The sequence below is a fragment of the Heterodontus francisci genome, chromosome 8 (assembly GCF_036365525.1).
Source record: "Heterodontus francisci isolate sHetFra1 chromosome 8, sHetFra1.hap1, whole genome shotgun sequence".
Lineage (NCBI taxonomy): Eukaryota > Metazoa > Chordata > Chondrichthyes > Heterodontiformes > Heterodontidae > Heterodontus > Heterodontus francisci.
Window position 1 is genome coordinate 356,679 of NC_090378.1, and position 144,179 is coordinate 500,857.

At 46.0% G+C, this 144,179-nt stretch overlaps 1 pseudogene; it reads right to left on the reverse strand.

Moving 5' to 3' along the window:
* Window positions 1-11,191: 11,191 nt before the first annotated feature.
* Window positions 11,192-79,436, reverse strand: LOC137372611 (noelin-3-like; annotated as a pseudogene).
* Window positions 79,437-144,179: the final 64,743 nt, after the last annotated feature.

Consider the following 144,179-nt stretch of genomic DNA (forward strand, 5'->3'; position numbering starts at 1 on the left):
TCTGGCAAATTAGTCAAACACGATTTACTCTTCATGAAACCATGCTGACTCTGATGGATTGCGTTTTGACTTTCTAAATGTCCTGTTATTACTTCCTTGATAATGGATTCTAACAATTTCCCAACGACATATGTTAAACTAACTGGCCTATAGTTTCCTACTTTTTGCCTCCCTCCCTTTTTGAATAAGGGTGTTCTGTTAGCATTTTTCCAATCCACTGGAACCTTTTCCGCATCCAGGGAATTTTAGAATATTATGATCCACTATCTCCGCGGCCACTTCCTTTAAGACCCTAGGATGTAGGCTATCAGGCCCCGGGGACTTGGTTGCCTTCAATCCCAATAGTTTGCTCAGTCCTTTTTCCCTAGTGATGATGATTTTTCTAAGTTCCTCCCTTTCTATAACCTCTGCATTACCTGTTACTATTGGGATGGTACTAGTGTCCTCCACCGTGAAAACTGAGGCAAAATACTGATTTAGTGTCTCCGCCATTTCTGTGTTCCCTACTATTAACTCCCCAGTCACATCCTCCAAGGGGCCAACATTCATTTTAGTTCTCTGTTCCCTTTTATTTACTTCTAGAAGCTTTTGCTATTCGTTTTATATTTTGCGCTAATTTACTTTCATAATTTACCTTTGCTCTTTATATTACTTTTTTTAAACAACCCTTTGTTGATCTTTAAAAGTTTCCCAGTCTTCCAGCCTGCTACTGGCCTTTGCAATATGGTATGCCTTAGTTTTTGTCTTTGTGTTATTTATTTATAGATACAGCACTGAAACAGGCCCTTCGGCCCACCAAGTTTGTGCTGACCATCAACCACCCATTTATACTAATCCTACATTAATCCCACATTCCTACCACATCCCTACCACCTACCTATACTAGGGGCAATTTATAATAGCCAGTTTACCTATCAGCCTGCAAGACTTTGGCTGTGGGAGGAAACCGGAGCACCCAGCAAAAACCCACACGGTCACAGGGAGAACTTGCAAACTCCGCACAGGAGTCAAACCCGGGTCGCTGGAGCTGTGAGGCTAGCCACTGTGCCGCCCGAAAGTCATCCTTAACTTCCTTGCTTAGCCATGGTTGTTTTTCCCCCCCTTACAATCTTTCTTCCTCTCTGGAATATATTTTAGTTGGGAAGAATTGAATATCTCCTTAAACATCTCCCTCTGCTCATCAACTGCCCTACCTTTCATTCTTCCTGCCCAGTCCACTGAGGCCAAATCTGTCCTCATGTCTATGTAATTACCTTTGTTTAACTCCAGAACGCTTGTGTGGGGCTACAATTTCTCACCCTCAAACTGAATTTGAAATTCTAGCATGCTATGATCACTCTTCCCTAGAGGATCCTTTACTATGAGATCATTAAGTAATCCCACCTCATTACATAATACCAAATCTAGAATAGCCTACTCCCTGGTTGGTTCCACAACATATTGCTCCAAAAAACAATCTCTAATGCATTCAATGAACTCTCCCTTGAGGTTACCCTTGCTAATTTGATTAATCCAGTCTATATGCATATTAAAATCACCCATGATTATTGCTGTACCTTTCTTACAAGCCCCCAGTATTTCCTGATTTGTACTGTGCCCCACTGTGGAACTACTGTTTGGGGACCTATAGATTACTCCCACCAGGGACTTCTTTCCCTTGTTATTTCTTATTTCTACCCAGACTGATTCTACGATGTTCCAAGGAGAACAACCTCAGTGTATCCAGTCTTTCCTCATAGCTGCATTTTTCCAGTCCGGGCAACATCCTTGTTAATCTCCTCTGTACCCTCTCTGGTGCAATTGCATCCTTTCTGTAATGAGTTGACCAGAACCCCACACAGTATTCAAGTTGTGGCCTAACCAACGAGTTATACAGTTCCAACATAACCTCCCTGCTCTGGCATTCTATACCTCGGCTAATAAAAGAAAGGATTCCATATGCCTTCTTGACCACCTTATCGACCTGTCCTGCTTCAGGGATCTGTGGACACTCACTTCAAGGTCCCTCGTGTCCTCTACACTTCTCAGTATTTTCCCATTAATCGTGTATTCCTTTGCCTTGTTTGACCTCCCCAAATGTATTTCTCACACTTCTCCAGGTTGAATTCCATGAGGCACTTTTCTGCCCATCTGACCAGACCATCAATATTTTCCTGAAGCCTACAGCTATCCACCTCGCTATCTACCACATGGCCAATCTTTGTGTTGTCTGCAAACTTCTTGATCATGCCCCCTACATTTAAGTCCAAATTGTTAATATATACCACAAAAAGCAGGGGGCCCAGTACTGAACCCTGCGGAATGCCACTGGAAACAGCCTTCCAGTCACTAAAACAGCAGTCAACAATTACCCTTTGTTTCCTGCTACTGAGCCAATTTTATATCCACGTTGCTGCATTTCTCTGGATCCCATGGGATTTTTTTTTCACCAGTCTGCCATGTGGGACCAGGACAAAAGCGTTGCAAAAATCCATGTAGACCACATCAACTGTACTACCCTCATCTATCTTCCTTGTTACTTCCTCAAACAATTCGATCAAGTTGGTCAAACAAGATCTTCCCTTCACAATTCTATGCTGACTATCCTTGATTAACCTGTGCCCTTTCTAAGTGACAGTTGATCCTGTCTCTCAGAATAGATTCCAATAATTTGCCCACTACTGAGGTTAGACTGGCTGGCCTGTAATTATTCAGTCTATCCTTCGATCCCTTTTTAAACAGAGGTACAATGTTAGCAATTCTCCAATCTTCCGGCACCACAGCTGTATCCAGTGAGGTCTGGAAAATGATAGAAAGAACAAAGAAAATTACAGCACAGGAACAGGCCCTTCGGCCCTCCAAGCCTACGCCGATCCAAATCCTCTATCTAAACCTGTCGCCTATTTTCTAAGGGTCTGTATCTCTTTACTTCCTGCCCATTCATGTATCTGTCTAGATACATCTTAAAAGACGCTATCATGCCCACGTCTACCACCTCCGCTGGCAATGCGTTCCAGGCACCCACCACCCTCTGCGTAAAGAACTTTCCACGCATATCCCCCCTAAACTTTTCCCCTTTCACTTTGAACTCGTGTCCCCTTGTAATTGAATCCCCCACTCTGGGGAAAAAGCTTCTTGCTATCCACCCTGTCTATACCTCTCATGATTTTGTACACCTCAATCAGGTCCCCCCTCAACCTCCGTCTTTCTAATGAAAATAATCCTAATCTACTCAACCTCTCTTCATAGCTAGCGCCCTCCATACCAGGCAACATCCTGGTGAACCTCCTCTGCACCCTCTCCAAAGCATCCACATCCTTTTGGGAATGTGACGACCAGAACTGCATGCAGTATTCCAAATGTGGCCGAACCAAAGTCCAATACAACTGTAACATGATCTGCCAACTCTTGTACTCAATACCCCGTCCGATGAAGGAAAGCATGCCGTATGCCTTCTTGACCACTCTATTGACCTGCGTTGCCACCTTCAGGGCTGGTCAGACTTTCTGCTATTTCCTCCCTTGCTTCAGTTGCTCAAGTTGCTTTCTTCTCTGCATCGCCTTGTTGTGCAACACGCAGCATACGACAATGCACAAGACCTTTGGAGGGCTGGCCCAGATCGATCAAGGCACCAGAACTGCATCTTCAGAAGACCAATGACTGGCTCGATGGTTTCCCTGGTGGAGATAGTGCTGCGGTTGTTGCCTCTGTCATGGGGTTCCACATTGGAGGCACGATCCATGCCTTTAGTGGATAGCCCTTGGTAGCCAGCAGCCATCCACAGAGGCTCTGCGGTGCAAAGAGTTGAAGCACCTGAGACTGCCTCGCCATGTAGTGCAAATAGTTTGGATGGAGCAGTTTTTGTCAGGTGTGTCCAGGAGGGGAGGCTATGTTGGACTTGGTGCTTGACAACGAACCAGGCCAGGTGGCAGATCTCTTGGTGGGAGAGCATTTCGGTGATAGTAATCACAACTCCCTGACATTTACTATAGTCATGAAGAGGAACAGGAGCAGACGGGAAGGAAAAATATTTAATTGTGGGAGGGGGAATTACAATGCTATTAGGCAGGAACTGGGAGCATTAATTGTGAACAGATGTTCTCAGGGAAATGCACGACAGAAATGTGGAGGTTGTTTAGGGAGCATTTGCTGCGACCTCTGGATAGGTTTGTCCCGATGAGGCAAGGAAGGGATGGTAGGGTGAAGGAACCTTGGATGACAAGAGATGTGGAACAGCTAGTCAAGAGGAAGAAGGAAGCTTACTTAAGGTTGAGGAAGCAAGGATCAGACAGGGCTCTAGAGGGTTACAAGGTAGCCAGGAAGGAACTGAAGAATAGACTTAGGGGAGCGAGAAGGGGACATGAAAAAGTCTTGGCGGGTAGGATTAAGGAAAATCCCAAGGCGTTCTCCACTTATGTGAGGAACAAGGGGATGGCCAGAGTGAGGGTAGGGCCGATCAGGGATAGTGGAGGGAACTTGTGCCTGGAGTCGGCGGAGGTAGGGGAGGTCCTAAATGTATACTTTGCTTCAGTTTTCACGAGTGAGAGGGACCTGGTCGTTTGTGAGGACAGCGTGGAACAGACTGAAACAAAAACAAGAAATGCTGGAATCACTCAGCAGGTCTGGCAGCATCTGTGGAAAGAGAAGCAGAGTTAACGTTTCGGGTCAGTGACCCTTCGGAACTGACAAATATTAGAAAAGTCACAGATTATAAGCAAGTGAGGTGGGGGTGGGGCAAGAGATAACAAAGGAGAAGGTGCAGATTGGACCAGGCCACATAGCTGACCAAAAGGTCACGGAGCAAAGGCAAACAATATGTTAATGGTGTGTTGAAAGACAAAGCATTAGTACAAATTAGGTGTGAATACACTGGAACAGGCTGATATGCTCGAACAGGTTGAGGTTAAGAGGGAGGATGTGCTGGAAATTTTGAATGATATGAGGACAGATAAGTCCCCGGGGCCAGACGAGATATACCCAAGGATATTACGGGAAGCGAGGGAAGAGATTGCTGCGCCTTTGGCGATGATCTTTGCGTCCTCACTGTCCACTGGAGTAGTACCGGATGATTGGAGGGTGGCAAATGTTATTCCCTTGTTCAAGAAAGGGAATAGGGATAACCCTGGGAATTCTAAACCAGTCAGTCTTAGGTCGGAAGTGGGCAAATTATTGGAGAGGATTCTGAGAGACAGGATTTATGATTATTTGGAAAAGCATGGTTTGATTAGAGACAGTCAGCATGGCTTTGTGAGGGGCAGGTCATGCCTCACAAGCCTTATTGAATTCTTTGAAGATGTGACAAAACACATTGATGAAGGAAGAGCAGTGGATGTGGTGTATATGGATTTTAGCAAGGCGTTTGATAAGATTCCCCATGGTAGGCTCATTCAGAAAGTAAGGAGGCATGGGATACAGGGAAAGTTGGCTGTCTGGATACAAAATTGGCTGGCCCATAGAAGACAGAGGGTGGTAGTAGATGGAAAGTATTCAGCATGGAGCTCGGTGACCAGTGGTGTTCCGCAGGATCTATTCTGGGACCTCTGCTCTTTGTGATTTTTATAAATGACTTGGATGAGGAAGTGGAAGACTGGGTTAGCAAGTTTGCCGATGACACAAAGGTTTCTGGAGTTGTGGATAGTGTGGAAGGCTGTTGTAGGTTGCAACGGGACATTGACAGGATGCAGAGCTGGGCTGAGAAGTGGCAGAGGGAGTTCAACCTGGAAAAGTGTGAAGTGATTCATTTTGGAAGGTCAAATTTGAATGCAGAATACAGGCTTAAAGACAGGATTCTTGGTAGTGTGGAGGAACAGAGGGATCTTGGGGTCCATGTCTATAGATCGCTCAAAGTTGCCACCCAAGTTGATAGGGTTGTTAAGAAGGCGTATGGTGTGTTGGCTTTCATTAACAGGGGAATTGAGTTTAAGAGCCGCGAGGTTATGCTGCAGTTCTATAAGGCCCTGGTTCGACCACACTTGGAATATTGTGTTCAGTTCTGGTCGCCTCATTATAGGAAGGATGTGGAAGCTTTAGAGAGGGTGCAGAGGAGATTTACCAGGATGCTGCCTGGACTGGAGGGCATGTCTTCCGAAGAAAGATTGAGGGAGCTAGGGCTTTTCTCATTGGAGCGAAGAAGGATGAGAGGTGACTTGATAGAGGGGTACAAGATGATGAGAGGCATAGATAGAGTGGTTAGCCAGAGACTTTTTCCCAGGGCGGAAAGGGCTATCACCAGGGGGCATAATTTTAAGGTGCTTGGAGGAAGGTTTCGGGGAGATGTCAGAGGTAGGTTCTTTACACAGAGAGTGGTGGGTACGTGGAATGCGTTGCCAGTGGTGGTAGTAGAAGCAGATACATTAGGGACATTTAAGCGACTCTTGGATAGGTACATGGATGATAGTAGAATGAAGGGTAGATAGGTAGTTTGATCTTAGAGTATGTTAAAGGTTCGGCACAACATCGTGGCCGAAGGGCCTGTACTGTGCTGTACTGTTCTATGTTCTATGTATGCATTGTGACAACTTACACGGAACCTTGCGCTCAAGGGTATCTATTTCAATGCAAGGACTATAGCAAATAAAGCAGACGAGCTATGTTAGAAGGGTCATCAAATGAGTCCAAATGAGCTAAAGAACAAAAAAGGGGCAGTCACATTTTTTTTTAATTCATTCACGGGATGTCGACGTTGCTGGCTATGCCAGCATTTATTGCCCATCCCTAATTGCCCTTGAGAAGGTGGTGGTGAGCTGCCTTCTTGAACCGCTGCAGTCCATGTGGGGTTGGTACACCCACAGTGCTGTTAGGAAGGGATTTCCAGGATTTTGACCCAGCGACAGTGAAGGATCGGCGATATAGGGTGGCACAGTGGCGCAGTGGTTAGCACCGCAGCCTCACAGCTCCAGGGACCCGGGTTCGATTCCGGGTACTGCCTGTGTGGAGTTTGCAAGTTCTCCCTGTGTCTGCGTGGGTTTTCTCCGGGTGCTCCGGTTTCCTCCCACAAGCCAAAAGACTTGCAGGTTGATAGGTAAATTGGCCATTATAAATTGTCATTAGTATAGGTAGGTGGTAGGGAAATATAGGGACAGGTGGGGATGTTTGGTAGGAATATGGGATTAGTGTAGGATTAGTATAAATGGGTGGTTGATGTTCGGCACAGACTCGGTGGGCCGAAGGGCCTGTTTCAGTGCTGTATCTCTAATCTAAAATATAGTCCCAAGTCAGGATGGTGTGTGACTTGGAGGGGAACTTGCAGATGGTGGTGTTCCCATGTATTTGCTGCCCTTGTCCTTCTAGTTGGTAGAGGTCGCAGTTTTGGAAGGTGCTGTCTCAGGAGCCTTGGTGCATTGCTGCAGTGCATCTTGTAGATGGTACACACTGTTGCCACTGTGCATCGGTGGTGGAGGGAGTGAATGTTTGTAGATGGGGTGCCAATCAAGAGGGCTGCTTTGTCCTGGATGGTGTCAACCTTCTTCAGTGTTGTTGGAGCTGCACCCATCCAGGCAAGTGCAGAGTATTCCATCACACTCCTGACTTGTGCCTTGTAGATTGTGGACAGGCTTTGGGGAGTCAGGAGGTGAGTTACTCGCCTCAGGATTCCGAGCCTCTGACCTGCTCTTGTAACCACACTATTTATATGGCTACTCCAGTTCAGTTTTCGGTCAATGGTAGCCCCTAGGATGTTGATAGTGGGGGATTCAGCGATGGTAATGCCGTTGAATGTCAAGGGGAGATGGTTAGATTCTCTCTTGTTGGAGATGGTCATTGCCTGGCACTTGTGTGAAGCGAATGTTACTTGCCACTTATCAGCCCAAGCCTGTATATTGTCCAAGTCTTGCTGCATTTCTACATGGACTGCTTCAGTATCTGAGGAGTCGTGAATGGTGCTGAACATTGCTGGGAGTGTACTATAGACCCCAAACAGAGGGAGATAGAAGAGTAAATATGTAGGCAAATATCTGAGAAGTGCACAAACAATAGGGCAGTACTAGTAGCGGATTTTAACTACCCCCAATATTAGCTGGGATAATTTTAGTGTGAAAGGAAGTGCGGGAGCAGAATTCTTGAGGTGCATTCAGGAGAACTTTTTTGGCCAGTATGTGGGAAATCCAACAAGAGAGGGCGCAGTTTTGGACTTAGTTTTAGGAAATGAAGCTGGGCAGGGGAAGGAGTGGCAGTGGGAGAGCATTTTGGTGGTAGTGATCATAATTCAGTCAGTTTTAACATAATTATGGAAAAGGGCAAGGATAGAAGTGTAGGTCAGATGGTTTCACAGGTCGGCGCAACATCGAGGGCCGAAGGGCCTGTACTGCGCTGTAATGTTCTAATGTTCTAAAAGAACTGGAGTTAAGAGTTTTCAATTGGGGCAAAGCCAATTTTACTAGGCTGAGGAGTGATTTAGCAAAAGTGGACTGATAACAGCTACGTGAAAGTAAATCAGTGTCAGAGCAGTGGGAGGCATTCAAGGTGGAGATTCAAGGGATTCAGAGTAAAAGTTCCCACAAAATGAAAGGGTGAGACAGCCAAATCTAGAGTCCCAATCTAAAGACCAAATAGGTAACGTGTCGGGGCGTAAGATGTTGGTATGGTTCTTGATGAAAACTTTGCGTCTGACCTCACAAAAGAGGGAGATAATGCAGATATTGTAGTTGAGGAGGAGTGTGAAGTATTGGATGTGATAAACATCCAATTGGATGGATAGGGAGAGAGGAAGTATTAGTGGGATTAGCATCCTTGAAAGTGTAGAAGTGACCAAGGCAGGATGAAATGAACCCCAGGCTGTTAAAAGAAGCCAGGAGGAAGTAGCGGGTGCTCTGCCCATCTTTTTCCAGTCCTCACTGGATACAGGTGTGGTGCCAGAGGAATGGAGAACAGCTAATGTTGCACCTTTGTTTAAATAGGGAGCAAGGGATTGACCGAATAATTACAGGCCAGTCAGTCTAACCTCAGTAGTGGGCAAATTATTGGAATCAATTCTGAGAGATAGGATAAACTGTCACTTAGAAAGGCACAGATTAATCAAGGATAGTAAGCATGGATTTTTAAGGGAAGATCATGTCTGACTAAAATAAAAACAAGAAATGCTGGAACCACTCAGCAGGTCTGGCAGCATCTGTGGAAAGAGAAGCAGAGTTAACGTTTCAGGTCAGTGAAGCTACCTGAGCACTCTGTTCCAGAAGGCACACCCCTTACGATAGGGTCGTCTGATTTGGTCAGTGGTCAGGAACATATTAGCATGGATAGAAGATTGGTTAGATAACAAGAAGCAGAGAGTAGTGATAAATGGATCATTTTCAGGTTGGCAAGCTGTAACTAGTGGTGTGCCACAGGGATCATTGCTAGCACCTTAACTGTTTACAATATATATCAGTGACTTGGATGAAGGGACCAAATGTATGGTAGCTAAATTTGTCGATGAGGAGGTAAAGAATCTACAAAGGGATTTAGATAGGTTAAGTGAGTGGACAAAAATTAGGCAAATGGAGTATAATGTGGGAAAATGTGAACTTGTCCACTTTGGCAGGAAGAATAGAAAAGGTATATAATATTTAAATGGAGAGAGTTTGCAGAACTCAGTGGTATAGAGGGATCTGGGTGTCCTGGTACATGAATCACAAAAAGTTAGTATACAGGTAAAGCAAGTGATTACGAAGGCAAATGGAATGTTGGCACTTATTGCAAGGGGAATAGAATATAGGAACATAAGAAATAGGAGTAGGAGTAGGCCATTCGGCCCCTCGAGCCTGCTCTACCATTCAACTAGATCATGGCTGATCATCTACCTCAATGCCATTTTCCTGCACTATCCCCGTATCCCTTGATATATAGAAATCTATTGATCTCTGTCTTGAATATGTTCAATGACTGAGCCTCTACAACCCTCTGGGGTAAAGAATTCCACAGATTCACCACCCTCGAAGTGAAAAAATTTCTCCTCATCTCAGTCCTAAATGGCATACCTCTTATTCTGAGACTGTGTCCCCTGGTTCTGGAACCCCCAGCCAGGGGAAATATCCTGCCTGCATCAACCTTGTTGAGCCCTGTAAGAAATTGTATGCTTCAATGAGATCACCTGTCATTCTTCTCAACTCTAGAGAATATGGGCCCAGTCTCCTCAATCTCTCCTCACAGGATAATCCCGCCATTCCAGGAATCAGCCTGGTGAACTTCGTTGCACTCCCTCTTTGTTAGTATAAAAGTAGGGAAGTTTTACTGCAGCTGCACAGGACCTTGGTGAGACCACATCTGGAGTGCTATGTACATTTTTGGTCTCCTTATTTGAAAAAGGATATAATTGGGTTAGAAGCAGTTCAGGGAAGGGTCACTTAACTCATTCTGGGGATGAAGGGGTTATCTTATGAAGAAAGGTTGAACAGATTGGGCCCATACCCATTGGAGTTTAGAAGAATAAGAGGTGATTTTTTTTTTAAACATAGTCATTTATTAGTACAGAACTTGAGTATTACTGAAAGTAGAGACATTTTGTCGAAGCTTTTTGTCTTGCACTTATCAGGACAATTTACACGAATACCAATGTAAGGGAAGCAACAAATTTATACTGAGGGAAGAGAGTGCTGATTAGATCCGTTCATAAGTTTGCGCGGAATACAGTGAGAAATGATCTGATCAGGGGAGCCATTGTCTCTCTCTCACATGCACACACACACTCTCGCTCTCTCTCACACAAACACATTCTCTCACACACTTGCTCTCTCACACACACACTTGCTCTCTCACACACATGCACACTCATGCTCTCTCTCACACACACACTCGTGCTCTCTCTCACTGTCAGGCACGTGCTCACATTCTCACGCAACTGCTGTGAAACACATATTCGCGCACACAACCGCCATGATATCGACAAACGTCCATTTTAAGGAGGTTTTAAAAAGATTCCTCTCTCTGTCTCTTGCTGAACTCAGTCACACCACTCTCTACTCCATTCACTGCACTTGGTCACACCTCTCTCTATCTCCCTCTGTAGGTGTGCTGTATCCAGAGTCTATTATTCCGTCATTCTGATCCTTTAAAGTAGTCAGGCAACAGGCAAGATCTTGCACTCAAAATTCCAACACAGTAACTGAATATTTTATAACTTTTCTTTTTAATCTGGCCACTTAAGAAAGATTTTTGTTGCTGACACAATTAATAAAAAAAAAAGCGAATTAGCTCTGAGAGAACAATGCAATTAAATGATGATTACTGCAGTGGCTGGAATTACATTCATTAAATACTGTGCAAAGATTAAAACCTATTGTACCTTACTTGTGAAAACATTGATAGAATTAGACCAAAAATTTACAGGTTGCATTGAGTCCAGTCCTAATCCACTGTACGAGCAAAGGACAAGAAGAAAAAAGCAATTTAAGTCAAATGTCCAGTCCCCACTTTTCAGTTAATTGTGGTTATAAAGTTATACAAAAGTTAATTTATATAAAGAAAACACTTTTTTTTAAGACTACAGAGTCATGCAGCTCCGCTTCTTGAAGCCTCTGGTTTTGATGAATAAGGCAAATGGACAGACTTCATCTCTAGCAGTTTGGCCATGTTGAGACAGGAATTGGTCACGCTGTGTTTACATACAAATTTAGTCCAGAGCCTGGAGCCGTGGACCCGCATTACTTTAACTAGATACTCACACATCGGGAAAAAGAAGGTTAGAAAACTTTGACAACTTCACGGGGAGGTTTGTAACTGAATAGATGGGTTGAAAGCTTGTCCAAAACTACTGCCCCCCTGGAGATCCTGGGTCCTCCGAGGTCTGTATGACATGGAACAAGGTGACATTGAATAGGACTTGATGGCCATTGTTCCAGGCGAACAGCATCCGGTCTCTGGCATTGTAATCCAGCATGGAGATGTGAAAGTACTGGTTGTGGAATGGGATGTCTGTGTACTCATAACTCGAGGTCTTGGTGGAGTAGGCAAAGTAGACCTTGGCTCCGGTCAGATGGGAGTTGGTGACATACAGAGTGCCACAGATCATGAAGGCCTCACCAGCGCTCCTTTTGGGATAATCTGTGTTCCAGCTCCTGTGGACCTCCAGCGTCTGCTCATCCAGCTGGCTGATGACAATATTTCCTGCATTCTGATTGGTGGCATAAACAGCCCAGATCCCGCCCTCATCAGCCATGAGGTCAATGTCTGAGAAACCACCCCAGGTGTAGGGGTAGATGTTATTGAAGCCAGCGTACTCCAGGCTGCGTTGGGCCAACACAGAGCCTGTCTCAAAGTTGTACTTAACCAGTGTGTTGCTCTGGTATTTGTTAAAGTAGAGGGAGCCATTGTAGACCAGGTGATTGGTCCCTGCCCAGGGGTAGGGCAGGCGGTACAGCCTGTAGTCCTCTCCACTCACAAAGGCTGCCACAGACTTGTATTCGCGAACCACTTTACTGCTTGTGTAACCATCCATGTACCACACCTGTTGGAGAAAAACACAGGTTAAGTCAGGCTTTAGATTCTGACAGTAAATGTACAGCCTACCCAGTGAAAAAGAAAGATCGATTTGCAATTGCTATGCATCTTTTACAAACTCAGGACATTTGAAAGCACTTTACAGCCAATTAGGATACTTTTGAAGTGTAGTAAGATAGGAAACACAGTCAATTTGCATGCTGAACGATCCCACAAACTGCAATACGATGACGACTAGATCATCTGTTTATAGTGATGCTGGTTGAGAGATAAATATTGGCCTGGACACACAGAAGAACTGCACTGCTCTTTTTCGAATAGCAGCCATGGGATTTTTTACATTCACCTGAGAGGACAGATGGGGCCTCGGTTTAATGTCTCATCCAAAATATGGCACCTCTGACTGTGCAGTGCTTTCAGTACTGCCCTTGTGACAGTGCAGCTCTCCCTCAGTAATGTCCCTACAATAGTGCAGCTCTCCCTCAGTACTGTCCCTCTGTCAGTGCAGGGAGCAGACAGTGGGAAGAGAGATTCTGCACTGTGTCCAGTTTCACTGGCAGGGAGCAGCTCCATCGCAGACTCTGGACAGACTCTGGCCGGACTGGCAGAGCGATCCCAGGGAACTGCACCCTAGGCTGGGGCCTCTCCAGCCCAACTTCAACCTTGGACGTTCAATCAAACCCTCATTTATTTCTAACTCATTCTGGGATATTGCGTTTCAGGATAATACAAAGTATTATAACACATACAACACACATCAGCCATTCGGCCTAGCTGCTCCATACTGGTGTTTATGCTCCATACAAGCCTCCTCCCACCCCTCTTCATCTCACCCTATAAACATATCCTTCTATACCTTTCTCCCTCGTGTTTATCCAGCTTCCTCTTAAGTGTATCTATACATTCACTTCCTGTGGTAGCGAGTTCCACCTTAAGTTTCTCCTGAATTCCTTATTGGATTTATTAGTGACTTTTTTACATTTATGGCCTCTACTTCTGGTCTTGTCCACAAGTGGAAATATTTTCTCTACGTCTATCCGTTCAAAGCTTTTCATAATTTTAAAGAGCTCTATCAGACCACCCCTCAGCCTTCCCTTTTCTAGAGAAAAGTGCCTCAGCTTCAGCTTTTTCTGATAGGTATAACCTCTCAGTTTTGGTATTATTCTAGTAAATCTTTTGCACCTTCTCCAGTGCCTCTACATCCTTTTTATAATGTAAAGACCAGAACTGTTCACAGTGCTCCAAGTGAGGCCTAACCAAGGTTCGATACAAGTTTAACATAACTTCTCTGCTTTTCAATTCAATCCCACTAGAAATGAACCCCAGTGCTTGGTTCACTTTTTTATGGCCTTATTAACCTGTGTTGCTACTTGTAGTGATCTTGTACTGTATCCCCAAATCTCTGTTCCTTTACCCTATTTAGGCACTTAATTCCCTACCAAATTGCACCACCTCACATTTATTACACCATGTTTCCAATTACACTCATATTCTGCAAGTTTATTAAGTCTTCCTGTATTTTCTCAGTCTTCCTCCATATTAACAACACCCCCAATTTGTTTGTCATTTGCTAATTGTGAAATTGTCCTTCTGATTTGGAGCCCAAATCATTTATGTAAATGGTGAACAACAGTGGTCCCAGCACCGATCTCTATGGAACACCATTTCTTCTATTTGCCAATCTGTGTAACTACCTTTAACCCCTACTTTCTGTTTCCTGATTTGTAGGCGGTTTGTGCTTCCAGGTCCACAAACCTTGTTGTCTTTCTCTGTTGCAAGGGGATCCATCATCCATGCTCCGAACCTGGTTCCTGAGGTTTTCACTGTGATGGGGAGACTGATTTTCATCAACTTTCCACATGCTGGAATAACAATTGACAAACATTTCACTGGGGCTTCAATAATCATCAAGCCAAATAAAATGTTTTCCTAGTCTCCCGAGGAGGCCCATCCTGCAAGAAATTCAACAGTCACTCTGCCGCTCACTCAAGATGCTGCATTTTGAATGGTGGGTAAATTCAAAACTAAAAATTCAGCAACCAAGTGGTTAATCTGTATTGAATCATTCAGTGTAAATTCTAGAGATTTCCCCCAGAAAATAACATTTTTCTCCAGTATTTGAGTAATTGGAGGCATGATGTGTGGTGGGTGGAGCGAGCTCGGGAGGAACAGGTGCCCTTGGACCTATTCCCAAAGTTTTCGACCACTGGGGGTTTACCTCACCTCATGTCTGGGTCAGTTGTAGACGCAGAGAGAGATTGATCCCTGTTATTGGTCAATAACTCCATTATCGTTGAATGATGTGACTACCAGGATGGTAGAAGGTGAGCTAGATATACCCTGACCTGTTATAATCTAGTAATTCCTCTGTGGGAATAATGAGGCAAATCAGATTGCCATTCTGTCACTTCCACTCATTTATGTAACATCAGTGTGGGGGAGAATGATATGAAACCTCATTTATCATTGTTTAAACAGAAAGGATTTGAGAAGGATGGGTATAAAAAGATAAGGGGAATGGCAAGCCAGTGAGATTAGAGTATACTGGCTCGAGTTCAAAAGCTGGCTCGATGGGCTGAGTGGCCACCTGTTCTGTGATTCCCATGATTATGACATGCCACATTTAGCATGTGAGATATGGCCAGTTGCACTTACTAAGCAACACAAGTTTCAGCAGACAAATGTCATTGTTCCAAATAGTGTAAACTTACAGAGTTTCTTCATGCAGTCATGCAGCCTGCTCTCTAGGTTTAGGACTCTTTGCTGAAGCTCCTCATAGTCATAAGCTCCGATTTCCTCCTGGATCCCAGTGAGCACTGCAGACAGATTTCTCACCTCGTCTTTGAACTGAATGATTAGCTTGCTGTCAGTTTTGTATTGCTCCAGGACAGGGATCAGTGGCAGCAACTCCTCCATTTTCTCTTTCAGCTCCTGAAAAATGTTACATGTTAGAATCTCAGATTCAGCTTTCATTTTCACTCACCTGCAGTGAAAGATTCAGTCCTACCTGGAAATGTTTTGTTAGAAGAGTCTTCCGGTCATCTTCAATTTGTCGAAATTTTCCCTTCAGTCCTTTCATTTGTGTTTCCATTTTTAACACGTACTGAAAGTCCCTCTGCGTCCTCAGATTTAGAACCTCAATACATTGAGACATGTTCTGCACCTTTAGTCAAACAATGAACAAGAAGAAACTCACTATGACACAAACTAAAAAAGATGTAGGATTTTCTACGGTTGGATGTCAAAAATCCCACAGCACTATTGTAGGTCGGCAGAGAAACTCTCCCTAGTTTCCTGGCCAATATTTAACATAAGTGTTAGGGTCTGTTAATGCATGTTAGTTCAAGATAATAGGGTGAACAGGTGTTGGGCTTTAATTAGTTAATTATATTCAGGTGTGTATATCTAAACAAGAGCCAGCCAGCACTGGCTGGTGGTGTTATTTGGAGAATAGAAGTAAGCTCTGTGGCAAGCAATAAACACTCTCTGCCAAAGCATCCGAGTCTGTGTCTTCTTCACAAGCAAGCTTGGAAGTTTCTCTAACATTGTTAGCAGAGAATGGTTGCCTGAAAGTGAAGATTGGAGAATAAGCTTTGTTTGCAGACAAGAGATTAGGATTGGAGTTTTTTTTGAAGACAGATGACTGAAACCAAATGTAAGGTGTTGGGATATGATTTTCCACTGCTGTTTTGTGAAGCCAAGCCATACGATCAATGGAGGAATGAGGTTGCTATATGGTCACAGGTTACATCTTTACCAAAAGGAAGCAAACAATGGCCCTTGCACTTCCACTTCCCCCCAGAAGCAAGATCAGGGGCAAAGTGTTCTCTGAGCTCAAGGTTCATCATTTGGAGAATGAGGAAGGTTTGGACAATCTCTTACTATTAATGGATAAAATATATATGAAAGATGACTTATTGAGTGCCTATGAGGCATGGTCAGACTTTCATAAATTTAGAAAAATGAATGGTTTTTCCATAGAAGAATATATGATGAAGTTTAATTGATTATGTGCAAGGTTGCAACGATTCTGCTTGGAAATTCCTAGATCCGTACTTGCCTTCAAATTGTTGGATTGTGCTAGGATATCGAACATGGATAGGCTCTTGGTATTAAGCGGAGTTAGATTCAACGAAAAAGATACGCTGTTTGATCAGATGTCTGACGCCCTAAAAGATATTTGGGGAAAACATTCTTTTCTGGCCGCTTTCATGGCACATATGGGCTCTTTAGCAGTGACATCAAAGGTGGAGGATACAACGCTAGCAGCATTTTGAGGCCGTTCAACTATGGGGCCCAAGTGTCAGTACGAAAGGAGAAACCCACACAAAACGAATAAGGATAGAGACCCTTTTGGCAGCTATAACAGACAGCAGGAATTGGGCAATCATGGCAGAATGATGAACCCCAGGAATAACCAAGGGGTGGTCAACAGGTGTTTCCGATGTGATTCAAAGTATCACAATGCATTGCATTGTCCAAAAAGGAATAACAGGGTTTTTGAGATGACACATGATGTGGAAGGTGAGGATGATGCTACTGATCAATTGGAAGGAATTGTACTGGCCATGAGAAGCTTCAGTCCGGCAATGAGTGTCCTAGTCGCAGATTCGTTCAATTGCGCAATACTAGATAGCGGGTGTACGTCCACAGTATGTCGAGTGGACTGGTTAAGGTGTCATTTGGATTTTTCAAGTAAGGAAGACCAAAATAAGGTCAAAGAATACGACAGTTCTACCTGTTTCAGGTTCGGGGATGACAACACGTTGAAATCACTAAAAAGAGTGGTAATTAGGTGCAAAATAGCAGAGGTAAACCATTTTATTAGAATGGATGTAGTATCCAGTGATATACCTTTGCAGTTAAGTAAACCATCTATGAAAAGCTCGAATGAAATTGGATATGGAACATGATCAGGCGATTGTCTTTGGGAAATCTGTAGCTTTGCGGTTTACACAGTCAGGACATTATTGTATTCCTTTAGTGAGACCTAACATCTCTAAGCAGGATGTTAAAGAAGTATTAATGGCATCTGGGGGTAGGGATTTAAAGGAGAAAAGGCAAATTATTTCAAAGCTACATCGAAAGTTTGCACATCCGTCTTGTCATAGGTTGAAGATTCTGTTAAAAGATGCATGAGTAATAGATGATGACTACACTAAACTTATTGAGGATATCAGTAAAACATATATCTATAAGAAATACAGGAGGAAGCCATCGCGACCCATAGTGAGTCTCCCATTAGCAAGGGACTTTAATGAAACCGTAGCGATGGACTTGAAAGTATGGGATAAAGAAAAAAACATTTTTCTTCTACGTTTTATAGACGTAGCAACTAGATTCAGTAATTTATAGTAAAGACAAAAGAGTAATAGTGGACAAGATAATGGAAAGATGGATAGGAACAGGACTGGGAGCACCGGCTAGGTTTCGAACTGACAATGGAGGAGAATTTGCCAATGATGAGTTCAGAAGTATGTGTGAAAATATGAATATTGTAGCAATGCACATGGCAGCAGAAAGTCAAAAGAACAAAGAACAGTACAGCACAGGAACAGAGCATTCGGCCCTCCATGCCTGCGCTGATCTTGATGCCTGTCTAAACTAAAACCATCTGCACTTCCGGGGACCATATCCTTCTATTCCCATCTGATTCATGTATTTGTCAAGATGCCTCTTAAACGTCGCTATCGTATCTGCTTCCACCACCTCCCCCGGCAGCAAGTTCCAGGCAATCACCACCCTCTGTGTAAAGAACTTGCCTCGCACATCCCCTCTAAACTTTGCCCCTCGCACCTTAAACCTATGTCCCCTGGTAACTGACTCTTACACCCTGGGAAATAGCTTCTGACTATCCACTCTGTCCAGACCACTCATAACTTTGTAAACCTCTATCATGTCGCCCCTCCACCTCTGTCGTTCCAGTCAAAACAATCCGAGTTTATCTAACCTCTCCTCATAGCTAATACCCTTCAGACCAGGCAACATCCTGGTAAACCTCTTCTGTACCCTTGCCAAAGCCTCCACGTCCTTCTGGTAGTGTGGCGACCAGAATTGCACGCAATATTCTAAGTGTGGCCTAACTAAGGTTCTGTACAGCTGCAGCATGACTGCCAATTTTTATACTCTATGCCCCGACCGATGAAGGCAAGCATGCCGTATGCCTTCTTGAGTATCTTATCCACCTGCGTTGCCACTTTCAGTGACCTGTGGACCTGTACGCCCAGATCTCTCTGCCTGTCAATACACCTAAGGGTTCTGCCATTTACTGTATACTTCCCACCTGTATTAGATCTTCCAAAATGCATTACCTCACATTTGTCCGGATTAAACTCCATCTGTCATTTCTCCGCCCAAGTCTCCAATCGATCTATATCCTGTTGTATCCTCTGACAATCTTCATCACTATCCGCAACTCCACCAACCTTTGTGTCGTCTGCAAACTTACTAATCAGACCAGCTACATTTTCCTCCAAATCATTTATATATAATACAAAGAGCAAAGGTCCCAGAACTGATCCCTGCGGAACACCACTAGTCACAGCCCTCCATTCAGAAAAGCACCCTTCCCCTGCTACCCTCTGTCTTCTATGACCGAGCCAGTTCTGTATCCATCTTGCCAGCTCACGTCTGATCCTGTGTGACTTCACCTTTTGTACCAGTCTGCCATGAGGGACCTTGTCAAAGGCTTTACTGAAGTCCATATAGACAACAACCACTGCCCTTCCTTCATCAATCATCTTCGTCACTTCCTCAAAAAACTCAAACAAGTTAGTGAGACAGGACCGCCCCTTCACAAAACCATGCTGCCTCTCGCTAATAAGTTCATTTGTTTCCAAATGGGAGTAAATCCTGTCCCGAAGAATCCTCTCTAATAATTTCCCTACCACTGATGTAAGGTTCACCGGACTATAATTTCCTGGATTATCCTTGCTACCCTTCTTAAACAAAGGAACAACATTGGCTATTCTCCAGTCCTCTGGAAAGGAGCAGTCACTTTGTTGGGAGTTTTCTATAGACCCCCCAATAGCAACAGAGACACGGAGGAACAGATTGGGAGGCAGATTTTGGAAAGTTGCAGAAGTAACAGGGTTGTTGTCATGGGTGACTTCAACTTCCCTAATATTGATTGGAACCTCCTTCGTGCAAATAGTTTGGATGGAGCAGTTTTTGTCAGTTGTGTCCAGGAAGGTTTCCTGACTCAGTATGTAGATAGGCCGACTAGAGGGGAAGCTATGTTGGATTTGGTGCTTGGCAACGAACCAGGCCAGGTGGCAGATCTCTCGGCGGAAGAGCATTTCGGTGATAGTGATCACAACTCCCTGACCTTTACTGTAGTCATGGAGAGGGACAGGAGCAGACGGGATGGGAAAATATTTATTTGGGGGAGGGGGAATTACAGTGCTATTAGGCAGGAGCTGAGGAGCATAAACTGGGAACAGATGTTCTCAGGGAAATCCACGACAGAAATGTGGAGGTTGTTTAGGGAGCACTTGCTGCGACTGCTGGATAGGCTTGTCCCGGTGAGGCAAGTAAGGGATGGTAGGGTGAAGGAACCTTGGATAACAAGAGATGTGGAACAGCTAGTCAAGAGGAAGAAGGAAGCTTACTTAAGGTTGAGGAAGCAAGGATCAGACAGGGCTCGAGGGGATTACAAGGTAGCCAGGAAGGAACTGAAGAATGGACTTAGGAGAGCTAGAAGGGGACATGAAAAAGTCTTGGTGGGTAGGATTAAGGAAAATCCCAAGGCGTTCTACACTTATGTGAGGAACAAGAGGATGGCCAGAGTGAGGGTAGGGCCGATCAGGGATAGTGGAGGGAATTTGTGCCTGGAGTCGGAGGAGGTAGGGGAGGTCCTAAATGAATACTTTGCTTCAGTATTCACTAGAGGGACCTGGTAGTTTGTGAGGACAGCGTGGAACAGGCTGATATGCTCGAACAGGTTGAGGTTAAGAGGGAGGATGTGCTGGAAATTTTGAATGATATGAGGACAGATAAGTCCCCGGGGCCAGACGGGATATACCCAAGGATATTACGGGAAGTGAGGGAAGAGATTGCTGCGCCTTTGGCGATGATCTTTGCGTCCTCACTGTCCACTGGAGTAGTACCGGATGATTGGAGGGTGGCAAATGTTGTTCCCTTGTTCAAGAAAGGGAACAGGGATAACCCTGGGAATTATAGACCAGTGAGTCTTACGTCGGTAGTGGGCAAATTATTGGAGAGGATTCTAAGAGACAGGATTTATGATTATTTGGAAATGCTTGGTTTGATTAGAGACAGTCAGCATGCTTTGTGAGGGGCAGGTCATGCCTCACAAGCCTTATTGAATTCTTTGAAGATGTGACAAAACACATTGATGAAGGAAGAGCAGTGGATGTGGTGTATATGGATTTTAGCAAGGCGTTTGATAAGTTTCCCCATGGTAGGCTCATTCAGAAAGTGAGGAGGCATGGGATACAGGGGAAGTTAGCTGTCTGGACACAAAATTGGCTGGCCCATAGAAGACAGAGGGTGGTAGTAGATGGAAAGTATTCAGCAAGGAGCTCGGTGACCAGTGGTGTTTCACAAGGATCTGTTCTGGGACCTCTGCTCTTTGTGATTTTTATAAATGACTTGGATGAGGAAGTGGAAGGCTGGGTTAGCAAGTTTGCCGATGACACAAAGGTTGCTGGAGTTGTGGATAGTGTGGAAGGCTGTTGTAGGTTGCAACGGGACATTGACAGGATGCAGAGCTGGGCTGAGAAGTGGCAGATGGAGTTCAACCTGGAAAAGTGTGAAGTGATTCATTTTGGAAGGTTGAACTTGAATGCAGAATACAGGCTTAAAGACAGGATTCTTGGTAGTGTTGAGGAACAGAGGGATCTTGGAGTCCATGTCCATAGATCGCTCAAAGTTGCCACCCAAGTTGATAGGGTTGTTAAGAAGGCGTATGGTGTGTTGGCTTTCATTAACAGGGGGATTGAGTTTAAGAGCCGCGAGGTTATGCTGCAGCTCTATAAGGCCCTGGTTCGACCATACTTGGAATGTTGTGTTCAGTTCTGGTCGCCTCATTATAGGAAGGATGTGGAAGCTTTAGAGAGGGTGCAGAGGAGATTTACCAGGATGCTGCCTGGACTGGAGGGCATGTCTTACGAAGAAAGATTGAGGGAGCTAGGGCTTTTCTCATTGGAGCGAAGAAGGATGAGAGGTGACTTGATAGAGGGGTACAAGATGAGGAGAGGCATTGATAGAGTGGATAGCCAGAGACTTTTTCCCAGGGTGGAAAGGGCTATCACCAGGGGGCATAATTTTAAGGTGCTTGGAGGAAGGTTTCGGGGAGATGTCAGAGGTAGGTTCTTTACACAGAGAGTGGTGGGTGCGTGGAATGCGCTGCCAGTGGTGGTAGTAGAAGCAGATACATTAGGGACAGTAAAGTGACTCTTGGATAGATACATGGATGATAGTAGAATGAAGGGTAGGTGGTTAGTTTGATCTTAGAGTAGGTTAAAGGTTCGGCACAACATTGTGGGCCGAAGGGCCTGTACTGTGCTGTACTGTTCTATGTTCTTACCCTGTCGCCAATGAGAATAGAAAGATTTCTGTCAATGCCCCAGCAATTTCTTCCTTTGCCTCCCTCAGTATTCTGGGGTAGATCCCATCAGGCCCTGGGGACTTATCTACCTTAATACTTTGCAAGACACCCAACACCTCCTCCTTTTTGAGAATGAGATGACTGAGACTATCTACACTCCCTTCCCTAGGCTCATCATCCACCAAGTCCTTCTCTTTGGTGAATACTGATGCAAAGTACTCATTTAGTACCTTGCCCATTTCCTCTGGCTCCACAGATAGATTCCCTTCTTTGTCCTTGAATGGGCCAACCCTTTCCCTGGTTACCCTCTTGCTCTTTATATCCGTAAAAAAGCCTTGGGATTTTCCTTAATCCTGTTTGCCAATGACTTTTCATGACCCCTTTTAGCCTTCCTGACTCCTTGCTTAAGTTCCTTCCGACTGTTATTATGTTCCTCAAGGGCTTCGTCCGTTCCCAGCCTTCTGGCCCTTACGAATGCTTCCTTTTTCTTTTTGACTTGGCTCACAATATCCCTCGTTATCCAAGGTTCCCGAAATTTGCCAAACGTATCCTTCTTCCTCACAGGAATATGCTGGTCCTGGATTTTAATCAACTGACGTTTGAAAGACTCCCACATGTCAGATGTTGATTTGCCCTCAAACAGCCGTCCCCAATCTAAATTCTTCAGTTCCTGCCTAATATTGTTATAATTAGCCTTCCCCCAATTTAGCACCTTCACCTGAGGACTACTCTTATCCTTATCCACAAGTACCTTAAAACTTATGGAATTATGGTCACTGTTCCCGAAATGCTCCCCTACTGAAACTTCAACCACCTGGCCGGACTCATTCCCCAATACCAGGTCCAGTATGGCCCCATCCCTAGTTGGACTATCTACATATTGTTTCAAGAAGCCCTCCTGGATGCTCCTCACAAATTCTGCCCCATCCAAGCCCCTTGCACGAAGTGAGTCCCAGTCAATATTGGGGAAGTTAAAATCACCCACCACTACAACCCTGTTATCCGAACATCTTTCCAAAATCTGTCTACATATCTGCTCCTCTACCTCCCGCTGGCTGTTGGGAGGCCTGTAGAAAACCCCCAACATCGTGATTGCACCCTTCCAATTCCTGAACTCCACCCATATTGCCTCGCTGCACAACCCCTCCGAGGTGTCCTCCCGCAGTACAGCTGTGATATTCTCCTTAACAAGTAATGCAATTCCCCCACCCCTTTTACATCCCCCTCTATCCCGCCTGAAGCTTCTAAATCCTGGAACATTTAGCTGCCAATCCTGTCTTTCCCTCAACCAAGTCTCTGTAATAGCAACAACACTGGACTAGTAACCCAAAGACCATGGGTATTGCTCTGGGGACATGGGTTCAAATCCCATCACAGCAGAAGGTGGAATTTGAATTCAATTAATAAATCTGGAATAAAAAAACTGGTCTAATGATGGCCATGAAACCATTGTCGATTGTTGTAAAAACCTATCTGATTCACTAATGTCCTTTAGGGAAGGAAATCTGCTGTCCTTACCTGGTCTGGCCTACATGTGACTCCAGACTCACAACAATGTGTTTCACTCTTAAAAGCCCTCTGAAATGGCCTAGCAAGCCACTCATTTGTATCTAACCGCTCCAAAGTCAATAAAAAGGAATGAAACCGGACGGACCACCCGGCATCGACCTCGGCACCCCGGTAACGACAATGGCAAACGCAGCCCTGTCGACCCTGCAAAGTCCTCCTTACTAACATTAGGGGGCTTGTGCCAAAGTTGGGAGAACTGTCCCACAGAGTGGTCAAGCAACAGCCTGACATAGTCATACTCACGGAATCATACCTGACAGGCAATGTCCCAGACACTGCTATCACCATCCCTGAGTATGGCCGAAAGATTGGCCGAGCAGTTAACAGTGAGGTTGAGTTTCTTGGGTTACAGGAAGTGTGGGAACAGAATTTTCGAGAACAGAATAATATGGGAATATTTAAGGTGAAATAATTAATCAATCATGTACTACTAATAAACTAACTTCAGAGCTGCAGGGAGGGACAGCTTCTTCAGGGCTGCACAGACGGCTTATCGGTAGGAGTAGACTAACAAGAGAAAACTAACAGGACAGTTGTGAGCCGCTTCATAATAGCCTATTGTATAGTAATCAGCCTAACATTCCAAGGAGATAGGGGGGATGAGAAACTGCGAGAAGGGAAGGTGACAAGGCAGTACCCCAATCAGGCCATGACACCAAGAAACAGCAGAGTTTGTAAACCAATTGGAAACATAAAGGGGGTGTCACTGATTTGTATGAAGAACTATAAGAAAGGCTTGATTTCCCTGCTCAAGCAGGAGGAGACAAGAGGGAGAGGAGAGAAGAGCCCAGGCATTGTTGCTGTTTGCTTTGCTGATGATGGAACCAAGAAGTACTGCAATAAAGTTTCTTAAAGCTACAGTCGGACTTCGTCTCTGTGTAACTAATGGGATCCAACAGGAAGATATAGATGGGCTGGTCAAATGGGCAGAAAAGAGGCAGATGGAATTTAACCCTGAAAAGTGTGAGGTGATACACTTTGGAAGGAGTAATGTGACACGGAAGTATTCAATGAATGGCCTGACACTGGGAAGTTCCGAGGAACAAAGGGACCTTGGCGTGTTTGTCCATAGATTTCTGAAGGCAGAAGGGCAGGTTAATAGGGTGGTGAAAAAGGCATATGGGACACTTGCCTTTATCAATCGAGGCACAGAATTCAAAAGCAGGAGTTGGAGTTGTACAGAACTTTGGTAAGGCCACAGCTGGAGTATTGTGTGCAATTCTCGTCGCCACATTATAGGAAGGATGTGATTGCACTGGAGGGGGTGCAGAGGCGATTCATCAGGATGTTGCCTTGGATGGAACATTAAAGCTATGAAGAGAGGTTGGATAGGCTTGGGTTGTTTTCACTGGAGCAGAGAAGACTGAGGGGTAACCTGATCGAGGTGTACAAGATTATGAGGGGCATGGACAGGGAGCAGCAGTTCCCCTCAGTTGAAGGGTCAGTTATGAGGGGACACAGGTTTAAGGTGAGGGGCAGGAGGTTTAAGGGGGATTTGAGGAAGAATTTTTTTACCCAGAGGGTGGTGACGGTCTGGAATGCACTGCCTGGGAGGGTGGTAGAGGCAGGTTGCCTCACATCCTTTAAAAAGTACCTGGATGAGTACTTGGCATGTCATAACATTCAAGGCTATGGGCCAAGTGCTGGCAAATGGGATTAGGTAGACAGGTCAGGTGTCTTTAATGCATCGGTGCAGACTCGATGGGCTGAGGGGCCTCTTCTGCACTGTATTATTCTGTGGTATGTCCTGTCCCACCGGCAGGACAGACCCACCAGAGTTGGTGGCACAGTGGTATACAGTAGGGAGGGAATTGCCCTGGGAGTCCTCAACTTCGACTCTGGACCCCATGAAGTCTCATGGCATCAGATCAAACATGGACAGGGAAACCTCCTGCTGAGTACCACCGACCGCCCTCCCTCAGCTGATGAGTCAGTACTCCTCCATGTTGAACAGCACTTGGAAGAAGCACTGAGGGTGGCGAGGGCACAGAATGTACTCTGGGTGGGGGACTTCAATGTCCATCACCAAGAGTGGCTCAGTAGCACCACAACTGATCGAGCTGTCCTTGTCCTAAAGGACATAGCTGCTAGACTGGGTATGCTGCAGGTGGTGAAGGAACCAACAAGAGGGGTAAACGTACTTGACCTCGTCCTCACCAATCTGCCTGCCGCAGATGCATCTGTCCATGACAGTATTGGCAGGAGTGACCACTGCACAGTCCTTGTGGAGACGAAGTCCCGCCTTAACATTGAGGATACTCTCCAGCGTGTTGTGTGGCACTATCACCGTGCTAAATGGGATAGATTTCGAACAGATCTAGCAATGCAAAACTGGGCATCCATGAGGCACTGTGGGCCATCAGCAGCAGCAGAATTGTACTCAACCACAATCTGTAACCTCATGGCCTAGCATATCCCCCACTCTACCATCACCATCAAGCTGGGGGTCCAACCCTGGTGCAAAGAAAAGTGTCGGAGGGCATGCCAGAAGCAGCACCAGGCATACCTCAAAATGAGGTGTCCAGCTGGTGAAGCTATAACCCAGGACTACTTGCATGCCAAACTGCGTAAGCAGCATGCGATAGACAGAGCTCAGCGATCCCATAGCCAACGGATCAGATCTAAGCTCTGCACTCCTGCCAGATCCAGCCGTGAATGGTGGTGGACAATTAAACAACTAACAGGAGGAGGTGGCTCCATAAATATCCCCATCCTCAATGATGTGGGAGCCCAGCAGATCAGTGCGAAAGATAAGGCTGACGCATTTGCAACAATCTTCAGCCAGAAGTGCCGAGTTGATGATCCAACTCGGCCTCCTCCTGAAGTCCCCAGCATCACAGATACCAGACTTCAGCCAATTCGATTCACTCTGCGTGATATCAAGAAACGACTGAAGACACTGGATACTGCAAAGGCGATGGACCCTGACAGTATTCCGGAAATAGTACTGAAGACCTGTGCTCCAGAACATGCCGCGCCCCTAGCCAAGCTGTTCCCGTACAGCTACAACACTGGCATGTACCCTGCAATGTGGAAAATTGCCCAGGTATGTCCTGTACACAAAAAGCAGGACAAGTCCAAACCGGCCAATTACCGCCCCATCTGTCTACTCTCAATCATCAGTAAAGTGATGGAAGATGTCATCAACAGTGCCATCAAGCGGCACTTGCTTAGCAATAACCTGCTCAGTGACGCTCAGTTTGGGTTCCACCAGGGCCACTCAGCTCCTGACCTCATTACAGCCTTTGTTCAAACATAGACCAAAGAGCTGAACTCAAGAGGTGAGGTGCGAGTGACTGCCCTTGACATCAAGGCAGCATTTGACCGAGTATGGCATCAAGGAGCCCTAGCAAAACTGAGGTCAATGGGAATCAGGGGGAATACCCTCCGCTGGCTGGAGTCATAGCTCGCACAAAGGAAGATGTTTGTGGTTGTTGGAGGTCTATCATCTGAGCTCCAGGACATCACTGCAGGGGTTCGTCAGGGTAGTGTCCTAGGCCCAACCATCTTCAGCTGCTTCATCAATGACCTTCCTTCAATCATAAGATCAGAAGTTGGGATGTTCGCTGATGATTGCTCAATGTTCACCATTCGTGGCTCCTCAGATTACTGAAGCAGTCTGTGTAGCAATGCAGCAATAACCTGGACAATATCCAGGCTTGGGTTGATAAGTGGCAAGTAACATTCGCGCCAAACAAGTGCCATGCAATGACCATCTCCAACAAGAGAGAATCTAACCATCTCTCCTTGACATTCAATGGCATTACCATCGCTGAATCCCCCACTATTAACATCCTAGGGGCAACCATTGACCAGAAACTGAACTGGAGTAGCCAGATAAATAGTGTGGTTACAAGAGCAGGTCAGAGGCTCGGAATCCTGAGGTGAATAACTCACCTCCTGACTCCCCAAAGCCTGTCCACCATCGACAAGGCACAAGTCAGGAGTGTGCTGGAATACTCTGCACTTGAGTGTTGTTTGAGCTGCATCCACCCAGGCAAGAAGCTCGACACCATCCAGGACAAAGCAGCCTGCTTGATTGGCACCCCATCTACAAACATTCACTCCCTCCACCATCGACGCACAGTGGCAGCAGTGTGTACCATCTACAAGATGCACTGCAGCAATGCATCAAGGCTCCTTTGACAGCACCTTCCAAACCCGCGACCTCTACCGACTAGAAGGACAAGGGCAGCGAATGCATGGGAACACCACCACCTGCAGGTTCCCCTCCAAGTCACACACCATCCTGACTTGGAACTATATCGCCGTTCCTTCACTGTCGCTGGGTCAAAATCCTTGAACTCCCTGTGGGTGTACCTACCCCAAATGGACTGCAGCGGTTCAAGAAGGCAGCTCACCACCACCTTCTCAGGGGCAATTAGGGATGGGCACTAAATGCTGGCCTGGCCAGTGACACCCACATCCCATGAATGAATTTTTTAAAAAGCCCATGGAGTTGAGGGCAAATTATTGACAGTTAGAAAGTTGGTTGTGTGGTTGGTAACAGAGAGTGGGGATAATGGGTAAGTACTCTGATTGGCAGGATGTGACTAGTGGTGTCCCACAGGGTTCTGTGTTGGGGCCTCAATTATTTACATTATTCTGACTTGGATGATGGCATAGTAAGTCATATATCCAAATTTGCTGATGATACAAAGTTAAGCGGCATTGTAGACAGTCTAGATGATAGCATTAAATTGCAAAGAGATATTGACAGACTAGGTGAATGGGCAAAACTGTGGCAGATGGATTTCAATGTGGGCAAGTGTGAGGTTATCCATTTTGGACCAAAAAAGGATAGATCAGGGTACTTTCTAAACGGGAAGAGGTTCAGTACAGTGGATGTCCAAAGGGACTGGGGGTTCAGGTGCATAGATCTTTAAAATGCCACGAGCAAGTGCAGAAAATATTCAAAAAGGCTAATGGAATGCTAGCCTTTATATCTAGAGGATTGGAGTATAAAGACACAGAGGTTATGCTGCAGCTGTACGAAACCCTGGTTAGATCCCACTTGGAGTACTGTGAGCAGTTCTGGGCACCACACCTTAGGAAGGATATATTGGCCTTGGAGGGAGTGCAATGTAGGTTTACAAGAATGATACCTGGACTACAGGGGTTAAGTTATGAGGAGAGATTATACAAACTAGGCCTGTTTTCGCTAGAATTTAGAAGATTAAGGGGCGATCTGATAGAAGTCTTCAAGATATTAACAGGAAAAGACAGGCTAGATAAAGATAAACTATTTCCACTGGTTGGAGATTCTAAAACTAGGGGCATAGTCTAAAAATTAGGAGCAGACTGTTCAGGAGAGGTGTTAGGAAGCACTTCTTCACGCAAAGGGTGGTAGAGGTTTGGAACTCTCTCCCACAAACAGCAGTTGAAGCTAGAACAGTTGTTAATTTTAAATCTGAGATAGATTTTTGTTAAGCAAAGATATTAAGGGATATGGGCCAAAGGCAGGTATATGGAGTTAGGCCGCAGATCAGCCATGATCTCATTGAATGGCGGGACAGGCTCGAGGGGCTCAATGGCCTACTCCTGTTCCTATCTTCCTATGTACCACCTGCACGTTCTGCTGCAAGTCACATACAAAGAACAATGAACAGTACAGTACAGCACAGGAACAGGCCATTTGGCCCTCTAAGCCTGCGCCGATCTTGATGCCTGCCGAAACTAACACTAATACCATCCTGACTTGGAACTATATCGCCGTTCCTTCACTGTCGCTGGGTCAAAATCCTGGAACTCCCTTCCTAACAGCACTGTGGGTGTACCTACCCCACATGCACTGCAGGGGTTCAAGAAGGCAGCTCACCACCACCTTCTCAAGGGCAATTAGGGATGGACAATAAATGGTGGTCCAGCCACCAACGCCCACATCCCATGAATGAATTTTTAAAAAAAATTACACATTGACAGAATCTGAACAAATGATGGACACTGATGATGCACCATGTACTTCACATGCACATATGTCTGACCTTTGCGAGCAACAGATTGTGGTGGATAATGGGCTGACTGAGAGTGGACCAAGTGATAGTGAAGATCCAGATAACGCCATTTATCCCAAAGGTCAACTACCGAAAGTTGGGACTAGAGTGATAGATATGCCAGAAGGGACTAGTGAATGGAGGGAAGCCACCATTATAGGAAGGCCAGGAAAGGCCACAGGGAAATACAAACATTGGCTGAGTGTGCAAGACAAGGGACAGGATATCAAACCGATAGATTGGCAGATGGAAGTGAAAATGTGGAAGGCCAGAAAATGTGTAAGTTCAGACAGTGGGCCCGAAGATGGTCATAGTCCATAGGAAAAGGTCACGACCTTATGAAAGGAAGTCTGGTTGTAGGAGGGACAGGTTGAGTAGTAGTAGTTCAGAAAGGGATAGGAATGCTAATAGGGGACATGGTTTCATCAGAGCAAGGACTAGAGAGCAGGCGAGGGACACCACAAGAAGCAGGAGCCATTACGATAGAGAAGCTCTTCATTAGATGATAAATTGATAAAGGATACCAAGTAAAAAGAGCTGGACAGTTGGAGAGAATTTGGCGTATTCCATTCCAGATAGAGGACAACCAGCATTGCCTCATAGATGGATCTGAACAGAGAAAGTACTTCCCGATGGTACATAAAAAGCAAAGGCCAGACTTGTAGCTCAGGGATTTGAAGAACGATGGGTGACCAGGACGTTCGAGTGGACTCCCCAACAGCAGGAAAAGCAAGTTTGAGGATTTTCCTGGCCCTTTTAGTGACACACTCATGGGAATGCAATTCCATTGACATCAAAGCAGCATTTTTGCAAAGGGAGAAATTTCAGAGGGAAGTATTTTTAAAGCCAACAAAAGAAGCTGGAGATATAGAAGGGAAACTATGGAAATTAAACAAGTGTGTTTCTAGGCTAAATAATGCATCCAGAGTATGGTATTTTTAGTTAGGTCCGTCCTATTAAAAACTGGTTGTATTCAACTAAAGGTGGATCTGGCAGTGTTTTATTGGTACCATGAAGAAAAACTAGCAGGCATTTTCTTGATGCGTGTGGACAGTTTTCTGTGGGGAGCATCTGAGGCGTTTGAGAAATTTGTGGTATATAAAATTCTGCAGGAATTTAAAATTGGAAGTCAAGCTTTGGGAGCTTTTAAATATATGGGGTTGAATATTCGGCAGACTAAGTTGGGGGTAACCCTAAATCAACAGTCTTATCTGAGAATATTAATAGGATCCCAATAAATTGGGCTAGAAGCTCATAAAAGGAAGAATACAAAAAGGAGGCAATCGCTTGGCTGGGAGTGTACGACAGGCCTCCAAACAGTCAGGGAGAGATAGAGGAGCAGATATGTAGGCAAATCTCAGAGAGGTGTAAAAATAATAGGGTAATAATAGTAGGGGATTTCAACTTCCCCAATATTAACTGGGAAAGGCTTAAAGGGGCCGGAATTCTTAAAATGCATCCAGAAGAGCTTTTTGAGCCAGCATGTAGAAAGTCCTACAAGAGAAGGGGCAGTACTGGACCTAATCCTAGGGAATGAAGCCGTACAGGTGGTAGAAGTGTCAGTGGGGTAGCATTTCGGGGATAGTGACCATAACATTGTATGATTTAAGGTAGTTATGGAAAGGACAAAGATGGACCGGAAATAAAGGTACTGAATTGGGGGAAGGCCGATTTCAATATGATAAAACAGGATCTGGCCAAAGTAGACTGGGAGCAGCGACTTGTAGGAAAGTCTACACCAGACCAGTGGGAGTCATTCAAAGAGGAAATAGTGAGAGTTCAGGGCCAACATGTTCCCGTTAAGGTGAAGGGTAGGACCAACATGTCCAGGGAACCCTGAATGTCAAGTGATATAGAGGATTGGATAATGAAAAAAAAAGGAGGCTTATGGCAGATTCAGAGCACTGAAAACAGCGGAGACACTAGAGGAGTATAGACAGTGTAGGGGGGTACTTAAAAATGTAATTAGGAGAGCGGAGAGGGGACATGAGAAAACATTGGCGGACAAGATAAAGGAAACTCCTAAGGCGTTTTATAAGTATATTAGGGTAAGAGGATAACCAAGGAAACAGTAGGATTCATTGGGGATCAAAGAGGCAGTCTGTGTGTGGAGCTGGAGGACATTGGTGAGGTTTTAAATGATACTTTTCATCTGTTTTCACTAAGGAGAAGGACGATGTAGGTGTCGTGATCAGGGAGGGGGATTGTGATATACTTCAACATATTAACATTGTAAGGGAGGAAGTATTAGCTGTTTTAGTGGACTTAAAAATGGATAAATCCCCAGGTCCAGATGAGATGTATCCAAGGCTGCTTTGTGAGGCAAGGAAGGAGATAGCAGGGGCTCTGACACAAATTTTCAAATCCTCTCTGTTCACAGGAGAGGTAACAGAGGATTGGAGGACAGTGAATGCAGTACCATTATTCAAGAAGGGTAGCAGGGATAAACCAGGTAATTACAGGCCGGTGAGTCTAACATCAGTGGTAGGGAAACTATTGGAAAAAATTCTGAGGGACAGGATTAATATGCACTTGGAGAGGCAGGGATTAATCAGGGATAGCATGGCTTTGTCAGGGGTAGATCGTGTCTAACTAACTTGATTGAATTATACATATATAAAGAACAAGAGGGTAACTCGGGAAAGGGTTAGCCTGCTCAAGGACAGAGAAGGGAATCTATGTGTGGAGCCAGAGGAAATGGGCGAGGTACTAAATGAGTACTTTGCATCAGTATTCACCAAAGAGAAGGACTTGGTGGATGATGAGCCGAGGGAAGAAGGTGTAGATAGTCTCAGTCATCTCATTATCAAAAAGCAGGTGGTGTTGGGTGTCTTGCAAAGCATTAAGGTAGATAAGTCCCCAGGGCCTGATGGGATCTACCCTCGAATACTGAGGGAGGCAAGGGGCCTTGACACAAGTCTTTACAGCCTCATTGGCTACAGGTGAGGTCCCAGAGGACTGGAGAATAGCCAATGTTGTTCCTTTGTTTAAGAAGAGTAGCAAGGATAATCCAGGAAATTATAGGCCGGTGAGCCTTACATCAGTGGCAGGGAAATTATTAGAGAGGATTCTTCGGGACAGGATTTACTCCCATTTGGAAACAAACAAACTTATTAGCGAGAGGCAGCATTGTTTTGTGAAGGGGAGGTCGTGTCTCACTAATTTGATTGAGTCTTTTGAGGAAGTGACAAAGATGATTGATGAAGGAAGGATGTTATCTATATGGACTTCAGTAAAGCCTTTGACAAGGTCCCTCATGGCAGACTGGTACAAAAGGTGAAGTCACACGGGATCAGAGGTGAGCTGGCAAGATGGATACAGAACTGGCTCTGTCATAGAAGACAGAGGGTGGCAGTGGAAGGGTGCTTTTCTAAATGGAGGGATGTGACTAGTGGTGTTCCGTAGGGATCAGTGCTGGGACCTTTGCTGTTTGTATTATATATAAATGATTTGGAGGAAAATGCAGCTGGTCTGATTAGTAAGTTTGCGGACGACACAAAGATTGGTGGAGTTGCGATAGTGATGAGGATTGTCAGAGGATACAGCAGGATATAGGTCGGTTGGAGACTTGGGCGGAGAAATGGCAGATGGAGTTTAATCCGGACAAATGTGAGGTAATGCATTTTGAAAGATCTAATGCAGGTGGGAAGTATACAGTAAATGGCAGAACCCTTAGGAGTATGGACAGGCAGAGAGATCTGGGCGTACAGGTCCACAGGTCACTGAAAGTGGCAACGCAGGTGGATAAGGTAGTCAAGAAGGCACACGGCATGCTTGCCTTCATCGGTCGGGGCATAGAGTATAAAAATTGGCAAGTCATGCTGCAGCTGTACAGAACCTTAGTTAGGCCACACTGAGAATATTGCGTGCAATTCTGATCGCCACACTACCAGAAGGACGTGGAGGCTTTGGAGAGGGTACAGAAGAGGTTTACCAGGATGTTGCCTGGTCTGGAGGGCATTAGCTATGAGGAGAGGCTGGATAAACTCGGATTGTTTTCACTGGAACGACGGAGGTGGAGGGGTGACATGATAGAGGTTTACAAAGTTATCAGAGGCATGGACAGAGTGGATAGTCAGAAGCTTTTTCCCAGGGTGGAAGAGTCAGTTACTAGGGGACATAGGTTTAAGGTGAGAGGGGCAAAGTTTAGAGGGGATGTGCGGGGCAAGTTCTTTACACAGAGGGTGGTGAGTGCCTGGAACTTGCTGCCGGGGGAGTTGGTGGAAGCAGGTACGATAATGACGTTTAAGAGGCATCTTGACAAATACAAGTGATAGAGCTGTTGGTGGGCGAGCATTTTGGAGATAGTGATCACAATTCTGTAGCATTCACTGTGGTAATGGAGAGGGATAGGTATGTGCAACAGGGCAAGGTTTACAATTGGGGGAAGGGTAGATATGATGCTGTCAGGCAGGAACTGAGGAGCATAAGTTGGGAGCATATGCTGGCAGGGAAGGGCACGGTCGAAATGTGGAACTTTTTCAAGGAGCAGATAGTAGGGGCCATTGATAAGCATGTCCCTGTCAGACAGGGAAGGGATGGTCATGTGAGGGAACCGTGGTTGACAAGAGAGGTTGAGAGTCTTGTTAGGAAGAAGAAGGATGCGTATATAAAGTTGAGGAAAAAGGGCACAGGCATAGCTCTGGAGGGATACAAGATGGCCAGGAAGGATCTGAAGAAAGGGATTAGGAGAGCTAAGAGAGGGCATGAAAAATGCTTGGCGGGTAGGATAAAAGAAAACCCCAAGGCCTTTTACGCGTATGTCAGAAATATGAGGATGACTAGGGGGACCATAGGTCCGGTCAAGGACAATAGCGGGAGACTGTGTGTTGAGCCGGAAGAGATAAGTGAGGTTTTGAATGAGTACTTCTCTTCGGTATTTACGAATGAGAAGGGGTGTATTACTGAAGAGGACGGTGTGAAACAGACTGGTAAGCTCGAGGAAGTGCTCGTTAGGAGGGAAGATGTGTTGGGGTTTTTGAATAACTTGAAGATAGACAAGTCTCCCGGGCCTGACGGGGTATATCCAAGGATGTTATGGAAAGCAAGGGATGAAATTGCAGAGCCGCTGGCAATGATCTTTTCATCTTCTCTGCTGACGGGGGTGGTACCAGGTGATTGGAGGGTGGCAAATGTTGTGCCCCTGTTCAAGAAAGGGAATAGGAACAACCCTGGGAATTACAGGCCAGTTAGTCTTACTTCGGTGGTAGGCAAGTTGATGGAAAAGGTGCTGAGGGATAGGATTTCTGAGCATCTGGAAAGACACTGCTTGATTCGGGACAGTCAGCACGGTTTTGTGAGGGGTAGGTCTTGCCTCACAAGCCTGATTGAATTCTTTGAGCAGGTGACCAAGCAAGTGGATGAGGGTAAACCAGTGGATGTGGTGTACATGGATTTTAGTAAGGCATTTGATAAGGTCCCCCATGGTAGACTTATGGAGAAAGTCAGGAGGCATGGGATAGTGGGGAATGTGGCCAGTTGGATTAAGAATTGGCTAACTGATAGAAGGCAGAGAGTGGTCTTAGATGGTAAATACTCAGCCTGGAGCCCAGTTACCAGTGGCGTGCCGCAGGGATCAGTTCTGGGTCCTCTCCTGTTTGTGATTTTTATTAACGACTTGGATGAGGAAGTCGAAGGGTGGGTCAGTAAATTTGCAGATGATACAAAGGTTGGTGGAGTTGTGGATACCGAGGAGGGCTATTGTCGTCTGCAAAGGGACTTGGATAGGTTGCAGTGCTGGGCTGAAAAGTGGCAGATGGAGTTTAACCCTGAAAAGTGTGAGGTCGTCCATTTTGGAAGGACAAACACGAATGCAAAATACTGGGTTAACGGTAGGGTTCTTGGGCATGTGGAGGAGCAGAGAGACCTTGGGGTCTATGTGCATAGATCGTTGAAAGTTGCAACTCAAGTGGATAGGGCTGTGAAGAAGGCATATGGGGTGTTAGCGTTCATTAGCAGAGGGATTGAATTTAAGAGCCGTGAGGTGATGATGCAGCTGTACAGGACCTTGGTAAGGCCTCATTTGGAGTACTGTGTGCAGTTCTGGTCGCCTCATTTTAGGAAGGATGTGGAAGCCTTGGAGAGGGTGCAGAGGAGATTTACCAGGATGTTGCCTGGAATGGAGAATAAGTCTTACGAGGAAAGGCTGAACATTCTAGGCCTCTTCTCATTAGAACGGAGAAGGATGAGGGGTGACATGATAGAGGTTTATAAGATGATCAGGGGAATAGATAGGGTAGACAGTCAGAAACTTTTTCCCCGGGTGGAGCAAAGCGTTACAAGGGGTCATAAATTTAAGGTGAAGGGTGGGAGATATAAGGGGGATGTCAGGGGAAGGTTCTTTACCCAGAGAGTGGTCGGGGCATGGAATGCCTTGCCTGGGGAAGTTGTTGAGTCAGAAACTTTAGGGACTTTCAAACGGCTTTTAGATAGGTATATGGATAAAGGAGAATGATGGGGTATAGATTAAATTGTCCTTGACAGAGGACAAAGGATCGGCACAACATCGTGGGCCGAAGGGCCTGTTCTGTGCTGTATTTTTCTATGTTCTATGTTCTAATAGGATGGGAATAGAAGGATACGGTCCCCGGAAGTGCAGAAGGTTTTAGTTTAGGCAGGCATCAAGATCGGCGCAGGCTTGGAGGGCCGAATGGCCTGTTCCTGTGCTGTACTGTTCTTTGTTCTTTGAATTTTTCGAGGCGGTGACTAGATGTGTAGATGAGGGTAAAGCAATTGATGTCGTATACATGGACTTCATTAAGGCTTTTATTAAGGTCTCGCATGGGAGGTTGGTTAAGAAGGTAAGGGCCCATGGGATCCAAGGCAATTTGGCAAAGTGGATCCAAATTTGGCTTAGTGGCAGGAGGCAGAGGGTGATGGTCGAGGGTTGTTTCTGCGAGTGGAAGCCTGTGACCAGTGGTGTACCACAGGGCTCAGTGCTGCGACCCTTGCTGTTTGTAATGTACGTTAATGATAATGAATCAGAAGTTCGCAGATGAGACGAAAATTGGTGGTGTCATAAATAGTGAGGAGGAAAGCCTTAGATTACAGGACAATATAGATGGGCTGGTAAGATGGGCAGAGCAGTGGCAAATGGAATTTAATCCTGAGAAGTGTGAGGTGATGCATTTTGGGAGGACTAACAAGACAAGGGAATATACAGTGGATGGTTGGACCCGAGGAAGTACAGAGGGTCAGAGGGATCTTGGTGTACTTGTCCATAGATCACTGAAGGCAGTAGGACAGGTAGATAAGGTGGTTAGGAATGCATATGGGATACTTGCCTTTAATAACCGAGGCATAGAATATAAGAGCAGGGAGGTTATGATGGAGCTGTATAAAATGCTAGTTAGGCCACAGCTGGAGAACTGTGTACAGTTCTGGTCACCACATTATAGGAAGGATGTGATTGCACTGGACAGGGTGCAGATTCACCAGGATGTTGCCTGGGCTGGAGAATTCTAGCTATGAAGAGAGACTGAAAAGGGTAGGGTCGTTTTCCTTAGAGCAGAGAAGGCTGAGGGGGGACATGATTGAGGTCTACAAAATTATGAGGGGTATTGATCGGTTAGGTAGGAAGAAACGTTTTCCCTTAGTGGAGGCGTCAATAACCAGGGGGCAGAGATTTAAGTTAAGGGGCAGGAGGTTTCGAGGTGATTTGAGGAAAAAATTTCAACCAGAGGGTGGTTGAAATCTGGAACGCACGACCTGAAGGGGTGGTAGAGGCAGGAACCCTCACAACATTTAAGATGTATTTAGATGAGCACTTGAAACGCCATAGCATACAAGGCTACGGGCCAAGTGCTGGAAAATGGGATTTGAATAGATAGGTGCTTGATGGCCGGCACAGACACGGTGGGCAGAAGGGCCTGTTTCTTTGCTGTATAACTCTATGACGCTATGACCATCATTGTGGGCAGTGAGTTCCAGGTCATTACCACACACTACATTAAAAGTGCTCCCTCATATTCTCCCTGCATCTTTTGCCCAAAACTTCAATCTGTGTCCCCTAGTCCTTGAACCATTTGTTAATGGAAACAGCTTTTCCTTGTCTAACTTATCTAAGCCTGTCATATTCTTGTACACTACTATTAAATCTCCCCTCATTCTGCTTTGCTCTAAGGAGAACAAACCCAACTTTTCCAACCTAACCTTGCAACTAAAATCCTCCATCCCTGGAACCATTCTGGTAAATCTACTGCACCCTCTCAATGACCCTCACATTCTTCCTGAAGAAGTGTGGTGACCAGAACTGGATGCAATACTTTAGTTGGGGCCTAACCAGAGCTTTATAAAGGTTCAGCATAACTTGCCTGCTTTTGTACTCAATGCTTCTAATTATGAATCCCAAGATCCCATATGCATTCCTTACCACTCTCTCAATATATCCTGCCATTGTCAAAGATCGATGCACATGCACCCCCAGATCCCACTGTTATAGGAAGAAAGGAACATAGGAGCAGGAGAAGGCCATTCAGCCCATCGAGCCTGCTCCGCCATTCAATATGACTGTGGCTGATCATCCACTTCAATGCCTTTTTCCCACACTATCCTCCTATCCCTTTATATAATTGGTAGTTAGAAATCTGTCAATCTCTGCTCTAAACATAATAACTCGGAGCAGGAGTATGCAATTCAGCCCCTCGAGCCTGCTCTGCCACTCAATACGATCATGGCTGATCTCATCTCGGCCTCAACTCCAGTTTCCTGCCCGTTCTCCATAACCCTTCAACCCATTACTAATTAAAAATCTGTCTATCTCCTCCTTAAATTTACTCAATGTCCCGGCATCCACCGCACTCTGGGGTAATGAATTCCACAGACTCACGACCCTTTGAGAGAAGTAATTTCTCCTCATCTCTGTTTTAAATCTGCTACCCCTTATCCTAAAACTATGACCTCTCATTCTAGATTGCTCCACAAGAGGAAACATCCCCTCTTAGTCTACTTTGTCAATCCCCTTAATATTATATACCTCAATTAGATCTCCTCTCATTCTTCTAAACTGTAGAGAGTAAAGGCCTAAACTGCTCAATCTCTCTTCATAAGACAAACTCCTCATCTCTGGAATCAATCTAGTGAACCTCCTCTGAACTGCCTCCAATGCAACTACATCTGTCCTCAAGTAAGGGGACCAAAACTGTACACAATACTCCAGTTGCGGTCTCATTAATGCCCTATACAGTTGCAGCAACACTTCCCTACTTTTATACTCTATTCCTTCAGCAATAATTTTTTTTTTATTCATTCACGGGATGTGGGCGTCGCTGGCCAGGCCAGCATTTATTTCCCATCCCTAATTGCTGTTGAGAAGGTGGTGGTGAGCTGCCTTCTTAAACCACTGCAGTCCATGTGGAGTAGGTGCACCCACAGTGCTGTTAGGAAGGGAGTTCCAGGATTTTGACCCAGCGACAGTGAAGGAACGGCGATATAGTTCCAAGTCAGGATGGTGTGTGACTTGGAGGGGAACTTGCAGGTGATGGTGTTCCCATGTAGTGGCTGCCCTTGTCCTTCTAGTTGGTAGAGGTCGTGGGTTTGGAAGGTGCTGTCGAAGGAGCCTTGGTGCGTTGCTGCAGTGCATTTTGTAGATGGTACACACTGCTGCCACTGTGCATCGGTGGTGGAGGGAGTGAATGTTTGTAGATGGGGTGCCAATCAAGCGGGCTGCTTTGTCCTGGATGGTGTCGAGCTTCTTGAGTGTTGTTAGAGCTGCACCCATCCAGGCAAGTGGAGAGTATTCCATCACACTCCTGACTTGTGCCTTGTAGATTGTGGACAGGCTTTGGGGAGTCAGGAGGTGAGTTACTCGCCTCAGGATTCCTCGCCTCTGACCTGCTCTTGTAGCCACGGTATTTATATGGCTACTCCAGTTCAGTTTTCGGTCAATGGTAGCCCCTAGGATGTTGATAGTGGGGGATTCAGCAATGGTAATGCCGTTGAATGTCAAGGGGAGATGGTTAGATTCTCTTTTGTTGGAGATGGTCATTGCCTGGCACTTAAGTGGCAAGTAACATTCGCGCCACACATCAGCCCAAGCCTGGATATTGTCCAGGTCTTGCTGCATTTCAACACGGACTGCTTCAGTATCTGAGGAGTTGCGAATGGTGCTGAACATTGTGCAATCATCAGCGAACATCCCCACTTCTGATCTTATGATTGAAGGAAGGTCATTGATGAAGCAGCTGAAGATGGTTGGGCCTAGGACACTACCCTGAGGTACTCCTGCAGTGATGCCCTGGAGCTCAGATGATTGACCTCCAACAACCACAACCATCTTCCTTTGCGCTGGGTATGACTCCAGCCAGCGGAGGGTTTTCCCCGATTCCCATTGACCTCAGTTTTGCTAGGGCTCCTTGATGCCATACTCGGTCAAATGCTGCCTTGATGTCAAGGGCAGTCACTCTCACCTCACCTCTTGAGTTCAGCTCTTTTGTCCATGTTTGAACAAAGGCTGTAATGAGGTCAGGAGCTGAGTGGCCCTGGTGGAACCCAAACTGAGCGTCACTGAGCAGGTTATTGCTAAGCAATTGCCACTTGATGGCACTGTTGATGACACCTTCCATCACTTTACTGATGATTGAGAGTAGACTAATGGGGCGGTAGTTGGCCGGGTTGGATTTGTCCTGCTTTTTGTGTACAGGACATACCTGGGTAATTTTCCACATTGCAGGGTAGATGCCAGTGTTGTAGCTGGACTGGAACAGCTTGGCTTGGGGCGCGGCAAGTTCTGGAGCACAGGTCTTCAGTACTATTGCTGGAATATTGTCAGGGCCCATGGCTTTTGCAGTATCCAGTGCCTTCAGTCGTTTCTTGATATCACGTGGAGTGAATCGAATTGGCTGAAGTTTGGCATCTGTGATGCTGGGAACTTCAGGAGGAGGCCGAGATGGATCATCAACTCAGCACTTCTGGCTGAAGATTGTTGCAAATGCTTTAGCCTTATCTTTCGCACTGATGTACTGGGCTCCCCCATCATTGAGGATGGGGATATTTGTGGAGCCACCTCCTCCAGTTAGTTGTTTAATTGTCCACCACCATTCATGGCTGGATGTGGCAGGACTGCAGAGCTTAGATCTGATCCGTTGGCTATGGGATCGCTTAGCTCTGTCTATCGCATGCTGCTTACGCACTTTGGCATGCAAGTAGTCCTGCGTTGTAGCTTCACCAGGTTGACACCTCATTTTGAGGAATGCCTGGTGCTGCTCCTGGCATGCCCTCCTGCACTCTTCATTGAACCAGGGTTGGTCTCCTGGCTTGATGGTAATGGTAGAATGGGGGATATGCTGGGCCATGAGGTTACAGATTGTGGTTGAGTACAATTCTGCTGCTGCTGATGGCCCACAACGCCTCATGGATGCCCAGTTTTGCATTGCTGGATCCGTTCGAAATCTATCCCATTCAGCACGGTGATAGTGCCACACAACACGATGGACGGAGTCCTCAATGTGAAGGCGGGACTTCGTCTCCTCAAGGACTGTGCGGTGGTCACTCCTACCAATACTGTCATGGACAGATGCATCCGCAATGCCAAAATTCCAATTGCCTTCCTTATTACCTGCTGTATCTGCATATTAGTTTTCTGCGATTCATACACAAGGACACCCAGATCGCTCTGCACCGAAGCACTCTAATTTTTCTCTTCATTTAGATAATAATTTGCTTTTCTATTCTTCCAACCAAAATGGATAACCTCACTCTTATCCACGTTAAACTCCATCTGCCAAATTTTGGCCCATTCACCTAACCTAACCATATCTATTTGTAAATTTCTTATTTCTTTATTGCAACTTACTATCCCACCTATTTTAGTGTCATCTGCAAATCTGGCTTTAGTACCTTCTATCCCTGCATCCAACTCATTAATATAGATTGTGAATAGTTGGGGCCCGAGGACCGAACCCTGTGGCACCCCACTAATTACATCGTGCCAACCAGAAAAGGACCCATTTATCCCGACTCTCTGTTTTCTGTTGGTTAGCCAATCCTCAATCCAAGCTAATAAATTGCCCCTAACCCCATGTGATCTTACCTTGTGTATTAACCTTTTGTGCGGCACCTTATCAAATGCCTTCTGGAAGTCCAGATATACTACATCTACAGGATCCCCATTATCCACTTTACTTGTTACATCTTTGAAGAACTCTAGCAAATTAGTCATTCACAATTTACCCTTCATAAAACCATGCTGACTCTGGTGGATTGTGTTTTGACTTTCTAAATGTCCTGTTATGACTTCCTTAATAATGGATTCTAACAATTTCCCAACGACAGATGTTAAACTAACTGGTCTATAGTTTCCTACTTTCTGCCTCCCTTCCTTTTTGAATAAGGGTGCTCTATTAGCATTTTTCCAATCCACTGGAACCTTTCCTGCATCCAGGCAATTTTGGAATATTATAACCAATGGATCCACGATCTCTCCATTGCCACATCCTTTAAGACCCTGGGATGTAGGCTATCAGGCCCTGGGGACTTGTCTGCCTTCAATCCCAATAGTTTTCTCAGTACTCTTTCCCTAGTGCTGATGATTTTTCTAAGTTCCTCCCTTTCTATAGCCTCTGCATTACCTGTTACTATTGGGATGGTACTAGTGTCCTCCACCGTGAAAACTGAGGCAAAATACTGATTTAATGACTCCGCCATTTCTGTGTTCCTCACTATTAACTCCCCAGTCACATCTTCCAAGGGACCAACATTCACTTCGGCTATTCTCTTCCCTCTTATATACTTATCGAAGCTTTTGCTATCCTTTTTTATATTTTGCGCTAGTTTTCTTTCATAATTTACCTTTGCTCTTTTTATTACTTTTTAGTAACCCTTTGTTGATCTTTAAAACTCAATGACTGAGCTTCCACAGCCCTCTGGGGTGGAAAATTCCAAAGATTTACAACCCTCTGAGTAAATAAATTTCTCCTGATTTTGGTTCTGAGTGGCTTCCCACTTATTTTGAAATTGTGTCCCCTGATTCTAGACTTCCCAACCAGGGGAAACATCTTAGCTGCATCTACCCTGTCTATCCCTATAAGTATTTGTTCTGAGGAAAGGTCACTGCCCTGAAACATCAACTCTGTTTCTCTGTCCACAGATGCTCCCAGACTTGCTGAGTATTTCCAGCACTTTTGTTTTTATTTCAGATTACCACCATCTGCAGTATTTTGTTTTTATTGCTGTAAGTATTTTGTAGGTTTCAACGAGATCACCCCTCATTCTTCGAAACTCTGGAGAATACAGGCTCAGTTTCCCCAATCTCTTTTCATAGGACAGTCCCGCCATCACAGGAACAAGTCTGGTGAGCCTTCGTTGCACTCCCTCTATCACAATAATATCCTTCCTAAGGTAAGCGGACCACAACTGCACAAAGTACTCCAAGTGCGGTCAAACCAAGGTTCTATACAATTAGACCAAGACTTCTCTACTCCTGTACTCAAATTGTCTTGTGATAAAGGCTAACATACCATGAGCCTTTTAATTGCTTGCTGCACTTGCATGTTAGCTTTCAGTGACTTATTGATGTGGACACCCAGGTCCCTTTGTACATCTACACTTTAACATAGAAACATAGAAAATAGGAGCAGAAGTAGCCCATTCGGCCCTTCGAGCCTGCTCCGCCATTCATTACGATCATGGCTGATCATCCAACTCAGTAACCTGTTCCCGCTTTCGCCCCATACCCTTTGATCCCTTTAGACCCAAGAGCTATATTTAACTCTTTTTTTGAAAACATTTAATGTTTTGGCCTCGACTGCTTTCTGTGGTAGTGAATTCCACAGGCTCAGCACTCTCTGGATGAAGAAATTTCTCCTCATCTCATTCCTGAAAGGTTTACCCCGTATCCTTAGAATATGAATCAGGTTCTGGACTCGCCCACCATTGGGAACATCCTTCCTGCATCTACCCTGTCAAGTCAAAGAACAGTACAGCACAGGAACAGGCCATTCGGCCCTCCAAGCCTGCGCCGATCTTGATGCCTGCCTAAACTAAAACCTTCTGCACTTCCGGGGACCGTATCCCTCTATTCCCATCCTATTCATGTATTTGTCAAGATGCCTCTTAAATGTCGCTATCGTACCTGCTTCCACCACCTCCCCCGGCAGCAAGTTCCAGGCACTCACCACCCTCTGTGTAAGGAACTTGCCTCGCACATCCCCTCTAAACTTTGCCCCTCTCACCTTAAACCTATGTCCCCTAGTAACTGACTCTTCCACCCTGGGAAAAAGCTTCTGACTATCCACTCTGTCCATGCCGCTCATATCTTTATAAACCTCTATCATGTCACCCCTCCACCTCCGTCGTTCCAGTGAAAACAATCCGAATTTATCCAACCTCTCCTCATAGCTAATGCCCTCCAGACCAGGCAACATCCTGGTAAACCTCTTCTGTACCCTCTCCAAAGCCTCCACGTCCTTCTGGTAGTGTGGCGACCAGAATTGCACGCAATATTCTAAGTGTGGCCTAACTAAAGTTCTGTACAGCTGCAGCATGACTTGCCAATTTTTATACTCTATGCCCCGACCGATGAAGGCAAGCATGCCGTGTGCCTTCCTGACGACCTTATCCACCTCTGTTGCCATTTCAGTGACCTGTGGACCTGTACGCCCAGATCTCTCTGTCTGTCAATACTCCTAAGGGTTCTGCCATTTATTGTATACTTCCCACCTGCATTAGACCTTTCAAAATGCATTATCTCACATTTGTCCGGATTAAACTCCATCTGCCATTTCTCCGCCCAAGTCTCCAACCGATCTATATCCTGGTGTATCCTCTGACAATCCTCATCATTATCCGCAACTCCACCAACCTTTGCGTCGTCCGCAAACTTACTAATCAGACCAGCTACATTTTCCTCCAAATCATTTATATATACTACAAAAAGCAAAGGTCCCAGCACTGATCCCTGCGGAACACCACTAGTCACAGCCCTCCATTCAGAAAAGCACCCTTCCACTGCTACACTCTCGCTTCTGTGACCGAGCCAGTTCTGTATCCATCTTGCCAGCTCACCTCTGATCCCGTGTGACTTCACCTTTTGTACCAGAGGGACCTTGTCAAAGGCTTTGCTGAAGTCCATATAGATAACATCCACTGCCCTTCCTTCATCAATCATCTTTGTCACTTCCTCAAAAGACTCAATCAAATTAGTGAGACACGACCTCCCCTTCACAAAACCATGCTGCCTCTCGCTAATAAGTTCATCTGTTTCCAAATGGGAGTAAATCCTGTCCCGAGGAATCCTCTCTAATAATTTCCCTACCACTGACGTAAGGCTCACCGGCCTATAATTTCCTGGATTATCCTTGCTACCCTTCTTAAACAAAGGAACAACATTGGCTATTCTCCAGTCCTCTGGGACCTCACCTGTAGACAATGAGGATGCAAAGATTTCTGTCAAGGCCCCAGCAATTTCTTCCCTTGCCTCCCTCAGTATTCTGGGGTAGATCCCATCAGGCCCTGGGGACTTATCTACCTTAATGCTTCGCAAGACACCCAACACCTCCTCCTTTTTGATAATGAGATGACTGAGACTATCTACACTCCCTTCCCTAGGCTCATCATCCACCAAGTCCTTCTCTTTGGTGAATACAGATGCAAATACAGGTACTCATTTAGTCTTTCTTTCTTTTGGGCCTCCTTATCTCGAGAGACAATGGATACGCGCCTGGAGGTGGTCAGTGGTTTGTGAAGCAGCGCCTGGAGTACCTCATTTAGTACCTCGCCCATTTCCTCTGGCTCCACACAGAGATTCCCTTCTCTGTCCTTGAGTGGGCCAACCCTTTCACTAGTTACCCTCTTGCTCTTTATATATGTATAAAAAGCCTTGGGATTATCCTTAATCCTGTTTGCCAATGACTTTTTATGACCCCTTTTCGCCCTCCTGACTCCTTGCTTAAGTTCCTTCCTACTCTCTTTATATTCCTCAAAGGATTCGTCTGTTCCTAGCCTTCCAGCCCTTACGAATGCTTCCTTTTTCTTTTTGACTAGGCTCACAATATCCCGTGTTATCCAAGGTTCCCGAAACCTGCCAAACTTATCCTTCTTCCTCACAGGAACATGCTGGTCCTGGATTTTAATCAACTGACGTTTGAAAGACTCCCACATGTCAGATGTTGATTTACCCTCAAACAGCCTCCCCCAATCTAAATTCTTCAGTTCCTGCCTAATATTGTTATAATTAGCCTTCCCCCAATTTAGCACCTTCACCTGAGGACTACTCTTATCCTTATCCACAAGTACCTTAAAACTTATGGAATTATGGTCACTGTTCCCGAAATGCGCCCCTACTGAAACTTCGACCACCTGGCCGGGCTCATTCCCCAATACCAGGTCCAGTACGGCCCCTTCCCTAGTTGGACTATCTACATATTGTTTCAAGAAGCTCTCCTGGATGCTCCTCACAAATTCTGCCCCATCCAAGCCCCTAGCACTAAGTGAGTCCCAGTCAATATAGGGGAAGTTAAAATCACCCACCACTACAATCCTGTTACCTTTACATCTTTCCAAAATCTGTCTACATATCTGCTCCTCTTCCTCCCGCTGGCTGTTGGGTCCTGTTAGAATTTTATAGGTTTCTATGAGATTCCCCCTAACTCTTCTGAACTCCAGCAAATATAATCCTAACTGACTCAATCTCTCCTCATATGTCAGTCCCGTCATCCCAGGAATCAGTCTGGTAAACCTTCACTGTACTCCCTGTATAGCAAGAACATCCTTCCTCAGATAAGGAGACCAAAACTGCACACAAATTCCAGGTGTTGCCTCACCAAGGCCCTGTATAATTGCAGCAAGACATCCCTGCTCCTGTACTCGAATCCTCTTGCTATGAAGGCCAACATACCATTTGCCTTTTTTACTGCCTGTTGGACCTGCATGCTTATTTTCAGCGACTGGTGTACGAGAACACCCAGGTTTCGCTGCATATTCCCCTCTCTCAGTTCATAGCCATTCAGATAATAATCTGCCTTCCTGTTTTTGCCACAAAAGTGGATAACCTCACATTTATCCACATTATACTGCATCTGCCATGCATTTGCCCACTCACTCAACTTGTCCAAATCACCCTGAAGCCTCTCTGCATCCTCCTCACAACTCATCCTCCCTCCCAGTTTTGTGTCATCTGCAAATTTGGAGATATTACATTTAGTTCCCTCATCTAAATCATTAATATATATTGTGTATAGCTGGGGTCCTAGCATCGATCCCTGCGGTACCCCACTAGTCACTGCCTGCCATTCGGAAAAAGACCCGTTTATCCCTACTCTTTGTTTCCTGTCTGCCAACCAATTTTCTATCCATCGCAATACACTACCCCCAATCCCATTCACTTTAATTTTACATGCTAATCTCTTATGTGGGACTTTGTCAAAAGCCTTCTGAAAGTCCAAATAAACCACATCCACCGTCTCCCCCTCATCAACTCTACTGGTTATATCCTTGAAGAATTCTGGTAGATTTGTCAAGCATGATTCCCCTTTCGTAAATCCATGCTGACTCTGTCTGATTCTCCCACTGTTCTCTAAGTGCTCTGCTATAAAATCTTTGATATTTGATTCTAGAATTTTCCCCACTACCGGATATGGGCCCCGGAAGTGCAGAAGGTTTTAGTTTAGGCAGGCATCAAGATTGGCGCAGGCTTGGAGGGCCGAATGGCCTGTTCCTGTGCTGTTCTTTGTTCTTTGTCAGGCTGACTGGTCTATAATTCCCTGCTTTCTCGCTACCTCCCTTTTTAAATAGTGGTGTTACATTAGCTACCCTCCAATCTGTAAGAACTGTTCCAGAGTCTATAGAATCTTGGAAGATGACCACCAATGCATCCACTATTTCTCGGGCCACTTCCTTAAGTACTCTGGGATGTATACTATCAGGCCCTGGGGATTTATCGGCCTTCAATCCCATCAGTTTTCAACTGCGTCACTCTCCATCTTGATGAAGAATTCTGTCATATTATGGACGCTCGTCCCCAAGGGGTCTCGCACCACTAGATTGTCAATTATTCCTCTCTCATTACACTATACCCAGTCTAGGATGGCCTGTTCTCTCATTCGTTCCTCAACGTATTGGTCCAGGAAACCATCTTATATACACTCCAAGAATTCCTCCTCTACGGTATTGTGACTAATTTGATTTGCCCAATCTATATGCAGATTAACGTCACCCATAATTATAGATCTTCCTTTATCGCATGCATCTCTAATTTCCTGTTTAATACCATTCCCAACATCACCACTACAGTTTGGGGGTCTATATACAACCCCGACTAACGTTTTTTGCCCCTTAGTGTTTCTCAGCTCGACCCATACAGATTCCACATCGTCAGAGCTAATATCCTTCCTCACTTTTGCGTTAATTTCCTCTTTAACCAGCAATGCAACTTCACTGCCTTTTGCTTTTTGTCTGTCCTTCCTAAATACTGAATATCCCTGGATGTTCATTTCCCATCCCTGGTCACCCTGCAGCCATGTCTCCGTAATCCCGACTATATCATACCCATTTACATCTATTTACGCGATAAATTCATCCACTTTATTGCGAATGCTCCGCGCGTTAAGGCACAAAGCCGTAAGGCTTGTCTTTTTAACATTACTTGTCCTCTTCCCAATATTTTTCACTGTGGCCCTGTTTGATTCTGGTCCTTGATTTCTCTGCCTATCACTTTTCTTATTCCCCTTACTGTCTTTTGTTCTTGTCTTAGATCCCCCCTCCTCTGACTCCTTGCAAAGGTTCCCATCCCCCTGCCATTTTAATTTAAACCCTCCCCAACCACTCTTGCAAATAGTCCCCCCAGGACATCAGTCCTGGTCCTGCCCAGGTGTAACCCATCCAGTTTGTACTGGTCCCACTTTCCCCAGAACCGGTCCCAATGCCCCAGGAATCTAAAACCCTCCCCCTCACACCATCTCTTCAGCCACGTATTCATCCGATATATCCTGCTATTTCTACTCTGACTAGCACGTGGCACTGGTAGTAATCCTGAGATCACTACCTTTTGAGGTCCTACTTTTCAACTTACTTCCGAGCTCCGTATATTCTGCTTTTTGGACCTCAGCCTTTTTTTTTTTTACCTATGTTGTTTGTACCAACGTATACCACGACCACTGGCTGTTCACCCTCCCCCTTCAGAATGTCCTGTAACTGCTCTGAGACATCCTTGACCCTAGCACCAGGGAGGCAACATACCATCCTGGAGTCTCGTTTGCGGCCACAGAAACGCCTATCTATTCCCCTTACAATTGAATCCTCTATAACTATTGCATTCCCACACTTTTTACTCCTCCCCTGTGCAGCAGAGCCAACTGTGGTGCAACGAATTGGGCTGTTGCTGCTTTCCCCTGAGAGGCCATTCCCCCCAACAGTATCCAAAGCAGTATATCTGTTTTGCAGGGGAATAGCCACAGGAGATTCCTGTACTGCCTGCCACGTCCTCTTGCTCTGCCTGGTGGTCACCCATTCCCCTCCTGCCTGTGGGCTCTGAGCCTGGGGTGTGACCACCTCTCTATACGTGCTATCCACGATACTCTCCACCTTGTGGATGCTCCACAGTGTCCTCAGCTGCTGCTCCAGCTCTGAAACCCAGGCTTCCAGGAGCTGCAGCCGGACACACTTCCTGCACTCGTGCTGGTCCCGGGCACTGGAATTGTTCCCGGCTTCCGACATGGAGCACAAGGAGCACACCACAGCTTTGAGCTCTCCTGCCATGACTTAACCCTTTAAATTAAATTAAACCTTCTGGAAGATCTTAATGTCCAATAATATCAGTTACTCTAGGGCCCTTCTTCCCTGGTCCTTGTTACTACAGAACACCCTAAAAAAAAAACACTACTTACTTTATTTGAAAGAAACTTTAAACTTTTAAACTTTTCTTACCTGAGATACTTACCCAGCTATTTTGAGCTATTCCCTAACAGCAGTGACTCACCAACCAATCAGCTTGCAACTCTCCTGTGATGTCACTGTTGGCTTTTTTTTCTTTTTCTTCAAAACTCCAGTGCGCTCGGCGTTCTCCCTACAATTCCGCTCCGCTCTGCTCCCGGAAGGTAAGAGACTGGGCCTCGATCCTTGGCTCAATTTATAGGCTCCGCTCTCGGCGGTCTCCCCACAGGTCTGCTCCGCTCCCGGAAGGTAAGAGACTGGGCCGCAATCCTTGGGCTCGATTTATAGGCTCCGCTCTCGGCGGTCTCCCCACAGGTTCGCTCCGCTCCTCTCCGCTCCGCTCCCGGAAGGTAAGAGACTGGACCTCAATCCTTGGGCTGAATTTATAGGCTCTGCTCTCGGTGTTCTCCCCTCAGGCCCGCTCCGCTCCGCTTCCGGAAGGTAAGAGACTTTCTAATCAGGTACCATTTAAGAAATGCTCTGCACATCTGTTCCTCCTTCCAAAGTGGATAACCTCACATTATATTCCATCTGCCATGTTCTTGCCCACTCACTAAGTCTGTCCAAATCCCCTTGAAGCTGCTTTGCATCTTCCTCACAACACACATTCTCACCTAGTTTTGTGTCATCGCAAACTTGGAAATATTACATTTCATTCCCACATCCAAATCATTGATATATATTTTGAATAGCTGCAGCCCAAGTTCTGATCCTTGTAGTACCCCACTAGTCACAGCCTGCCAATGTGAGAATGACCCGTTTATTTCTGCTCTCTGGTTTCTGCCTGTTAACCAATCCTTAATCCATGCCTGTATATTACCTCCTATCTCATGTGCTTTAATTTTGCTAAACAACCTCCTGTGGGGACTTTATCAAAAGCCTTCTGAAAATCCAAGTATACCACATCCACCCACTCCCCTTTATCAATTCTTTTAGTAACATCATCAAAAAACTCCAACAGGTTCGTCAAACATGATTTCCCATTCATAAATCCATGTTGACTATGCCCAATCAGATCATTATTATCCAAGTGTCCATTTATCACATCCTTTAGAATAGATTCCAGCATTTTCCCTACTACTGATATAAGGCTAACAGGTCAGTAGTTCCTTGTTTTCTCTCTCCCTCCCTTCTTAAATAGTGGGGTGACATTTGTTACCTCCAAACTACAGGAACCGCTCCAGAATCTATAGAATTTTGGAAGATGATCACCAATGCATCCACTATCTCCACTAGGGTGGTGAGTGCCTGGAACCTGCTGCCGGAGGAGGTGGTGGAAGCAGGTACGATAGCAATGTTTAAGAGGCATCTCGACAAATACATGAATAGGATGGGAATAGAGGGATACGGTCCCCAGAAGTGCAGAAGGTTTTAGTTTAGGCAGGCATCAAGATCGGCGCAGGCTTGGAGGGCCGGATGGCCTGTTCCTGTGCTGTACTGTTCTTTGTTCTTTATCTCCATAGCTACCTCTTTCAACACTCTGGGATGTAGAATATTAAGATCTGGGGACTTATCAACCTTCAGCCCCATTAATTTCTCTAATACAACCTTCTTGCTAATACTAATTTCCTTCAATTCCTCATTCCCCCTAATCCCTTGGATCTCTAATTCTGGGAGATTTCTTGAATCTTCCTCAGTGAAGACAGACACAAAGTAATTATTTAGCTTCTCTACCATTTCTCTATTCCCCATTATAAATTCTCCGGACTCTGCCTGTAATGGACCCACATTTGTCTTCGCCAAACTCTTCCTTGTTACATACCTGTAGAAGCTTTTACAGTCCGTTTTTTAATTTTTTTGTTAGTTTACATCCATATTCTATTCTCCCTTTCTTCATCAGTTTCTTGGTCCTCCTTTGCTGTATTCTAAAATCCTCCCAATCCTCAGGTTTACTACTATTTCTGGCAACTTTATAGGCCTTTTCTTTTAATCTTATACAATGCTTAACTTCCTTTGTTAGCCACAGTTGACTGCGTTTTCTTTTGGAGTTTTTGAGCCTTGAAGGAATGTATAGTTGCTGTAAACTATGTAATAATTATTTAAAAACTATCCATTGCCTATGTACTGTCATACCTTTTAATGTATTTTCCCAATCCACCTCAGCCAATTTGCTCCTCATACTTTTATAATTTCCTTTGTTCGAATTTAACACCCTGGCTTCAGATTGAACTACCTCACTTTCAAAATTATGCAAAATTCTATCACATTACTTTGGATACTGTTGGAGGGGGGGGGGGGATGACCTCCCAGGGGAAAGCAGCAACAGTCAAGTTTGTGGCACCACGGTGGGCTCTGCTGCACAGCAGGGGAGGAAAAAGGGTGGAAGAACCATAGTGATAGGGGATTCTATCATAAGGGGTGCAGATAGGCGTTTCTGTGGCCACAAACGAGACTCCAGGATGGTATGTTGCCTCCCTGGTGCTAGGGTCAAGGATGTCTCGGAGCGGCTGCAGGACATTCTGAAAGGGGAGGGTGAGCAGCCAGAGGTCGTGGTCCATGTTGGTACTAACGACATAGGCAGGAAGAGAGATGAGGTCCTGCAAAGTGAATATAGGGAGTTAGGCAGAAGGTTAAAAAGCAGGACCTTCAGGGTTGTAATCTCAGGATTACTCCCTGTGCCACGTGCTAGTGAGGGTAGGAATAGGAGGATTAGGCAAATGAATGCATGGCTGAAGAGCTGGTGCAGGCGGGAGGGCTTCAGCTACTTGGATCACTGGGATCTCTTCTGGTGCAGAGGTGGCCTGTACAAGAAGGACGCGTTGCAAATAAACTGGAGGAGGACCAATATTCTTGCGGGGAGGTTTGCTCATACTACTTGGGAGGGTTTAAACTAGCCGTGCAGGGGGGTGGGACCCAAAGTAGTAGTCTCTCCGATGAGATAGTTGAGGCAAATGTACAGGTTAAAGCAAGCAAGTCCAGTAGGCAGGCCGGGCAGGGGCAGGACAGGGAGCGTGGAAGTTCTGATAGGCTAAACTGCATTTACTTTAATGCAAGAAGCCTTACAGGTAAGGCAGATGAACTCAGAGCATGGATCGGTACATGGGATTGTGATATTATAGCTATTACGGAAACGTGGTTGAGGGATGGGCAGGACTGGCAGCTCAATGTTCCGGGGTACCGATCCTTCCGGCGTGACAGAGGTGGAGGTAAGAGAGGATGGGGAGTTGCACTATTGATTAGGGAGGACATCACGGCAGTACTTAGAGAGGATATCCCGGGGGGAATGTCCAGCGAGGCCATATGGGTAGAACTTAGAAATAAGAAAGGGGTGATCACTTTGATGGGATTATACTATAAGCCCCCCAATAGTCAGAGGGAATTGGAGGAGCATATATGTAGGGAAATCACAGATAAGTGTAGGAATTATAGGGTTGTAATAGTAGGCGCCCGCGGGAGATTGCTCGGAGAGCATCTGCAGCGCAATGTCAGCAAATTCCTGCTGGTACCGGCAGCCGAGGCTGTCTCTCACCTCCCGGAGGATGCAGATGAGCTTTCCCGGCGTCGATAGTGGGAACTGATGCACCCCCTTACTACCTGCACCCCCTGTCACCCCCTTCCCCCACTTCCCCTTCCCAGCTCCACTCTCCCAGCTCACGCCCCCCCCACAACCCCTCCCCCACCCCCTCCCAACCCCTTCCCAGCTCCCCCCTTGCACCATCTTCCCCCTGCACCCCCTTCCCCTGCACCCCCCCTACCCTCTTACAGCCCCTCCTCCCACCGGCATCCTCCTACCCCTGTGCAGGGGCCCTAACAACCCCACTGCCTTGTGGGCATCTCGGGAGAGACCAAGGCTAAGGGAGTAAACCCTAACAGAAAATCCGGAGTGGAACCCCGTAGGCGGTCATGTCTCACCTTTGGCATGTTTCTGGCAGTTCCTGCAGCCATACCGGTGCCAAACGTCGTGCTCTGCACTGCTTTGGACCCCAACAGAAAGGCCGAGAGGGGGGTTTTGATGCTTGGGCAACTCTCAACCTCCATACATTCGCCCAGGCATGCGCCATGGAGAGGTCACTCCACAGTCGCCTCACAGCGACCGAAACAACACGGAAGGCAGCAGTTACGGGTTATAAGTCCAGCTAAATTGGCGTAGAGATTGGGCATCACGGGTTGCCTTTGTCGGTGGGAGAGGTCATCGCACCTCATTGGACAGCTACCGCCCGCCTCAAACCGGGCAACCCCCGGTCAATAAGGTTCTGTCCCGCCACAGTCCACCTGCTTTAATGGGTGCTTGGAGCTCAGGGTCATTGCCCGAAAAGTGAACTGCAACACCGCACCAAACAGCACGAAAAAAGGAAAGAAGGTACCAGCCCTTCGTTTTGCAAGCTGGAACATCAGAACTATGTGTCCTGGCCTGTCGGAAGACCTTACACAAATCAACGATTCTCGGAAGACCGCCATCATTAACAACGAGCTCAGTAGACTCAACGTAGACATTGCAGCACTTCAGGAGACTCGCTTATCCACGAGTGGATCTCTAAGAGAGCAAGACTACACCTTCTTCTGGCAGGGCAGGGATCCTGAAGAACCAAGACAGCATGGAGTGGGCTTCGCCATCAGAAACTCCTTGCTCAGCATGATAGAGCCACCCTCAAATGGCTCGGAACGCATACTGTCCAACCGACTGCTCACCGCCTCTGGTCCAGTACACCTACTCAGCATCTATGCTCCAACACTCTGCTCCCCACCTGAAGCTAAAGCCCAGTTCTACGAGGAACTCCATAATATCATTAGTAACATCCCCAACACCGAACACCTGTTCCTGCTGGGGGACTTTAATGCCAGGGTTGGGGCCGACCAGGACTCATGGCCCTCCTGCCTTGGGCGCTATGGCGTTGGAAGGATGAATGAGAATGGACAGAGACTGCTTGAGTTGTGTACCTATCACAACCTTTGCATCACCAACTCGTTCTTTCACACTAAACCCTGTCACCAGTTTTCATGGAGGCACCCAAGATCACGTCATTGGCACCAGCTGGACCTCATCGTCACAAGGCGAGCCTCCTGAAACAGTGTTCAAATCACACGCAGCTTCCACAGTGCGGACTGTGACACCGACCACTCCCTGGTGTGCAGCAAGGTTAGACTCAGACCAAAGAAGTTGCATCATTCCAAGCAGAAGGGCCACCTGCGCATCAACACGAGCAGCATTTCCCATCCATAACTGTTACAAAAATTTCTAAATTCACTTGTCAAAGTCCTCCAAAACACTCCTACAGGGGATGCTGAGACCAAGTGGGCCCACATCAGAGACGCCATCTATGAGTCAGCTTTGACCACCTATGGCAAACGTGCGAAGAGGAATGCAGACTGGTTTCAATCTCATTTTGAAGAGCTGGAACCTGTCATAGCCGCTAAGCACATTGCACTGTTGAACTACAAGAAAGCCCCCAGCAAGTTAACATCCGTAGCACTTAAAGCAGCCAGAAACACTGCACAAAGAACAGCCAGGCGCTGCGCAAATGACTACTGGCAACACCTATGCAGTCATATTCAGCTGGCCTCAGACACCGGAAACATCAGAGGAATGTATGATGGCATTAAGAGAGCTTTTGGGCCAACCATCAAGAAGATCGCCCCCCTCAAATCTAAATCAGGGGACACAATCACTGACCAACGCAAGCAAATGGACCGCTCAGTTGAGCACTACCTAGAACTGTACTCCAGGAAGAATGTTGTCACTGAGACTGCCCTCAATGCAGCCTGGCCTCTACCAGTCATGGATGAGCTGGACGTACAGCCAACAATCGGAACTCAGTGATGCCATTGATTCTCTAGCCAGCGGAAAAACCCCTGGGAAGGACGGCATTACCCCTGAAATAATCAAGAGTGCCAAGCCTGCTATATTCTCAGCACTACATGAACTGCATTGCCTGTGCTGGGACGAGGGAGCAGTACCTCAGGACATGCGCGATGCCAATATCATCACCCTCCAGAAAAACAAAGGTGACCGCGGTGACTGCAACAACTACCGTGGAATCTCCCTGCTCCACATAGTGGGGAAAGTCTTTGCTCGAGTCGCTTTAAACAGGCTCCAGAAGCTGGCCAAGCGCGTCTACCCTGAGGCACAGTGTGGCTTTCGTGCAGAGAGATCGACCATTGACATGCTGTTCTCCCTTCGTCAGATACAGGTGAAATGCTGCGAACAACAGATGCCCCTCTACGTTGCTTTCATTGATCTCACAAAGCCTTTGACCTCGTCAGCAGACGTGGTCTCTTCAGACTACTGGAAAAGATTGGATGCCCACCAAAGCTACTAAGTATCATCACTTCATTCCATGACAATATGAAAGGCACAATTCAGCATAGCGACACCTCATCTGACCCCTTTCCTATCCTGAGTGGCGTAAAACAGGGCTGTGTTCTCGCACCCACACTGTTTGGGATTTTCTTCTCCCTGCTGCTCTCACATGCGTTCAAGCCTTCAGAAGAAGGAATTTTCCTAAACACAAGATCAGGTGGCAGGTTGTTCAACCTTGCCCGTCTAAGAGCGAAGACCAAAGTACGGAAATTCTTCATCAGGGAACTCCACTTTGCTGACGATGCTGCTCTAACATCTCACACTGAAGAGTGTCTGCAGAGTCTCATCGACAGGTTTGCGGCTGCCTGCAACGAATTTGGCCTCACCATCAGCCTCAAGAAAACGAACATCATGGGACAGGACGTCAGAAATGCTCCATCCATCAATATCGGTGACCACGCTCTGGAAGTGGTTCAAGAGTTCACCTACCTAGGCTCAGCTATCACCAGTAACCTGTCTCTTGATGCAGAAATCAACAAGCGCATGGGAAAGGCTTCCACTGCTATGTCCAGACTGGCCAAGAGAGTGTGGGAAAATGGCGCACTGACACGGAACACAAAAGTCCAAGTGTATCAAACCAGTGTCCTCAGTACCTTGCTCTATGGCAGCGAGGCCTGGACAATGTATGTCAGCCAAGAGCGACGTCTCAATTCATTCCATTTTCGCTGCCTCCGGAGAATACTTGGCATCAGGTGGCAGGACCGTATCTCCAACACAGAAGTCCTCGAGGCGGCCAACATCCCCAGCTTATACACACTACTGTGTCAGCGGCGCTTAAGATGGTTTGGCCATGTGAGCCCCATGGAAGATGGCAGGATCCCCAAAGACACATTGTACAGCGAGCTCGCCACTGGTATCAGACCCACTGGCCGTCCATGTCTCCGCTTTAAAGACGTCTGCAAACGCGACATGAAGTCCTGTGACATTGATCACAAGTCATGGGAGTCAGTTGCCAGCGATCGCCAGATCTGGCGGGCAGCCATAAAGGCGGGGCTAAAGTGTGGCGAGTCGAAGAGACTTAGCAGTTGGCAGGAAAAAAGACAGAAGCGCAAGGGAAGAGCCAACTGTGTAACAGCCCCGACAAACAAATTTTTCTGCAGCACCTGTGGAAGAGTCTGTCACTCTAGAATTGGCCTTTATCGCCACTCCAGGCACTGCTCCACAAACCACTGACCACCTCCAGGCGCTTACCCATTGTCTCTCAAGCCAAGGAGGCCAAAGAAGAAGAATAGTAGGTGATTTTAACTTCCCTAATATCGACTGGGACCTCTTTAGTGCTAAGGGATCAGATGGGGAAGAATTTGTTAAGTGTGTCCAGGATAGTTTTCTGAAGCAGTATGTGGATGGCCCTACTAGAGAAGGGGCTACACTCGACCTCCTCTTAGGAAATGAGGATGGGCAGGTGTTGATGTGTCAGTGGGGGAGCACTTTGGGTCCAGTGACCATAACTCTATTTGCTTCAAGATAAGTATGGAAAAGGATAGGACTGGTCCTCAAGTTGAAGTCTGAAATTGGGGGAAGGCTAATTTCGATGGCATCAGACAGGAACTCTCAAAAGTTGAATGGGAGAGGCTGTTTACAGGTAAAGGGACGTCTGGCAGGTGGGAGGCTTTTAAAAGTGAGATAGTAAGAGTTCAGGGCTGGCACATTCCTGTTAGATGGAAGGGCAAGGCTGACAAGTTTAGGGAACCTCGGTTGACAAGGGATATTGAGGGTCTGGTCAGGACAAAGAAGGAGGCATATGTCAGGTATAGGCAGCTGGGATCAAGAGAGTCCCTCGAGGAGTATAGGGGATGTAGGACTACACTTAAGAAGGAAATTAGGAAGGCGAAAAGGGGCCATGAGATTTCCCTGGCAGGTAAGATAAAGGAGAATCCTAAAAGATTCTATAAGTATGTTAAGAGTAAAAGGGTAGCTAGAGAGAGAGTAGGTCCCCTTAAGGATCAGTGTGGCAATCTCTGTGTGGAGCCACGGGAAATGGGCGAGGTCTTAAATGAATATTTCTCGTCTGTATTTACCATGGAGAAGGTCATGGAAGCTGGTGAGTTCCAGGGAGGAAACTGCGATATCCTGGAGCATATCAACATTACAAAGGAGGAGGTGTTGGAGGTTTTGAAGCGCATTAAGGTGGATAAATCCCCAGGGCCTGACCAGGTGTATCCTTGGATGCTATGGGAAGCAAGGGAGGAGATTGCTGGGGCCCTGGCAGAGATTTTTGTATCATCGTTAGCCACGGGTGAGGTACTGGAAGACTGGAGGATAGCTAATGTTGTGCCTTTATTTAAGAAGGGCAGCAGGGATAAGCCAGGGAATTACAGGCCAGTGAGCCTTACATCAGTGGTGGGAACGTTATTGGAAGGGATTCTGAGAGACAGGATTTATATGCATCTGGAAAGGCATGGTCTGATTAGGGATAGTCAGCATGGCTCCTTTTTCGAGGAGGTGACAAAGAGGATTGACGAGGGCAGGGCGATGGACGAAGTCTACATGGACTTTAGCAAGGCCATTGACAAGGTTCTGCACGGTAGGCTGGTTCAGAAGGTTCGAACACATGGGATCCAGAGTGAGCTAGCAAATTGGATACAAAATTGGCTTGGTGATAGGAGGCAGGCGGTGGTAGTGGAGGGTTGTTTTTCAGATTGGAGGCCGGTGACCAGTGGTGTGCAGCAGGGATCGGTGCTGGGCCCTCTGTTGTTTGTCATATATATTAATGACTTGGATGTGAGTGTAAGGGGCATGATTAGTAAGTTTGCAGATGACACCAAAATTGGTGGCATAGTGGACAGTGAAGAAGGTTGTCTAAGGTTACAACAGGATATAGATCAACTGGGAAAGTGGGCAAGGGAGTGGCAAATGGAATTTAATGTAGACAAGTGTGAAGTGATGCATTTTGGGAAGTTAAACCAGGTCAGGACATATACAGTGAATGGCAGGGCCCTGGGGAGTGTTCTTGAACAGAGAGACCTTGGGGTGCAAGTACATAGTTCCCTGAAAGTGGCAACACAGGTAGACAGGGTGGTGAAGAAGGCGTATGGCATGCTTGCCTTCATCGGCTGAGGCATTGAGTACAAGAGTTGGGACGTCATGTTACAGTTGTACATAACGTTGGTTAGGCCGCATTTGGAGTACTGTGAGCAGTTCTGTTTTCCTTGGAGCGAAGGAGGCTGAGAGGGGACATGATAATAAGCTCAATAATAAGTATACCGTTTTAGATACGGTTGGTGGGGGGGGACCTACCAGGGGAAAGCCACAGCGGCCAGGTCTCTGGCACTGAGCCTGGCTCTGTGGCTCAGAAGGGAAGGGGGGAGAATAGGAGAGTGATAGTGATAGGAGATTCAATTATTAGCGGAACAGACAGGAGATTCTGTGGACGCGAACGAGACTCCCGGATGGTATGTTGCCTTCCAGGTGCCAGGGTCAGGGATGTCTTGGATCAAGTCTACGGGATTCTTAAGGGAGCCAGAAGTCGTGGTACATATCGGTACCAATGACATATCTAGGAAAAAGGATGAGGACCTGAAAAGCGAATATCGGGAGTTAGGTTGGATGCTAAAAGGCAGGACGAGCAGAGTAGTAATCTCAGGATTGATACCGGTGCCACATGCTAGTGAGGCTAGAAACAGGGAGCGAGTGCAGATGAACACGTGGCGACAGAGCTGGTGTAGGAGGGAGGGCTTCAGATATGTGGATCATTGGGATACCTTCTGGGGAAGGTGGAACCTGTACAAGAAGGACGGGTTGCATCTGAACTGGAGAGGCACCAATATCCTGGGTGGGAGGTTTGCTAGCGCTCTTCGGGAGGGTTTAAACTAGTTTGGCAGGGGGATGGGAACCGGAGACACAGATCAGTGGATGGGGTAGCTGTTGAACAGGTAGATACAGAGTGCAGAGAGTCTGTGAGGAAGGTTAGACAGTTGACAGGGCAAAGTTGCAGCCAGTATGATGGTTTGAAGTGTGTCTATTTTAATGCAAGAAGTGTCAGGAATAAGGGTGATGAACTTAGAGCATGGATCAGTACTTGGAGCTACGATGTTGTGGCCATTACGGAGACTTGGATATCACAGGGGCAGGAATGGATGTTGGATGTTCCAGGGTTTAGATGTTTCAAAAGGAATAGGGAGGGAGGTAAAAGAGGTGGGGGAGTGGCATTGCTAATCAGGGATAGTATCACAGCTGCAGAAAGGGAGGTCGTCGAGGATGGTTTGTCTACTGAGTCATTATGTGTGGAAGTCAGAAACAGGAAAGGAGCAGTCACTTTATTGGGAGTTTTCTATAGACCCCCCAATAGCAACAGAGACATGGAGGAACAGATTGGGAGGCAGATTTTGGAAAGGTGCAGAAGTAACAGGGTTGTTGTCATGGGTGACTTCAACTTCCCTAATAATGATTGGAACTTCCTTAGTGCAAATAGTTTGGATGGAGCAGTTTTTGTCAGGTGTGTCCAGGAAGGTTTCCTGACTCAATATGTAGATAGGCCGACTAGAGGGGAGGCTATGTTGGATTTGGTGCTTGGCAACGAACCAGGCCAGGTGGCAGATCTCTCGGTGGGAGAGCATTTCGGTGATAGTGATCACAACTCCCTGACCTTTACTATAGTCATGGGGAGGGACAGGAGCAGAGGGGAGGGGAAATTACAATGCTACTAGGCAGGAACTGGGGAGCATAAATTGGGAACAGATGTTGTCAGGGAAATGCATGACAGAAATGTGGAGGTTGTTTAGGGAGCACTTGCTGCGACTGCTGGATAGGTTTGTCCCGATGAGGCAAGGAAGGGATGGTAGGGTGAAGGAACCTTGGATGACAAGAGATGTGGAACAGCTAGTCAAGAGGAAGAAGGAAGCTTACTTAAGGTTGAGGAAGCAAGGATCAGACAGGGCTCCAGAGGGTTACAAGGTAGCCAGGAAGGAACTGAAGAATGGACTTAGGAGAGCTAGAAGGGGACATGAAAAAGTCTTGGCGGGTAGGATTAAGGAAAATTCCAAGGCATTCTACACTTATGTGAGGAACAAGAGGATGGCCAGAGTGAGGGTAGGGCCGATCAGGGATAGTGGAGGGAACTTGTGCCTGGAGTCGGAGGAGGTCCTAAATGAATACTTTGCTTCAGTATTCACTATTGAGAGGGACCTGGTCGTCTGTGAGGACAGCGTGAAACAGGCTGATATGCTCGAACAGGTTGATGTTAAGAGGGAGGATGTGCTGGAAATTTTGAAAACATGAGGACAGATAAGTCACCGGGGCCAGACGGGATATATCCAAGGATATTACGGGAAGCGAGGGAAGAGATTGCCGCGCCTTTGGCGATGATCTTTGCGTCCTCACTGTCCACTGGAGTAGTACCAGATGATTGGAGGGTGGCAAATGTTATTCCCTTGTTCAAGAAAGGGAATAGGGATAACCCTGGGAATTATAGACCAGTGAGTCTTACGTCGGTAGTGGGCAAATTATTGGAGAGGATTCTGAGAGACAGGATTTCTGATTATTTGGAAAAGCATCGCTTGATTTGAGACAGTCAGCATGGCTTTGTGAGGGGCAGGTCATGCCTCACAAGCCTTACTGAATTCTTTGAAGATGTGACAAAACACGTTGATGAAGGAAGAGCAGTTGATGTGGTGTATATGGATTTTAGCAAGGCGTTTGATAAGGTTCCCCATGGTAGGCTCATTCAGAAAGTAAGGAGGCATGGGATACAGGGAATTTTGGCTGTCTGGATACAGAATTGGCTGGCCCATAGAAGACAGAGGGTGGTGGTAGATGGAAAGTATTCAGCCTGGAGCTCAGAGACCAGTGGTGTTCCGCAGGGATCTGTTCTGGGACCTCTGCTCTTTGTGATTTTTATAAATGACTTGGATGAGGAAGTGGAAGGCTGGGTTAGCAAGTTTGCCGATGACACGAAGGTTGCTGGAGTTGTGGATAGTGTGGAAGGCTGTTGTAGGTTGCAACGGGACATTGACAGGATGCAGAGCTGGGCTGAGAAGTGGCAGAGGGAGTTCAACCTGGAAAAGTGTGAAGTGATTCATTTTGGAAGGTCGAATTTGAATGCAGAATACAGGCTTAAAGACAGGATTCTTGGCAGTCTGGAGGAACTGAGGGATCTTGGGGTCCATGTCCATAGATCCCTCAAAGTTGCCACCCAAGTTGATAGGGTTGTTGAGAAAGCATATCGTGTGTTGGCTTTCATTAACAGGGGGATTGAGTTTAAGAGCCGCGAGGTTATGCTGCAGCTCTATAAAGCCCTGGGTAGACCACACTTGGAATATTGTGTTCAGTTCTGGTCGCCTCATTATCGGAAGGATGTGGAAGCTTTAGAGAGGGTGCAGAGGAGATTTACCAGGATGCTGCCTGGACTGGAGGGCATGTCTTGCGAGAACAGGTTGAGGGAGCCAGGGCTTTTCTCATTGGAGCGAAGAAGGATGAGAGGTGACTTGATAGAGGGGTACAAGATGATGAGAGGCATCGATAGAGTGGATAGCAAGAGACTTTTTCCCAGGGCGGAAAGGGCTATCACCAGGGGGCATAATTTTAAGGTGATTGGAGGAAGGTTTCGGGGAGATGTCAGAGGTAGGTTCTTTACACAGAGAGTGGTGGGTGCGTGGAATGCGCTGCCAGCGGTGGTAGTAGAAGCAGATACATTAGGGACATTTAAGCGACTCTTGGATAGGTACATGGATGATAGTCGAATGAAGGGTAGGTAGTTAGTTTCATATTAGAGTAAGTTAAAGGTTCGGCACAACATCGTGGGCCGAAGGGCCTGTACTTTGCTGTACTGTTCTATGTTCTATGATAGAGGTATATAAAATTATGAGAGGCATAGATCGGGTAGATAGCCAGAGTCTGTTTCCCATGGTCGGGATGACTAAAACTAGAGGGCATAGATTTAAGCTGAGAAGGAGGAGTTTTAAAGGGGATCAAAGGGGTAAATTTTTCACACAAAGAATAGTGGGTATCTGGAATGAGCTGCCTGAGGTGGTGGTGGAGCAGTAACAGTAGCAACATTTCAGAGGCATCTGGACAGGTACTTGAATGAGCAAGGCATAGAGGGATATGGAATTAATGCAGGCATGTGGGATTAGTATAGATAGGCATTATGGTCGGCATGGATGCGGTGGGCCGAAGGGCCTGTTTCTAAGCTGTACGACTCTATGACTCTATTATGGTCACTCATTCCTAAAAGTTCTTTTGCAACAAGATTATTAATTAACCCTTTCTCATTACATAATACTGGATCTAAAATAGCCTGTTTTCTGGTCAGTTCCTCAAAATACTGCTGTAGAAAAGCATTCCCAACAGACTCCAGAAACTCATCCTCCACGGCATTATTGCTTATTAGGTTTACCCAGTCTATACAGATTGAATTCACCCATGATTACTGTATTACCCATGCTACATACTTCTCTAATCTCCTTTTAATTGCGGTTGCAGGACATTCTGAAGGGGGAGGGTGAACATTTAGAGGTCATGGTTCACATTGGTACCAACAACATAGGTAGAAAGAGGGATGAGATCCTGCAACAAGAATTTAGGGAGCTAGGTAGCAGATTAAAAAGCATGGCCTCAAAGGTTGTAATCTCTGGGTTTCTCCCAGTGCCGTGGGCTGGTGAGTATAGGAATAGGAGGTTAGAGCAGATGAATACATGGCTGAAGAGATGGTGCAGGAGGGAGGACTTTAGGTTCCTGGTTTACTGGGCCTGTTTCTGGTGAAGGTGGGACCTGTACAAGTTGGACGGGTTGCACCTGATCGGAACGGGAACAACATCCTTGTTGGGAGATTTGCTAGTGCTATTGGGCGGTTGGGGTGGGGGGTGGTTAAACTAATTTGGCAGAGGGATGGGATACAGAGTGGAGGTACAGTAGGGGGTGATGGACTGTCAAATATAGAAGAGAAATGAAGTCAGTCTGGAAGGCAGAGCAAATATAGACCTGTTAAGGCACAAGGAAATAATGCAAGTCTGGATTGCATCTATTTTAACGCAGGGAGTCTTACAAGTAAGGCAGATGAATTGAGGGCATTGATTAACACAGGGGAACATGATATTATTGCTATCACAGAGATATGGTTGAAGGAGGGGCAGGACTGGACCTAATCCTAGGGAATGAAGCCGGACAAGTGGTAGAAGTGTCAGTGGGGAAGCATTTCAGGGATAGTGACCATAACTCTGTAAGATTTAAGGTAGTTATGGAAAAGGACAAAGATGGACCGGAAATAAAGGTACTGAATTGGGGGAAGGCCGATTTTAATATGATAAAACAGAATCTGACCAAAGTGGACTGGGAGCAGCTACTTGTAGGAAAGCCTACATCAGACCAGTGGGAGTCATTCAAAGAGGAAATAGTGAGAGTTCAGAGCCAACGTGTGCCCATTAAGGTGAAGGGTAGGACCAACAAGTCCAGGGAACCCTGGTTGTCAAGGGATATAGAGGATTGGAACAGGGAGAAAAAAGGAGGATTATGGCAGATTCAAAGCGCTGAAAACAGCGGAGGCATTCGAGGAGTATAGAGAGTGTAGTGGGGTACTTAAAAAAGTAATTAGGAGAGCGAGGTCTGGAGGGCATTAGCTATGAGGAGAGGTTGGTTAAACTCTGATTGTTTTCACTGGAACGACGGAGGTGGAGGGGCGACATGATAGAGGTTTACAAAGTGATGAGCGGCATGGACAGAGTGGATAGTCAGAAACTTTTTCCCAGGGTAGAAGAGTCAGTTACTGGGGGACATAGGTTTAAGGTGCGAGGGGCAAAGTTTAGAGGGGATGTGCGAGGCAAGTTCTTTACACAGAGGGTGGTGAGTGCCTGGAACTTGCTGCCGTGGGAGGTGGTGGAAGCTGGTACGATAGCGACGTTTAAGAGGGATCTTGACAAATACATGAATAGGATGGGAATAGAGGGATATGGGCCCCGGAAGTGCTGTAGGTGTTAGTTTAGGCAGGCATCAAGATCGGCGCAGGCTTGGAGGGCCGAATCGCCTGTTCCTGTGCTGTACTGTTCTTTGTTCTTTGAAGAGGGGGCATGAAAAAACGCTGGAGGGCAAGAGAAAGGCAAATCCTAAGGCATTTTATAAGTATATTAAGGGCAAGAGGATAATCAAGGAAAGAGTAGGGACCAAAGTGGCAATCTGTGTGTGGAGCCGGAGGACTTACATGAGGTTTTAAATGATTACTTTTCATCGGTGTTCACTGTGGAGAAGGACGATATAGGTGTACAGATCAGGGAGGGGGATTGTGATATGCTCAAACAAATTAGTATTGAAAGGGAGGAGGTATTAGCGGTTTTAGCGGGCTTAAAAGTGGATAATTCCCCAAGCGCAGGTGAGATGTATCTCAGGCAAGGGAGGAGATAGCAGGGGCTCTGACACAAATTTTCAAATCCTCTCTGGCCACAGGAGAGGTTCCAGAGGACTGGAGGACAGCGAATGCGGTACCATTATTCAAGAAGGGTAGCAGGGATAAACCAGGTAATTACAGGCCGGTGAGTCCAAAATCAGTGGCAGGGAAACTTTTGGAAAAAATTCTGAAGGACAGGATTAATCTCCACTTGGAGAGGCAGGGATTATTCAGGGATAGTCAGCATGGCTTTGTCAGGGGGAGATCATGTCTAACTAACTTGATTGAATTTTTTGAGGAGGTGACTAGATGTGTAGATGAGGGTAAAGCAGTTGATGTAGTCTACATGGACTTCAGTAAGGCTTTTGATAAGGACCCACATGGAAGATTGGTTAAGAAGGTAAGAGCCCATGGGATCCAGGGCAATTTCGCAAATTGGATCCAAAATTGGCTTCGTGGCAGGAGGCAGAGGGTAATGGTCGAGGGTTGTTTTTGCGATTGGAAGCCTGTGACCAGTAGTGTACCACAGGGATTGGTGCTGGGACCCTTGCTGTTTGTAGTGTACATTAATGATTTAGATGTGAATATAGGAGGTATGATCAGTATGTTCGCAGATGAGACTGAAATTGGTGGTGTCGTAAATAGTGAGGAGGAAAGCCTTAGATTGCAGGACGATATAGATGGGCTGGTAAGATGCACGAAGCAGTGGCAAAAGGAATTTAATCCTGAGAAATGTGAGGTGATGTATTTTGGGAGGACTAACAAGGCAAGGGAATATACAATGGATGTTAGGACCCGAGGAAGTACAGAGGGTCAGTGGGATCTTGGTGTACTTGTTCATAGATCATTGAAGGCAGCAGCACAGGTAGATAAGGTGGTTAGGAAGGCATATGGGATACTTGCCTTTATTAGCCGAGGCATAGAATATAAGAGCAGGGAGGTTATGATGGAGCTGTATAAATCGCTAGTTTGGCCACAGCTGGAGTACTGTGTACAGTTCTGGTCACCACACTATAGGAAGGATGTGATTGCACTGGAGAGGGTGCAGAGGAGATTCACCAGGATGTTGCCTGGTCTGGAGCATTTCAACTGTGAAGAGAGACTGAAAAGGCTAGGGTTGTTTTCCTTAGAGCAGAGAAGGCTGAGGGGGGACATGATTGAGGTCCACAAAATTATGAGGGGCATTGATATGGTAGATAGAAAGAAACATTTTCCCTTCGCGGAGGGGTCAATGACCAGGGGGCATAGATTTAAGGTAAGCGTCAGGAGGTTTAGAGGGGATTTGAGGAAAAGGTTTTTCACCCAGAGGGTGGTTGGAATCTGGAACACACTGCCTGAAGGGGTGGTGGAGGCAGGAATCCTCATAACATTTAAGAAGTATTTAGATGAGCATTTGAAATGCCATAGCATACAAGGCTACTGGCCAAGTGCTGGGAAATGGGATTAGAATAGATAGGTGCTTGATGGCCAGCATGGACACTGGGCCGAAGGGCCTGTTTCTGTGCTGTATAACTCGACGAGTCTATAACTCTATGACCTGCAGAGTCTTTAGAACTATGCCATTAAGTGTATATTGCCTCTCTTCATTACTTCTGCCAAAATGCATCATCTCACATTTATAAGTATCAAATTCCATCTGTCACCTCTCTGCCCATTCTGCTAGCCTATCTATGTTCTGTTGCAGGCCGTTCATATCATCCTTACTGTTTGCCGCCCCTCCAAGTTTGGTGTCGTCAACAAATTGTGAGATTCTGATCCGTATTCCAAGATCCAAGTCTTTGATAGATATCAAAAAAGCAGTGGTCCCAGCACTGACCCTTGGGGAACACCACTGTCTACCATATATTAGTGTTTACTCTAATGATAATGTTTGTTTTAAGTTCCTCCCTCAATTTTCTACTATTATTGGAATTTTCTAATGTCTTCTACCAGGAAGACAAATACAAAATATTTGTTCAAAGTCTCTGCCATTTCCTTGTTTCCATTATTATGTTTTTAGTTATCCTTTGCCAGTGTCTAAAGTTTTTCCAACCTTCTGCCTACCACTGCTCTTCACAGAATTGTATGCCTTTTCTTTCAATGTGATACCATCCTTGTGAGTCTTTGGAACTCTCTTCCCCACAGATCGGTGAAGACAGGGTCATTGAAGATTTTTAAGGCAGCGGTAGGTAAATTCTTGACTAACGAGGAGGCCAAAGGGTATTGGGGTGGGTGGAAAAGTAGAGTTAAGGCCACTATCAAATCAGCCATGATCTTATTAAATTGTGGAGCAGGCTTGAAGGGGCCAAATGGCTTACTCCTAATTCATATCCACTATCCAGGACAAAGCAGCCCGCTTGATTGGCACCCCATCCACAAACGTTCACTCCCTCCACCACCGATGCACAGTGGCAGCAGTGTGTACCATCCACACGATGCACTGCAGCAATGCACCAAGGCTCCCTAGACAGCATCTTACAAACCCATGGCCTCTACCAACCAGAAGGACAAGGGCAGCAAATGCATGGGAACATCACCACCTGCAAGTTCCCCTCCAAGTCACACACCATCCTGACTTGGAACTATATCACCGTTCCTTCACTGTCGCTGGGTCAAAATCCTGGAACTCCCTTCCTAGCAGCACTGTGAGTGTACCGGCCTCACATGGACGGCGGCCGTTCAAGAGGGCAACTCACCACCACCTTCTCAAGGGCAATTAGGGATGGGCAATAAATGCTGGCCCAGCCAGTGATCACCACATCCCATGAAAACATTTTTAAAAATATGTCCGTATGTTCATAACTTCCTTAGTTATCCACATGATAGTGATCACAATTCGGTTAGGTTTACCTTAGCGATGGGCAGGGACAGGTATATACCACAGGGCAAGAATTATAGCTGGGGGAAAGGAAATTATGATGCGATTAGGCAAGATTTAGGATGTGTAGGATGGGGAAGGAAACTGCAGGGGATGGGCACAATCGAAATGTGGAGCTTATTCAAGGAGCAGCTACTGCGTGTCCTTGATAAGTATGTACCTGTGAGGCAGGGAGGAAGTTGTTGAGCGAGGGAGCCGTGGTTTACTAAAGAAGTTGAAGCGCTTGTCAAGAGGAAGAAGAAGGCTTATGTTAGGATGAGACGTGAAGGCTCAGTTAGGGCGCTTGAGAGTTACAAGCTAGCCAGGAAGGATCTAAAGGGAGAGCTAAGAAGAGCGAGGAGAGGACACGAGAAGTCATTGGCGGATAGGATCAAGGAAAACCCTAAGGCTTTCTATAGGTATATCAGGAATAAAAGAATGACTAGAGTTAGATTAGGGCCAATCAAGGATAGTAGTGGGAAGTTGTGTGTGGAATCAGAGGAGATAGGGGAAGCGTTAAATGAATATTTTTCGTCAGTATTTACAGTAGAGAAAGAAAATGTTGTCGAGGAGAATACTGAGATTCAGACTACTAGGCTAGATGGGATTGAGGTTCACAAGGAGGAGGTGTTAGCAATTTTGGAAAGTGTGAAAATAGATACGTCCCCTGGGCCAGATGGGATTTATCCTAGGATTCTCTGGGAAGCCAGGGAGGAGATTGCAGAGCCTTTGTCCTTGATCTTTATGTCGTCATTGTCGACAGGAATAGTGGCGGAAGACTGGAGGATAGCAAATGTTGTCCCCTTGTTCAAAAAGGGAGTAGAGACAGCCCTGGTAATTATAGACCTGTGAGCCTTACTTCGGTTGTGGGTAAAATGTTGGAAAAGGTTATAAGAAATAGGATTTATAATCATCTTGAAAAGAATAAGTTCATTAGCGATAGTCAGCACGGTTTTGTGAAGGGTAGGTCGTGCCTCACAAACCTTATTGAGTTTTTTGAGAAGGTGACCAAACAGGTGGATGAGGGTAAAGCCGTGGATGTGGTCTATATGGATTTCAGTAAGGCATTTGATAAGGTTCCCCACGGTAGGCTATTGCAGAAAATACGGAAGTATGGGATTGAAGGTGATTTAGTGCTTTGGATCAGAAATTGGCTAGCTGAAAGAAGACAGAGGGTGGTGGTTGATGGCAAATGTTCATCCTGGAGTTTAGTTTCTAGTGGTGTACCGCAAGGATCTGTTTTGGGGCCACTGCTGTTTGTCATTTTTATAAATGACCTGGATGAGGGTGTCGAAGGGTGGGTTAGTAAATTTGCGGATGACACGAAAGTCGGTGGAGTTGTGGATAGTGCCGAAGGATGTTGTAGGTTACAGAGGGACATAGAAAGGCTGCAGAGCTGGGCTGAGAGATGGCAAATGGAGTTTAATGCGGAAAAGTGTGAGGTGATTCACTTTGGAAGGAGTAACAGGAATGCAGAGTACTGGGCTAATGGGAAGATTCTTGTTAGTGTAGATGAACAGAGAGATCTTGGTGTCCAGGTACATAAATCCCTGAAAGTTGCCACCCAGGTTAATAGGGCTGTTCAGAAGGCATATGGTGTGTTAGCTTTTATTAGTAGGGGGATTGAGTTTCGGAGCCACGAGGTCATGCTGCAGCTGTACAAAACTCTGGTGCGGCCACACCTGGAGTATTGCGTGCAGTTCTGGTCACCGCATTATAGGAAGGATGTGGAAGCTTTGGAAAGGGTGCAGAGGAGATTTACTAGGATGTTGCCTGGTATGGAGGGAAGGTCTTACGAGGAAAGGCTGAGGGACTTGAGGTTGTTTTCGTTAGAGAGAAGGAGGAGGAGAGGTGACTTAATAGAGACATATAAGATAATCAGAGGGTTAGATAGGGTGGATAGTGAGAGTCTTTTTCCTCGGATGGTGATGGCAAACATGAGGGGACATCGCTTTAAGTTGAGGGGTGATAGATATAGGACAGATGTTAGAGGTAGTTTCTTTACTCAGAGAGTAATAGGGGCGTGGAACGCCCTGCCTGCAACAGTAGTAGACTCGCCAACTTTAAGGGCATTTAAATGGTCATTGGATAGACATATGGATGAAAATGGAATAGTGTAGCTCAGATGGTTTCACAGGTCGGCGCAACATCGAGGGCCGAAGGGCCTGTACTGCACTGTAATGTTCTATGTTCCATGTGTTTCATCTTTCTCGTGGAGTGTTTCTTTCTCAATGGAATATATCTTTGTTGAGAGTTATGAAATATCTCCTGAATGACTGCCACTGCTTATCTACCATCTTACCTTTTAACTTATTTTCCCAATCGACTTTAGCCAACTTTTTTTTCATACCTTTCTAATTGCTTTTACTTAAGTTTAAGACACCAGTTTCAGACGCAAGTTTTTCATCTTCAAACTGATTGTGAAATGTTAGCATGTTATGATCACTCTTGCCTATGAGATCATTAATTAATCCTGCAAGTTTAAATAGTCTGTTCCCTGTTTTTTTCCACAATGTATTGAAAATAAAAGTAAAATACTGTGGATGCTGGAAATTTGAAAGTGCTGGAAGTACTCAGCAGGTCTGGCAGCATCTGTGGAGAGAGAAGCAGAGTTAACGTTTCAGGGCTGTGACCTTTTGTCAGGTTAGAAATGTAATAGGTTTTAAGCGGGGGGGTGGGGGGTGGGGGGGCAAGAGAACAAAAAGGGAGGTGCTGATAGGACTGAGGGCCGGAGAGATTAACTGACAAGGAGGTCATGGGGCAAAGGCAAAGAGAGTGTGCTAATGGCGTGCTGAAAGACAAAGCATTAATTTTTATTTTGTTTTATTTTGTTTTGTGCAGAGGCAGTTTTGTGCAGAGAGAGTGTTAATGACAGAATAATGAACAGCCCTAGCCAAAAGCACAAACATGAAAAACCCAGTATAAGGCATGGTTAAAAAAAAGAGATAAAACAAAATAAAATAAAATAATAAAAAAGGGGTGCGGTCATGCTCTGAAATTATTGAACTCAATGTTCAGTTCGGAAGGCTATAGAGTGCCTAATTGGAAAATGAGGTGCTATTCTTCAACCTTGTGTTGATGTTCACTGGAACACTGCAACAGGCCAAAGTCAGATATGTGAGCATGAGAGCAGGGTGGGTGTTGAAATGGCAAGCAACTGGAAGCTCAGGGTCATGCTTTCAGACTGAGTGGAGGTGTTCCGCAAAGCGGTCACCCAATCTGCGTTTGGTCTCCCCAATGTAGAGGAGACCACATTGTAAGCAGCGAATACAGTATACTACATTGTAAGAAGTACTAATAAATCGTTGCTTCACCTGAAAGGAGTGTTTGGGGCCTTGGATAGTGAGGAGAGAGGAGGTAAATGGGCAGGTATTACACCTCCTGCGATTACATGGGAAGGGGCTGTGTGAGTGGATGATGTGTCAGGCGAGGAGGGAATGATCCCTTTGGAATGCTGACAAGGGAGGGGAGGGGAAGATGCATTTGGCGATGGCATCGCGCTGGATGTGGCAGAAATGGTGGAGGATGATCCTTTGGATATGGAGGCTGATGGGGTGGAAAGTGAGGACAAGGGGAACCCTGTCACGATTCTGGGAGGGAGGGGAAGGGGGTGAGGGTAGAGGTGCGGGAAATGGGCCGGACACGGTTGAGGGCCCCGTCAACCACAGTGGGATGGGGGGGGGAATCCTCAGTTAAGGAAAAAGGAAGACATATCAGAAGCGCTGTCATGGAAGATAGCATCATCAGAGCAGATGCGTCGGAGACGGAGAAACTGGGAGAATGGAATGGAATCCTTACAGGAGGTAGGATGTGAAGAAGTGTAGTCGAGGTAGCTGTGGGAGTCGGTGGGCTTATAATGGATATTAGTAGACAACCTATCCCCAGAGATGGAGATGGAGAAGTCGAGGAAGGGAAGGGAAGTGTTGAAGATGGACCATGTAAAGGTGAGAGAAGGGTGGAAATTAGAAGCAAAGTTGATAAAGTTTTCCAGTTCGGGGCGGGAGCAGGAAATGGCACCGATACAGTCATCAATGTACCGGAAAAAGAGTTGGGGGAGGGGGCCTGAGTAGGACTGGAAGAAGGAATGTTCGACATATCCCACATAAAGACAGGCATGACTAGGAACCATGTGGGTACCCATAGCGACACCTTTTACTTGAAGGAAGTGAGTTGAGTTGAAGGTGAAGTTGTTGAATGTGAGAACAAGTTCAGCCAGGTGGAGGAGGGTGGTGGTGGATGGGGACTGGTTGGGCCTCTGTTCAAGGAAGAAGTGGAGAGCCCTCAAACTGTCCTGGTGGGGGATGGAGGTGTAGAGAGATTGGACGTCCATAGTGAAGAGGAAGCGGTTAGAGACAGAAAACTGGAGATTGTCGAAATGACTTGGGCATCAGAAGAGTTATGAATGTAGGTGGGAAGAGACTGGACCAGGGGAGAAAAGATAGAGTCAAGATAGGAAGAAATAAGTTCAGTGGGGCAGGAACAGGCTGACACAATGGGTCTGTCGGGACAGTCCTGTTTGTGGATTTTGGGAAGGAGGTAGAAGCGGGCTGTCCGGGGTTGTGGGACTATGAGGTCGGAAGCTGTAGAGGGAGGATCTCCAGAGGAGACGAGGTCAGTGACAGTCCTGTGGACAGTAGTTTGATGTTCAGTGGTGGGGTCATGGTCCAGGTAGCGGTTGGTACGCCAGACAACAACAGCACCACCCTTGTCAGCAGATTTGATCACAATGTCATAGTTCGACCTGAGGGAATGGAGTGCAGCAAGTTAAGAGGGAGAGAGGTTGGAGTGAGCGAGGCGAGTGGAGAAATTGAGACGGCCGATGTCACGCCGACAGTTCTCAATGTAAAGATCAAGAGTGGGTAAGAGGCCAGAGGGAGGGGTCCAGGTGGAGGGAGAAGGTTGGAGGCGGGTGAATGGGTCTGCTGGTCGGGGGGTGGACTCCTGGTCAAAGAAGTGAGCCTGGAGGCGGAGGCGATGGAAGAAGAGCTCAACGTCGTGCTGAGTGTGAAATTCATTGAGGTGGGAGTGTAAGGGGATAAAACTGAGTCTTTTGCTGAGTACAGAACGTTCAGCGTCAGAGAGGGGGAGGTCAGAGGGTATAGTGAATATACGGCAAGGGGTCAGATCAGAAGGGGTGGGGTCAGAGGGAAGTGAAGGGGAAGCAGGATCTGGAGGGGCATTAGTCCCCATCAGCTGCTGGAGCTTGTGTTCCTTGACACCTGAAATGAAGAAAAAAGTTTTTGTTAATGCATCGGATAAGACAAAGGATGAAATGAAAGTGCAGAGTCGAACAGCTTTGAGATAAGGTGAGGCAGTGCTGCCGGAGAGAGAGGTTCAGTGTGTACTGTGGCAGCGCATAGCACTGAGTGTGGATCTCAGGATGCGGTGAGAACAGCAGTCCGAGGAATGTTGTATATCTCAGAGATAACTGTAATCCTGGGTGGATTCAAAACATGAAGGATGAAACTTCAGTTGGAATCCACGTGGAATAAGTCGGAGCCGGAGACAGTCACTGAGGAAGATGTGCCTGTGAAAATGAGTTTTGTTCGACACCTTATCAAACATCAGGAGGGAAATAGAAAACAATGGAGGTGAACAAGGTAAAAGAGACAAACGAAAATCCCGTCGGAGAGAAGAGCAGAACTTCTTCAAGGTAGGCATTCCTGGAAGAGAAGTGGCAGTGAATTAAACACTAAAATGAAAGCAAAATACTGCAGATGCTAGAAATCTGAAATAAAAGCAGAAAGTGCTGGAAATGCAAAGCAGGTCTGGCAGCATCTGCGGAGAGAGAAGAATTAACGTTTCAGGTCTGTGACCTTTCATCTGAACTGGTATTGTTCTATGAAACTGACCTGAACACACTCTGTGAACTTGTCCTCAAGGCTACCTTTACCAATTTGATTTGTTCATTCTGCATGAAGATTAAAATCGGCCACTATTATTGCAGTATCTTTCTTACAAGCCCTCATTATTTTTTGATTTATACTCTGTCCTACAGTGTAGCTACTGTTAGGGAACCTATAAACTACTCCCAGCAGTAACTTCTTTCCCTTACGATTCCTTGTCTCGACCCAAACTGTTTCTACATCTTGATCTTCTGAGCCAAGATAATTTCTTGCTACTGTACTAATCGCATCCTTTATTAACAGAGCTACCCCACCTCCTTTTCCTTTCTGCCTATCCTTTATCCTTCAACCAACATAATTGAAACTGGGGATCCGGTCATTATCACATTGCTGCTTCCTACGTACAAATTGGTCATGAAAGGAGCTATATAAATGTACTGCGAAGTCCTTCCTTCCTTCCCTCCTAACACTTTACCAACATGCACTTTATTACTCATTCATAAATGTGGGCATCACTGGCAATAGTATCTATTGCCCATCCTAGTGCTGCATGAGAAGGTGGTGGTGTACCGCATCCTTGAACTAATGCAGTCCATGTGGTATAGATACACTCACAGTGTTGTTAGGGAGGGACTTCCAGGATTTTGACCCTGCTACAGTGAAGGAACGGTGATAAAGTTCCAAGTCAGAATGGCATGCAACTTGGAGGGGAACTTGCAGGTGATGGTGTTCCTATGTATCTGCTGCCCATATCCTTCTAGGTGGTAGAGGTCAAGGGTTTGGAAGATGCTGTTGAAGGATCCTTGGCATGTTTCTGCAGTGCATCTTGTAGATGGTACACACAGCTGCCACTGTGTGCTGGTGGTGGAGGGAGTGAATGTTTAAGGTGGTGCTAATCAACAGGCTGCTTTGTCCAGGATGGAGTATTCCATCACATTTCTGCCTTGTGTCTTATAGATGGTGGAAAGGCTTTGGGGAGTCAGGAAGTAGGTTACTGACTGCAGAATACTTAGCCTCTGACTTGCTGTTTAGCCACAGTATTTATGTGGCTGGTCCTATTTAGTTTCTGATCAATGGCGACCCCCCAGGATGTTGATGGTGGGGGATTCAATGATGATTATGCCATTGAACATCAAGGGGAGATGATTCTCTTGTGTAAGATGAGTGTTACTTGCCACTCATCAGCTCAAGCTTGAATTTTGTCCTGGTCTTGGTGCATGCAGGCATAGACTGCTTCATTATCTGATTACTTGCAAATGAAACTGAACATTGCAATCATCAGCGAACATCCCCACTTATGAAGGGAAGGTCATTGATGAAGCAGCTGAAGATGGTTGGGTCTAGAACACTACCCTGAGGAATTCCTGCAGTGATGTCCTCAGGCTGAGATGATTGGCCTCCAACAACCAGTACCATCCACTTCAAACATCTATGTTGAATGGAATAGAAGTCTTACCTTCTCGAGCAGCTGGCGAAGTTGTCTGCTTTGAGCATCCCTTGAACACAGGTTCTGCTCTGGAGCCACGACTGTACAAATGCATCGTCCATCAGGATCCTGGGCAGAGCTGTACACTTGCCAGCCATCCTTAGGACTGATGGTCTGTGGGAATAAAGAGTAAAAGTTGGAGATACCATGCTGAAATTCAGCAGTCCTCATATGGAGTGATCAGACATGCTGCTGTAATCTGTTCATAAGAGCAGGAGGAGGCCATTCAGCCCCTCTAGCCTATTCTATCATTTAAGATCATGGCTGATCTGTATCTCAACTCTATTTCCCATCTTTGCTCCATATCCCTCGAGACCCTTTCCCAATGGAAATTTGTCTATAGTTTTAGATAATAAAAACAAGAAATGCTGGGAATACTCAGCAGGTCTGACAGCATCTGTGGAGAGAGAAGCAGAGTTAACGTTTCAGTCAGAAACGACATCAGAACAGGCAAAGGTTAGAAATGTAATAGGTTTTAAGCAAATAAAGCAGGGAGTGGGGCAAGAGATAACAAAGGAGAAGGTGTTGATAGGACAGGGTCACAGAGAATAACTGACCAGAAGGTTATGGAACAAAGGCAAATGGTATGTTAATGGTGTGCTGCAAGACAAAGCATTAGTGCAGAGAGGGTACGAATTGACTGTAAAGCACAAAGCACTCCAAGCACAAACATTAAAAAAAATTTAAAAACAGGAAACAGTGGGTAGGCACAGTAGAAACAAACTAAACAAACTAAAAAACTAAAATAAAATAACCAAATAAAAAAGAAAAAAAGAAAAAATAACTAAACATAAAAAGGGGGGGGGGGTGCCCGTCATGCTCTGAAATTATTGAACCCAATGTTCAGTCCGGCAGGCTATAGCGTGCCTAATCGTTTTAGATGGTTTGATGATGTTGGAAGATGTCAGACTTCGAATCCTCTCACTGGTCAATGTAGCAGAATTGTCAACATTGATATAGAAATAGTCACAGTTTAGTTCTACAGAAGCCATCCTGCCTGTTGGTGTCTGGTTTAATTAATGGATATTTTCAGACAGCTTCTCCCCAGGTTATTCAGCCCCCAAAATCCAACAAGGAAACACTTGTATAAATAATTTGGGGAATTTTACTTCTCCTAACTAAATTGAAAAGTTCAAATGGTTTAGCTCTTTAATCTGTTCACATCAATCCCTTTCGATGTCAGAGATTCAATCTAAACAAAAAATAGGACACCCAACAGGTTAGAATCAGCTTCTTCATAAATGAGAGCAGATTATAAACGATTAAACTTGGCCCTGTGTCAGGTACTGAGACTGTGCCCACAAGGGTGCAGCAGTGCAGCAGGACCAGCAAAACCTCAACACCAGCCTCACAATCCATTGCCACACAGAATCACAGAAGGAAGCCACTTGATCCCTTGTGCAAGTTCTAATTTCTATACATCCAGCCAGGCAGACAGATGGACAAATGGTAACCTAATCTTTAAATGCATTTGCTCATTCACTTTAAAATGTCAGTTGATGTCCCCGAAAATTACAGCTGTTGTTACAATTGAGGATATTTCTGTGGAGCAGGGAGTGGCTGCTGAACAATAACTGGAATTGGTTCACTACTCAAAGCCATCCTGTGTTTGGTCATACTTCAGATCAAATGTTTAATGTCTTGTGCGTTAACATCTAGTTGCTGCTTTGGGAGCTGGTGCTCATTGAGCTTGTGAACCAATAATAGAATCATTACAGCGCAGGAAGAGGCCATTCAGCCCACTGACCCTGTGTCAGCTCTTTAAAAGAACTATTCAGTTAGTCCCATTCCCCTGCTCTTTCCCCATAGCCCTGCAAAATTCCCCTTGTTAAGTCTTTATCCAATTCGCTTTTGAAAGTTATTATTAAATCTGCTTCCACCACCCTTTCAGGATCTATCCTTCATCCCCTCCTATTTCTCATCTACATGCTGCCCTTGGCAGCATCATCTGAAAACACAATGTTAGTTTTCATACATATGCTGATGACACCCAGCTCTACCTTACAACCACCTCTCTCAATGCCTCCACTGTCTCTGAACTATCAGTACTGGATGAGCAGAAAATTCCTCAAAAAAATCAGGAAAAGCAAAGCGCTTGTCTTTGGTCTCTGCTCCAACTCCACTCTTTTTAGCTACTGACTCCATCTCTCTACAAATTAGGAGCAGAAGTAAGACATTCGGCCCCTTGAGCCTGCTCCGCTATTCAATCAGATCATGGCTAATACCTCCCTGGCAACTGAGGCTGAACCAAACTGTTCACAACCTTGGCATCATATTTCACCCCAAGATATGCTTTCAAACACATCTCTGTGCCATTACTAAGGCCTTCTATTTCCACCTCTGTAACATCGCCCAACTTTGTCCCTGCTCAGTTCATCACCTGCTGAAACCCTCATTCATGCCTTTGTTGCCTCTAGACTTGACTATTCCAATGAACCCCTGGCTGACCTTCCACATTCTACCCTCCATAAAATTGAGGTCATTTAAAACTGTGTTGCCTGTGTCCTTACTTGCACCAAATTCCATTCACCTATCTCCCCTGTGCTCACTGACCTACATTGGCTCCCATTTAAGAAATGCCTTGATTTTAAAATTCTCATTCTTGTGTTCAAATCCCTCCATGGCCTCGCCCTTCCCTATCTCTGTAATCTCCTCTGGCCCCACAACCCTCTGAGATCTCTGTGCTTTTCTAACTCTGGCCTTTTGAGCATCCCCGATTTTAATCGCTCCACCATTGGTGGCCGTGCCTTCAGCTGCCTGGGTCCTAAGCTCTGGAATTCCCTCCTTAAACCTCTCCGTCTCTCTCTCTCTCCTCCTTTAAAATGCTTCTTAAAACCGATCTCTTTAACCAATTGTTCTGCCATCATTCCGAATGTCTCCTTCTTTGTATTAATGTGCTTTTGTGAAGGTCCTTGGGATGTTTTACCATGTTAAAGGCACTACATAAATGCAAGTTGTTGTTAAGTCCCACAAATGGAATCAGGCCCAATTCGCAGTTAACATATAGTTAAGTGAGAAATTGTGAGGAAAGACAGTTCAATTCCCAATACTGGGAACTACAAGCAGTGATAAACATTTGAAAATAAAATGTCTACTTTTTGATAGCAGCTTTTTGATGAAAACATTTAGGTTTGTGAGATTGAAATAAAAGATGACGATAAAAGCCATCTGTCCTGAAAACTCATTGGGAACTCATGTTTCCAGCCAAACCTCTGCTCCCCTTATTTCAATGTCCTGTCACCTTGCACCTGGTTATATTTTTAAACTCTTAATTCTGTTAGTTCTGATGCTGATGTGACCTGTAATAAAAACAAGAAATGCTGGAACCACTCAGCAGGTCTGGCAGCATCTGTGAAAAGAGAAGCAGAGTTAACGTTTCGGGTCAGTGACCCTTCATCGGATGACCCGAAACGTTAACTCTGCTTCTCTTTTCACAGATGCTGCCAGACCTGCTGAGTGGTTCCAGCATTTCTTGTTTTTATTTCAGATTTCCAGCATCTGCAGTATTTTGCTTTTATTATACTGATGTGACCTGTGCTGGTTTTACTAAAACACAAATAAATATCTTGTGACAATTTTGCACTCACAAATAAATGTTGTAAAGCAGGAACGGATTTTTTCTGATGTACATTATAAGGATTATTTGAATCGTTCCCCTATTGACAAGCAATTTATCCGAGTATGTGCTTCAGATATAAATCTGGAATGGTCAGGACAGAACGCAGGCGAGTGACGGCAAAAGCAAATCACAGGCACACACAGATAGACAGACACACACACAGAAACACACACAACAGACACAGAGAAACAGACACAAACCGAAGCAGAAAATCCCACAGACACGCAAAGGTCACACACAGACACACACATGGATAGGCACAGTGTTGTCAGGCAGTAACTAATGCAGCATTCAGCCGGCTCAGGAATATGAGACAACATCTTACTCACCCCGGACCCATCAAACCCCAACAACACGAGCAGCAATCCCGCACTCCAGCACCTAGACAGCGGCCGCATCCTGAACTCGGCTCAGTCCCTGGACATCCGCCTTCTCTGGTCAGTTTCACTGCGGGGCGGGGGGGTCAGTTTCACTCCTGTGTTTTTTTCTCGCGCTCTCTCCCTCGGCCTCTGTCTGTCTCTTTGTCTCTCACTTTGTGTCCCTCTGTCTCTCTCACTCAGTCTTTGTCTCGATCTCTGTGTTTATCTATCGATCTATCTATCTTTCTATCTCTCTCTCTCTGCAAACAGCATCTTCAGCATCTGTCTCTGCCTTTCTCTGTCCTCACGCAGCACCAAACTCAACCCCAATCCTTCCCCCAAATAAACAAAAACTTTTGACCCGAGCAAGGAAAAGATTTCGATTGGAAACAATATATTGGGACTGGACAACGGATGTGACATCAGCTCCACTGAGGGAATTTTATAAATCAACCATTGTTAATGCGAACATCGAACCGAGCCACTGGATTAAAACACCAAGCTGCTTTCAGTCCCAGCTCTCCACCTGATTTCAGGCAATTTCCTTCATGTCTCCATCCTTCTCGTCTGATGTCATCTCTCCTCTTGACCTCTACATTTTTAAACTGCTCTTTCTAACCTGTCAGAATTGAAATCGTGAACAATGAATGGACAAAAAAAACCAAAGTCCACTAAACTTAGATGATTATCCGAGTTGGATTCCCCTCCTCTGGTTTTGTCTTTTAGCGAAGAATTATTTCAAATTTGAGACAATCTTTGGGTTACGAGTTTAATTCCTTTGCTAATAAATAAATAGCCCGATGTGAAAAAGCTGTTGACCAATCACGGAAGGGGGTGACATTTGATCAGTTTCAGGGGGTTAAAGGCAAGAAGTCTGAACACGTGCCGGATCTCATGGTTGATCAGCAACTCTTCAGCTCCCTCTGTTCTTGTGCCTTTAATAAACCAGTTAAATCAAAATACTAAAATGGAAGAATCTGTAGACCGTTCGGAAACTTTCGTGTCAGATGTTACGCCAAGTGAGGAGGGGGTTACAGCCTCACCTTAGAGTCGTACAGCATAGAAACAGGCCCTTCGGCCCACCGTGTCCATGCCGACCATAATGCCTATCTATACTAATCCCACCTGCCTGCATTAATTCCATATCCCTCTATGCCTTGCTCATTCAAGTACCTGTCCAGATGCCTCTTAAATGTTGCTACTGTTCCTGCCTCCACCACCTCCTCAGGCAGCTCATTCCAGATTCCCACTATTCTTTGTGTGAAAAATTTACCCCTTTGATCCCCTTTAAACCTCCTCCCTCTCACCTTAAATCTATGCCCTCTAGTTTTAGTCACCCCTACCATGGGAAACAGACTCTGGCTATCTACCCTATCTATGCCTCTCATCATTTTATATACCTCCATCATGTCCCCTCTCAGCCTCCTTCGCTCCAGGGAAAACAGACCCAGCCTATCCAATCTCTCTTTATAACTCAAGCCCTCCAAACCAGGTAACATCCTTGTGAATCTTTTCTGCACCCTCTCTAGCTTAATCACATCTTTCCTGTAGTGCGGTGACCAGAACTGCATACAGTACTCCAAACTTCATGCCCTTCCTCTTATTTGACCGCAACAGGGTTTACTCCTTTTTAAATCCTGGTTGTGCTAGTGAGTGTTTTACCTTTTATCTTTACTGTGATTGTGAAAGAACCATTCGGACAAGTTTTCAAGAGTTAAAACAAGAAAGCGGCAAGTTTATTATACTCAACACTCTAACCCCAATTTAAAAATACTTTAAAAATGCTATACATTTACACAAGAATCACACACACAAATAGATTACAGAAGGAAAAATAGATTTGGTGGTTGGATTAAAGTCCAGAATAAATGGAACTTAAATACATAGTCTGTGAAATGGATGATCAAGTAGTTCTCCCACTGAAGCTGTATTCTTCAATTCCTCATTGGTTGCAGTGCACTTTGTGGTTGGCTTGCTTTGCTCAGGGTTTTCTTGATGGCAGCATTGTAATTGGCTCTCTTCCGCTGGTCTCTGGCTGTAGCAGCCTGAAGGCTTGGAGGGTCCACAGTCGCAGACGGTTTTCAAACTTGATGTTTTCTGGGGAAAAAGAAAAAGAGAGAGAGAGGAAGGGAAGCCACAGCTTTCTCTGCTGCTGCACACTCAGTTACTCCTTGTCTTCTGTCCAAAGGAAACAAAACTGGCTTCCCCCAAAATGGACAATCACATGGTAGCTTCAGGTTTTCTGGAACCTTTGAATGAAATTTAAGGTTAGGAATTGGCTCGATATACCCCAGGATGCCAATTCACATGTTGGAGGGGGTTTGCTCTTTCAAAGTCAATATGTCAGGATTGCCTTGACTGCCATGTTAATGAAGCCATTTTAGGTAATTCAATCAGTTACAGCAAGCCATTGTCCTGGCTGGGCTTCTTGTTAGACTTTTGTGTCACAGAATCACAGAATAATACAGTGCAGAAGAGGCCCTTCAGCCCATCGAGTCTGCACTGATGCATTAAAGACACCTGACCTGTCTACCTAATCCCATTTGCCAGCACTTGGCCCATAGCCTTGAATGTTATGACGTGCCAAGTGCTCATCCAGCTACTTTTTAAAGGATGTGAGGCAACCTGTCTCTACCACACTCCCAGGCAGTGCATTCCAGACTGTCACCACCCTCTGGGTAAAATAATTCTTCCTCAAATCCCCCTTAAACCTCCTGCCCCTCACCTTAAACTTGTGTCCCCTTGTTACTGACCCTTCAACTAAGGGGAGCAGCTGCTCCCCTATCGACCCTGTCCACGCCCCTCACAATCTTGTACACCTCGATCAGGTCACCCCTCAGTCTTCTCTGCTCCAGCGAAAACAACCCAAGCCGATCCAACCTCGCTTCATAGCTTAAATGTTCCATCCCAGGCAACATCCTGGTGAATCGCCTCTGCACCCCCTCCAATGCAATCACATCCTTCCTGTAATGTGGCGACCAGAATTGCACACAGTACTCCAGCTGTGGCCTTACCAAAGTTCTATACAACTCCAACATGACCTCCCTGCTTTTGTAATCTACGCCTCGATTGATAAAGGCAAGTGTCCCATATGTCTTTTTCACCACCCTATTAACCTGCCCTTCTGCCTTCAGAGATCTATGGACAAACATGCCAAGGTCCCTTTGTTCCTCGGAACTTCCCAGTGTCAGGCCATTCATTGAATATTTACGTGTCACATTACTCCTTCCAAAGTGTATCACCTCACACTTTTCAGGGTTACATTCCATCTGCCACTTTTCTGCCCATTTGACCATCCCATCTATATCTTCCTGTAACCCAAGACACTCAACCTCACTGTTAACCACTCGGCCAATCTTTGTGTCATCCGCGAGCTTACTGATCCTACCCCCCACATAGTCATCTATGTCGTTTACATAAATGACAAACAATAGGGGACCCAGCACAGATCCCTGTGGTACGCCACTGGACACTGGCTTCCAGTCACTTAAACAGCCGTCTTTCACCACTCTCTGTCTCCTCCAGGTAAGCCAATTTTGAATCCACCTTATCAAGTTACCCTGTATCCCATGTGCGTTTGCTTTCTTGATAAGTCTCCCATGTCAGACCTTGTCTAAGGCTTTGCTGAAATCCATGTAAACTACATCAACTGCACAACCCTCATCTACACACCTGGTCACATGCTCAAAAAATTCAATCAAAATTGGTTCGGCATGACCTCCTTCTGACAAAGCCATGCTGACTATTCCTAATCAAATTTTGCCTCTCCAAGTGGAGATAGATTCTCTCCTTCAGAATTTTCTCCAATAGTTTCCCTACCACTGACGTGAGACTCACTGGTCTGTAGTTCCCTGGCTTATCTCTACAACCTTTCTTAAATAGTGGGACCACATTAGTTGTTCTCCAGTCCTCTAGCACCTCCCCCGTGGCCAGAGAGGAATTAAAAATTTGGGTCAGAGCCCCTGCAATCTCCACCCTCGCCTCCCACAGCATCCTGGGAAACAAATTGTCCGGACCTGGAGATTTGTCCACTTTTAAGTCTGCCAAAACCTCCAATACCTTGTCACTCCCTATGACAATTTGCTCAACAAATTCACAGTCTCTCTCTGAGTTCCATATCTACATCCTCATTCTTTTGGGTGAAGACAGATGTAAAGTATTCGTTCAACACCCTACCAATGTCCTCTGGCTCCACCCACAGATTTCCCCCTTGGTCCCTAATGGGTCCTACTCTTTCCCTGGTTATCCTCTTCCCATTGATATACTTATAGAATATCTTGGGATTTTCCCTATTTTACCAGCCAGAGCTTTCTCATATCCCCTCTTTGCTCTCCTAATTGCTTTCTTAAGCTCCATCCTACACTTTCTGTCCTCCACTAATGCTTCCGTTGATTTGCTCTCCTTGTATTTGCTAAAAGCCTCTCTTTTCCTTCTCATCATATCCTGAATGTTTCTGGTCATCCATGTTTCTCTGGGCTTGTTGCTCCTACCTATTACCCTGGAGGGAACATGTTGGGCCTGTCCCCTCCCCATTTCCTTTTTGAATGCCCCCCACTGCTCTTCTGTAGATTTCCCGACAAGTAACTCTTTCCAGTCTACCTTGGCCAGATCCTGCCTTATTTTACTAAAATTTGCTCTCCCCCAATCCAAAACCTTTTTTTGCAACTTGTCTATTTCTTTCTCCATAACAAGCTTAAATTGTACCATGTTGTGGTCACTATCACCAAAATGATCCCACACCAACACATCAACCACCTGTCCGGCTTCATTCCCCAGAATTAGGTCCAGCACTGCACCCTCCCTTGTTGGATCCTCTACATATTGAGCGAAAAAGTTCTTCTGTATACATTTTAAGAACTCCACTCCATCTAAGCCCTTAACACGATGACTATCCCAATTAATGTTGGGAAAGTTGAAATCACCGAATATAATTACCCTATTATTTTTACACACCTCTGCGAATTGCGCACATATTTGCTCCTCAATTTCCCACTGACTATCTGGGAGTCTATAATAAACACCTAGCAATGTGGCTGTCCCTTTTTTATTTCTAAACTCTACCCATAAAGCTTCATTTGATGCCCCCTTCAAGATATCATCTCTCCTTACTGCAGTAACTGATTCCTTAACTAATATTGCAATGCCCCCTCCTCTTTTACCCCCTCCTGTCTCGCCTGAAGATTCTATATCCTGGGATATTGAGCTGCCAATCCTGCCCCTCCCTCAACCATGTCTCCGTGATGGCTACTATATCACAATTCCACGTGTCAATTCTTGCCCTGAACTCATCCGTTTTACCTGTAATACTACAGGCCATCCATCCTGGTCTTACTCCCTTGAAACTTACTTCCGCTGTATTCCCTCTGGCTTGTTTGCTTTCCTGTGTTTAGCGGTGTCCTTATTCTGCTAGGAGTCTGCGTCCCCTCCCCCTGCCAAATTAGTTTAAACTCCTCCCAACAGCACGAGCAAACCCGCCAGCAAGGATGTTAGTCCCCCTCTGGTTCAGATGTAGACTGTCCCGCTTGTACAGGTCCCACCTTACCCAGAAACGGTCCCAGTGGTCCAGGAATCTAAAACCCTCCCTCCTGCACCAACTCTTAAGACACGCATTCATCTGTGCTATTCTCCTATTTCTATACTCGCTAGCACGTGGCACTGGGAGTAATCCAGAGATTACAACCCGAGAGGTCCTGCTTTTTAGTCTGCTGCCTAACTCCCTGAATTCTTGATGCAAGGCCTCATCCCTCTTTCTACCTATGTTATTGGTACCAACATGTAGCATGACCTCTGCCTTATCACCCTCCCCCTTCAGGATGCCCTCCAGCCGTTCACTGACATCCCGGACCCTGGCACCAGGGAGGCAACACACCATCTTGGAGTCACGTTGACGGCCACAGTAGCGCCTATCTGTTCCCCTGACTATAGAATCCCCTATTACTATTGCTCTTCCTCTCTTTCCCCCTTCCTGTGCAAACAGGCTGCTTGTGGTGCCAGAAGCTTGGCTCTGTCTGCACTCCCTGGAGGAACCAGCCTCATCAGCCTCCAAAATGGAATACCGATTTGCAAGCAGGACCCCAGGGGACTCCTGAACTACCTGCCTGATTCTCTTGGACTGCCTGGTGGTCACCCATTCCCTTCCTTCCTCAAGTCCCTTCAGCTGCGGTGTGACCACCTCTCTAAATGTACTATCCACGATGCTCTCAGACTCGCGGATGCTCCACAGTTTTATCCAGCCGCCGTTCCAGCTCTGAAACCCGAGCTTCCAGGAGCTGCAGCTGGACACACTTCCTGCACACATGCTGGTTCCAGGGATTGGAAATGTTCCCGGATTCCCACATGCAGCAAGAGGAGAAAACCACGGCTTTAAGCTCTCCTGCCAAGACTAAACCCTTTAAATTTAAAACTTTAGAAGACTATTGTCATAAAAAAAAATCAACTAAGTCTTGCTAAAACAAAGACTTACAATTCAATCCACTTTGAAAAATACCCACCAGGACTTACTCACCAGTCAGTTATGCTCTTTGGAAACTCTTGGCTCCCCTCACGCTCTTTGAGGACAGGTAGGAAATGAAAGGAGCTCCTTGCTGCCTCCTCACCAAACTCCCTCACTCACAAAACTCCCACTTTAGCACTCTAATGCAGCCCCAAGCCAGCAAGCCAGTGCAAACGAAGTCAGCACTGTAAGATGGCCCACTTTTATACTGTCTGACTCTAGCCCTTGAAAACTGGTTTAAGCCTGTTATCTAATTAACAAGGTGCAGCTGCAAGCAGAGCCTGAGTGAACTCTGTTTAAAGCTGGTCTGAAACTCACATTCTCCAACCCAAACAGCAACTGTTAAGTTAATTTGCTAAATAAAAGAAAGACTGGACTTTAGATAAAACTAACCCTTAATTACCCACAGTCACAAAACTCCCACTTTAGCTCTCTAATGCAGCCCCAAGTCAGAACTCCAGTGCAAACTCCAGTTCAATCTTCTGGTATTTCAGATACAAGTTGCAGTGGCCATCTTGACTGCTAGTTTTTTTTAGAAGTTACTGCAGGATTTTTTCCATTAAAGGTCTAGTGTAAGTTTTCAGCCATTGAAATTCATATTTCTCATTTGGCATATTGGGTTTTCTTGACAGAGGAGCTGAGAGAAATATTGAAGGAGCAGGTTGAGTTTGGGCATTGAGAGAGAAGTAGCTGAGAAGAATCAGTGCTGAATGGAGGAAACAGCATCCTGGCTTTACGTCTATCTCCCAATTTATATTTCTGCTAATTATGTTAAATATGGGACAGTTTTTCACACATTAAAATCAAACAAACACAAACACACAATACCTGGAACCTGAAGCAAAAACAGAAAATTTTGGAAACACGAAGCAGGTATGGGATGTATGAACATTGGAACATAGGGGAGGCGGTGACGTAGTGGTATTATCACTGGACTAGTAACCCAGAGACCCAGGGTATTGCTCTGGGCATATGGGTTCAAATCCCACCACAGCAGAAGGTGGAATTTGAATTCAATTAATAAATCTGGAATTTAAAAGCTAGTCTAATGATGGTCATGAAACCATTGTCGATTGTTGTAAAAACCCATCTGGTTCACTAATGTGGAAGGAAATCTGCTGTCCTTAGCTGGTCTGGCCTACATGTGACTCCAGACCCACAGCAATGTGGTTAACTCTTACATGCCCTCTGAAATGGCCTAGCAAGCCAGTCAGTTGTATCTAACGGCTACAAAGTCATTAAAAAGGAATGAAACCGGACGGACCACCCGGCATCAACCTAGGCACTGGAAACGACAATGGCAAACCCAGCCCTGTCGACCCTGCAAAGTCCTCCTTACTAACATCTGGGGGCTTGTGCCAAAGTTAAGAGAGCTGTCCCACAGACACGTCAAGCAACAGTCTGACATAGTCATACTCACGAAATCATACCTGATAGACAATGTCCCAGACACTGCCATCACCATCCCCGGGTATGTCCTGTCCCACTGACAGGACAGACCCAGCAGAGGTGGCGGCTCAGTGGTATACAGTAGGGAGGGAGTTGCCCTGGGAGTCCTCAACATCGACTCTGGACCCCGTGATGTCTCATGGCATCAGGTCAAACATGGGCAAGGAAACCTCCTGCTGATTACCACCTACCGCCCTCCTTCAGCTGATGAGGCAGTACTCCTCCATGTTGAACAGCACTTGGAGGAAGCACTGAGGGTGGCATGGGCACAGAATGTACTCTTGGTGGGGGACTTCAATGACCATCACCAAGAGTGGCTCGGAAGCACCACTACTGACTGAGCTGGCAGAGTCCTAAAAGACATATCTGCTAGACTGGGTATGCGGCAGGTGGTGAGGGAACCAACAAGAGGCGAAAACATACTTGACCTCGTCCTCACCAATCTGCCTGCCACAGATGCATCTGTCCGTGCCAGTATTGGTCGGAGTGACCACCGCACAGTCCTTGTGGAGACAAACTCCCGCCCTCACATTAAGGATACCCTCCTTCGTGTTGTGTGGCACTACCACCGTGCTAAATGGGAGAGATTTCGAACAGATCTAGCAATGCAAAACTGGGCATCAATGAGGCACTGTGGGCCATCAGCAGCAGCAGAATTGTACTCAATCACAATCTGTAACCTCATGGCCCGGCATATCCCCCACTCTACCATTACCATCAGGCCAGGAGACCAACCCTGGTTCGATGAAGAGTGCAGGAGGGCATGTCAGGAGCAGCACCAGGCATACCTCAAAATGAGGTTTCAACCTGGTGAAGCTACAACGCAGGACTACTTGCATACCAAACTGCGTAAGCAGCATGCGATAGACAGAGCTAAGCAATCCCATAACCAACGGATCAGATCTAAGCTCTGCAGTCCTGCCACATCCAGTCATGAATGGTGGTAAACAACTCACTGGAGGATATAAAAACAAGAAATGCTGGTCTGGCAGCATCTGTGGAGAGAGAAGCAGAGTTAACGTTTCAGGTCAGTGACCCTTCTTCAGGACTGGCAAAGGTTAGAAATGTGAAAGGTTCTCAGCAAGTAAAGCAGGGGTGGGGCAAGAGTTAACAAAGGAGAAAGTATAACGAGGACAAGGTCACAGAATAGCTGACCAGAAGGTCGTGGAGCAAAGGCAAACAATATGTTAATGGTGTGTTGAAATTCAAAGCATTAGTACAGATAGGGTGTTAATGGACTGAAAACTGAACAGCCACAAGTACAAACATGAAAAAAAACAGTGGGTAAGCAAACTGAACAAACTAAGATGAAATAAAATAAAATAAACACATAAAAAATAACTAAAATAAAAGTAAAATGGGGGGGCCCGTCATGCTCTGAAATTATTGAACTCAATGTTCAGTCCGGCAGGCTGTAGTGTGCCTAATCGGTAAATGAGATGCTGTTCCTCGAGCTTGCGTTGATGTTCACTGGAACACTGCAGCAATCCCAGGACAGAGATGTGAGCATGAGAGCAGGGGAGAGTGTTGAAATGGCAAGCAACCGGAAGCTCGGGGTCCTGCTTTCGGACTGAGCGGAGGTGTTCTGCAAAGCGGTCACCCAGTCTGTGTTTAGTCTCCCCAGTGTAGAGAAGACCACATTGTGAGCAGCGAATACAGTATACTACATTGAAAGAAGTTCAAGTAAATCGCTGCTTCACTTGAAAGGAGTGTTTGGGGCCTGGGATAGTGAGGAGAGAGGAGGTAAATGGGCAGGTATTACAGCTCCTGCGATTGCAGGGGAAGGTGCCGTGGGAAGGGGACGAGGTGGTGGGGGTAATGGAGGAGTGGACCAGGGTGTTGCGGAGGGAATGATCCCTTCGGAATGCTGACAGGGGAAGGGAGGGGAAGATGCATTTGGTAGTGGCATCACGCTGGAGGTGGCGGAAATGGCGGAGGATGATCCTTTGGATAGGGAGGCTGATGGGGTGGAAAGTGAGGACAAGGGAAACCCTGTTGCGGTTCTGGGAGGGAGGGGAAGGGGTGAGGGTAGAGGTGCGGGAAATGGGCCAGACACGGTTGAGGACCCTGTCAACCACAGTTGGGGGGGAATCCTCGGTTGAGGAAAAAGGAAGACCTATCAGAAGCGCTGATGGTAGCATCATCAGAGCAGATGCGTCAGAAATGGAGAAACTGGGAGAATGGAATGGAGTCCTTACAGGAGGCAGGGTGTGAAGAAGTGTAGTCGAGGTAGCTGTGAGAGTCGGTGGGCTTATAATGGATATTAGTAGACAGCCTATCCCCAGAGATGGAGACAGAGAAGTCGAGGAAGGGAAGGGAAGTGTCAGAGATGGACCATGTAAATGTGAGAGAAGGGTGGAAATTAGAAGCAAAGTTGATAAAGTTTTCCAGTTCGGGGCGGGAGCAGGATACGGCACCGATACAGTCATCAATGTACCGAAAAAAGAGTTGGGGGAGGGGGCCTGAGTAGGACTGGAACAAGGAATGTTCGACATATTGGGGCGGCACAGTGGCGCAGTGGTTAGCACCGCAGCCTCACAGCTCCAGCGACCTGGATTCAATTCTGGGTATTGCCTGTGTGGAGTTTGCAAGTTCTCCCTGTGTCTGCGTGGGTTTCCTCCGGGTGCTCCGGTTTCCTCCCACATGCCAAAGACTTGCAGGTTGATAGGTAAATTGGCCATTATAAATTGTCCCTAGTGTAGGGAGGTGGTAGGGAAATATAGTGACAGGTGGGGATGTGGTAGGAATATGGAATTAGTGTCGGATTAGTATAAATGGGTGGTTGATGGTCGGCACAGACTCGGTGGGCCGAAGGGCCTGTTTCAGTGCTGTATCTCTAAAAAAAATATCCCATAACTAGGACCCATGCGGGTACCCATAGCAACACCCTTTACTTGAAGGAAGTGAGTGGAGTTGGAGGGGAAGTTGTTCAATATGAGAACAAGTTCAGCCAGGTGGAGGAGGGTGGCGGTGGATGGGGACTGGTGGGCCTCTGTTCAAGGAAGAAATCGGCGAGCTCTCAAACCGTCCTGGTGGGGGATGGAGGTGTAGAGAGATTGAGCGTCCATAGTGAAGAGGAGGCGGTTGGGGCCAGGAAACTGGAAATTGTCAAAATGACGTAGGGCGTCAGCAGAGTCACGGATGTAGGTGGGAAGAGACTGGACCAGCGGAGAAAAGATAGAGTCAAGATAGGAAGAAATAAGTTCAGTGGGGCAGGAGCATGCTGACACAATGGGTCTGCCGGGACAGTCCTGTTTGTGGATTTTGGGAAGGAGGTAGAAGCGGGCTGTCCGGAGTTGTGGGACGATGAGGTTGGAAGCTGTAGAGGGAAGATCTCCAGAGGAGATGAGGTCAGTAGCTTGATGTTCAGTGGTGGGGTCATGCTCCAGAGGGAGGTAGGAAGAAGTGTCTGAGAGTTGGTGCTGAGCCTCTACCAGGTAGAGGTCGGTACGCCAGACAACAACAGCACCACCCTTGTCTGCAGGTTTGAGGACAATGTCGGGGTTAGAGCTGAGAGAACGGAGTGCGGCCAGTTCAGAGGGGGACAGGTTAGAGTGAGTGAAGGGGCAGAGAAATTGAGATGACCAATGTCTCGCCAACAGTTTTCAATGAAAAGATCAAGAGCGGATAAGAGTCCAGGGGGAGGGATCCAGGCAGAGGGAGAATGCTGGAGGCGGGTGAATGGGTCTGCTGATCGGGGGGAGGACTCCTGGTCAAAGAAGTGAGCCCGGAGGTGATGGAAGAAGAGCTCAACGTCATGCCGAGCGTGAAATTCATTGAGCTGGGGGCGTAAGGGGATAAAGCTGAGAACTTTTCTGAGTACAGAATGCTCAGCATCAGAGAGGGGGTGTTAGAGGGTATAGTGAATACACGGCAAGGGGTCAGAGGGAAGAGAAGGGGAAGAAGGATCTGGAGGGGCATTAGTTCCCATCCGCTGCTGGAGCTTGCGTTCCCTGACACCTGAAAGGAAGAGAAAAAGTCAGATAAGATGAAGGATGAAATGAAAGTGAAGAGTAGAACAGCTTTGAGATAAGGTGAGGAGGTGCTGCTGGAGAGAGAGGTTCAGTGTGTGCATGTGGCTGCGCATAGCACTGAGTGTGGATCTCAGGATGCAGCGAGAATAGCAGTCCGAGAAATGTTGTATTTATCGGAGATACCTGTAATCCTGGGTGGATTCAAAACATGATGGGTGAAACTGCAGTTGGAATCCACGTGGAATAAGTCGGAGCCGGAGACTGTCACTGAAGAAAGAGATGTGGCTGTGAAAATGAGTGAAAACTAACAGGACGAGGTGGCTCCACAAATATCCCCATCCTCAATGATGGGGAAGCCCAGCACATCAGCGCGAAAGATAAGGCTGAAGCATTTACAACAATCTTCAACCAGAAGTGCCCAGTTGATGATCCATCTCGGCCTCCTCCTGAAGTCCCCAGCATCACAGATGCCAGACTTCAGCCAATTCGATTCACTCCGCGTGATATCAAGAAATGACTGAAGGCACTGGATACTGGAAAGGCTATGGGCCCTGACAATATTCCAGCAATAGTAATAAAGACCTGTGCTCCAGAACTTGCCGCGCCCCTAGCCAAGCTGTTCCCGTACAGCTACAACACTGGCATTTACCCTGCAATGTGGAAAATTGCCCAGGTATGTCCTGTACAAAAATAGCAGGACAAATCCAACCCGGCCAATTACTGCTCCATCAGTCTACTCTCAATCATCAGTAAATTGAGGGAAGGTGCCATCAAGCGGCACTTACTTAGCAATAACCTGCTCAGTGACACTCAGTTTTGGTTCCGCCAGGGCCACTCAGCTCCTGACTTCATTACAGCCTTGGTTCAAGCATGGACAAAAGAGCTGAACTCAAGAGGTGAGGTGAGAGTGACTGCCCTTGACATCAAGGCAGCATTTGACCGAGTATGGCATCAAGGAGCCCTAGCAAAACTGAGGTCAATGGGAATCAGGAGGAAAACTCTCCGCTGGTTGGAGTCATACCTAGCGCAAAGGAAGATGGTTGTGGTTGTTGGAGGTCAATCATCTGAGCTCCAGGACATCACTGCAGGAGTTCCTCAGGGTCGTGTCCTAGGCCCAACCATCTTCAGCTGCTTCATCAATGACCTTCCTTCAATCATAAGGTTAGAAGTTGGGATGTTCGCTGATGTTTGCACAATGTTCAGCACCATTCGTGACTCCTCAGATACTGAAGTATTCCGTATAGAAATGCAGCAAGACCTGGACAATATCCAGGCTTGGGCTGATAAGTGGCAAGTAACAATAGCGCCACACAAGTGCCAGGATCTCCCACAAGAGAGAATCTAACCATCTCCCCTTGACATTCAATGGCATTACCATCGCTGAATCCCCCACTATCAACATCCTAGGGGCTACCATTGACCAGAAACTGAACTGGAGTAGCCATATAAATACCATGGCTACAAGAGCAGGTCAGAGGCTAGGAGTCTTGCAGCGAGGAACTCACCTCCTGACTCCCCAAAGCCTGTCCACCATCTATAAGGCACGAGGCAGGAGTGTGACGGAATACTCTCCACTTGCCTGGATGGGTGCAGCTCCGACAACACTCAAGAAGCTTGACACCATCCAGGACAAAGCAGCCCACCTGATTGGCACCCCATCTATAAACATTCACTCCCTCCACCACCGACGCATTGTGACAGCAGTGTGTACCATCTACAAGATGCACTGCAGCAACGCACCAAGGCTCCTTAGACAGCACCTTCCAAACCCACGACCTCTACACCGAGAAGGACAAGGGCTGCAAATACATGGGAACACCACCACCTGCAAGTTCCCCTCCAAGTCACACACCATCCTGACTTGGAACTATATCGTCGTTCCTTCACTGTTGCTGGGTCAAAATCCTGGAACTCCCTTCCTAACAGCACTGTGGGTGTACCTACCCCACATGGACTGCAGTGGTTTAAGAAGGCAGCTCACCACCACCTTCTCAAGGGCAATTAGGGATGGGCAACAAATGCTGGCCTGGCCAGCTATGTCCACGTCCCATGAATGAATAAACAAAAAGGAACATGGGAACATACCAACACGGGAATATGGGCAATGGGAACATGGAAACACAGTGATATGGGGACAAGAGAACATGACCACCTGGGAACATAGGAAGATGGGAACACAGGAACACAAGGACACAGGAAAATAGGAAAAAAAAGTGCGGGAACATGGGGACATGAGGACATGGAAGCATGAGAACATGGGAATGTAGGAAGATAAGGACACAGGAACATAGGAAGATAGGAAAGTGGGGAAAAAAGGAACATGAGAACACAGGAACAGGGGACACAGGAAGATAGGAAAAAGGAAACATGGGAACATAGGTTCATGGGGACCTGTGGACATGGGAACATATGAACAATGAAAAGGCATCATTAACAGCTGAGACTTCAGGTGGACAGGATGTAATGGTGCTCAAGATATAATGACTTTAGTGATCGACTTTTCTGGCGTATCTGTGACCCATTCTTTCTCTGGAATATTGCTTGGATCGTACATCACTCGTGTGGATATAGGTATTGCTATTGCCTAGCACTTTTCACGACCACTGGCTTTGCAGCCAATGAAGTCGTTTTGAAGTATAGTCATTGTTGTAATGTAGGAAATGTAGCAGCAATTTGTGCACAGCAAGATCCCACAAAGAGCAATCTGATAATGGCCAGATGATCTGTTTTTGTTGTGTTGATTGATGAATAAAATATTGACCCAGGACCCCAGGGAGAATTCCACTGCTCTGCTTCAAAATAGTGCCATGGGATCTTTTACATCCACCTAAGCAGACAGTTGAGGTCTTGGTTTAATGTCTCATCTGAAAGATCACACCTCCGACAGTGCAGCACTCCCTCTATACCGCACTGCAGTGTCAGCCTTGATTTTTGTGCTCAAGCCCTGGAGTGGGACTTGAACCCAGAACCTTGTGAATCAGTGATGAGAATCCATATCTCTCAAAAATCTATCGCTTTCAGTCTTGAAATCTCCAATTGACTCCCAGAATCTACAGCTTTTTGGGGGAGAGAGTTCCAGATTTCCATTGCCCTTTGTGTGAAGAAGTGCTTCCTGACATCACTCCTGAATAGCCTGGCTCAAATTTTAAGGTTCTGCCCACTTGTTCTGGACTCCCCACCCCCGCTCCCCCACCCCAGCAGAGGAAATAGTTTCTCTCTAACAATCCGATCAACTCCTTTGATTATCATAAACAACTCAATTAGATCACACCTTAATCTACTAAACTCAAGGTAAAACAAGTCTTGTCTACTTAACCTTCCTCATAATATAACCATTGAAGCCTGTAAGTAATCTGACAATTTGAGAGAGTAGATTTACAAACCCTTGGCTACTCACATTGATAGTTTTAATATCAAATAGAGTCTACATCACATTCAATCCAGCTGGTCTATGCTAGTGTTTATCCTGCACACAAGCCTCCTCCCACCTCGCTACATCTCATCCTGTCAGCATCACCTTCCACAAAAGCAAAATATTGCAGATGCTGGAAATCTGAAACAAAAACAAGAAATACTCAGTAAGTCAGACAGCATCAATGGAGAGTGAAACAGAGTTAACATTTCAGATTTACGACCCTTCATCAGAACTGGGAAAAGTTAGAAATGTAATAGGTTTTATGTAGGTCAAACAGGGGAGGGTGGAACAGAACAAAAGGGAAGATCTGTGACAGGGAAGATGGGAGACATTAAATGGCAGAAGAGTTGGTGGGGCAGAACCAAAGGGAGTGGTAATGGGACAAGTAAAGTGACAAAAGATGTGTCCAGATGAGGTGTGAATAGCAGAATAATGAACATCCGCCGTCCGAAAGCTAAACAAGAGAAAACAAGATTAAGAACGAAACATGAAAAGAAAAGGAAACAAAATGGGGGGCTATGGTTACAGTCTAAAGTTGTTGAACTCAGTGTTGAGTCCAGAAGGCTGTAAAGTGCCTAATCGACAGATGAGGTGCTTTTAGTTTAGAGATACAGCACTGAAACAGGCCCTTCGGCCCACCGAGTCTGTGCCGACCATCAACCACCCGTTTACACTAATCCTACACTAATCCCATATTCCTATCACATCCCCACCTATCCCTCTTTATATTTCCCTACCACCTACCTATACTAAGGGCAATTTCTAATGGCCAATTTACCTATCAACCTGCAAGTCTTTGGCATGTGGGAGGAAACCGGAGCACCCGGAGGAAACCCACGCAGACACAGGGAGAACTTGCAAACTCCACACAGGCAGTACCCGGAATTGAACCCGGGTCGCTGGAGCTGTGAGGCTGCGGTGCTAACCACTGCGCCACTGTGCCGCCCTCGAGCTTGCATTGAGCTTCACTGGAACACAGCAGGCCGAGGACAGAGAGGTCAGTGTGAGAGCAAGGTGGAAAATTAAAATGGTAGGACACCAGAAGCTTGGGGTCATGCTTTTGGACTGAACAGAGGTATTCTGCAAAGCAGTCACCTAATCTGCATTTGGTCTCCCCAGTGTACAGCAGACTGCATTGTGAGCAGTGAATATATTAAACTAAATTGAGAGAAGTACACGTAAATTGTAGTTTCACCTGGAAGGAGTTTGCTGCTCACAATGTGGTTTACCATGCATTGGGGAGACAAAATGCAGATTAGATGACCGCTTTGTGGAACACCTCTGTTCAGTCTGAAAGCATGACCCTGAACTTCCAGTGTCCTGCCATTTTAGTTCCCCACCTTGCTCTCACACTGTCCTCAGTCTGCTGCAGTGTTCCTGTGAAGCTCAATGCAAGCTCCAGCAACAGCACCTCATGTTCCAATTAGGCACTTTACAGCCTTCTGGACTCAACAATGAGTTCAACAACTTTAGGCTGTAAACTCTGCCCTTCATTTTGTTTCCTTTTCTTTGCATGTTTCGGTGTTAATCTTTTTTCTTGTTTAGTTTTCGGACGGCAGCTGTTTCTCATTCTGCCATTCACACCTCATCTGGACACAGCTTTTGTCACTTTACTTGTCCCATTACCACTCCCTATGGCTCTGTCCCACCAACTCTTTTGGCATTTAATGTCTCCCATCTTCTGTCCTATCATAGACCTTCCCTTTTGTTCTTTTTCCACCCTCCACCATTTGACTTCACACTTCCCCACATTATACTCCATCTGTCACCTTGTTGCCCACTCACTTAACCTGTCTATATCTCTTTGCAGCCTCTTTGTGTCCTCCTCACAACTTACTTTCCCACCTAATTTTATACCAACAAAATTAGATACCTTACTCTCGGTCTCTTCACCTATGTCATTAATATAGATTGTAAATAGCTGAGGTCCAGCACTGATCCTTGCGGCATTCCAGTAGTTACAGCCTGCCAACTTAAAAAGGCCCCGCTTATCCCTACTCTCTGCTTCCTGTCCATTAACCAATCCTCCATCAATGCTAATATATTACCCCCAAATATCTCAACTCCATGAGCCCTTATCTTGCATATTAACCTTTTGTGTGGCACCTCAGTTATCATTCTCATGAATCTCCTCTGCACCCTCTCCAAGGCCTTGACATCCTTCCTAAAGTGCGGTGCCCAGAATTACAAAGAACAGTACAGCACAGGAACAGGCCATTCGGCCCTCCAAGCCTGCGCCGATCTTGATGCCTGCCTAAACTAAAACCTTCTGCACTTCCGGTAACCGTATCCCTCTATTCCCATCCTATTCATGTATTTGTCAAGATGCCTCTTAAACGTCGCTATCGTATCTGCTTCCACCACCTCCCCTGGCAGCAGGTTTCAAGCACTCACTACCCTCTGTGTAAAGAACTTGCCTCGCACATCCCCTCTAAACTTTGCCCCTCTCACCTTAAACCTATGTCCCCTAGTAACTGACTCTTCCACCCTGGGAAAAAGCTTCTGACTATCCACTCTGTCCATGCCGCTCATAACTTTGTAAACCTCTATCATATCGCCCCTCCACCTCCGTCGTTCCAGTGAAAACTATCCGAGTTTATCCAACCTCTCCTCATAGCTAATGCCCTCCAGACCAGGCAACATCCTGGTAAACCTCTTTTGTACCCTCTCCAAAGCCTCCACGTCCTTCTGGTAGTGTGGCGACCAGAATTGCACGCAATATTCTAAGTGTGGCCTAACTAATGTTGTGGACAGCTGCAGCATGACTTGCCAATTTTTATACTCTATGCCCCGACCGATGAAGGCAAGCATGCCGTATGCCTTCTTGACTACCTTATCCACCTGCGTTGCAACTTTCAGTGACCTGTGGACCTGTACGCCCAGATCTCTCTGCCTGTCAATACTCCTAAGGGTTCTGCCATTTACTGTATACTTCCCACCTGTATCAGATCTTCCAAAATTCATTACCTCACATTTGTCCGGATTAAACTCCATCTGCCATTTCTCCGCCCATGTCTTCAAACGATCTATATCCTGCTGTATCCTCTGACAATCCTCATCACTTTCTGCAACTCCACCAACCTTTGTGTCATCCGCAAACTTACTAATCAGACCAGCTACATTTTCCTCCAAATCATTTATATATTATACAAACAGAAAAGGTCCCAGCACTGATCCCTGCGGAACACCACTAGTCACATCCCTCCATTCAGAAAAGCACTGCTACCCTCTGCCTTCTATGACCGAGCCAGTTCTGTATCCATCTTGCCAGCTCACCTCAGAATTGGACATAATACTCCAGATGAGGCTGAAAAAGTAATTTTTAAAGGTTTAGCATGACTTCCTTGTTTTTGTATTCAATACCCTTATTTGGGCAACTAAGTATCCCAATCACTTTCTTAACCACCTTGTCAACTTGCCCTGTCACCTTCAAAGATTGAAGAATAAGCAGACCCAGGTCCCTCTGTTCTTACACCCTCCACGCAACAGTACCATTCAGATGATACTGTCTCTCCATGTTGCTCCTGACAAAGATTCACACTTATCTGCATTAAACTGCATCTGCCATGTATCTGCCCATTTTACAGGGCTGTCTCTGTCCTCCTGAAGTTTGCGATTGTCCTGACCATGATTTATTACACTGCAAGTTTTGTATTATCCACAAACTGTGAAATTACTCCTTCCACTAAATTCCAGGTCATTTACATATAACAAGAAATGCCAGGGCCCTAATACTGACCCCTGGGGACCCCACTGCATAATTCTGTCCTGTCAGAAAAACATGTCTGTTCACCAAATCTCTGTCTCCTATCCCTTATCCAATTATGCACCCAAGTTACCCCAATCCCTTTAATCCCACATGTTTCTATAATCTGAATAAGATTAGAAGACTCGGAGGGTGGAGTTCCGGACCAGTAAGTATAAAATCTTACCTCGGGGATTCGCGGTCTTCATCCAGGGAGAAGACTCGGAGGGCGGAGTTCCGGACCAGTAAGTATAAAAACTTACCTCGGGGATTCGCGGTCTTCATCCAGGGAGAAGACTCGGAGGGCGGAGTTCTGGACCAGTAAGTATAAAAAAAATTACCTCGGGGATTCGCGGTCTTCATCCAGGGAGAAGACTCGGAGGGCGGAGTTCTGGACCAGTAAGTATAAAAAAAATTACCTCGGGGATTCGCGGTCTTCATCCAGGGAGAAGACTCGGAGGGCGGAGTTCTGGACCAGTAAGTATAAAAAAAATTACCTCGGGGATTCGCGGTCTTCATCCAGGGAGAAGACTCGGAGGGCGGAGTTCTGGACCAGTAAGTATAAAAAAAATTACCTCGGGGATTCGCGGTCTTCATCCAGGGAGAAGACTCGGAGGGCGGAGTTCTGGACCAGTAAGTATAAAAAAAATTACCTCGGGGATTCGCGGTCTTCATCCAGGGAGAAGACTCGGAGGGCGGAGTTCCAGACCGGTAAGTTACCTCGGGTGGAAAAAAAAACTGAAAATGTGACGTCACAGGAAAGCTGTGACCTGATTGGCTGGTAGGGAATCTGTACTGAATTTGAAAATAAAACAGTGATAAAAATTGATAAAAACCCTAATTAACTAATTAATTAATAAGTAGAGGAGTAACTAAACCAGAGGGAGGAGATTACTGTATTTAGCATTTAATATTTAAAGTAGAAATCGAGCACCAGTGATCATACAGTTAATTGTAACTCAATTTAGTAAGGATTTAATAAGTATTCAATTATTTATTTTAAATTAATTCATTAATTTAGTGATAGAAATGTCAGTTAGAGGGGTAAAATGCTTCACCTGTGAGATGTGGGAAGTCCGTGACGCTTCCAGCGTTCCAGGCGACTACATCTGCAGGAAGTGTACCCAGTTGCAGCTCCTCACAGACCGCATGGATCAGTTGGAGCAGCAACTGGATGCACTTAGGAGCATGCAGGTGGCAGAGAGCGTCATAGACAGGAGTTTTAGAGAAGTGGTTACACCCAAGGTGCAGACAGATAGATAGGTGACTGCTAGAAGGGGCAGGCAGTCAGTGCAGGAATCCCCTGTGGCTATCCCCCTCTCTAACAGGTATACCGTTTTGGATACTGTTGGGGGGGATGGCCTATCAGGGGAAAACAGCAGCAGCCAGAGCAGTGGCATCACGGCTGGCATTGTTGTTCAGCAGAAGAGCAATAGTTATAGGGGACTCTATAGTCAGGGGCACAGATAGGCGCTTCTGTGGACGTGAAAGAGATCCAGGATGGTATGTTGCCTCCCTGGTGCCAGGGTCAAGGATGTCTTTGAATGGACAGGGGGCATTCTGAAAGAGGAGGGTGAACAGCCAGAGGTTGTGGTACACATCGGTACTAACGACATAGGCAGGAAGAGTGACGAGGTCCTGCAGGGGGAGTTTAGGGAGTTAGGTAGAAAGTTAAAAGACAGGACATCTAGGGTTGTAATCTCAGGATTACTCCCTGTGCCACGTGCCAGTGAGGCTGGAAATAGGAAGATAGTGCAGCTATGACCCCTGGTTCTGGACTCCCCCCACCATCGGGAACATCCTTCCTGCATCTGCCCTGTCAAGTCCTGTTAGAATTTTATAGGTTTCTATGAGATCCCCCCTCACTCTTCTGAACTCCAGCGAATATAATCCTAACCGACTCAATCTCTCCTCATACGTCAGTCCCACCATCCCAGGAATCAGTCTGGTAAACCTTCGCTGCACTCCCTCTATAGCAAGAACATCCTTCCTCAGACAAGGAGACCAAAACTGAACACAATATTCCAGGTGTGGCCTCACCAAGACCCTGTATAATTGCAGCAAGACATCCCTGCTCCTGTACTTGAACCCTGTCGCTATGAAGGCCAACATACCATTTGCCTTTTTTACTGCCTGTTGCACCTGCATGCTTACCTTCAGCGACTTGTGTACGAGAACACCCAGGACTTACTGCATATTCCCCTCTCTCAGGTTGTAGTCGTTCAGATAATTATCTTACTTCCTGTTTTTGCTACCAAAGTGGATAACCTCACATTTATCCACATTATACTGCATTTGCCATGCATTAGCCCACTCACTCAACTTGTCCAAATCACCCTGAAGCCTCTCTGCATCCTCCTCACAACTCACCCTCCCACCCAGTTTTGTGTCATCTGCAAATTTGGAGATATTACATTTAGTTCCCTCATCTAAATCATTAATATATATTGTGAATAGCTGGGGTCCTAGCATCGATCCCTCTGGTACCCCACTCGTCACTGCCTGCCATTCAGAAAAAGACCCGTTTATTCCTACTCTTTGTTTCCTGTCTGCCAAACAATTTTCTATCCATCGCAATACACTACCCCCAATCCCATGCGCTTTAATTTTACACGCTAATCTCTTATGTGGGACTTTGTCGAAAGCCTTCTGAAAGTCCAAATAAACCACACCCACTGGCTCCCCCTTGAGGAATTCTAGTAGATTTGTCAAGCATGATTTCCCTTTCGTAAATCCATGCTGACTCTGTCCGATTCTACCACTGTTCTCCAAGTGCTCTGCTATAAAATCCTTTATAATGGACTCTAGAATTTTCTCCACTACTGACATCAGGCTGACTGGTCTATAATTCCCTGCTTTCTCTCTACCTCCCTTTTTAAATAGTGGGGTTACATTAGCTACCCTCCAATCTGTAAGAACTGTTCCAGAGTCTATAGAATCTTGGAAGATGACCACCAATGCATCCACTATTTCTAGGGCCACTTCCTTAAGTAGTCTGGGATGTAGATTATCAAGCCCTGGGGATTTATCGGCCTTCAATCCCATCAATTTCTCCAGCACCATTTCTCCACTAATACTGATTTCCTTCAGTTCCTCTCTCTTACTAAACCCTGTGTTTCCCAACATTTCTGGTATGATATTTGTGTCCTCCTTTGTGAAGACAGAACCAAAGTATGCATTTAGTTTGTCAGCCATTTCTCTGCTCCCCATAATAAATTCCCCTGTTTCTGACTGTCAGGGACCTACATTTGTCTTCACCAATCTTTTTCTCTTCACATACCCATCGAAACTTTTACAGTCAGTTTTTATGTTCCCTGCAAGCTTACTCTCGTACTCTATTTTCCCCTTCTTAATCGATCCCTTGTTCCTCCTTTGCTGAATTCTAAACTGCTCCCAATCCTCAGGTCTGTTGTTTTTTCTGGCGAATTTGTATGCCTTTTCCTTGGATCTAATGGTATCTCTAATTTCCTTTGTAAGCCATGGTTTGGCTACCTTTCCCGTTTTACTTTTGCGCCAGACAGGAATAAACAATTGTTGCAGTTCATCCATGCGTTCTTTGAATGTTTGCCAGATGATAAAGATGATAAGGTTAAGGTTAAGGAAGCAAGGATCAGACAGGGCTCCAGAGGGTTACAAGGTAGCCGGGAAGGAACTGAAGAATGGACTTAGGAGAGCTAGAGGGGGACATGAAAAAGTCTTGGCGGGTAGGATTAAGGAAAATCCCAAGGCGTTCTACACTTATGTGAGGAACAAGAGGATGGCCAGAGTGAGGGTAGGGCCGATCAGGGATAGTGGAGGGAACTTGTGCCTGGAGTCGGAGGAGGTAGTGGCGGTCCTAAATGAATACTTTGCTTCAGTATTCACTAGTGAGAGGGACCTGGTCATTTGTGAGGACAGCGTGAAACAGGCTGATATGCTCGAACAGGTTGATGTTAAGAGGGAGGATGTGCTGGAAATTTTGAAAGACATGAGGACAGATAAGTCCCCGGGGCCAGACGGGATATACCCAAGGATATTACGGGAAGCGAGGGAAGAGATTGCTGCGCCTTTGGCGATGATCTTTGCGTCCTCACTGTCCACTGGAGTAGTACCAGATGATTGGAGGGTGGCAAATGTTATTCCCTTGTTCAAGAAAGGGAATAGGGATAACCCTGGGAATTATAGACCAGTGAGTCTTACGTCGGTAGTGGGCAAATTATTGGAGAGGATTCTGAGAGACAGGATTTATGATTATTTGGAAAAGCATAGTTTGATTAGAGACAGTCAGCATGGCTTTGTGAGGGGCAGGTCATGCCTCACAAGCCTTACTGAATTCTTTGAAGATATGACAAAACACATTGATGAAGGAAGAGCAGTGGATGTGGTGCATATGGATTTTAGCAAGGCGTTTGATAAGGTTCCCCATGGTAGGCTCATTCAGAAAGTAAGGAGGCATGGGACACAGGGAAAGTTGGCTGTCTGGATACAGAATTGGCTGGCCCATAGAAGACAGAGGGTGGTAGTAGATGGAAAGTATTCAGCCTGGAGCTTGGTGACCAGTGGTGTTCCACAGGGATCTGTTCTGGGACCTCTGCTCTTTGTGATTTTTATAAATGACTTGGATGAGGAAGTGGAAGGCTGGGTTAGCAAGTTTGCCGATGACACGAAGGTTGCTGGAGTTGTGGATAGTGTGGAAGGCTGTTGTAGGTTACAACGGGACATTGACAGGATGCAGAGCTGGGCTGAGAAGTGGCAGATGTAGTTCAACCTGGAAAAGTGTGAAGTGATTCATTTTGGAAGGTCGAATTTGAATGCAGAATACAGGTTTAAAGACAGGATTCTTGGTAGTGTGGAGGAACAGCGGGATCTTGGGGTCCATGTCCATAGATCGCTCAAAGTTGCCACCCAAGTTGATAGAGTTGTTAAGAAAGCGTATGGTGTGTTGGCTTTCATTAACAGGGGGATTGAGTTTAAGAGCCACGAGGTTATGCTGCAGCTCTATAAAGCCCTGGTTAGACCACACTTGGAATATTGTGTTCAGTTCTGGTCGCCTCATTATAGGAAGGATGTGGAAGCTTTAGAGAGGGTGCAGAGGAGATTTACCAGGATGCTGCCTGGACTGGAGGGCATGTCTTACGAAGAAAGGTTGAGGGTGCTAGGGCTTTTCTCATTGGAACAAAGAAGGATGAGAGGTGACTTGATAGAGGGGTACAAGATGATGAGAGGCATAAATAGAGTGGATAGCCAGAGACTTTTTCCCAGGGCGGAAAGGGCTATCACCAGGGGGTATAATTTTAAGGTGATTGGAGGAAGGTTTCGGGGAGATGTCAGGAGGTAGGTTCTTTACACAGTGGTGGGTCCGTGGAATGCACTGCCAGCGGTGGTAGTAGAAGCAGATACATTAGGGACATTTAAGCGACACTTGGATAGGTACATGGATGATAGTAGAATGAAGGGTATGTAGGTAGTTTGATCTTAGAATAGGTTAAAGGTTCGGCACAACATCATGGGCCGAAGGGCCTGTACTGTGCTGTACTGTTCTATGTTCTATGTTCTATGATAAAGCACCAAGACCGGATAAGGTGCATCCAAGGATACTGAGGGAAGTGAGATGGAAATTGTGGACGCACTGGCCATACTTTTTCAGTCTTCCTTAGACTGTAGACTGTATCACCAACACAGTAGTCCTCGAGGCGGCCAACCTCCCCAGCATATACACCCTAATGAGCCAGCGGCGCTTGAGATGGCTTGGCCATGTGAGCCACATGGAAGATGGCAGGATCCCCAAGGGCACATTGTACAACAAGCTTGTCACTGGTATCAGACCCACCGGCCATCCATGTCTCCGCTTTAAAGATGTCTGCAAACGCGACATGAAGTCCTGTGACATTGATCACAAGTCCTGGGAGTCATTTGCCAGTGTTCGCCAGAGCTGGTGGACAGCCATAAAGGCGGGGCTAAAGTGTGGCGAGTCGAAGAGACTTAGCTGTTGGCAGGAAAAAAGACAGAAGCGCAAGGGGAGAGCCAACTGTGTAACAGCCCCGACAACCAATTTTATTTGCAGCACATCCATAGACATTCAACAGCCCGTTAGTTTAATCACCTCAACAAAAAATTCAATCAGGTTCTTTAAACATGACTTACCCTTTAAAAATGCAAGTTGGGCTCTCTTGGATCAGCTGAAAATTTTCAAGATGTTCAGTCACTCTTCTTAAATATGGGCTCTAGTAATTTACCAACAACAGATGTTAGGCTAACTGGTCTGTAATTCAATGGTGTAGTGAAATGCACAATTTTCCAATCTAAAGTAACAGTTCCCAAAATGAGAAGTTTCTGTGAAGATGATACCTGGTGTATTTCATGATGATAACAGCCGTGACGCAGTGGGTAGCACACATGCCCCTCAGTCAGATGGTTGTGGGTTCGATCCCACTCCAGATACCGGATCAAAAAACCCAGGCTGAAACTCCCAGTGTAGTAGCGAGGGAGTGCTGCACTGCTGGAGGGTCAGTATTGAGGGAGCGCTGCACTGTCGGCGGGTCAGTACTGAGGGAGTGCTGCACTGCTGGAGGGTCAGTATTGAGGGAGCGCTGCACTGTCGGCGGGTCAGTACTGAAGGAGCGCTGTATTTTGGAGGGTCAGTACTGAGGGAGCACTGTACTGTTGGAGGGTCAGTAGTGAGGGAACACCGCACTGTTGCAGGGTCAGTACTGAGGAAGTGCTGTACTGTTGGAGGATCAGTACTTAGGGAGCGCTGCACTATCAGAGGGTCAGTACTGAGGGAGTGCTGCACTATCAGAGGGTCAGTACTGAGGGAGTGCTGCACAGCCGGAGGGGAAGTATTGAGGGAGCGCTGCACTATCAGAGGGTCAGTACTGAGGGAGTGCTGCACTATCAGAGGGTCAGTACTGAGGGAGTGCTGCACAGCCGGAGGGGAAGTACTGAGGGAGCGCTGCACTGTCAGAGGGTCAGTACTGAGGGAGCACTGCACTGTCGGAGGGTCAGTAGTGAGGGAGTGCTGCACTGTCGGAGGGTCAGTACTGAGGGAGTGCTGCACAGCCGGAGGGGAAGTACTAAGGGAGTGCTTCAGTGTCAGGGAAGAGCAGGGGAGGTCTCCCTGGTTGTTTGGCCAGTATTTAACCCTCAATTAACATCACTAAAAAACAGATTCTCTGTTCATTATAACATTGCTATTTGTGGGAGCTTACTGTTCATAAATTGGTTGCCATTTTTCCTCCAACACAACAGTGGCTACATTTCAGAAAGTACTTTGTTTGTTGTAAAATGCTTTGGGGCATCCCGAGGTTGTGAAATGTGTCAGGCAAACTCCCACCTGCCAAGACAAAGAACAAAGAACAAAGAACAGTACAGCACAGGAACAGGCCATTCGGCCCTCTAAGCCTGCGCCGATCTTGATGCCTGCCTAAACTAACACCTTCTGCACTTCTGGGGTCCGTATCCCTCTATTCCCATCCTATTCATGTATTTGTCAAGATGCCTCTTAAATGTCGCTATCGTATCTGCTTCCACCACCTCCCCTGGCAGCAAGTTCCAGGCACTCACCACCCTCTGTGCAAAAAACTTGCCTCGCACATCCCCTCTAAACTTTGCCCCTCACACCTTAAACCTATGTCCCCTAGTAACTGACTCTTCCACCCTGGGAAAAAGCTTCTGACTATCCACTCTGTCCATGCAGCTCATAACTTTGTAAACCTCTATCATGTCGCCCCTCCACCTCCGTCGTTCCAGTGAAAACAATCCAAGTTTTTGCCCTCCAGACCAGGCAACATCCTGGTAAACCTCCTCTGTACCCTCTCCAAAGACGGAGGCACACATTATTTCGCCACATGAACATTAAAACTTAAAATTGTAAGCCCCGACCGGAAAGACATTTCCATGGTAACAGACAATGTTGAAACAATGGAGACTCTGCAGTTATATAATAAAAGCAAAATAATGCAGATGCTGGAAATCTGAAACAAAAACAAGAAATGCTGGAAATACTCAGCAGGTCTGGCAGCATCTGTGGAGAGAGAAGCAGAGTTAACGTTTCGGGTCAGTGACCCTTCTTCGGAACCCTCTGCACTTCGGAGACTCTGCAGCTGCTCTCCAATACACAGAAGTGATCAGACTAGTTTTAGTCACATGGCGAGCTGGCTGGGGCAGAGATATTTGAGCCTCCAACAAGGGATGTGAAGAGACTGTTCCATATAAGGAACTAGTCACATGATTAACCTGCTGAGGACCCTGGTAGCTTTCTGAATTTGAACTCCCAAACAAAAGGAACTGCCAGGCAGAACGCTGTGTGCTCTCCTGGAACTGAGAACACCTCCTGCCTGCCTCCCTGTCTATCTCTCAGGGAACTGAAACCATTGAAGACACGTGACACTCAGAGAAAGGTTTGCCACGTGAACAAAGTTTTAAGACGATTACTGGGTGCAAATGAAATGCAAGAATATAACTTCAGTCAAGGACTACAGCAAGCTCGAGAAACAGTAACAAGATATTGCCTCAAACTGTTCTACTTATCTCTTCTCTTTTCTGTTCCTATCTTGCATGTTTATATCGTGTATGCATGCTAGCATGTGTCGTATATCCACAGGTGTGAACTATATTAGAATTAAGTTTAAGGTTTAATAAATTTCCTCTTTCTACTTTAAACCAAAGAAAGTCTGTTTGTGCTCAGTTATTTGCCTGATAATTGGAAACTGTGAACACTGATTCACAAAAAAGGGAGCTCAAAAGACAGTGTGTTTGAAATTAAACCCTGTTACAAGAAGACCAGGTGAAGGCAAGCAAGACTTAGAGAGCCCCAAGACACATTGCTCACCTGGTCATAACAGAAATTGTGTTCTAGCATCTGGATTGTTACCCACAGACAAACAAGAGAAAACTGAAGTGGGAAGCCTAAGTGTTCCCAATCAAAAAGAGCAAATCACTACAGGTTTTCTTGTGGTTGTGTGTGATTGAATACTAACATGTCTGCAACTGAAGCTAGTAGCTCTCCAAGCCAGGGTGAAGTAACTTGGGATAAGTTAAAAGCACTGTCTATGGAGGAGTTGAGAAAAATGGCTGAGCAGTGTGGGATCACTGTCCATGGCAAGGCGAGGAAGTCTGAACTCCTAAGACCAGCAGCCAGCCATTTTCCCTTGAATCTAATGAAGCAGAAGCAGTGTTAGAAGTAGACCCAGACAGCGTACTGCCAGCAAAAATACAATTGGAACAAAAGAAACTTGAATTAGAAGACAGGGAAAGAGAGAGAGAGAGGCAGGAGAGGGAGAAAGAAAGAGTCTTCCAAAGTGAATGTGAAGAAAAACAAATACAGGAGAAGGAACGAGAGGGAGAGAAAGGAAATTTCAGAAAGAATGTGAAGAAAGAGAGTTACGGTGGCTAGAGTTAGCTCGGGGGCGACAGAGTAACCCTAGTGAAAGCATGGCCAATATGGAGGATCAGAATTCAGGCTTGGGTATAATATTGCTAAAACTCACACAATTGATTCCAAAATACAATGAGGAAGATGTGGAAGTGTTTTTCGTGTCTTTTGAAAAACTGGCAAGACAGCTAAAATAGCCAGCTGAAACCTGGTCTCTTTTACTGCAAAGCAAACCAACTGGAAAAGCCCGTGAGGTTTATTCCTCACTGCGAGATGAGAGTTCATCAAACCAGGAACTGACCACAAATACTATCCTTGGGCATATGAATTAGTACCCGAAGCCTATCGTCAAAAGTTTAGAACGCTCAAATAATAAGCCAATCAAACCTACCTGGAGTTTGAAAGAAGTAAGCTGCTGGCTTTTGACCAGTGGCTGAGGGCTTTAAAAATCCAGCTCAGCTATGAGACTCTCAGAGAAGTAATCCCGTTAGAGGAATTTAACAACTCTCTCCCATTCTCAATAAAAACTCAGGTAGAGGAGCAGCGGGTTCAGGGAGCCCGGCAAGCAGCCGTTCTGGCCGATGAGTTTGCTTTTAATCCATAAGTCGGTTTCTCAGGGGAGAACCTTTCCTAATCATCCCCACAAATCCGAAAAGGACAAAGTGTGGGAAGCCCAGGCAGTCCTGGGAGAGAAAGGAAAGCAGGAGAGTGAGGGGGCACTGCTCCAGCCAAATAGGAAGGTGCTGTGAGCAAGAATGAGACCTGGAGACCTGTGTGCTTCCATTGTAACAAGGCAGGGCATTTAAAATATAAACAAGAAATGCTGGAACCACTCAGCAGGTCTGGCAGCATCTGTGGAAAGAGAAGCAGAGTTAACGTTTCGGGTCAGTGACCCTTCTTCAGAACAGACAAATATTAGAAAAGTCACAGGTTATAAGCAAGTGAGGTGGGGGTGGGGCAAGAGATAACGAAGGAGGTCTAGATTGGACCAGGCCACATAGCTGACCAAAAGGTCACGGAGCAAAGGCAACCAATATGTTAATGGTGTGTTGAAAGACAAAGCATTAGTACAGATTAGGTGTTAATACATTGATTGCTGGAAATTAAAGGCGAAACTGGTAGGGTTAATCAGGGCACACCGGCTTAGTGAAGACGAGGGCCTGATGGGAAACAAGGAACAGGCTGTGGTTTTGATTGCAGTAAGAGTGCAACCCAGGAAGCTTACTATGGCCAGTGCAGGAAAAGTTAATAGGATTCCTGAAGGTTATCAGGGTTTTGTATCTGAAGGGAAAGTAACCCCATACCCCTCAAGTGAGGTAAGCAAGCCCACAGTGATTCTCAGGGACACAGGGGCCACTAGATCCCTTTTACTGGGAAAAGGCCTGACCTTTCCCCCAGAGAGTGCAGTGAACACCAGAATGGTGGTGAATGGTATTGGAGGACAGTGTATGTCTGTATCTCTACACCGGGTGCACCTGGAGTGCGACCTAGATTTGGGACCGGTGACTTTGGGGATTGTCCATAATTTGCCTGTGGATGGGGTTGACCTGCTCCGAGGTAATGATCTGGTGGGGGTGAAGGTGGTAGCCTCCCAGTAGTGAAAGAAAGACCGCAGGAGGTCAGAGAGACAGGGCGGAGGCAGGAGACGATCTCCTGCAGTGTCCCTGAACGTGTAGTGGGTCAGGCCATGAACAAACCAGTTCCCCCAAAGGAGACTGAATTGACACTGCAGGAAAATCATCATGAGGTCTGCCTGTCTGAGACTTTCTTTGGAAAGCTGGAAGACCCAGGGAATGAATTAAATGGCCTTTCCCCAAGTGAGGCTCAATGAGCTGACCCAGTATTTCAAGGATTAGCACAGGCTGCCCAATCTGAAAGTGAATCAGAAGAAGTCCCTGATTGCTACAATTAAAGAATGGGGTACTAATGAGGAAATGGAGTTCTTCTCACAGACCTGAGGGCCAGGAGTGGACAGTAGTTCACCAGTTAGTGGTGCCACAGAGGTATCGGGGAGAAATATTAAGAAGGGCCCAAGAGACTACAGTGGCTGTACATGCCAGTATATGAAAGACCAAAGCCCGCATAAGACAGCAGTTTGACTGGCCAGAACTCCACATAGATGTGGTGGAGAACTGCAGGAGTTGCCACATGTGTCAGGTTGAGGGAAAACCCCAAACTACAGTGAAACCTGCACCCAAAGTCCTGCACTGGTGTTAGGAGGACCCTCCAGCAAAGGGCTGGTGAACTGTAAGGGACCTCCATCAGGAACAAAAGGGGACAGGCAGGCACATGGCTGTAAAAGTATAGTCATACAGCCATAGAGTTATACAGCACAGAAACAGGACCTTCGGCCCATCATGTCCACAACGGCCATCAAACCTATCCATTCTAATCCCATTTTCCAGCACTTGGCCCATAACCTTGTATGCTATGGCATTTAAAGTGCTCATCTAGATAATAATGAAATCAGTGTGACTTCTTAAATGTTGTGAGGGTTCCTGCATCTACCACCGATTCAGGCAGTGTGTTCCAGATTCCAACCACCCTCCAGGTGAAATTTTTTTCCTCAAATCTCTTCTAAACCGCTCGCCCCTTACCTTAAATCTATGCCCCCTGGTTATTGACCCCTCCGCTAAGGGAAAAAGTTTCTTCCTATCTACCCTATCAATGCTCCTCATAATTTTGTATACCTCAATCAGGTCTCCCCTCAGCCAACTCTGCTCTAAGGAAATCAATCCCAGCCTATCCAGTCTCTGTTCATAGCTGAAATGCTCCAGCCCAGGCAACATCCTGGTGAATCTCCTCTGCACCCTCTCCAGTGCAATCACATCCTTCCGTAAGTGTGGTGTCCAGAACTGTACACAGTACTCCAGCTGTGGCCAAACTAGTGTTTTATACAGTTCCATAATAACCTCCCTGCTCCCTGCATGTCCTTGGGGGTGCTTTTGCTAACGCTGTTGGGGAGGGTTTAAACTAATGTGGCAGGGGGATGGGAACCAATTGAGGAGGTCAGTTGACAGTAAGGCGGTAGTAACAAAAGCCTGTAAGGAACTAGATAATGAAATCAATGTGACTAAGGGGAAGAGCAGGCAGGGAGCAGATGATGAATGTAAAGGGACTGGTGGTCTGAGGTGCATTTGTTTTAATGCAAGAAGTGCAGTAGGTAAGGCAGATGAACTTAGGGCTTGGATTAGTACCTGGGAGTATGATGTTATTGCTATTACTGAGACTTGGTTGAGGGAAGGGCATGATTGGCAACTAAATATCCCAGGATATCGATGCTTCAGGCAGGATAGAGAGGGAGGTAAAAGGGGTGGAGGAGTTGCATTACTGGTCAAAGAGGATATCACAGCTGTGCTGAAGGAGGGCACTATGGAGGACTCGAGCAGTGAGGCAATATGGACAGAACTCAGAAATAGGAAGGGTGCGGTAACAATGTTGGGGCTGTACTACAGGCCTCCCAACAGCGAGCGTGAGACAGAGGTACAAATATGTAAACAGATTATGGAAAGATGTAGGAGCAACAGGGTGGTGGTGATAGGAGATTTTAATTTTCCCAACATTGACTGGGATTCACTTAGTGTTAGAGGTCTAGATGGAGCAGAATTTGTAAGGAGCATCCAGGAGGGTTTTCCATTGTCTCTCGAGATAAGGAGGCCCAAAAGAAGAAAGATGTAAATAGTCCAACTCGGGAAGGGGCCATACTGGACCTGGTGTTGGGGAATGAGCCCGGCCAGGTGTTTGAAGTTTCAGTAGGGGACTACTTTGGGAATAGTGATCACAATTCCGTAAACTTTAAAATACTCATGGACAAAGACGAGAGTGGTCCGAAAGGAAGAGTGCTAAATTGGGGGAAGGCCAACTATACCAAAATTCGGCAGGAGCTGGGGAATGTAGATTGGGAGCAGCTGTTTGAAGGTAAATCCACATGTGATATGTGGGAGGCTTTTAAAGAGAGGTTGATTAGCGTGCAGGAGAGACATGTTCCTGTGAAAATGAGGGATAGAAATGGCAAGATTAGGGAACCATGGATGACAGGTGAAATTGTGAGACTAGCTAAGAGGAAAAAGGAAGCATACATAAGGTCTAGGCGGCTGATGAAAGACGAAGCTTTGAAAGAATATCGGGAATGTAGGACCAATCTGAAACGAGGAATTAAGAGGGCTAAAAGGGGTCATGAAATATCTTTAGCAAACAGGGTTAAAGAAAATCTCAAAGCCTTTTATTCATATATAAGGAGAAAGAGGGTAACTAGAGAAAGGATTGGCCCACTAAAGGACAAAGGAGGAATGTTATGCTTGGAGTCAGAGAAAATGGGTGAGATTCTAAACGAGTACTTTGCATCGGTATTCACCGAGGAGAGGGACATGACGGATGTTGAGGTTAGGAACAGATGTTTGATTACTCTAGGTCAAGTCGGCATAAGGAGGGAGGAAGTGTTGGGTATTCTAAAGGGCATTAAGGTGGACAAGTCCCCAGGTCCGGATGGGATCTATCCCAGGTTACTGAGGGAAGCGAGAGAGGAAATAGCTGGGGCCTTAACAGATATCTTTGCAGCATCCTTAAACACGGGTGAGGTCCCGGAGGACTGGAGAATTGCTAATGTTGTCCCCTTGTTTAAGAAGGGTAGCAGGGATAATCCAGGTAATTATAGACAGGTGAGCCTGACGTCAGTGGTAGGGAAGCTGCTGGAGAAGATACTGAGGGATAGGATCTATTCCCATTTGGAAGAAAATGGGCTTATCAGTGATAGGCAACATGGTTTTGTGCAGGGAAGGTCATGTCTTACCAACTTAATAGAATTCTTTGAGGAAGTGACAAAGTTGATTGATGAGGGAAGGGCTGTCGATGTCATATACATGGACTTCAGTAAGGCGTTTGATAAGGTTCCCCATGGCAGGCTGATGGAGACAGTGAAGGTGCATGGGGTCCAAGGTGTACTAGCTAGATGGATAAAGAACTGGCTGGGCAACAGGAGACAGAGAGTAGCAATGGAAGGGAGTTTCTCAAAATGGAGACGTGTGGCCAGTGGTGTTCCACAGGGATCCGTGCTGGGACCACTGTTGTTTGTGATATACATAAATGATTTGGAGGAAAGTATAGGTGGTCTGATTAGCAAGTTTGCAGACGACACTAAGATTGGTGGAGTAGCAGATAGTGAAGGGGACTGTAAGAGAATACAGCAGAATATAGATAGATTGGAGAGTTGGGCAGAGAAATGGCAGATGGAGTTCAATCAGGGAAAATGCGAGGTGATGCATTTTGGAAGATCCAATTCAAGAGTGAACTATACAGTAAATGGAAAAGTCCTGGGGAAAATTGATGTCCAGAGAGATTTGGGTGTTCAGGTCCACTGTTCCCTGAAGGTGGCAACGCAGGTAAATAGAGTGGTCAAGAAGGCATACGGCATGCTTTCCTTCATCGGACGGGGTGTTGAGTACAAGAGTTGGCAGGTCATGTTACAGTTGTATAGGACTTTGGTTCGGCCACATTTGGAATACTGCGTGCAGTTCTGGTCGCCACATTACCAAAAGGATGTGGATGCTTTGGAGAGGGTGCAGAGGAGGTTCACCAGGATGTTGCCTGGTATGGAGGGCGCTAGCTATGAAGAGAGGTTGAGTAGATTAGGATTATTTTCATTAGAAAGACGGAGGTTGAGGGGGGACCTGATTGAGGTGTACAAAATCATGAGAGGTATAGACAGGGTGGATAGCAAGAGGCTTTTTCCCAGAGTGGGGGATTCAATTACTAGAGGACATGAGTTCAAAGTGAAAGGGGAAAAGTTTAGGGGGGATATGCGTGGAAAGTTCTTTACGCAGAGGGTGGTGGGTGCCTGGAACGCGTTGCCAGCGGAGGTGGTAGATGCGGGCACGATGGCGTCTTTTAAGATGTATCTAGACAGATACATGAATGGGCAGGAAGTAAAGAGATACAGACCCTTAGAAAATAGGCGACATGTTTAGATAGAGGATCTGGATCGGCGCAGGCTTGGAGGGCCGAAGGGCCTGTTCCTGTGCTGTAATTTTCTTTGTTCTTTGTTCTTTTTTGATATGAATTTCAAGGCCTCAGACAGGAACTAGGTGAGCCTATTGAAAATGTTGTCGCAAAATTGAATAATGAAGTCAGAAAATGTAAATTTAAGGATACAGATGAATAGCTGATAGATCAGGTTATTTGGGATTCTGCACATCCTGAAGTGCAGAAAGCTCGAATCGGACAGGGCATGCTCACAATATTGCAGGCTGCAGACACTGCCAGAGCACATGAAGCCACAAGCAGACAGATGAAGACTCTGACCTCCCAAATAGCTAGCCTTCAGTTAAGCCAAGAGACAGGCAGCAGGGTCGATGCAGTGAAACAACAACTAATGAATGTACTCCAACAGAGAGACAGATGTGCAGGAGCTGTGGAGATCTGAGGAGATGGTGCAGGAGGGAGGGCTTTAGTTTCCTGGATCACTGGGTCTGTTTCTGGCAAAGGTGGGACCTGTACAAGTTGGACGGGTTGCACCTGAACTGGAATGGGACAAGCATCCTTGCTGGGAGATTTGCTGGTTCTGTTGGGGGGGGGGGGGGTTTACACTAATTTGGCAGGGGGTGAGATACAGAGTGGAGGTACTGTAGGGCGTAATATAGAACAGAAAGTGAGTCTGCCTGGAAGACAGAGCAAATATAGACCTGTTAAGGTACAAGGGAAACATGCAAGGTTGGATTGCATCTATTTCAATGCAAGGAGTCTTACTAGGAAGGCAGATGAATTGAGGGTGTTGATTCGCACATGGGATTATGATATTATTGCTGTCACAAAGACATGGTTGAGGGAGGGACAGGACTGGCAGCTCAATATTCCAGGGTATAGAATCTTCAGGTGCAATAGGGGAGGGGATAAAAGAGGAGGTGGCATTGCACTGTTGATCAAGGAGTTAATTACTGCAGTGAGGAGGGATGACATCTTAGAAGGTTCCTCAAATGAGGCCATTTGGGTAGAACTTAAAAACAAAAAGGGGGCAATCACTTGGCTGGGTGTCTACTACAGGCCCCTAAACAGTGCAGGGAGAGATAGAGGAGCAGATATGTAGGCAAATCTCAGAGAGGTGTAAAAATAATAGGTTAATAATAGTAGAAGATTTCAACTTCCCCAATATTAACTGGGATAGTCTTAGTGCAAAAGGCTTAAAGGGGCCGGAATTCTTAAAATGCGTCCAGGAGAGCTTTTTGAGCCAGCACGTAGAAAGTCCTACAAGAGAAGGGGCAGTACTGGACCTAATCTTAGGGAATGAAGCTGGACAAGTGGTAGAAGTGTCAGTGGGGGAGCATTTCGGAGATAGTGACCAGAACGCTAAGATTTAAGGTAGTTATGAAAAAGGACAAAGATGGACCAGAAATAAAGGTACTGAATTGGGGGAAGGCCGGTTTCAATATGATAAAACAGAATCTGGCCAAAGTGGACTGGGAGCAACTACTTTTCGGCAAGTCTACATCAGAACAGTGGGAGTCATTCAAAGAGAAAATTGTGAAAGTTCAGAGCCAACATGTACCTGTTAAGGTGAAGGGTAGGAGCAACAAGTCCAGGCAACCCTGGATGTCAAGGGATATAGAGGATTGGATCAGGATAAAAAAGGAGGCTTACGGAAAATCCCAAGCGCTGAAAACAGCGGAGGCACTAGAGGAGTATACAAAGTGCAGGGTGGCACTTAAAAAAGTAATTAGGAGAGCGAAGAGGGGACATGAAAAAACACTGGTGGGCAAGATAAAGGAGAATCCCAAGGCGTTTTATAAGTATATGAAGGGTAAGAGGATAACCAGGGAAAGAGTGGGGCCCATCAGGGACCAATGTGGCAATATTTGTGTGGAGCCGGAGGACATAGAAGAGGTTTTAAATGATTACTTTTCATTGGTGTTCACTATGGAGAAGGACGATGTAGGTGTAGAGATCAGGGAGGGGGATTGTGATATACTTGAACATATTAGCATTGAAAGGGATGAAATATTAGTTGTTTTAGCGGGCCTAAAAGTGGATAAACCCTCAGGCCCAGATGAGATGTATCCCAGGCTGTTATGTCAGGCAAGGGAGGGGATAACAGGGGCTTTGACACAAATTTTCAAATCCTCTCTGACCACAGGAGAGGTACCAGAGGATTGGAAGACAGCGAATGTGGTACCATTATTCAAGAAGGGTAGCAGGGATAAACCAGATAATTACAGGCCGGTGAGTCTAACATCAGTGGTTGGGAAAATATTGGAAAAATCCTGAGGGACAGGATTAATCTCCACTTGGAGAGGCAGGGATTAATCAGGGATTGACAGCATGGCTTTGTCAGGGGGAGATCGTGTCTAACTCACTTGATTGAATTTTTCGAGGAGGTGACTGGATGTGTAGATGAGGGTAAAGCAGTTGATGTAGTCTACATGGACTTCAGTAAGGTCCCGCATGGGAGATTGGTGAAGAAGGTAAGAGCCCATGGCATCCAGGGCAATTTGGCAAATTAGATCCAAAATTGGCTTAGTGGCAGGAGGCAGAGGGTAATGATCGAGGGCTGTTTTTCGATTGGAAGCCTGTGACCAGTGGTGCACCACAGGGATCGGTGCTGGGACCTTTGCTGTTTGTAGTGTACATTAATGATTTAGATGTGAATATAGGAGGTATGATCAGTAAGTTCACAGATAACATGAAAATTGATGGTGTTGTAAATAGTGAGGAGGAAATCCTTTGATTACAGGGAGCTATAGATGGGCTGGTAAGATGGGCGGAGCAGTGGCAAATGGAATTTAATCCTGATAAGTATGAGGTAATGCATTTTGGGAGGATTAACAAGGCAAGGGAATATACAATGGATGTTAGGACCCTAGGAAGTACAGAGGGTCAGAGGGACCTTTGTGTACTTGTCCATAGATCACTGAAGGCAGCAGCACAGTTAGATAAGGTGGTTAGGAAGGCATATGAGATACTTGCCTTTATTCGCCGAGGCATAGAATATAAGAGCAGGGGGGTTATGTTGGAGCTATATAAAATGCTAGTTAGGCCACAGCTGGAGTACTGTGTACAGTTCTGGTCACCACACTATAGGAAGGATGTGATTGCACTGGAGAGGGTGCAGAGGAGATTCACCAGGATGTTGCCTGGGCTGGAGCATTTCAGCTATGAAGAGAGACTGAAAAGGCTAGGGTTGTTTTCCTTGGACCAGAGAAGGATGAGGGGAGACATGATTGAGGTGTACAAGATTATGAGGGGCATTGATAGGTTAGATAGGAAGAAACTTTTTCCCTTAGCGGAGGGGTCAAGAACCAGGGGGCATAGATTCAGGGTAAGAGGCAGGAGGTTTAGAGGGGATTTGAGGAAACATTTTTTCACCCAGAGGGTGGTTGGAATCTGGAACACACTGCCTGAAGCAGCAGTAGAGGCAGGAACCCTCACAACATTTAAGAAGTATTTAGATGAGCGCTTGAAACGCCATAGCATACAAGGCTACGGGCCAAGTGCAGGAATATGGGATTAGAATAGTTGGGTGCTGTATGGCCAGCATAGGCATGATGGGACGAAGGGCCTGTTTCTGTGCTGTATAGCTCTATGACTCTATGACCACATGAATTGACAGACAGGAGGAAATGTCCCGCATTTGGATTAATTTGCAGAGCTTGCAGAAAGACCAATCACTGGGAAAAGATGTGCGGAACGAGGAAAGAAGATGGTGGGGGAGAGATCAGAGCCAGAGTAACAGGGCGGAGGAATAGTGGAAGAAACCAAAACATCCATACCCTGGAAGATGGCGATGGGTTTGAGAACATGATAGACATAGAAACCATAGAATTGCACGAAATGTCTGGATGTGACAGTTCCCAGAGAAAAGAAATTCATACAAACATTCAGATCAGGAAGAGGCTGAGAAACAAGCCCACAATGATAATTCTGAAGGTGAAGATTGATACTGGAGTGCAGAATAACATCATCCCACTCAGACTATACCAGAAGATCTTTCCTGAAAATTTGGAGAAAAATGGTTATCCAAGGGAAGGTCATGGTAACTGCATACAGGGGAACTGAGATTCGACAGCTAGGACCAACCCATATCAGAGGGACACACAAAGGAAAAGATGTTAACTGTATGTTCTACGTCACTGAAACAGATGGTCCAGCTATCCTGGGGTTGAGCAGTTGTGAAGAGCTGCAGATTATCTCAGTAAACCATGAGGTGAAGGAGGTGACATTGAGGGTTGAAGATAGTACACCCGTTGAAAAGTGCCCTCCAATCAGAAACAAAGAAGATCTGGTACAAGTGTACCCAGAGTATTTTGATGAGACGATTGGATGCTTCGAAGATTTTGAGTATCACATCACTATTGACCCAGCAATGAAACCAGTGATTCATCCCTCACGTAAAGTGCCAGTAGAACAAAAAGGAAAGCTTGAAAGAGAGATCCAAGAAATGGAAGAAAAGAAGGTGATCGCCAGAGTCACAGAGCCTACAGATTGGGTAAATTCCATCGTGGTGAATGAGAAGCCAAATGGATGGCAAAGAATTTGCCTAGATCCCAAAGATCTTGACCAAGCAATAAAAAGGGATCAGTACCCTATTCCAACATTGGAAGAAATCACACCAGCACTGGCAGGGGCAAAAGTTTTCAGCAAGCTTGATGCCAGAAATGGCTACTGGAATGTGAAGCTAGACGCAAAATCTTCATTCTCGACAACATTCAACATATCCTTTGGTTGGTACAAATTCCTGCGTCTACCTATTGGCCTCAAAGTGAGCCAGGATGTGTTTCAACAGAAAGTAGACGAGCCATACAGGGGATGCAAAGGAGCAGTCAGCATAGCAGATGATATCCAGATATATGGTGTAAATGGAAAAGATCATGACAACCATCTACATGAAGCCCTGGAGAGAACCAGGAAAGCTGGGATTAAGCTAAATGCAGACAAATGCATTGTGAAAGTGGCAGAATGTCAGTTCTTCGGAATGGTGTACACACCTGACGGAGTTAAGCCGAGCCCTGAAAGAATCTCAGCCATCTCAGAGATGGAAGCCCCAAGAGATAAGAGAGAGTTTAGAAGGTTCCTTGGTTTGATACAATACATTGCTTTTGTGGGATCTTGCTGTGTGCAATTATTCATGTTTCTTACATTACAACAATGACCACACTTTAAAAATACTTCAGTGGCTGTGAAGCACTTTCAGAAGCCCTGAGGTGGTGAAAGGTGCTATAGAAATGCAGGTTTAATTGCAATGCACTTGATGTTTTCAATGGAAGCTTTTACATTTGATGTTCGCCTGTGAGTGATTTGCACGTTTCTTTCAAATAAATATCAAAGAGGGAAATGATAGTCCCAAGGGTTTGAAATAAAATGTACAAGCAATCTCATTGATTAATATTTTATTGTTATGTTTATTACAAGTTAATAATGCATGTTCCATAATGTAATCAAGCATTTAAAACTCGTTATCTTATTCTATACGAGTGGGGTTATTTAAATATTACTAATTTCCATCATTACATAAGCACTTTATTGATTGACCAACTGTTAAATATTTATAAATTCTGGGTTGTTAAGCTATAAATTTGACATTTAGATTATTTAAACTTTATCAAACATTAAAAACTTTATAGCGGACAATTAAAAAGAGAGGAGAGAAAATTAAAATAACCTCCTGAAATTAATTGCCTGATGTGATACAGAAATGCCCCGTATGTTGAATCAGTTCTGAGGAGTTAGAACCATACGTAATGTTCCAGCACAGAAGAAGGCCATTCAGCCCATCGTACCTGTGCTGGATATTTGAAAGAGATATCCAATTAGTCGTACTCCCTGGTAATCGTATATTAATTGTGTTTAATTGTATGCATCTGGTGGGCATTAACTGGGGATTGACTTGTGGGATACCTTCTGCGACACATAGGCACCATGCAGGTGGGGGGAAAGGAGAACTGGAGCACATCAACACCTCTGAGAATGCCACTTTAGTCTGATTAACTCAGTTTCCTTTAATCTTTTTGGGGTTTTATGTTACAGTGTGTAAGTGGTGCCCCTTTAAGAAGGGGCACAGTCCCTCTTTACGAAAAGCTTCCCGGTTGGTTCAAAAGAGGTACAAATAGGAACAGACTGAAACTGTGGTTATTGGGAGAGGAGGTGCATGTTAGTAATGTGAATCTCTGTAAATAAATGCTTTTTTGTATTTGTTTCATGGGATGTGGGCATCACTGGCCAGGCCAGCATTTATTGCTCATCCCTAATTGCCCTTAAGAAGGTGGTGGTGAGCTGCCTTCTTGAACCACTGCAGTCCATGTGAGATAGGTACACCCACAGTGCTGTTAGGAAGGGAGTTCCAGCTTATTGATCCAGTGACAGTGAAGGAATAGTGATATAGTTCCAAGTCAGGATGGTATGTGACTTGGAGGGGAACTTATATATGAACTGCAGCGGTTCAAGAAGGCAGCTCACCACCATCTTCTCAAGGGTAATTAGGGATGAGCAATAAATGCTGGCCTAGCCAGCGATGCCATGAACAAATAATTTAAATAAATTGTGGTGTTCCCATGCATCTGCTGCCCTTGTCCTTCTAGGTGGTAGAGGTCGTGGGTTTGGAAGGTGCTGTCGAAGGAGCCTTGATGACTTGCTGCAGTGCATCTTGTCGATGGTACACGCTGCTGCCACTGAGCACCAGTGGTGGAGGGAGTGAATGTTTGTAGATGGGGTGCCAATCAAGCGGGCTGCTTTGTTCTGGATGGTGCCGAGCTTCCTGAGTGTTGTTGGAGCTGCACCCATCCAGGCAAGTGGAGAGTATTCCATCACACTCCTGACTTGTGCCTTATAGATGAACAGATTTTGGGGAGTCAGGAGATGGGTTACTTGCTGTAGAATTCCTAGCTTCTGACTTGCTCTTGTAGCCAAAGTATTTATATAGCTGGTCCAGTTCAGTTTCTGGTCAGTTATAACGCCTCGGATGTTGATAGTGGGGGATTCAGCAATGGTAATGCCTTTGAACATCAATGGGAGATGGTTAGATTCTCTCTTGTTGGAGATGGCCATTGCCTCACACTTGTGTGGTGCAAATGTTACTTGTCAATTATCAGTCCAAGACTGAATGTTATCCAGGTCTTGCTGCATATGGACAAGGACTGCTTCAGTATCTGAGGAGTCGCATATGGTGCTGAACGTGTGTAATCAGAGAACATCCCCGCTTCTGACATTATGATGGAGGGAAGGTCATTGATGAAGCAGCTGAAGATGGTTGGGCCAAGGACACTACCCTGAGGAACTCCTGCAACAGTGTTCTGGGACTGAGAGGCCTGGATAGAGTGGAGGTGAAGGGTCTATTCACCAGAGCAGAGAGGTCAATGACGAGGGGGCATAGATTTAAAGTGATTGGTAGAAAAATTAGAGGGGATATGAGGAAAAACTTTTTCACCCAGAGGGTGGTGGGTGTCTGGAACTCACTGCCTGAAAGGGTAGTTGAGGCAGAGACTCTCAACACATTCAAAAGGAGTCTGGATATGCACCTCTAGTGTCGTATTCTGCAGGGCTACGGACCAAATGCTGGAAGGTGTGATTAGAATAGGTGAATCGTTTTTCGGCCGGCAGAGACACGCTGGGCCAAGTGGCCTCTTTCTGTGCCTTAAACTTTCTAGAATTCTGTGACTGTGATGATTGGCCTCCAACACCTTCCATCACTTTGCTGATGATTGAGAGTACACTGATGAGGCAGCAATTGATCAGGCGGATTTGTACTGCTTTTATTGGATAAGGCATACCTGGGTAATTTTCCACTTTGTCAGGTAGATGCCAGTGTTGCAAAAGTACTCAAACAACTTTGGCGAGGGGTGCAGCTAGTTCTGGAGCACAAGTCTTCAGTACTACAGCCGGGATGTTGTCAAGGCCCGAAGCCTTTGCAGTATCCAGTCCCTTCAGCCATTTCTTGATATCACATGGAGTGAATCAGATTAGTTGAAGACTGGCATCTGTGATGCTGACTCCTGCACCAGAACACCTAGATCCCTCTGCACCTCGGAATTCTGCAGTCATTCTCCATTTAAGAAATACTCAGCTTTTTTATTCTTCCTGCCAAAGTGAACAACTTCACATTTTCCCACATTATCCTCCATCTACCAGATTTTTGCCCACTCACTCAACCTCTCTACATCGGTCTGCAACCTCCTCATGTCATAGAATCAGAGTCGTACAGCTTAGAAACAGGCCCTTCGGCCCACCGCGTCCATGCCGACCATAATGCCTATCTATACTAATCCCACCTGCCTGCATTAATTCCATATCCCTCTATGCCTTGCTCATTCAAGTACCTGTCCAGATGCCTCTTAAATGTTGCTACTGTTCCTGCCTCCACCACCTCCTCAGGCAGCTCATTCCAGATACCCACTATTCTTTGTGTGAAGAATTTACCCCTTTGATCCCCTTTCAACCTCCTCCCTCTCACCTTAAATCTATGCCCTCTAGTTTTAGTCACCCCTACCATGGGAAACAGACTCTGGCTATCTACCCTATCTATGCCTCTCATCATTTTATATACCTCCATCATGTCCCCTCTCAGCCTCCTTCGCTCCAGGGAAAACAGACCCAGCCTATCCAATCTCTCTTTATAACTCAAGCCCTCCAAACCAGGCAACATCCTTGTGAATAAAAGCAAAATACTGCGGATGCTGGAAATCTGAAACAAAAACAAGAAATGCTGGATTCACTCAGCAGGTCTGGCAGCATCTGTGGAAAGAGAAGCAGAGTTAACGTTTCGGGTCAGTGACCCTTCTTCGCAACATCCTTGTGAATCTTTTCTGCACCCTCTCTAGCTTAATCACGCCTTTCCTGTAGTGCGGCGACCAGAACTGCACACAGTACTCCAAACGCGGCCTAACCAACGTTATGTACAACTGTAACATGACGTCCCAACTCTTGTACTCAATGCCTCGGCCGATGAAGGCAAGCATGCCATATGCCTTCTTCACCACCCTGTCTACCTGTGTTGCCACTTTCAGGGAACTATGTACTTGCACCCCAAGGTCTCTCTGCTCAACAACACTCCCCAGGGCCCTGCCATTCACTGTATATGTCCTGCCCTGGTTTAACTTCCCAAAATGCATCACTTCGCACTTGTCTGCGTTAAATTCCATTTGCCACTCCCTTGCCCACTTTCCCAGTTGATAAATATCCTGTTGTAACCTTAGACAACCTTCTTCACTGTCCACTATCCCACCAATTTTGGTGTCATCTACAAGCATATTAATCATGCCCCCTACATTCTTATCCAAGTCATTAATATATATGACAAACAACATCCCCTTCACAACATACTTTGCTACCTATCTTTGCGTCATCTGCAAATTTAGCTACCATTCCATCGCTCCTTTATCTAAGTCATTGTTATAAATTGTAAAAAATTGAGGCCCCAGCACAGATTCCTGCGGGACTCCACTCGTCACATCCTTCCAATCAGAAATGGACACATTTATGCATACTCTCTGTTTTCTGCCAGCCAGTCAATCTTCTATCCATGCTAATATGTTACCCCGACACCATGAGCTCCTACTTTGCGCAATAACCTTACCTTCCAGGAGAGCAGCGGAGAGGAGCGGACCTGCGGGAAGAACACGGAGCGAGGAGTGGATAATTAGAGCCCAAGGATCGCGTCTTAAAGCACTTACCTTCCAGGACAGCAGCAGAGAGGAGTCTAGGTGCACCAGAGTAAACAAAGTGAGCAGTGACGACACAGGAAAGCTGCAACGAGAGAACTGTGTTGATTTTTAGTAGGATCTATCAGTACTAGCAAAGTTTTATTAACAATTATAAGCTGATGTAGTATTGAAAAGTTTTTTTTAGCAGTAGCAAAGGGTCAACTACTAAATAAAGGAATGGCCGGGTGGCTTCAACCTCGAGAGTGCACCTCCTGTGCTATGTGGGAGCTACAGGATGCTTCCTGTATCCTGGAGAACCATTTGTGCAGGAAGTGTCATCAATTGAAGCAGCTTGAGCTCCGGGTTTTGGAACTTGAGCAGCGGCTGGCGACACTGCGGTGCATTCATGAGCATGGGAGCTACGTGCATAGCAAGTTTATTGATGTGGTCACCCCACAGCTTAAGAGTATGCAGGGAGATAGTGAATGGGTGACCACTGTACAGTCAAAAAGAATCAGGCAGGGAGAGCAGGAGACCCCTGAGTGCATCTCACTCGCCAACAGGTATTCACTTCTGAATACCAAGGAAAGTGATGCTTCACCAGGGGAGTGCAGCCAGAGCCAAGTCATGGCACCACGGGTGGCACAGCTGCACAGAAGGGTACAGGGAAGACTGGAAGAGCCATAGTGATAGGTGATTCAATAGACAGGGGAACAGATGAGCATTTCTGTGGCCGCAGACATGAATCCAGGATGGTGTGTTGTCTCCCTGGTACCAGGGTCAAGGATGTCACTGAGGGGCTGCAGAGAATCCTGAAGGGGGAGGGTGAACAGCCAGCAGTCGTGGTCCACATCGGAACCAATGACATAGGTAGAAAGAGGGATGTGGTCCTGCAGTCAGAATTTAGGGAGGTAGGTAAGAGATTCTCAAGCAGGATCTCAAAAGTAGTAATCTCCGGATTACTCCCAGTGCCACGCGCAAGTGAGTATAGAAATGGAAGTAAAAGACTGATGAATGCGTGGCTGGAAAGATGGTGCAGGAGGGAGTGCTTCAGATTCCCGGGACATTGGGACCAGCTCTGGGGGAGATGAGACCTGTACAGGCTGGACGGGTTGCACCTGAACAGGGCAGGGATTGAGATCCTTGCGGGACGTTTTGCCAGTGCTGTTGGGGAGGGTTTAAACTAGTTTGGCAGGGGGTTGGGGACCTCAGGGTAGGCGCAGCTGGGACAAAATCAGAAATTAAAATGGAAGGAAGAGATTCAATAGTTGACTCTGGAAGACAGAGGAACCGAGGGTTAGAAAATAAAAAAAGAGTGTGGCAGTGCTCAAGGGTATATTTTCAATTCAAGGAATATAGCAAATAAAGCAGATGAGCTGAGGGGACTGACAGACACGTGGCGGTATGATATCATAGCTATTACAGAAACATGGCTTAAGGAGGGACAGGAATGGCAGCTCAATGTTCCTGGTTACAGGGTTTTCAGACACGATAGGGAGGGTGGTAAGAAAGGAGGGGGAGTGGCAATTTTGGTCAAGGAAACTATTACAGCTGTGAGGAGGGATGATAAAGAACATAGAACATAGAACAGTACAGCACAGTACAGGCCCTTCGGCCCACGATGTTGTGCCGAACCTTTAACCTACTCTAAGATCAAACTAACTACCTACCCTTCATTCTACTATCATCCATGTACCTATCCAAGAGTCGCTTAAATGCCCCTAATGTATCTGCTTCTACTACCACCGCTGGAAGTGCATTCCACGCACCCACCACTCTCTGTGTAAAGAACCTACCTCTGACATCTCCCCGAAACCTTCCTCCAATCGCCTTAAAATTATGCCCCCTGGTGATAGCCCTTTCCACCCTGGGAAAAAGTCTCTGGCTATCCACTCTATCTATGCCTCTCATCATCTTGTACCCCTCTATCAAGTCACCTCTCATCCTTCTTTGTTCCAATGAGAAAAGCCCTAGCACCCTCAATCTTTCTTCGTAGGACATGCCCTCCAGTCCAGGCAGCATCCTGGTAAATCTCCTCTGCACCCTCTCTAAAGCTTCCACATCCTTCCTATAATGAGGCGACCAGAACTGAACACAATATTCCAAGTGTGGTCTAACCAGTGCTTTAGAGAGCTGCAGCATAACCTCGCGGCTCTTAAACTCAATCCCCCGTTAATGAAAGCCAACACACCATACGCCTTCTTAACAACCCGATCAACTTGGGTGGCAACTTTGAGCGATCTATGGACATGGACCCCAAGATCCCTCTGTTCCTCCACACTGCCAAGAATCCTGTCTTTAAGCCTGTATTCTGCATTCAAATTCGACCTTCCAAAATGAATCACTTCACACTTTTCCAGGTTGAACTCCCTCTGCCACTTCTCAGCCCAGCTCTGCATCCTGTCAATGTCCCGTTGCAACCTACAACAGCCTTCCACACTATCCACAACTCCAGCAACCTTCGTGTCATCGGCAAACTTGCTAACCCAGACTTGCACTTCCTCATCCAAGTCATTTATGAAAATCACAAAGAGCAGAGGTCCCAGAACAGATCCCTGCGGAACACCACTGGTCACCGAACTCCAAGCTGAATACTTTCCATCTACTACCACCCTCTGTCTTCTATGGGCCAGCCAATTCTGTATCCAGACAGCCAACTTTCCCTGTATCCCATGCCTCCTTACTTTCTGAATGAGCCTACCATGGGGAACCTTATCAAATGCCTTGCTAAAATCCATAGACACCACATCCACTGCTCTTCCTTTATCAATGTGTTTTGTCACATCTTCAAAGAATTCAATAAGGCTTGTGAGGCATGACCTGCCCCTCACAAAGCCATGCTGACTGTCTCTAATCAAACCATGCTTTTCCAAATAATCACAAATCCTGTCTCTCAGAATCCTGTCCAATAATTTGCCCACTACCGACGTAAGACTCACTGGTATATAATTCCCAGGGTTATCCCTATTCCCTTTCTTGAACAAGAGAACAACATTTGCCACCCTCCAATCATCCGGTACTACTCCAGTGGACAGTGAGGATGCAAAGATCATCGCCAAAGGCACGGCACTCTCTTCCCTCGCTTCACTTAATATCCTTGGGTATATCCCGTCTGGCCCCGGGGACTTATCTGTCCTCATGTCTTTCAAAATTTCCAGCGCATCCTCCCTCTTAACATCAACCTGTTCGAGTACATCAGCCTGTTTCACGCTGTCCTCACAAACTACCAGGTTCCTCTCACTAGTGAATACTGAAGCAAAGTATTCATTTAGGACCTCCCCTACCTCCTCCGACTCCAGGCACAAGTTCCCTCCACTATCCCTGATCGGCCCTACCCTCACTCTGGCCATCCTCTTGTTCCTCACATAAGTGTAGAACGCCTTGGGATTTTCCTTAATCCTACCCGCCAAGACTTTTTCATGTGCCCTTCTAGCTCTCCTAAGTCCATTCTTCAGTTCCTTCCTGGCTACCTTGTAACCCTCTAGAGCCCTGTCTGATCCTTGCTTCCTCAACCTTAAGTAAGCTTCCTTCTTCCTCTTGACCAGCTGTTCCACATCTCTTGTCATCCAAGGTTCCTGACACCCTATCATCCCTTCCTTGCCTCATCGGGACATGGACTTCTGTAAGGCTTTTGATAAGGTCCCACATGGGAGATTGGTGAAGAAGGTAAGAGCCCATGGGATCCAGGGCAATTTGGCAAATTGGATTCAAAATTGGCTTAGTGGCAGGAGGCAGAGGGTAATGGTCGAGGGTTCTTTTTGCGATTGGAAGCCTGTGACCAGTGGTGTACCAAAGGGATAGGTGCTGGGACTCTTGCTGTTTGTAGTGTACATTAATGATTTAGACATGAATATAGGAGGTATGATCAGTAAGTTCGCAGGTGACATGAAAATTGGTGGTGTTGCAAATAGTGATGAGGAAAGCCTTAGATTACAGGATGATATAGATGGGCTGGTAAGATGGGCAGAGCAGTGGCAAATGGAATTTAATCCTGAGAAGTGTGAGGTGATGCATTTTGGGAGGACTAACAAGGTAAGGGAATATACAATGGATGGTAGAACCCGAGGAAGTACAGAGGGTCAGAGGGACCTTCGTGTAATTGTCCATAGATCACTGAAGGCAGCAGCACAGGTAGATAATGTGAACAAAGAAACAAAGAGAACAAATAAAATTACAGCACAGGAACAGGCCCTTCGGCCCTCCAAGCCTGCACCGATCCAGATCCTCTATCTAAACATGTCGCCTATTTTCTAATGGTCTGTATCTCTTTTCTTACTGCCCATTCATGTATCTGTCTAGAAACATCTTAAAAGACGCCATCGTGCCCGCATCTACCACCTCCGCTGGCAACGCGTTCCAGGCACCCACCACCCTCTGCGTAAAGAACTTTCCACGCATATCCCCCCTAAACTTTCCCCCTTTCACTTTGAACTCGTGTCCTCTAGTAATTGAATCCCCCACTCTGGGAAAAAGCCTCTTGCTATCCACCCTGTCTATACCTCTCATGATTTTGTACACCTCAATCAGGTCCCCCCTCAACCTCCGTCTTTCTAATGAAAATAATCCTAATCTACTCAACCTTCATAGCTAGCGCCCTCCATATGCAGGCAACATCCTGGTGAACCTCCTCTGCACCCTCTCCAAAGCATCCACATCCTTTTGGTAATGTGGCGACTAGAACTGCACGCAGTATTCCAAATGTGGCCGAACCAAAGTCCTATACAACTGTAACATGACCTGCCAACTCTTGTACTCAATACCCCGTCCGATGAAGGAAAGCATGCCGTATGCCTTCTTGACCACTCTATTGACCTGCGTTGCCACCTTCAGGGAACAGTGGACCTGAACACCCAAATCTCTCTGCACATCAATTTTCCCCAGGACTTTTCCATTTACTGTATAGTTCACTCTTGAATTGGATCTTCCAAAATGCATCACCTCACATTTTCCCTGATTGAACTCCATCTGCCATTTCTCTGCCCAACTCTCCAATCTATCTATATTCTGCTGTATTCTCTTGCAGTCCCCTTCACTATCTGCTACTCCACCAATCTTAGTGTCGTCTGCAAACTTGCTAATCAGACCACCTATACTTTCCTCCAAATCATTTATGTATATCACAAACAACAGTGGTCCCAGCACGGATCCCTGTGGAACACCACTGGTCAAACGTCTCCATTTTGAGAAACTCCCTTCCACTGCTACTCTCTGTCTCCTGTTGCCCAGCCAGTTCTTTATCCATCTAGCTAGTACACCTTGGACCCCATGCGCCTTCACTGTCTCCATCAGCCTGCCATGGGGAACCTTATCAAACGCCTTACTGAAGTCCATGTATATGACATCGACAGCCCTTCCCTCATCAATCAACTTTGTCACTTCCTCAAAGAATTCTATTAAGTTGGTAAGACATGACCTTCCCTGCACAAAACCATGTTGCCTATCACTGATAAGCCCATTTTCTTCCAAATGGGAATAGATCCTATCCCTCAGTATCTTCTCCAGCAGCATCCCTACCACTGACGTCAGGCTCACCGGTCTATAATTACCTGGATTATCCCTGCTACCCTTCTTAAACAAGGGGACAACATTAGCAATTCTCCAGTCCTCCGGGACCTCACCCGTGTTTAAGGATGCTGCAAAGATATCTGTTAAGGCCCCAGCTATTTCCTCTCTCGCTTCCCTCAGTAACCTGGGATAGATCCCATCCGGACCTGGGGACTTGTCCACCTTAATGCCCTTTAGAATACCCAACACTTCCTCCCTCCTTATGCCGACTTGACCTAGAGTAATCAAACATCTGTTCCTAACCTCAACATCCGTCATGTCCCTCTCCTCGGTGAATACCGATGCAAAGTACTCGTTTCGAATCTCACCCATTTTCTCTGACTCCAAGCATAACATTCCTCCTTTGTCCTTTAGTGGGCCAATCCTTTCTCTAGTTACCCTCTTGCTCCTTATATATGAATAAAAGGCTTTGGGATTTTCTTTCACCCTGTTTGCTAAAGATATTTCATGACCCCTTTTAGCCCTCTTAATTCCTCGTTTCAGATTGATCCTACATTCCCGATATTCTTTCAAAGCTTCGTCTTTCATCAGCCGCCTAGACCTTATGTATGCTTCCTTTTTCCTCTTAGCTAGTCTCACAATTTCACCTGTCATCCATGGTTCCCTAATCTTGCCATTTCTATCCCTCATTTTCACAGGAACATGTCTCTCCTGCACGCTAATCAACCTCTCTTTAAAAGCCTCCCACATATCACATGTGGATTTACCTTCAAACAGCTGCTCCCAATCTACATTTCCCAGCTCCTGCCGAATTTTGGTATAGTTGGCCTTCCCCCAATTTAGCACTCTTCCTTTAGGACCACTCTCGTCTTTGTCCATGAGTATTTTAAAGCTTACGGAATTGTGATCACTATTCCCAAAGTAGTCCCCTACTGAAACTTCAAACACCTGGCCGGGCTCATTCCCCAACACCAGGTCCAGTATGGCCCCTTCCCGAGTTGGACTATTTACATACTGCTCTAGAAAACCCTCCTGGATGCTCCTTACAAATTCTGCTCCATCTAGACCTCTAACACTAAGTGAATCCCAGTCAATGCTGGGAAAATTAAAATCTCCTATCACCACCACCCTGTTGCTCCTACATCTTTCCATAATCTGTTTACATATTTGTACCTCTGTCTCACGCTCGCTGTTGGGAGGCCTGTAGTACAGCCCCAACATTGTTACCGCACCCTTCCTATTTCTGAGTTCTGTCCATATTGCCTCACTGCTCGAGTCCTCCATAGTGCCCTCCTTCAGCACAGCTGTGATATCCTCTTTGACCAGTAATGCAACTCCTCCACCCCTTTTACCTCCCTCTCTATCCCGCCTGAAGCATCGATATCCTGGGATATTTAGTTGCCAATCATGCCCTTCCCTCAACCAAGTGTCAGTAATAGCAATAACATCATACTCCCAGGTACTAATCCAAGCCCTAAGTTCATCTGCCTTACCTACTACACTTCTTGCATTAAAATAAATGCACCTCAGACCACCAGTCCCTTTGCGTTCATCATCTGCTCCCTGTCTACTCTTCCCCTTAGTCACGCTGACTTCATTATCTAGTTCCTTACAGGCTTTTGTTACTACCTCCTTACTGTCAACTGACCTCCTCAATTGGTTCCCATCCCCCTGCCACATTAGTTTAAACCCTCCCCAACAGCGTTAGCAAAAGCACCCCTAAGGACATTGGTTCCAGTCCGGCCCAGGTGTAGACCGTTCAATTTGTAATAGTCCCACCTCCCCCAGAACCGGTCCCAATGTCCCAAAAATCTGAACCCCTCCTTCCTGCACCATCTCTCAAGCCACGCATTCATCCTGACTATTCTTTTATTTTTACTCTGACTATCACGTGGCACTGGTAGCAATCCTGAGATTACTACCTCTGAGGTCCTACTTTTTAACTTGGCTCCGAACTCCCTAAACTCTGCTTGTAGGACCTCATCCCGTTTTTTACCTATATCATTGGTGCCTATGTGCACAACGACAACTGGCTGTTCACCCTCCCCCTTTAGAATGTTCTGCAGCCGATCTGAGACATCCCTGACCCGTGCACCTGGCAGGCAACATACCATTCGGGAGCCTCGTTTTCGACCACAGAACCGCCTATCTACTCCCCTTACAATCGAATCCCCTACGACTATAGCCCTTCCACTCTTTTTCCCGCCCTTCTGAACAGCAGAGCCAGCCACAGTGCCATGAACCTGGCTACTGCTGCCTTCCCCTGGTGAGCCATCTCCCTCAACAGTATCCAAAACGGTATACTTGTTTTGGAGGGAGATGACCGCAGGGGACTCCTGCGCTGCCTTCCTGCTCTTTCTCTGCCTTTTGGTCACCCATTCCCTTTCTCCCTCAGCAATCCTAATCTGCGGTGTGACCAATTCACTAAACGTGCTATCCACGACCTCCTCAGCATCGCGCATGCTCCAAAGTGAGTCCATCTGCAGCTCGAGAGCCGTCATGCGGTCTAACAAGAGCTGCAGTTGGACACACTTCCTGCACGTGAAGGAGTCAGGGACATCAGCCATGTCCCTGAGCTCCCACATTGAGCAAGAGGAGCATGACACGGGTCTGAGATCTCCTGCCATTTTTAATCTTAAGCTTAACTTAGTTAAATGTAAAAGGAACGAAAAGTTTTTACCAATCATGATAAAACCAGAGAAATAGAAAAAGCCTTACCTTATGTACACCCCACCGAGTCCTTTTTTTTGGTTAGAGGAGGAGGGCGGGTGGGAGACACTACAAGTGTGGTGTCTCGGGTTCAGAAACCACCCAAATATATAGTGTTTTACTAACCCAGCAGCCCCCTGGCCTCCGCCGAAAACAAAAGGAAATTAAGTTTACTTTCAAACTGACCTTCCCAGCTGCTCACTCGCTCGCACTCTCTGCTCCCGAAAAAGCTGCTGCAATGAAAGGAAAGTTATTTTAAACCGCCCAAATATATAGTGTTTTACTTACCCAGCAGCCCCCTGGCCTCCGCCGAAAACAAAAGGAAATTAAGTTTACTTTCAAACTGACCTTCCCAGCTGCTCACTCGCTCGCACTCTCTGCTCCCGAAAAAGCTGCTGCAATGAAAGGAAAGTTATTTTAAACCGCCCAAATATATAGTGTTTTACTTACCCAGCAGCCCCCTGGCCTCCGCCAAAAACAAAAGGAAATTAAGTTTACTTTCAAACTGACCTTCCCAGCTGCTCACTTGCTCGCACTCTCTGCTCCCGAAAAAGCTGCTGCAATGAAAGGAAAGTTATTTTAAAAGGCCCAAATATATAGTGTTTTACTTACTTACTTACTTTTACTTTACTTACCCAGCAGCCAAAGCCTTTGACCTCGTCAGCAGATGTGGTCTCTTCAGACTACTAGCAAAGATCGGATGTCACCAAAGCTACTCAGTATCATCACCTCATTCCATGACAATATCAAAGGCACAATTCAGCATAGTGGCACCTTATTAGACCCCTTTCCTATCCTGAGTGGTGTGAAACAGGGCTGTGTTCTCGCACCTACACTGTTTGGGATCTTCTTCCCACTGCTGCTCTCACATGCGTTCAAGTCAGCAGAAGAGGGAATTTTCCTCCACACAAGATCAGATGGCAGGTTGTTCAACCTTGCCCGTCTAATTTAGCCTAACCATCAGCCTCAAGAAAACGAACATCATGGGACGGGACGTCAGAAATGCTCCATCCATCAATATCGGTGATAACGCTCTGGAAGTGGTTCAAGAGTTCACCTACCCAGGCTCAACTATCACCAGTAACCTGTCTCTCGGTGCAGAAATCAACAAGCGCATGGGAAAGGCGTCCACTGCTATGTCCAGACTGGCCAAGAGAGTGTGGGAAAATGGCGCACTGACACGGAACACAAAAGTCCGAGTGTATCAAGCCTGTGTCCTCAGTACCTTGCTCTACGGCAGCGAGGTCTGGACAATGTATGTCAGCCAAGAACGACATCTCAATTCATTCCATCTTCGCTGCCTCCGGAGAATCCTTGGCATCAGGTGGCAGGACCGTATCTCCAACACAGAAGTCCTCGAGGCGGCCAGCATCCTCAGCATATACACCCTACTGAGCCAGCGGCGCTTGAGGTGGCTTGGCCATGTGAGCCGCATGGAAGATGGCAGGATCCCCAAGGACACATTGTACAGCGAGCTCGTCACTGGTATCAGACCCACCGGCCGTCCATGTCTCCGCTTTAAAGACGTCTGCAAATGCGACATGAAGTCGTGTGACATTGATCACATGTCATGGGAGTCAGTTGCCAGCGTTCGCCAGAGCTGGCGGACAGCCATAATGGCGGGGCTAAAGTGTGGCGAGTTGAAGAGACATAGCAGTTGGCAGGAAAAAAGACAGAAGCGCAAGGGGAGAGCCAACTGTGCAACAGCCCCGACAACCAATTTTATCTGCAGCACCTGTGGAAGAGTCTGTCACTCTGGAATTGGCCTTTATAGCCACTCCAGGCGCTGCTCCACACACCACTGACCACCTCCAGGCGCTTACCCATTGTCTCTCGAGACAAGGAGGCCAAAGAAAGCTATCTGATGATTTGATTTTGGCTGGAGATGGGTACTGAATCTTTCAAAAATTTTGTATGGGTTTCTGCTGTCCTCTTTGCTTAGGTCCCAGCTGTTAAATAAATTTACTCCTTATCTCCAGCCCACAGAAGGATATAGCTGACCCTCTCCTCTTTATTAGTGCCTTTTAGGAAACTACTGAATGCCAATTTGCACTTTTGTTAAACTTCTCAAATGCCTCTACAACATCATCAGCTCCCCAATTCATCATGGGCTGTAGCAATGCATTCATTCCTGTCCCGGCTGACATTTCGATCTTTTTTTTTAGAGTTTTTTCACAAGTCAGTCAGTTTTTCTGTCTCTCTCTCTGGCACTGATTTGGGTCACTTTTCTCAATCTGATGCTTTAAAAAATGCTGTAGGTTTACTCCCAGAAATTTGCTGCCAACATGTTTCGTCTTTATGTTGTTTTCTGATTCCCAGATGTTGGAAGGAATCACACTTTAAAACTTGGAAAAGGCTGGAGTCAGTCTTTGTGCTGCAGAGCCTGATTCAACTGGTTGGGTATTTTTATGAATGGAGGGATGTGACTAGTGGTGTTCCACAGGGTTCAGTGCTGGGACCTTTGCTCTTTGTAGTATATATAAATGATTTGGAGGAAAATGTAGCTGGTCTGATTAGTAAGTTTGTGGACGACACAAAGGTTGGTGGAGTTGCGGATAATGATGAGGATTGTCAGAGGATACAGCAGGATATAGATCGGTTGGAGACTTGGGCGGAGAAATGGCAGATGGAGTTTAATCCGGAGAAATGTGAGTCAATGCATTTTGGATGGTCTAATGCAGGTTGGAAGTATACAGTAAATGGCAGAACCCTTAGGAGTATTGACAGACAGAGAGATCTGGGTGTACAGGTCCACAGGTCACTGAAAGTGGCAACGCAGGTGGATAAGGTAGTCAGGAAGGCATACGGCATGCTTGCCTTCATCGGTCGGGGCATAGAGTATAAAAATTGGCAAGTCATGTTGCAGCTGTACAGAACCTTAGTTAGGCCACACTTAGAATATTGCGTGCAATTCTGGTCGCCACACTACCAGAAGGACGTGGAGGCTTTGGAGAGGGTACAGAGGAGGTTTACCAGGATGTTGCCTGGTCTGGAGGGCATTAGCTATGAGGAGAGGTTGGATAAACTCGGATTATTTTCACTGGAATGACGGAGGTGGAGGGGCGACATGATAGAGGTTTACAAAGTTATGAGCGTCATGGACAGAGTGGATAGTCAGAAGCTTTTTGCTAGGGTGGAAGAGTCAGTTACTAGGGGGCATAGGTTTAAGGTGCGAGGGGCAAAGTTTAGAGGGGATGTGCGAGGCAAGTTCTTTACACAGAGGGTGGTGAGTGCCTGGAACTTGCTGCTGGGGGAGGTGGTGGAAGCAGGTACGATAGCGACGTTTAAGAGACATCTTGACAAATATATGAATAGGATGGGAATAGAGGAATATGCGCCCCGGAAGTGCAGAAGGTTTTAGTTTAGGCAGGCGTCAAGATCGGCTCAGGCTTGGAGGGCCGAATGGCCTGTTCCTGTGCTGTACTGTTCTTTGTTCTTTGTTCTTTGGTTCTTGTGTTACATATAACATGACTCCCCAGTGCAGCCGTGAATGTGGCCCCCCACTGGACCACCTACGCATAACATCGAGCTCCTAGCTAATTAGTTCCTAACACTTTACAGATAACATAACAATATATAACATATATAACAATGACTAAGGGAAAATAATCACCCTGAACAGTGAACAGATCTGTTATGATCTTGGACCGAGGATGTACTGGAACTTTGTGAGGGTTTCAAGGCTCTTTGTGCTGATTCGGCTGTTGCCTCTGGCAGGTCTCGCACATTCTCCTGACTGTTTCTATATTGCTGTTGATTCCTGGCCAACAGCGATTTCACTCACCAGGCACCTCATCCGCTCTAAGCCCATAGGCCCTTGGTACAATTTTGACAAAATGTCCTGACAAAGAACTTCAGCTAAAAGTACCTGCTTTCCCTTGAATATTACGCCTAATTCATCTCTGTATGGTCGGAAACATCTCACATTGGCTTGTACTTCCTGAATTGTGTCTGGCCAACCTTCGCTAAAGACTTTCCATAGTTCTATCAGTGTTGGGTCTGTCACTGTCTCCTCTTGAAGTTGTTTGCATTTGTGTTGACTGAAACTCAGGAAGTCGACTTTGAGTATATTCTTGACTTCGATATCCAAGCAATCCACCTGCAAGTCTAATAAAATATGCACAGTTTTCTTTGGATTTGCTTACCTGCTTACAGTGTCTGAACGGATCATTCTATTACCTGGTTTGCAGCACACTTTGCAATCATATCCTTGAAGTTTTATGAGAAGTCTCTGCAGTCTAGGTGGTGCGCTTGTCAACGGTTTGTGCCAGATCATCTCCACTGACTTGTGGTCTGTTTCCACAATGAATCTTTTACCAAAGAGATACATGTGGAATCTGGTTACCTCAAACACTAGCGCCAGAGTCTCGGGCTCTATGTTTGAATAATTTGATTGCGCTTTCGATAAACTCTTCGAGCCAAATCCAATAGGTATTTCATCCTACATGATGCACGCTTCTAGCCCTTTCTGAGACGCGTCAACTTCTAGAACTGTCTCCTTCATTTGGTCATAACATTGCAGAATGCTAGTCTGCTGCGACAATGCCTGTTTCAGATCTTTTCAACCTACAGCAGGGACAAAAAGGACTCTGGACGGCTCTACCCTGGACTAACATGCAGCGATTTGGACAGAGTGACTCTGGACTGTCCTGTTTCTTCCACTGGCCCTGCAGATCAGCAATTTTAAACTCAGGTACTCACTGTGCTGTTTAAGGTTTCATAAACGTCTTGCTGTTAGCTGCTCCTGCTGCAAACTTCTGTGTGGTCCCAAACTTCTTTATTGGCTCTTTCTCTCTCTGGTCTTCTCTTAGATTCGAGTTTATTTTTAGCTTCAAATTTCTTTTTAAAATTCTGTAATGTGGTTCAGTCTTCCAACTCGTATCGTTGCCTCCATGTAATGTTGTTTTGTCCCGTTGCTTTGTTTGCTATACATGACGATTGACATGAACAAAATATAGGTTTGTTTTAGTTGAGAAGTCGGACTGCTGCAGATATATTATAACTATGTTACAGACAGCTCACTTCCCTTCATGATGATCATGCCCACTCTCTGTACATGTTCTGAAAGAAACATAACACAACATTCTGAGGAAGCACTGCACTGATGGAGGTGCAGTACTGAGGGAGCACTGCAGGGTTTGAGGGGCAGTACTGAGGGATTGTTGTACCGTTGGAGGGTCAGTACTGAGGGAGTGCTGCACTGTTGGAGGGGTAGTACTGACAGAGTGCTGCACTGTTGGAGGGATAGTACGGAGGGAGTGCTGCACAGTCAGAGGGGTAGGACTGAGGGAGTGCTGCACTGTCAGAGGGGCAGTACTGAAGGAGTGCTGCACTGTTGGAGGGACAGTACTGAGGGACTGCTGCACTGTCAGAGGGGCAGTACTGAGGGAGTGCTGCACTGTCAGAGGTTCAGTACTGAGGGACTGCTGCACTGTCAGAGGGGCAGTACTGAGGGAGTGCTGCACTATCAGAGGGGTAGGACTGAGGGAGTGCTGCACCATTGGAAGGGCAGTACTGAAGGAGTGCTGCACTGTTGGAGGGGCAGTACTGAGGGAGCACTGCACCGTTGGAGGGGTAGTTCTGACAGAGTGCTGCACTGTTGGAGGTGTTATCTTTTGGATGACATTAAACTGAGGCCCTGTCTTTCCTCATGTAAAAGATTCAATGGAACTATTTGAAGAAGAGCAGGGGTGTTCACTCTGAGGCCGTGGCCAATATTTATCTCTCAATCAACATCATTAAAATAGATTATCAGGTCATAATCTCATTGCAACCTGCTTTGTGCAAAGTAGTTGTCGCGTTTCCTACATGACAACAGTGACTACACTTCACAAGTCTTTCTTTGGCTGTAAAGCTCTTTGGGATGTTCTGAGGTTGTGAGAGGCGCTATCAAAATGTAAGTCTTTCTTTCATACTTTGTTTATATATAGCAATTAATTGAAATTATTGTTTAAGTTAGGAAGTAAGTTAGGTTTAAACAGGGTTGTACAAGCTCTCTGAGAGTAGCTGTAACTAGTTAATTAGGTAGCTAGCTTAAACTGGTTTCTGAGCTCTAGCAGAATTCTAGCAGACCTGACATAGCATTGTTTCCAGAGTACAATTTCAGGGGACACTCAGTGCTACTTGTCTGCACTGTGTGCTGCTGGAGAGCATAGTGTGTGAAGAAGGGAGTTTGGTAAGTGATGAATTTTAAGGGTTAATCTCTCTGAAGTCTAGTTTTTGGATACATACGAATATATAAATTAGGAGCAGAAGTGGACCATTTGGCCCCTTGAGCCTGCTGTGCCATTCAATAATGATCATGGCTGATCTATTTGTGTTCCGAATTCCACACTCCCATCTACCTCGATAACCTTTGATTCTCTTGCCTAACAAGAATCAATCTACCTCCACCGCAAAAATACTCAATGACCCCGGCTCCACCACCTTCTGGGGCAGAGAGTTCCAAAGTCACACAATCCTCTGACAGAAAAAGATTCTCCTCATCTCTGTCCCAAAAGGGTGACCCCTAATTTTAAAACAGTGCCTCCTAGTTCTGGACACACCCACAAGAGGAAACATCCTTTCCACACCCACCTTGTCCAGACCATTCAGGATCTTATTAACTTCAATCAAGTCTCCCCTCACTCTTCTAAACTCCAGTTAAAACCAGCCCAGTCTGTCCAACCTTTCCTCATAAGACAACCCACTCATTCCAGGTATCAATCTAGTAAACCTCCTCTGAACCGCCTCAAATGCATTTACATCCTTCCTTAAATAAGGAGACCAAAACTGCACACAGTATTCGAGATGTGGTCTCAACAATGCCCTGTGTAACTGAAGCATAACATCCTTATTTTTATTTTCAATTCCTCTCGTAATAAAGGATAGCACTCCATTAGCCTTCTTTATGACTTGCTGTACCTGCATACTAACTTTTTGTGACTCTTGCACTAAAACAGCTAGATCCCTCTGCACCTCGGAATTCTGCAGTTGTTCTCCATTTAATTAATTAGCTGATTTTTTATTCTTCCTGCCAAAGTGAACAACTTCACATTTTCCCACATTATCCTCCATCTGCCAGATTTTTGCCCACTCACTCAACCTATTTATATTGGTCTGCAACTTCCTTATGGTCTCTTCACATACTTTCCTACCTACTTTTGTGTCATCTGCAAATTTAGCTACCATGTCATCGCTCCCCTCATCTAAGTCATTGATATAAATTGTAAAAAGTTGAGGCCTCAGCACAGACCCCTGCGGGACTCCACTCGTCACATCCTGCCAATCAGAAAAGGACCCATTTATGCATACTCTCTGTTTTCTGTCAGCCAACTAATCTTCTATCCATGCTAATATGTTATCCCCTACACCATGAGCTCCTACTTTGCACAATAATCTTTAATGTGGCACCTTGTCAAATGCCTTCTGGGAATCCAAGTACAGTATGTCACTCCTCCATAAAGGCTCTCCTTTATCCACAGCACATGTCACTCCTTCAAAGAACTTCAATAAATTGGTTCAACATGATTTCCCTTTCACAAAACCATACTGACTATTGCCGATTACCTTAAGTTTTTCGAAGTGCCCAGCTACAACATCTTTAATGATTGAGTCTAACACCTTCCCCACGACAGACGTCAAGCTAACTGGTCTATAGTTACCTGTTTTCTGCCTCCCCATCTTCTTGAATAGAGGGGTTATATTTGCTACTTTTCAGTCTGATGGAACCCTTCCAGAATCTTGCGAATTTTGAAAAATTGATACCAACGCATCTACTACCTCATTAACCACCTCTTTTAAGATCCTTGGATGAAGTCCATCAGGACCCGGGGACTTGTCAGCCTGCAGCTCCATCAAATTGTTCAGTACCGCTTCCCTGGTGATTGTAATTTCACCAAGTTCCTCTTTTCCTTCCACCTCCTGATTTACAGTTAATACTGGGATGTTTTGTATCCTATAGTGAAGACAGAAGCAAAATATTTGTTAATTTCATCTGCCATTTCCTTATTATCTGCTATTAACTCCCCATTCTCACTCTCTAAAGGACCAACACTCACTTTACTTACTCTTTTCCTTTTTAAATACCTGTAGAAACTCTTGCTATCCGTTTTTACATTTCTAGCTAGCTTCCTCTCATACTCTAATTTCTTTCTCCTAATTAATCTGTCATTCTTGATATTCTGATCAATTATCTGAACTGCCACTCATCTTTTCACAATTATATGCCTTTTCCTTAAGTTTGATGCTTTCATAGAACATAGAACATAGAACATAGAACATTACAGCGCAGTACAGGCCCTTCGGCCCTCGATGTTGCGCAGACCTGTGAAACCATCTGACCTACACTATTCCATTTTCATCCATATGTCTATCCAATGACCACTTAAATGCCCTTAAAGTTGGCGAGTCTACTACTGTTGCAGGCAGGGCGTTCCACGCCCCTACTACTCTCTGTGTAAAGAAACTACCTCTGACATCTGTCCTATATCTATCACCCCTCAACTTAAAGCTATGTCCCCTCGTGTTTGCCATCACCATCCGAGGAAAAAGGCTCTCACTATCCACCCTGTCCAACCCTCTGATTATCTTATATGTCTCTATTAAGTCACCTCTTCTCCTCCTTCTCTCTAACGAAAACAACCTCAAGTCCCTCAGCCTTTCCTCGTAAGACCTTCCCTCCATACCAGGCAACATCCTAGTAAATCTCCTCTGCACCTTTTCCAAAGCTTCCACATCCTTCCTATAATGCGGTGACCAGAACTGCACGCAATACTCCAGGTGCGGCCGCACCAGAGTTCTGTACAGCTGCAGCATGACCTCGTGGCTCCTAAACTCAATCCCCCTACTAATAAAAGCTAACACACCATATGCCTTCTTAACAGCTCTATTAACCTGGGTGGCAACTTTCAGGGATTTATGTACCTGGACACCAAGATCTCTCTGCTCATCTACACTACCAAGAATCTTCCCATTAGCCCAGTACTCTGCATTCCTGTTACTCCTTCCAAAGTGAATCACCTCACACTTTTCCGCATTAAACTCCATTTGCCATCTCTCAGCCCAGCTCTGCAGCCTATCTATGTCCCTCTGTACCCTACAACATCCTTCGGCACTATCCACAACTCCACTGACCTTCGTGTCATCCGCAAATTTACTAACCCACCCTTCTACACCCTCATCCAGGTCATTTATAAAAATGACAAACAGCAGTGGCCCCAAAACAGATCCTTGCGGTACACCACTAGAAACTATACTCCAGGATGAACATTTACCATCAACCACCACCCTCTGTCTTCTTTCAGCTAGCCAATTTCTGATCCAAAGCACTAATTCACCTTCAATCCCATACTTCTGTATTTTCTGCAATAGCTTACCGTGGGGAACTTTATCAAACGCCTTACTGAAATCCATGTAGACCACATCCACGGCTTTACCCTCATCCACCTGTTTGGTCACCTTCTCAAAAAACTCAATAAGGTTTGTGAGGCACGACCTACCCTTCACAAAACTGTGCTGACTATCGCTAATGAACTTATTCTTTTCAAGATGATTATAAATCCTGTCTCTTATAACCTTTTCCAACATTTTACCCACAACCGAAGTAAGGCTCACAGGTCTATAATTACCAGGGCTGTCTCTACTCCCCTTCTTGAACAAGGGGACAACATTTGCTATCCTCCAGTCTTCCGGCACTATTCCTGTCGACAATGACGACATAAAAATCAAGGACAAAGGCTCTGCAATCTCCTCCCTGGCTTCCCAGAGAATCCTAGGATAAATCCCATCTGGCCCAGGGGACTTATCTATTTTCACACTTTCCAAAATTGCTAACACCTCCTCCTTGTGAACCTCAATCCCATCTAGCCTAGTAGTCTGTATCTCAGTATTCTCCTCGACAACATTTTCTTTCTCCACTGTAAATACTGACGAAAAATATTCACTTAACACTTCCCCTATCTCCTCCGATTCCACACACAACTTCCCACTACTATCCTTGATTGGCCCTAACCTATCTCTAGTCATTCTTTTATTCCTGATATACCTATAGAAAGCCTTAGGGTTTTCTGTGATCCTATCCGCCAATGACTTCTCGTGTCCTTTCCTTGCTCTTCTTATCTCTCCCTTTAGATCCTTCCTGGCTAGCTTGTAACTCTCAAGCGCCCTAACTGAGCCTTCACGTCTCATCCTAACATAACCCTTCTTCTTCCTCTTGACAAGCTCTTCAACTTCTTTAGTAAACCACGGCTCCCTCGCTCGACAACTTCCTCTCTGCCTGACAGGTACATACTTATCAAGGACACGCAGTAGCTGCTCCTAAAATAAGCTCCACATTTCGATTGTGCCCATCCCCTGCAGTTTCCTTCCCCATCCTACGCATCCTAAATCCTGCCTTATCGCATCATAATTTCCTTTCCCCAAGCTATAATTCTTGCCCTGCTGTATATGCCTGTCCCTGCCCACCGCTAAGGTAAACCTAACCGAATTGTGATCACTATCACCAAAGTGCTCACCAACTTCTAAATCTAACACCTGGCCGGGTTCATTACCCAGTACCAAATCCAATGTGGCATCGCCCCTGGTTGGCCTGTCTGCATACTGTGTCAGAAAACCCTCCTGCACACATTGGACAAAAACAGACCCATCTAAAGTACTCGAACTATAGTATTTCCAGTCAATATTTGGAAAGTTAAAGTCCCCCATAACCACTACCCTGTTACTCTCGCTCCTGTCAAGAATCATCTTTGCTATCCTTTCCTCTACATCTCTGGAACTATTTGGAGGTCGATAGAAAACTCCCAACAGGGTGACCTCTCCTCTCCTGCTTCTAACCTCGGCCCAGACTACCTCAGTAGACGAGTCCTCAAACGTCCTTTCTGCCGCTGTAATACTTTCCTTGATTAACAATGCCACACCCCCCCCTCTTTTACCATCTTCTCTGTTCTTAGTGAAACATCTAAATCCCGGAACCCGCAACATCCATTCCTGTCCCTGCTCTACCCATGTCTCTGAAATGGCCACAACATCGAGATCCCAGGTACCAACCCATGCTGCAAGCTCACCCACCTTATTCCTTATCTTCTTTAGTTAACCACGGATGGTGGGTCCTCCCCTTAGAATTTTTCTTCATAGTCGGAATATATTTATTCTGAGTATTCTGAAATATCCCCTTAAGTGTCTGCCACTGCTTCTCTATTGATCTATCTCCTAGCCTAGTAACCCAGTTTACTTCAGCTAGCTCAGCTTTCATGCCCACATAGTTTCCCTTATTCAATTTTAAAATACTAGTCTTAGACCCACTCTTCTCTCTTTCAAACTGGATGTAAAATTCAATCATATTGTGGTAGCTGCTACCTAGAGGTGCCTTTACTTTGAGGTCATGAATTAATCCTGTCACATTATACAATACCAAGTCTAATATAACCTGCTCTCTGGTTGGTTTCAGAACGTGCTGCTCTAAAAAACTATCTCAAAAGCATTCTATGAACTCCTCTTCCAGGCTACTATTGCCAATCTGATTTATCCAGTATTGCCATCCTTTATCACAAGTATCCAATATTTCTTTTTTGTATACTTCATCCTACATTGTGATTACTGTTAGGGAGCCTGTAGACCACTCCCCACTTGTGACTTTTTCCCCCTACTATTCCTCATCTCCACCCAAACCATGCATGCAGGTGCAACAGGTTGTAAAAGGCGGTTATAAAGGCAAATGATATGTTGGCCTTCATAGAGACAGGATTCGAGTACAGGAGCAGGGATGTCTTGCTGCAATTATATAGGGCCTTGATGAGGCCACACCTGGAATATTGTGTGCAGTTTTTGTCTCCTTATCTGAGGAAGGATGTTCTTGCTATAGAGGGAGTACAGTGAAGGTTTACCAGACTGATTTCTGGGATGGTGGGACTGACGTATGAGGAGAGATTGAGTCGGTTTGAATTATATTCGCTGGAGTTCAGAAGAGTGAGGGGGGATCTCATAGAAACCTATAAAATTCTAACAGGACTTGACAGGGCAGATGCAGGAAGGATGTTCCCGATGGTGGGGGAGTCCAGAACCAGGGGTCATAGTCTAAGGATATGGGGTAAACCTTTCAGGACTGAGATGAGGAGAAATTTCTTCACCCAGAGAGTGGTGAGCCTGTGGAATTCGCTACCACAGAAAGCAGTTGAGGCTAAAACATTGTATGTTTTCAAGAAGGAGTTAGATATAGCTCTTGGGGCTAAAGGGATCAAAGGGTATGAGGCGAAAGCAGGAACAGGTTCCTGAGTTGGATGATCAGCCATGATCATAATGAATGGCGGAGCAGAGTCGAAGGGCCGATTTTCTATGTTTCTATGTTTCTAAACTGATTCTACATCCTGATCCCCTGAGCCAAGGTCATCTTTAATTATTGCACCAATGTCATCCTTGATTAACAGTGCTACCCCTCTACCTTTACCTAGCTTCCTATTTTTCTTGAATGTCACATACCCCTTAATATTCAGGACCCAATTCTTGTCATCCTGCAGCCATGTCTTCATAATGGCTATCAGATCATATTTATTTACTTCAATGTGCACTACCAGTTCATCAACTTTGTCATGAATGCTACGTACATTCAGATACAGAGCCTTTAGTTTTATCATTTATTATCGTTGTAACATCTAGTTTTGACTGTTGGTGTGTTCTTAGGTTTTTTCTCTCTGTCTCTTCCTGCCATTCTCTGACCTTCATTTCCCATATAACTATTTGTTTACATTTAGCAATTAATTGAAATTACTGTTTAAGTTAAGAGGTAAGTAAGGTTCCTTACAG